This window comes from Anolis carolinensis, chromosome 2, assembly GCF_035594765.1.
Source record: "Anolis carolinensis isolate JA03-04 chromosome 2, rAnoCar3.1.pri, whole genome shotgun sequence".
Lineage (NCBI taxonomy): Eukaryota > Metazoa > Chordata > Lepidosauria > Squamata > Dactyloidae > Anolis > Anolis carolinensis.
In genome coordinates, this window is record NC_085842.1 from 190,235,912 (window position 1) to 190,379,439 (window position 143,528).

Here is a 143,528-nt window from a genome sequence, read left to right on the forward strand (position 1 = left end):
GCTGGGCTACAGCATAATTAGGCAAGACAGGGAGTACCTGCCCAGCTGCCTCAGCAAAAAAAAAATGCTCTGAAGGTGGGCAGGAATAAGAGCATTGTCCCAGTTGCCTGGGCAACAGAAATGCATTTCTCCCTTCCCACCCACTATGCAGTACAAATTCATTGGTATTGTCTGTTTCAGCTCATCTCCAAAATGCAAATAAAGGGAGATCCTCTTTCAGGAATGTAAACATGTTTGTAAATGTTTTATTCAGTGCAATTTTTGACTGCATAACATTTTTGTAAGTCTGGAAGAAAATGTTGTTACAGAGTGCAATGTTTTCATACATACAGAGGCAGTATTGCAGCTGTTAAAAGGAAAGAAATGCCATTCTCCCAAATCTCTAGAAAGCAGGCTGGAGGGCCAGGAAGGTAATATTCCCTTCTTTTTCTTGGCTGTAAAAGTATGGGTGGGATGTCTAAGAATCCTCTGGGTGCTGATGGGCCATGGGAGTGCATCATGGTGTTATCTGAAAACCCAGACCCAAAAGGTTTAGAAGAGGAAGAGTAATAGAATGTAAAGTAAAAAGATATCGAAACAATGGTGCAATGTCCATGCAACGAAATTGTATTTTAGAAACCTTGAAATTTACCATAATATCTCAATTTATTATTGCGCTACAATAATTTTGGAGCTAGTGGCAGCAGAATGACCAAGCACCTTCTGCAAGAGAAGGTGTTAAATTCAACTTGGTAAATTTCAGTTCAGAATGTAATTTCTATTTTTTCTTATATTGATTATACTTTTTGTTTCTTATTTTTAGTTTTATTCAATTTTTATTTATTTTACTTTCCTGGAATGGAGTACAAGTTAGGAACCACTGCCATAGACTAACACCAATTTCATCACCCGGAAAGTCCCTGCAAGCAAAAAGGGGATGGACACTAGAATTCAGGTTTTCTCAAATAATGCTTTATTAAAATTTCTGCCAAACATATCACAGCTGCAAAATGTGACAACAATGGATGTACATCAGACTAATGAGGAAACAGATTGGCTATCCCTCACAGTTTGGTGTCATCTGCAAAGTTGATGATTGTGCCTTCTAACCCTTCGTCTAAGTCGTTAATAAAGATGTTGAACAGAACCGGGCCCAGGACGGAGCCCTGCAGCACTCCACTTATGACTTCTTTCCAAGATGAAGATGACGCATTGGTGAGCACCCTTTGGGTTCATTCGCTTAGCCAATTACAGATCCACCTAACTGTAGTTTTGTCTAGCCCACATTTGACTAGACCACATTTCTCCCCTTTTCCACTTCTTGTGCATGTCTCTTTTGAGTCTTAACCTAGTTAGAAGTTCTTTGGACATCCATTCTGGCTTCTTTGCACTTGTCTTTTTTTTTTCTTTGTTGGCACTGTTTGCATTTGCGCCTTGAGTATTTCACTTTTAAAAAACTCCCATCCATCCTTAACTCCCTTGTCTTTTAATATTGGCATCCATGGAATGCCGCTCAGTATTTCCTTTATTTTTTGGAAGTCAGCTCTCTTAAAGTCCAGAATGTGTGTTTGACTTGTCTTCATTGATACATTTTGTTGGACACTGAAGAGTGCAAGTCAGTCTTTCGTGTCCCATTGTGCTTCTTATGTATGTTTTCAAATGTTTAAGAGTTGAAAACAACCTTTTATTTGTAGCTGTTGACACTGACAATGTTGCAGAAATCTGAAGAAGTTTCTTCACATTCGGAAAAAAAACTGTCTATCACAGACAAGATATGTTTCTAGTGTATTCAATAGTTTTTCTGCAGGTGCAGTCCCTTTACATTTTTTGCATCACAGGTCAAATTCTACTCAATGTGCCAGTATTTTGAAGGCATTAATTGTAAAGTTCTGTGCACTTGTTCAAATTGGATTTGAAATACTCACAATTAATAGGGAGGAACACTTGCAGTTTCTGAACTAATTCCCTGTGCCTTGTAAAGTTTTCTTGACGTTGACTGCAGAAAAAGTTCAGAAATGGGATGTACACATTTAGCCTATAGTATTCCATTGGTGTTGGTGTACTTGCCTGCATATTGCTTTTAAAAGTCTGCCTTGAACAGATGTGAGGAACCCTAACTTCTCCAACCATAAACTCCACCCCTGATCTTGCTGTGTCAAAAATCTATTGAAATTCTTTCAGAGAATCTGTGTGTATCTCACTGGCTTTTTCTCAGAGACTGTCAACATGTTGCAGACTACAAAAAAAAGTCCATATTTACTCTTCGTAATGTTTTGCTAAGCTGTAGGGAAGCTTTCTTTGGATGTGTATGGTTACTACAAATTCAGCATTCAGAACAGTGAAAAGAAGGTGTCCAGCTTGGGAAGAAGCCTCACTGTTGTATAGAGGACTCTCTTTTAGTTCTTCAGGTGATCTCACCACCACACTGTATACTTCAACAAAACATAAAACTGCACCATGTCACTCAAACCAACAGGTTTTACAAAGTGGCTGTTTTCTCATGACTCAGAAAAACAATCTTTTATAATTTTCTTCAACAGTTCCAGTCTGATGAATGATGCTCTGAAGAAATTGCACACAGATGATATTGTTCTTTGGCAGTTTCTGACAGGTGGAATGCTTCAAGTCTTTGCTAAGGTTAGATTTAGTGAGTGAGCACTGCAGTTGATGTAGACAGCCATTGGATACTTCTGCAAAATACTTGCCTGTGGTCCATTAATATGACCACTCATATTAGAAGCGCCATCATAACCTTGTCCACACAAATATTGCAAGTTCAGCCCAATTTTTCCAGTGTTTTCGAAATAATGTCTGCAAGTCATCCACCTGTCATATCACTTATCTTTACAAAGCTTTTAAAGTCTTCTCTTATTCCTGCAACTTCAACATCAATGTACCTTACTGAGATCAATAACTGTTCTGAGGTATGCACATCCAAGTTTCATCTGCCAAAAAAGAGAACAATTTTTTAGATTATCTTGTCAACATAAATGTTTATTAGTTCATCTTGTATTTGAGATATATGCATAGCTGCAGTTTCAAGATGACATTTCAGAATAGTGTCTCCTGATTGGGCATGAGATCTCAACAAGGCCCTGAAATTACCATCATTGTGCAAAGGTTCTTCACAAGTAATAGGTCTTGAATCTTTGCTTCCTCTTAAAGCCAGTATTTGTTGGCCACAAAGGACTATAATTTCCACAAGCAGTTTCTTCCTGCTTTCTTCTGCTTTCTTTATCATGATGATGGGTTACATAAGGATGTTTTCCACTGTGAATTAGCAAGAAGTTTTCAGCCAAGCACAAGTTGTTCCGAGAGTACTTTTTTTTGGGTATCCATTGAGGACTTCTATTGCATCTTTCCATTGCACAAATGGTTTAGCAACCAATGCACCAAGCTGCTAATGACCACCTTTGCCCCCAAACACCACACAGTACTTACAGAATGCATGTTGTAGAGGAAATAAGTAGGTTAGCCAGGGAAATCTGCTGAACCACTTGGGTTGAAAACTTAGATGCCTCTTCTTATCCTCAGGAAATACATATCCTGGCAATGGAGTCTGTGAATTTTACACTAAATGAGCTTTCACTTGGTCATCAGAAACAATCTATGAAGTCCAAAGACTAACAATGACACAGCTTGTTCTCTTTGCTCCTGTTCCATTGCTTCTTTGGCAGGGCTTGGATTAGATCAGTGGTTCTCAACCAGATGTTTTGGCCTTCAACTTCCAGAAACCCTGACAGTTGATAAACTCGCTGGGATTTCTAGGAGTTGTAGACCAAACCACTTGGGGACTCACAGGTTGAGAGTGACTGGATTAAATGAATCAGTGGTAGACATCGCAGTTTCCTCAGTTTTCATCTGCAGTTCAGGTGTACATGTTCTGGGGTCTTCATCAGTACCAGCTGCTGCAATGGTTCTCAACCTGCTGTCTTCTTGGTCATCAATATTTGGCTTTTTCTTTTTTGCCATGAACTAAAAAATGTTCAGTTGCTTTTGATAGACATTTAGGCATCTCGAGTCAGGTGGATGACAGGAAACACTAATAGCAACTAACAGGGCTTTAAGACTCAGAACAGCAACTCAAGCTAGCAGACAAATTGCATAGTAAGGAATGACCCACAGCTGCTTTGAAGAAGAGCTCTGAAAGGGAGAAGAGCAACAGAGCAATGACAAAAACTATTAAAGATACTTACATGGGTAAAAAATAAATGAAACGGTATAATTAAATCTATAACTGTTGTGAATGAGTTTTCTGAGGCTGTTAGTGTTAATGGTAGGATCAGGAGGGGAAGGAAGAATCCTTGCGAGGAGGGCTCGTCGGAAGATTTACATAGGAAGAGAGTCAGGGAGATAGATGAGGAATCCTCAGATGAGGATTCATTTGGGGAGTTGGAAGGGGATCCTGAGGTAGAAATGGATGCTGAGGAACCGGTGCTGATGGAAGGGTTTGGCATAGACTGGGCATGGGCTCCGGAGGATCTTGGGGAGGAAACTGGGCTCATGGATGCTGAGGACGCAGGAGAGGCTTGGGTTTCTTCAGAAGCAGATTCCACATGGTCTGCCTGGAGGAATGAGGGCAATTCCACAGGTGTGGACAGGGTTGGGCATAGGCAGAGCAATTCTGACTCTGATGAGGAACTTGGGACGGCTGATCCTAAGGCATTGGCTGTTTGTAGCTCGGACTCTGATGAGGAGCTCGGGACACCTGATCCTAAGGTGTTGGTTGTTTGGACGCTCAAGGAAACCTAAATAAATTAGGGGTTTTTTGGCCATTGTTCCTTGCGTGTGACAAGGTGTTGTTGGGCGTTTCCTGTACTTGACTCTGAAGACTGGCTTGGGACTTTGCATGTAAGTTTGAACCGGGTTTTTCTACGACAGATGGCTGGAACTGTGTGGGTTTTCTGTTTGGACTGCATTGTTATTACTATTTTGCATTAGTTGCCGCTCGCCTCCGTCGTCTTGGCTTTTTGTGTTATCCTGTGACGTGGACCCTGTTGTGCCAACTACACCCCTTTGGACCTTGGACTGGAATTCGACTTGGCATATCTCTTCGCTCCCAAAACTCGGCTTGGCACCATTCCTATCTCTGTGGCTGTCTTCCGTTGCTGACTACTGGTTTCGTCTTCGACTCTGATGCTGTTTTCCAACCCCGACTTTGGACCGGCTTGACTTCGCTATGACGCTTCACTCCTTTGACATCTGGCTTGGATTTCAACTCTGCAATGACTTGTCGCTATTGTGTCAGCGTTTTCTAGCTTAGCTTGCTTGCGCCATTTTTGGCAAAGCACTCTAGCCCGGTTTGGGCTTTCTTTTGAGTTTTGGGGTTTTTTCTGAACTCTTGGGTTTTGGGGAAGTTTTTAGCTTCTGAGATTATTTGTCTTTGTTTGTTCTGCCGTTTTGAGCCTGCATTGCAATTTTGAACTTGATTCAAGCACCTTGGGTCTAATCTGGATTATATTTCCGGATAATCCGGATTATACGCCGGTTTGTTCTTTTTGGCATTTTCTTTGTTTTGAATGCTTATTTACACTGAAGTTTAAGTGTTATAAGCTCATTGGATGCTTTATTGAACTGTTTTGAGTTGTTTGTTAAATAAACTGCATTTAACTAACTGACTGGCGTTTGACCTTTGACAATAACTGTGTTGAAATTTCACAAAAATCTTGATTAGAATGAGAGATACAGCATTTTGAAATATTGTGTGTGTGTGTGTGTATATATATATATATATATATTCACTTTAAATTGTTCTGGAGGGAATCTTAATTTTTGCTTCTGATAGACCTAGCATGGGAATTTGGTTAACCAGTTAACATGCATGAGTAAATCAGATTTTCCTTTACCTGAAAAATTTGAGAGTTGAACTCCTAACCCACTCCCTCCTTCGCTACAGGTTGCATGAAATACTGATATCCGCGAATGGAAGGGCATGTCAGATATGGGATTTTCTTTTTCCCCTGGCAGCCTTCCTTGATCAACAAAGCAATAAAACCAGCCTCTGATTCTGTCCTCATCTATTCATGTCTCAATTGGGAAACATTGGAGCCAGCATGCCAGGAATTTGGGGCAATGCTGCTGCCTAAAGTAGAGATGCTCATGGCAGAAGGAAAGGAGAAGCACAATCTTGAGCCACAATGTGTTTTCTGCTGACCTTCCCAATATATGTTTTGTACTGTGCTTCCCCATTAGAGATTTTTTATAAGATGTAAATTGTCCTTCAGAACTCAGAAAGTGTAAATATTAATGAATGAATTGAATTTCCATATTGTGTGCAGAGAGAAAAAGCATGAAGCATTAGATGAAGAACCAGATGCATTTCTTACTCACCCCTGGTTCTAGGCATAGAAGAGTGACTCATATCTTGCTTAACACAATTAGTAATGCTGGGAGATTATTTGTTTCCATATCTTCATCTGGAAGTGTTGGGAGAAGGAGAATGTGATTCAGATGCAGGAATATTTGAGTTTTTAAAGTGATTTTTGCTACATTTCATAGACGCTTTTGAACTTTGGTGGTGGAGGAAAATCCTGAGAGTGTCTTGGATCGCAAGAAGATCAAATCGGTCCATCATCCAGGAAATAATGCTCAGCTGCTCACTGGAGGGAAGGATATTAGAGGCAAAGTTGAAGTATTTTGGCCACATCATGAGAAGACAGGAAAGCTTAGAAAAGATCACGATGCTGGGGAAAATGGAAGGAAAAAGAAAGAGAGGCCGACCAAGGGCGAGATGGATGGACGGTATCCTTGAAGTGATTGGCTTGACCTTGAAGGAACTGGGGGCAGCGACGGCCGGCAGGGAGCTCTGGCGTGGACTGGTCCATGAGGTCATATTACCATTGGAGTTCTCCCCTTTTATCAACCTCAGCCTTGAATTATCAATAGAACAAGTTCAATTTCAGGACACCAGAGTAAAGAAACACAATGGACATTTAACAAGGTTGTGCAAAAGTTGTTTGTGCTTCATATGGTGGACCTATTTTGTAGGATTCATATATATGATGCAATATTAAGCAATGCGGGTGGTGCCCACGTGAAGCACATAGGTTTCAAAACACTGACCCATGACTTTTCAGAAGAGTTATGTAAGTCTTGTAAGTGGCTCCATGTCTCTATCATGGGCCCCACTTCTCCCCCAAAAGGGCTGGGTTTGGTTCCTCCAAAGGGCCCCGAGGCTCCTTTCCCAAAAAGGGTGGCAAGGGGGGGCAGGCAGAAGGGAGGGATGCCTGACTGGATGACCAGGTAAGGAAGAAGCCACTCAGGTACTTGGCTGGCTCAGAGAGAGACAGACAGAGAACATCATATTGAGACTTTAATGAGGGCAGCCACGGTATTCTGAAGCTAATGGAATTCTGTGAAATGTAGTTTAGGGCCAGGCCTTTTGAATTCTTTGTCACAGGGATTATCACCTTCCCAAACTACGTTTCCCAGAATTCTGCTTACTGCCTTGTGCCTCCTTTTCCACCACCACCCTGAAAGTTTTGGTGCAGAAAAACCATGTTCATTCCCTGAAGGGATATCGAGATGAAAAGGGATTGTTGGGAATTGAATCAACCCTGTGAGGCAGGCTAAGTTGAGAGGCAATAACTCCAAAGTGTAACTAGTAGATTGCCTATTGTTATTATTATTATTTCAAAGGCTGGGTGAGCATCTGTTGGGGATGCTTTGACTGTGATTTTCCTGCCTAGGAGAAGGGGGTTGGACTGGATGGTCTCTGGGTTCTTCCATTAAAATAGTCCTATTAAGTTTATGTTGGTTAAAATTCCCTAAAAATCAGTGGATGTGCAAACTTGGGGAAAATGATGCCCTGGTTACATTGTATCATCAAAAATAGAAATTTAAGGAGATAGCTCTTGTAGTTTTTTTTTAATAGTTCATAAAGCTTTTGAAAATTTCCTCAAAACAGTGGATATGTGTAACTTTCTGAAACTTGGGGGGGGGGGGGTAACAGCTCTAAAAGTGAGGGAAAAGGAGCCAGGAAACTTCCCTACTTGCACAATTACATAACATAAAGTAACAAAAATTTCTTTATACAGTAGAGTCTCACTTATCCAACATCCGCTTATCCAACGTTCTGAATTATCCAACGTAGTCTGCCTTTTAGTAGTCAATATTTTTGTAGTCAATCTTTTCAATACATTGTGATGTTTTGGTGCTAAATTCGTAAACACAGTAATTACTACATAACGTTACTGTGTATTTAACTGCTTTTTCTGTCAAATTTGTTGTAAAACATGATAATAATATACTCAAATAATATACTGTGTCCAAGTTGGTTCAAAAGTGCTCTGCTATGGCTGATTTCGCTGGTTGGGTTAGTCTGCAGTGCCCTTCATGTTCTTTGACTTGTGTTTGGGCAATGCTGCATTTGGTGGTCCCTATGTAGACTTGTCCACAGCTGCATGGTATATGGTAGACTTCTGCAGAGGTGAGAGGATCCCTCTTGTCTTTTGCTGACCGTAGCATTTGTTGGATTTTCTTTGTGGGTCTGTAGATGGTTTGTAGGTTGTGCTTCTTCATCAGTTTGCCTATGTGGTCAGTGGTTCCCTTGATATATGGTAAGAACACCTTTCCTCTGGGTGGATCTTTGTCTTGACTCTCATGTCTTGTTCTTGGCCTTGCAGCTCTTCTGATGTCTGTGGTGGAGTATCCATTGGCCTGTAGAGCCCAGTTTAGGTGTTTTAGTTCATCTTGGAGGAGGTGAGGTTCGCAGATTCTTTGTGCACGGTCTATCAGGGCTTTGATTGTGCTTCTTTTTTGACTTGGGTGATGGTTGGAGTTTTTATGAAGGTATCTATCTGTGTGTGTAGGTTTTCTATAGACTGTGTGGCCCAATTGTTGATTGGGTTTGCGAATGACCAGAACATGTAAAAATGGCAGTTTTCCTTCCTTTTCTTTTTCCATGGTGAATTGGATGTTTGGGTGGATGCTGTTGAGGTGGCCCAGGAACTTGCTGAGTTCCTCTTCCCCATCGCTCCAAATGGTGAAGGTGTCATCAACATATCTGAACCATACAGTTGGCTTTTTTGGCACTGTTTCTAGGGCTTGTTTTTCAAAGTGTTCCATATAGAAATTTGCTACTACTGGGCTGAGTGGGCTCCCCGTGGCCACTCCATCTTTCTGTTCATAGAATCCATTGTCCCACTGAAAGTAGCTAGTGGTGAGGCAATGATGAAACAGGGCTGTGATGTCTTCTGGGAAGTTTTGTTTGATTAGTGTGAGGGTGTCAGCTACCGGGACCTTGGTAAATAGGGACACCACATCTAAGCTGATCAGGATGTCCCTGGTATTTAGCTTGAGGTTGCTGATCTTTTCTATGAAGTGTGTTGAGTCCTTGATATAGTGCGCAGTGAGCCCAATGTGGGTTTGTAGCTGTGTAGCCAGAAATTTTGCCAGGTTGTAAGTCGGCGATCCAATGGCACTTACAATGGGTTTGAGTGGGATGGAGTCCTTGTAGATTTTTGCACTGTCTCTTTTTTTCATCTTTTGACAGGAATTTGCTTGACCAAGTCACATTGCTTTTCTAGGCCACATGGGTCTGATGTGATGTGATTCCTGGCTGTTGTCATATTATTTTATCTACCCTGCTACCACAATTTTCAGGATAAAACCCTTATTCAAAGGAAAATATAGATTATCACAACAAGCAAGGCTAGCCTTTTCCTATCTGTGAACTTTTAAAGAGAATGTGTTAGTGTTTTGTCTTTTGTGAAAGACCTCAGAAGTGACACATTTCTATATTAGAAAAGAATGAGATTTCTGTTAATCTCAAAAAGGTAGACAAATGATTTTCCACCATACCTTTAGATTTCTATATGCGGATGTTGGGCTTTCTAATAACATTTAAAATCATTCTTAAATTATTTTCCTTTTATGCTGGCATTATATGAACATAGCATTTACTGAGACACAGTGCCAGATTCGACATTAAGTACATAAAAGACTCTAATTGGCCGACTTTCCATTATGGCTCTGCTGTGCTAATATGCTGTAGCACTGCTCGGGGTTATATTAATTTGCCATTTTCTTCTGCTCAAAGGAAAGAAATAATTATCTCGTATTTTCAAAAATAAAAATTGGCCGTATGGTAAAGCACAATGGAGCTATCAATTCATGAAGGCATTCAAAAGGGTGCCAAAGACTGTCACAAAATTTCTTTAAAATAGATACTTTAGCTCACTGTTATATTATCACATAATGAATCACAGAAATGGGTTTTTTGAAATCTTAATTTCACACATTTTTCACACTTACTTTGTTAGCATCAATTGATAAATACTACAAGAGGTAAAATATTATCCCCACGGGTTTTCATATAAATCTGCTGTGGGTTTTGTGAGATGAGTAATTCTTGCGCGTTTAACATTTTGTATAGTTTATCACAACTTTAGCTCCTGAGCACAAAAGACTAAACTGAACATTTTGTCCGCCTTGGAGATTTATTTATTTTTTTTAAACCCAGTGGTATTCAGCCTTTCACGTAACTGTCAACATAACCCTTTTGCAGTAGCTCTGTTCTACTCCAAACTTTCAATTAGATTTAGGTCAATAAATCTGCTAAAACTGTATGGGCACACAAGATCATATTTTTGCAATTTGCACATGTGCTATGAGGTTTCACATACATCAGGAATCAAATATCTTCAGAAGACTTAAATTCTGTGAACTTTGCCCATATGTTCAAATGGTAAGAATAAATGCGAGCAATGTAAATATGCAGTGACTCACTTCTAAGAAAAATGAGTGCTGGGTAAGCACCCAAATCACGCTGGGTGGGATATGCATAGCAATATGTTCTGCCTCCATGAGTATGCCTACTTGTCTTCTTGTTGTGTGTCTTTTCAAATAATTTCAAAGCCATCATCATTATAGGCTATCACTCATGGACGAGTATGATTGTCTTCCAAGTGTAGAGTCTTGGCAGTGGGTATGCAAATGACTGTAAAGACCTATTCTCGATCTGCATGGTCTTTTGCAGTGAGGACACACAAGGAGGTCTCAACAAGGGTTTGCTTGATACGTCTTCCTCTTGACCCATTTCTCCCTTTTGCCTACTCTTTGTGCCTCTTAAAAATCCATAGCACTATTGGTAATAGCTAACCTCCAGTTAGAGTGCTCGTGGGCCAGGGCATCCTAGTTCTATGTGTTTATGCCACCATTTTTAAGGTTAGCTTTAAGCCCATCTTTTAATCTTTTTTTGCTGTCCACCAACATTCAGTTTTCCATTCTTGAGTTGAGAGTATAGTAACTGCTTTAGGAGACAGTGATTGGGCATTCAGACAATGTGGCCAGTCCAGCAAAGTTGATAGCGGAGAATCATCACTTCAAGGCTGGTGGTCTTTGCTTCTTCTAGTATGCTAACATTTGTCCACCTGTCTTCTGAAGAGATTTGCAATATTTTTCAGAGGCAATGCTGATGGAATCTTTCCAGAAGTTGAGAGTGACATTTATAGATGGCCCGTATTTCACAGGAAAACAACAGAGTTGGAAGGACAGTAGCTTCATAAACAAGCATCTTGGTATCCCTACGGTTTTTCCAATATTCAAACACTCCCTGCTTCATTTGAAAAATTGAGCCCCCAATTGTGCAATGGGTTAAACTTTTGTGCCAGCTAGACTGCTGACCGAAAGATCGGTGGGCCAAATCCGGGGAGAGCGAGTGAGCTCCCTCTGTCAGCTCCAGCTCTACATGTAGGGACATGAGAGAAACCTCCCACAAAGATGGTAAAACATCAAATATCGAGGCATCTCCTGGGCAACCTCCAGAAGCGACTTGCAGTTTCTCAAGTCGCTCCTGACACTTTTTTTTTTTAATGCTGCATTCAAGGAGCGGAGATGATGGTGTATTTTGGTGTCAATCTCAACTTTTGTGGAGAGGTGGCTGCCTAGGTGGCATAATGGTCAATGTTTTATAGTATTGCAATAAGCTCTATTTCTGGCATTGCTGAGGGATGTCTTGAAAACTGCTGGTAGAGCACTTTGATTTTCTTGATGTTCAGTGAGAGGCCAAGCTTTTCATATGCTTCTGCAAAGGTATGTAAAGTGGCTTGTAGGTTTTCCTGTGAATAAGCAGACTACATTATCATCAGCATACTTGAATTGTATTCCATTGCATTACGTTGTCTCTCGTCTGTCTGTTTCACTACTTGTTTTGCTTCTGTTTGTTTCCTGCACCCTACTCTCTTTGGCTTTGAGTGTTCAGTTGTCGACAGTTATTTTCCTCATTATATCTTGAAACTAGGAGCAAACATGGTGATCCCTTGTAATCCTGGCTTCTAATCCTGCAGGTGGTCAATTCTGGTTTTGAATGGGCTGCCTGCTGTCCAAGACAAAAACACCCAGATCCGTTTGATCATCCTTCAGTTTGTAAATGAAGAGTTGTATTCACAGCACCTCCATCTTAGGGCATTCTTATGCTAGTTTTCTTGACATGATTTACGGAGGTAGGCCATTACCTTCTTCTAAAGCTAACAACATTTGTCCAAGGTCACCATGTTTCCAAGGTGTTTCCATGATTGAGCATGCATCCATACTGTGGCCTTCCAAAGTCCTAGTCCAACAGACAAATCACTGGATCATCCTGGAAAGAAGTGATTAGTGGAGTGCCGTAGGGTTCGGTCCTGGGCCCAGTACAGTTCAACATCTTTATTAATAACTTGGATGAAGGTTTAGAGAGCATGCTTATCAAGTTTGCAGATGACACCTAGTTAGGAGGGATAACTAATACTCCAGAGTACAGGTTCAGAAGTCAAAATGACCTCAACAGATTAGAGAGCTGGACCAAAATTAACAAAATGAATGTCAACAAAGACAAATGTAAGATACTACACTTAGGCAAAAAAAAAAAAAAGCAAAGATACAGAATGTGTGATGCCTGGCCTAACAACAGTCATATGAGAAAGATCTTGGAGTCTTTGTGGACAACAAGTTGAACATGAGCTAACAGTGTGATGCAACAGCTAAAAAAGCCAATGGGATTTTGGGCTGCATCTAAAAAAGTATTGTGTCATGGCGCCTTTCTGTTTTGCTTTGGTTAAACCTCACCTGGAATACTGTGTCCAGTTCTAGGTATCACAGTTTAAAAGAGATATTGACAAGCCTGAAGGTGTCCAGAGGAGGACAACTCAAATGATGAAAAGGTCTGGAGACCATGCCCTATGGGGAATGTCTTAAAGAGCTGAGTATGTTTAGCCTGCAGAAGAGAAGGTTGAGAGGAGAGGTGATAGCCATGAATAAATAAATAAAAGTATCATAAGGAAGAGGGAGCAGGCTTGTTTTCTGCTGCTCTGGAAACCAGGATTCGGAGCAATGGGTTCAAATTACAGGAGAAGAGATTCCACCTGAACATTAAGAAGAACATCCTGACTGTAGGAGCTGTTCACTTTCTGTCTCGGAGTGTGGTGTAAGCTCCTTCTTTGGAAGCTTTTAAACAGAGGCCAGATAGCCATCTACCAGAGGTACTTTGTGCTTTTCCTGCATATCAGGGGGTTGGACTGGATGGCCCATGTGGTTTCTTCCAACTATATTATTCTATGAGTTATCGTTCGTTTTATTGATTAGCCCGTTGGCTGTACCAAAACACTTTTTCTTATTATTATTATTATTGTTCACTTTACAAAATACAAAAGTACAGGAATACTATTGAATATTTATACCTCAGTATGATCAAGCATGTATTCATTTTCCACTGGTTTCTCCAGCTGTTCCATAGTTTAAACACAATACAAATAGATTGACTGTAGCTCAGAGTCTTATTGATCTTATACATAACTGTCAGTCTAAGAGTCTCAAAAGTATTGAACACTTGACAAACGCACTTGACATATACTCATACAGCAGACAACCCACATTATAGCCAAAGTTAAAATAAACAAGCTGTTAACAAGGAGACAAGATCCAAATCCAGATCAAATATCTGCATCACCCCTACAATTTACCCCAATCAACTCCAAAATGCAGTTCTCAGCTGAGTTGCTATATATTTTAAAAGGCTGTTTTGTATGTTATTTTAGCATTCTGGACACACAATCAATAAAATGTAGTTTTAATATAAGGATCCCAGTGTGTCTTCTGTATAATGTATGATCCGAGGTATTGGTTTCTCTCTTTCTTAAACAAGTTACAGCTAAACAGTACATGTGTGATGTCTCCTACCTCTGATGCTTCACAGACACAAAGACATTCATTATATGGAACTTGGTTCAACCTACCATGTTTGACCATTATGTCCAAATATAGTTCTGGTAAATCCGTATATACTCGAAGATAAGCTGAGTTTTTCAGCCCTTATTTATGAGCTGAAAAAGCCTCCCTCAGCTTATAATCGGGTCAAAGTCAAGGCCAGCATGGAGCCTGCAGGCTATTGCTTGCCTTATCAGTGTGTTTTCTTTTGCAAAGCCTCCCTCGCTCTTAAATCAAGGGAATGTTTTGATAAGAGAAAGACACCCTTGCAAGTCAGGAAGAAGAAAAATATATATTCCTTAATCTTATGAAAGCATTTTCCCCTGAAATATTTATTAAACTCTCCTACAGATATATAGGCATTAACCCCTTGCAAACGTTTGCCATCTCTGTGTACCTTTATATGTGTATCTATCTATATACATTAATTTTATATATGAATTTCCCCTCATATGTTTGCAGGTCTTTGCAAATCCTTTATACATATAGATCCATGTACCTGTGTATCTGTAGCCATACATACACATTATATATATATATATATATATATATGCTAGCTTGGGGACCCGGCGGTGCCCGGGTTATTTGAGAACGGAATTGTTTGCCTTTGTTCCAAGTTTAGTCTCGATCCAGTGTCAGTTGGCTTTAGTTGGTGTGGGTGAACTACAACTCCCATATGCAAACAGCTCCAGGATGTAAAGTAGGTCATGGGGAGTCGATGTGTCAAGTTTGGTCTTGATCAGACACTGGTGGGGGTCGCAGTGGTCTGGGGAAGTGAGTGAAGGTACTGTCAATCCCATCATCCATGGTCCGTTGTTCCTTCAAATGATAGGAGGACGTAAAGTGGGCCATATTGCACCTATATGTCAAGTTTGGTACAGTTTCATCATTCATGGGCATCACAGTGGTCTGTGGGAGGTGAATTGGATGAAGGTACTGGAAAACCCATCATCCTTAGTGCATTCTCCTGGAAACCACACCAGGACATAAATTGTGTCACATTGCACCTGTGTATCAAGTTTGGTACAGTTTCGTCATTCATGGGAATCACAGTGGCCTGTGGGAGGTGAATAGGATGAAAGTACTGCAAATCCCATCGTCCTTGGTCCATCCTCCCCCAAACTGCTGCAGCATATAAAGTGTGTCATTTGGAATATATATACCAGATTTGGTTCAGTTCTGTCATTTGTAGCAGTTGCTGTGGTCTCAAGAAGTGAGTGAAGTTAGTGCATGTCCCATCATCCTTGGTCTATCCTCCCCCAAACTGCCCCAGGACTTAAAGGGGTTCATGGGGGTTCTGTGTGCGAAGTTTGCTCCAGTTCCGTCACTGGTGGACATCGCAGTGGCCGGTGGGAACCGTAGTGATTGAAAGTACTACATATCCCATCACCCATGGTCAATCATCCCGCAAACGGCACCAGGTCATAAAGCGCATCATGGGGTAGGCTGTCTGGAATTGTGGGAGTTGGAGTCCAAAACACTTGGAGGGCCCAAGTTGACCCGTGCCTGGTTTAAAGGCTTCCATACAATCCTAGAGTTAGAAGGGGTACCCAAAGGCCATCTAGTCGAACCCCCTTCTGCCATAGAGGAAGACACCATCCAAGCCCTCCTGACAGATGGCCATCAAGTCATAAATACGATTGGGAGATAGAGTCCTAGATTTGAAAGGGGTCTCTAAAGGTCCTCCAGTCCAGCCACTTCTGCTGTAAAGGAAGACACCATCCAAGCCCTCCTGACAGATGGCCATCAAGTCATAAATATGATTGGGAGATAGATAGAGTCCTAGATTTGAAAGGGGTTTCTAAAGGTCCTCCAGTCCAGCCACTTCTGCTGTAAAGGAAGATACCATCCAAGCCCTCCTGACAGATGACCATCCAGTTATAAATACGATTGGGAGATAGAGTTCTAGATTTGAAAGGGGTCTCTGAAGGTCATCCAGTCCAGCCCCTTCTGCCACAAAGGAAGACACCATCCAAGCCCTCCCGACAGAAGGTCATTCCAACCATACATACGATTGAGACATTTATTTATTTATTTATGTCTGATATTTCTCCCCCGCCTTTCTGCAATGGACCCAAAGTGGCTTGCAAGGTCATTAAGCCACGTGCTAACATCCACCATATAAATAAAACATAAAAGTAACGTCAAGCAATAGTAGTATAAATAAGACATAGCTGTGTTCAGTGGGGGCAGGTGAACTACAACTCCCATATGCAAGTCCATCATCCATGCTCCATCCCACCCCAAACAGTGCCCGGGTGTATAGTAGGCCATGGGGACTGTATTTGTCAGGCCTGTTAGAGTAAGTAGGCCAAAGCCTGCTCTGTGGTAGTTTTTTGCCTCAGTAAAAACTGGGGGGGGGGGGGGGGGAGTAAACCATCCTTAAAAGGAAAGATTTAAAAGATAAGTCATTATTTTCTCTTTAGTGTGCTGTGAATAATACTATGTCCCAATGAGCCAGGGAAAACCTGTCTTCTTTGGAACAGTATTAAGGGGTGAAGATGACCCCCTCCTTTGGGCCTAGCCGGGCCTAGCAGCCTGTCGGTAGAAGCGCTGAAGGAGGTGAGGTGAGGGGGTAGAGTTTTCATAAACATACCCACAAACATTGTTGAAAAGGAAGCATTAAAACATAATTATTTTCCATCATTAGTTGGATTCAGTATGCTGTGAATGTGTGAGTGAACTGTAATTCTTAGAACCAAAGTTTTTTATTATCAGTATGACAGTTGGGCATGTTGGGTCTATGTGGTCCAGATCCGTTGTCAGTGGGTTCATGGGTTGTAGGGGTTATGTGTGTCAAGTTTGGTCCAGCTCCGGCCTTCCTGGTGGTCCCAGTGGTGTTTTGGATTACCAAAGTTTAGGCCGAAAGCTGTTAACTGTACAAAAGCTAGCTTCGTTCTGAGGAGAGAAGTAGGCCGAACGAAGCAAGTTGGTAGTAGTTTTTGCCTCAGCAGTCCCAGTGGCCTGTGAAAGTGGAGGCCAATCAGAAAGCTGGGCCATATTCCGGCTGGCCAATCAGAAAGCTGATCCATATTCCGCCAGGCCAATCAAAACGCGAGCACATATTCCGCCAGGCCAATCAAAACGCTGATACATACAAACACTGACTTTTATTATATATACAGATATAGATATAGATATATATATACACACACACACACACACACACACTAGCTGTGCCCGGCCACGTGTTGCTGTGGCGAAATGTGGTGGTATGGGAAATAAAGTATTGAGGAATTAGTGGTAGTTAAGGTAAAGGGTAAAGGTTTCCCCTGACGTTAAGTCCAGTCGTGTCTGACTCTGGGGGTTGGTGCTCATCTCAATTTCTAAGCCAAAGAGCTGGCGTTGTCCGTAGATTTCTCCAAGGTCATGTGGCATGACTGCATGGAGCGCCGTTACCTTTCCGCCGAAGCGGTACCTATTGATCTACTCACATTGGCATGTTTTCGAACTTCTGGGTTGGCAGAAGCTGGGGCTAACAATGGGTGCTCTCTCCGCTTCCCCAATTCAAACCTGTGGCCTTTCGGTCCAGAAGTTCAGCAGCTCAGCGCTTAAACACACTGCACAATCAAGGGATATTATTTCTTAAAGGTTGTGAATATACAATATTTCTGATTTTTTTGTCTGTTGGAGGCAAGTATGAATGCTGCAATTAGGGGAAATGATTAGCATGTAAATGATTGCAGCTTTAAAACCTGGCTGTTTCCTCCCTGAGTGAATTTTTTGTTGGGAGGTGTTAGCTGGCCCTGATTGTTCCCCTGTTTTGAGAGTGTTGTTCTTTATTTAGTGTTCTGATTTTAGAGATTGTATTGTTCTGTTTTATTATATCACAATAATTTTTATATATTCAGATTTTAGTGTTTTTGAATACTTGGAGCCAGTGTAATGCCCCATGGGCCTTGTAGTCCTGCTCCCAGTGCCACCATGGCTGATGAAGATGAAAACATGGGGTTTTCGCCGGCTCAGCAGGAGTCGGAATTTTTCCAGATGCCTGATGTTGATGTTTTTGCCCAAGAACCCATTAAAACAGACCTTGAGCAGTTCTCACCCCCTTTTGTTAGGAGACAGTCCTATACTGCGGGCAGGGGATAGAAGGAGCAGGTTCGGAGGAGTTTGAGACTTGCAGCTAAACAAGACACTGATTAGCCATGTTCCCCTGGGAAAATCTAGGGAGTCTCACATCTGGAGAGAGCTGGGTTTCGTTTCCTGTTCCCTAGGGAAAGAGAACGCTGGACACCTGCTTTGCAGGAAAACGAGACCCAGTTAAATGTGCCTGGCACGGTAGGTTCCGTGCGGAGTCAACAGAGCAGCTTCAGGAGTGAGTTCGTGTTTCCAGCCTAGTGTGGACTTCGCAAAGTCCGCAACTCCAGTTCCTTGCCTTGCCTTGTCTAGCCAAGTATTCAAGAAATATCTTGCCTTGTTTCCAGCCTTGGACCCTGCATCTAGTATCAAGCTTTGTTTCTACCTGTGCTGTGGACTTACTTTGAACCTTGGAAAGAATTTGGACGTTTCCCCACTCTATTGCTTGCAAATAGAGTGTGTTTCGGTTTGGATCTACAACTTTGGACTCTAATATAAAATATTGGACAATATAATTTTGGACTATTTCTGACCTTTCCTGAAAGGTCTTTTATTGGACTATATTTCCTACTTGTTTTTATTATTCTTACATATTTCCTTAATAAAGATATTAAATAGTTATTGGCCTCTGTGTTCGGTTCTTAGTGCTCCGTTGCCTAGGGCGTGACAGCCAGATTGTATTCATTTTCACAGTTCACAGCAACACAATAATAATAATAATAATAATAATAATAATAATAATAATAATAATAATAGTAATTATAATGAATTTGGTAATACACACTGCTTCACTCCCTTCTCAGCTTCCTTTCTGGAAGAATCGTTTTTTGGGAAATGTTAGCTGGCCCTGATAGTTTCCTTTGTGGAATTTCCAATTTCCCTGCTTTCAGAGTGTTGTTCTTTATTTCCTGTCCTGGTTTTAGAGATTGTATTATTCTGTATTATTCTATCACAGTAATTATTTCATATTACAGTAGAATCACACTTATCCAACATTTGCTTATCCAATGTTTTGGATTATCCAACGCAGTCTGCCTTTTAGTAGTCAATGTTTTTGTAGTCAGTGTTTTAAATTCATTGTGATATTTTGGTGGTAAATTTGTAAATACAGTAATTACTACATAGCATTACTGAGCATGGAACTATGCTTTCTGTCAAATTTGTTGTATAACATGATGTTTTGGTGCTTAATTTGTATAATGATGACCTAATTTGATGTTTAATCGGCTTTTCCTGAATCCCTTATTATTATCCAACATATTCACTTATCCAATGTTCTCCCGGCCTCTTTATTGATAATATTATATTATCTATATCTACTGTATATTGATAATGTTATATTATCTGCTTAGAACTGGATTATAATGAGGCCTGTTCTACACAGCTGGATAAAATACACACTGAAGTGGATTATATGGTAGTGTGGAGTCAAGATAATCCAGTTCAAAGCAGATAATATAGGATTCTAAATGGGTTATATAGCTGTGTGGAAGGGCCTTGAGTGTACACTGCCATATAATCCAGTTAAAATCTGATAATCTGTGGAAGAGGCCTAAGTGAGGCCTAACTGTTCCTGTCCCCTGGGCTGAGTAGGTTGCTGGGAGACCAAGTGGGTGGAGCTTAGCCTTCTAACTGGCAGCAATTGGATAAAAACAATTATTCCTCTCCCTGTAATTAGGACTTTATTTTTCTTTTCTTTTTGTTGTATCAACCTAGAGCCGTGGATGATGAGTTGTCAAATTTCGAGGTTGGGGGGCCTGTAATTTTGTTGTTTTGTCCGCTGCCCTGATTCCATCATTCATTCATATATATATATATATATATATATATATATATATATATATATATATATGGCTTGCAAATATTGTAGGGGAAATGCACACACACACACACACACACAGAGGGGATTTGCAAACGTTTCAGGGGGAAATGCATATGTGAAATTAGTGACTATAATTATAGATCTATATCTACCTGTGCATTGTTTATATAAGCATTGAATGTTTGCCTATGTTGGAAGCCGGCTTGAGACCCCATGGGGAAATAGGGTGGGATATAAATAAAATTTATATTATTATTATTTTATTATGACACAGCAAACAAGATAGATATGCTGGATTTCGTTTCACAAAATCACAAGTCGAACACTTCCCAAGTGTCTAGGACTGTGTGATGTATTTTCGGATGATGCGTGCAGATCCCAGTAGGGTGGCCTTTTGCAGTTGGCAGATCGTAATTTTGTCAATGTCTATTGTTTCCAAATGCCGGCTGAGATCTTTTGGCACGGCACCCAATGTGCCCATCAGCACCGGGACCACCTGTACTGGTTTCTGCCAGAGTCTTTAAAATTCCATCTTGAGGTCCTGATAGCGGCTGATTTTTTCCTGTTGTATTATTATTATTATTATTATTGTTGTTGTTGTTGTTGTGATGATGTTATTGTAGATACCATATTGCTTTTGTTGCCCCTACTTTTCCACTTATAGAGCTAGTTTATTGTTTTTCTTTGAAATACGGTATATTCAAAAACATTTAACTTACTGATGCCTCGATTAATGAAATTTTATTGGTATCTATTTTTATTTTGAAATTTACCCATAGCTGCTGCATTTCCTACCCTCAGCTTATACTCGAGTCAATAAGTTATCCCAGTTTTTTTGTGGTAAAATTAGGTGCCTTGGCTTATATTCGGGTCGGCTTATACTCGAGTATATACGGTACCGTCTTGATGCATCTATTATTCTATGATTGTAAGGCTTTCAAATGAAGAGTATCCCTTTTTGTTAATTGACTTCTTAATGATCAGGACAAATCCAGTAATGTAGAATATCTGACAGGATGCCTTGAAAAATATGCAGCCTTCCTGGTGGGATGAACTAAAATGTGACAGAGAGACTGTCCATTAATCAGAAGTTCTTCATTTGAAAACCTTCATGTGGGAATTAATGATACTACCAGAAATAACTTCCATTGTTTTGCAGTATCTAAAAGGTTCTGGGTAAGAAGCTGAATAATTCCAGGGACACAGGCTCTTATTTCATCACTTCTTTACATTGACAGAGAAGAGAGAGAAGAATATTAGAACTGAATAACTGGCTCCGTAGAAAATGTCATCAGGAAAGATATCTCTTGATGGTGCTGTACATCTAGTGAAAATGTTCTCTCTGGACATCCAGGTACAGCTGAACTGTGTTTTTGAAACCTGCGAAGGAGGAATGAAATGGAAAAAGGAATGTGAGAAATCATCTAGATTCTAGAGACTAACACAGTGGTTCTCAACCTGTGGGTCCCCAGGTGTTTTGACCTACAACTCCCAGAAATCCCAGCCAGTTTATCCACAAGTTGAGAACCACTGGTCTAACAGGTGAATAAATATGCCTGTTTGCTGAGGAGAATGAAAAGAAGGAGATGTTTTTGATACAGTGGGGTCTATTAATGGAGTCTCTATGCACATATATAGTGAATATCTGAGTAGAGGATAAATGAGGATGCATTCTTCATTTCTTTTATACTGATTTTAAACAACAAGTCTGAAAAACAGGGTGCCTGCCATAGATGTGGGCGAAACGTCAGGAGAGAATACTTCTGGAACATGGCCACACAGCCCGAAAGACATACAACAACCCTGTGATCTCAGCCATGAAAGCCTTTGACAACACAAGTCTGAAAAACTTCACAGCAGATATAAAATATATTCAATTAATTTTATTTAGTAAACATTAGAAATTGAGGTAAAATTCTTAACCCAATCAAAAACAAAGCTTAATAAAAAGTAAGATGAAAGTATCTAACATGATTTTGACTCTCAAAAGCTTGTTCAAAAGAGGAAAGGAATGAGCAGCCTGTTAAAGATGATGAATGCCTTCAGTGGCTGATGCAAATTTCAGATATCCTTTTCAGTTCCTCTATTTACATATATCTGTTTGTCAATGGCTTGTCAGCTATGAAAGATCACCCTCCCCCAAACACAATTTGTTATTGGAGGTGTTTGAGAGCTGCTTAGAGAGAACTTTTCCCAGGATGCTAATGGCACATACTGTAGGTTGAAGACCAGAAAGTTGATACTATCCCCTCTAATTTTCTGTGTGGAGACAGGTTTTCTCTACCTCTGGGGCCCTTCTATACTGACATGTAAAATCCACATTATCTGGTTTGAACTGGTTAATATGCCAGTGTATAAGGGGCCTGGGATTTGGGGCCCAAACAGTAGTGCTGTTCCTATCAAGTATTCCAAACTACCCAAAGGACATAGGCATACTAGAAGCTGAATAATGTTCACTGCACAAACTTAGAGGTGTCTACTGTTGTATGTCAGTCTGTTCAGTTTGTGTCGGTTCCCCCTGTTCCTGTGCAGCTTGAGTCTGATGATGGGCTTGGACTGGAGTTAAGTGCTGATGAGAGCCAGTGGAGGTGTTGGGGGAAGACCTTTCACTGAATTCTGCAGAGCAGCAGTCTGGTAGTGATTCAGAGGTTGCTTTTTAAATAGGCAGTGATAGTACAACTTTGAAACGTAGGCAGTTTTACAATAAATTTAAGGAAGACTCTGACTGCTCATTTGCAACAGAAGAGAGACAGCAATCAGGGAGCTGCTTGGGATTTTGGAGAAGGCTTTTATTGATTGATGCAGCTTTCAGTTTTTAGTTCAGGCAAATTTGCTTTACCTTCTTGGTCCTGCTTTTAAGTGCTCCGTGTATCCAGGAAACCTGTTTGCTTTTTGGAATTACTTTGTTCAAGTTTTGCCCATTCTGTTGAGTTGCTATGTTTCCTGATTTCTTCATGCCTTGCTCCACGGAAGTTCTACCTTTTGATGCTTTGGATTCATTTGGATTCAAATGTATAGCCAACTTCTGTAGGGAAAAGGTTCGCAAGGCTAAAGCGCAAAATGAGCTCAGGCTTGCCAGGGACATTAAAAACAACAAAAAAGGCTTTTTTGCTTATGTTGGTAGAAAAAGGAAGAACAAGGAGGCGATAGGACCTCTGCAAGGAGAAGATGGGGTGATGGCGACAGGGGACAGGGAAAAGGCAGAACTGCTTAATGCCTTCTTTGCCTCGGTCTTCTCACAAAAAGAAAGCCATCTTCAACCTCAGCAACATGAAATGGATGAAGGATTTGGGGAAATCCAACCCCAAATAGGGAGACAAGTTGTCCAGGAATACCTGGCCGCTCTAAATGAATTAAAGTCCCCAGGGCCAGATCAACTACATCCAAGAGTATTGAAGGAACTAGCTGAGGTTATTTCAGAACCACTGACAATTATCTTCGAGAGTTCTTGGAGAACAGGAGAAGTCCCAGAAGATTGGAGGAGGGCAAATGTGGTCCCTATCTTCTAGAAGGGAAAAAGGAACGACCCAAACAATTACCGTCCGGTCAGCCTCACGTCAATACCAGGCAAGATTTTGGAAAAGATCATTAAGGAAGTGGTCTGCAAACACTTAGAAACAAATGCGGTCATTGCTAATAGTCAACACGGATTTACCAAAAACAAGTCATGCCAGACTAATCTGATCTCTTTTTTCGATAGAGTTATGAGTTGGGTCGATACAGGGAATGCCGTGGATGTAGCGTACCTGGATTTCAGTAAGGCCTTCGACAAAGTCCCCCACGACCTTCTGGCAAACAAACTAGTAAAATGTGGGCTAGACATAACTACAGTTAGGTAAATCTGTAATTGGCTAAGCGAACGAACCCAAAGGGTGCTCACCAATGCGTCGTCTTCATCATGGAAAGAAGTAACAGGTGGAGTGCCGCAGGGCTCCGTCCTGGGCCCAGTTCTGTTCAACATCTTTATTAACGACTTAAACGAAGGGTTAGAAGGCAGGATCATCAAGTTTGCAGATGACACCAAACTGGGAGGGATAGCCAACACTCCAGAAGACAGGAGCAGAATTCAAAACGATCTTGACAGACTAGAGAGATGGGCCGAAACTAACAAAATGAAGTTCAACAGGGATGAATGCAAGATACTTCATTTCGGCAGAAAAAATAGAATGCAAAGATACAGAATGGGGGACGCCTGGCTAGACAGCAGTACATGTGAAAAAGATCTTGGAGTCCTTGTGGACAACAAGTTAAACATGAGCCAGCAATGTGATGCGGCTGCTAAGAAAGCCAATGGGATTCTGGCCTGCATCAATAGGGGTATAGCGTCTAGATGCAGGGAAGTCATGCTCCCCCTCTATTCTGCCTTGGTCAGACCACACCTGGAATACTGTGTCCAATTCTGGGCACCACAGTTGACAAGCTGGAATGTGTCCAGAGGAGGGCAACTAAAATGATCAAAGGTCTGGAGAACAAGCCCTATGAGGAGAGGCTTAAAGAACTGGGCATGTTTAGCCTGCAGAAGAGAAGGCTAAGAGGAGACATGATAGCCATGTACAAATATGTGAGGGGAAGTCACAGGGAGGAGGGAGCAAGCTTGTTTTCTATAGCCCTGGAGACTAGGACACGGAACAATGGCTTTAAACTACAGGAAAGGAGATTCCACCTGAACATCAGGAAGAACTTCCTCACTGTGAGGGCTGTTCGGCAGTGGAACTCTCTCCCCCAGACTGTGGTAGAGGCTCCTTCTTTGGAAGCTTTTAAACAGAGGCTGGATGGCCATCTGTCGGGGGTGCTTTGAATGCGATTTCCTGCTTCTTGGCAGGGGGTTGGACTGGATGGCCCATGAGGTCTCTTCCAACTCTACTATTCTATGATTCTATGTTTTATGCTGAAACCCTAATGGCATTGTTAACTACTCACTAATTTTGGATTGCACCTTTTTGCTTTGCTTTATATATTCTACTATAAACTGCTTGCTGATTTTACCAATTGGGTGTGCTATTTACAGGCAAAGGGATTTCCGGCCCTGGAGTGCAACATCTACTTAAAATTAAGTCATATTTACTTAGATGGATTATATTCCTGCAAAGTATCTAGAATCCCAGACAATTCTAAATCCAAATGGTTGAGTAGAGGCTGTAGCCTAACTCCCTTCCTTACATTCACTGAATTTCACTACTGACATCTCATCTTTAGATTGAGGTGAGGTACTATTCTGCCCCATCACACTGCATCCCTGGCGGAAATGCTCTAGTACAAGTTGAGTATTTGATATCTGAAATGCTTAGGAACAGAAGAAACCTTTTTTTGTATTTTGGAATACTTGCTTCCTTGCTTCCTTCCATGTGGGGAATGCAGGGTGTGGGGCGATGGGTTCTCTATGCTGGATTCACCACAAAGTGTGGTGAATCCAACCATTAATGTGATTAGGTCCTTAAACGTCACTGTCACAGAATTAAAATATTAATTCAAATGTTATAAAAATTTAAGGTAGCTGAATTCATAACATGTTCTAAAGTGTATAGGATAACATGTCCAGGGTGTTAAAATAGTAGAAGGTGAAGGATTGTAAGACCCAAAGACTCACCAATACTTCTTCTTTACTTGAAAGTGATTCCAATTGCTAATTATATTTCTGTAAATGGATGAAGAGGAACCCCGGTGGCGAAGTGTGTTAAAGCACTGAGCTGCTGAACTTACAGACTGAAAGGTCCCAGGTTCAAAGCCCGGGAGCAGTGTGAGCGGCCGCTCTTAGCTCCAGCTTCTGCCAACCTAGCAGTTCAAAAACATGCCAATGTGAGTAGATCAATAGGTAACGGCGCTCCATGCATTTCAGCTTAGAAATGGAGATGAGCACCAACCCCCAGAGTCAGATATGACTGGACTTAACGTCAGGGGAAACCTTTACCTTTACCTTAAATGGATGAAGCCATTGACTAGGATAGGAGGTGATCTGAGTAATGTCAATTTTGGAAAGCAACAAAGAATCACACAATCCTGTCATGGTTGTTGCTTTAACCTGTGGGGTGTTTCTTACCTGCAGGTTATGGAGACAAACACATGCTCAATTTCTTTGAGGTGTGGATACTGTTTTTTTCTCGGTGAGCTAGAAAGATAGAATTTTCTGGTATTTGAGAATGGGATCCATGCCAAGGAAGGAAGATGTTTGCTGTTAAATGTTGCTTTAGAAATGTGACTGAATTCTGTAGGCAGCTATAGTTTTGAGATTTTGAAGTTTATTTGATTTCATCCATTACTGGTAAGCATCCGAATAACTTCATGTGACATGTATGCGGGGGAGTGGGGTAGGCTGTTTGTATGCTATGCAGCAATATTCCTTTCTTAAGTCTTCTTATCCATGGTGTGATTATAGACCATAAAGCAGTTCTTATAGCTGCTATCATAAGCATTTGGCTTAGGGAGGATGCCTTCCTAAGCTTGGGTGGATTTATTCCTGTGTAAACATGCCTAAAATTGTGCCAAAAGCCTCTCATACTGTTGTGCAAATTGTTTCTACTTCATACTATCTTTGGCCATGTTGTTTTCTCATGGGGTTGGAGAGCACTAACACAGTTCATTAACTAATTCTGCAAGGAGAGAAGCAATCTCAGCTCCATGGCATGGTCACCCCATGTTTTGCTGACCTGGGGACAAATGTAATATTTGATTTGACTAACAAAGTTAGGAGAGCAGAAAGAGAATATGCTTGCCACAAACAGCTCTGCCTCTCCATGATACCTCATTTAACATGGTTATATCTATGTGCTTACAAACATATAGGTACTCTACTTCTGTGAGGGCTCAGACCAAGGGTCTAACTGCCTAACAGTCTATTCATCCAATAGCTAATGACTTGCCTATGGGAAGCACACCTATAGGAGAAGCGTACAGTTGTAGAACATTTTTGCACAACTTTTTACACACAAAAAAGTGTTACAGTGTGTTAACAATCATTTGTTTTGTGTACTTTCATAAAAACAAAACCCATTCTTTCTCACTTTTCATTTTGCCTTGAGCTTCTGCAGAGATCTATCTTCATGTGAAATTGAGCAATTTAAAATAGCCACGGATGATGAGATCCGGGCCTTGGATAGCAAAACCAAGTCCCAATAAGTGGAAACCGGTCCCGGCCGCAGGCCACCTATGGATCCATATTTCTGGCAAGACGAAAAAAGCTCCCCAGTGTTCCCCCAAAAATCTACCAAGTTGAAGAAGAAGCCACCGAGGTATTTTATTCAAGTCAGCTGAAGTGATGCCACCTTGCGGTAATCTCCCAAAGTAAGCTGAGATGTGATAACAGTAAAAAACACACATTTTATACAGTATAGTTCTTTGAAATTCCCACTCCCACCCCAGCTGGATGTCACGATCAGCTGGGTGGGATTTCCTGGTGAGGTGGGACTGCGGCACCCGCCAGCCAATCAGAAAGCGTTCCTCACTTCCAATGCAGATTTCTGCTCTCCAATGGCTGACGGGGGGGGGGGGGGGGGTGGAAATTTCAGACAAATAAGACCTAGTTTTATGATTGGATTACATTGTCCCAACTCTGTGTTGAACAAATGGGCCAACAGATCCCATGCAGGTATTGTCTTGGTGATTGGTTTAATGAGCCCCGAACAAGCGGTTCTGGTGACTCTGTACCAGTGTCCATTGCATTTCAAAAGCATCATATTGTTCATAATGATGGGATTAGGACTCCATTCCTGGGAAAGAGGAAATGGCATTGTGGAAGCCCAGACAAGCTATTCTAACCTCAGGGAAGAAAATGCTAGGTGACAAATGTCAATTGATAGTGGCTGCACAAAGAGCGGGTGGTCCAACTCTGGATTCTGTTGTCCTAGGTGCAGTCGGGTCTATGGGGCCAGTAGAGATTGATTGGCCCAAAGATTGAATCTTTCCATGATTGAGATGATGCCCAGGAAAATGGCTGGAGGGAATTTCCTGGGTAAGGAGGTCCTGGTGAAAAGTCAGCCAGAGGTCTTGGTCAGTGGCATACTTCTCCAAAGTTTTATAGGGGGAAATAAAATATAACATATTAATACACACACATGAAGGTCCATGGTTACTGAAGGGAGACCCAGTGAATTGAGGCCTTGGTATCCATGGAACAAACACACAAGGGAACCCATGGATATCGAGGGGAACCCAGTGAATGGAGGCCAGGTCATCCATGGAGGAGAGCTACACCCAAGAGTACTGAAGGAACTAGCGGAAGTTATTTCAGAACCACTGGCAATTATCTTCGAGAGTTCTTGGAGAACGGGAGAAGTCCCAGCAGATTGGAGGAGGGCAAATGTGGTCCCTATCTTCAAGAAGGGAAAAAAGAACGACCCAAACAATTACCGTCCGGTCAGCCTCACATCAATACCAGGCAAAATTCTGGAAAAGATCATTAAGGAAGTGGTCTGCGAACACTTAGAAACAAATGCGGTCATTGCTAATAGTCAACACGGATTTACCAAAAACAAGTCATGCCAGACTAATCTGATCTCTTTTTTCGATAGAGTTACGAGTTGGGTCGATACAGGGAATGCTGTGGATGTAGCGTACCTGGATTTCAGTAAGGCCTTCGACAAAGTCCCCCACGACCTTCTGGCAAACAAACTAGTAAAATGTGGGCTAGACAAAACTACGGTTAGGTGGATCTGTAATTGGCTAAGCGAACGAACCCAAAGGGTGCTCACCAATGCGTCGTCTTCATCATGGAAAGAAGTGACAAGTGGAGTGCCGCAGGGCTCCGTCCTGGGCCCGGTTCTGTTCAACATCTTTATTAACGACTTAGACGAAGGGTTAGAAGGCACGATCATCAAGTTTGCAGACGACACAAAACTGGGAGGGATAGCTAACACTCCAGAAGACAGGAGCAGAATTCAAAATGATCTTGACAGACTAGAGAGATGGGCCAAAACTAACAAAATGAAGTTCAACAGGGACAAATGCAAGATACTTCACTTCGGCAGAAAAAATGGAAATCAAAGATACAGAATGGGGGACGCCTGGCTTGACAGCAGTGTGTGCGAAAAAGATCTTGGAGTCCTTGTGGACAACAAGTTAAACATGAGCCAACAATGTGATGCGGCTGCTAAAAAAGCCAATGGGATTCTGGCCTGCATCAATAGGGGAATAGCGTCTAGATCCAGGGAAGTTATGCTCCCCCTCTATTCTGCCTTGGTCAGACCACACCTGGAATACTGTGTCCAATTTTGGGCACCACAGTTGAAGGGAGATGTTGACAAGCTGGAAAGCGTCCAGAGGAGGGCAACTAAAATGATTAAGGGTCTGGAGAACAAGCCCTATCAGGAGAGGCTTAAAGAGCTGGGCATGTTTAGCCTGCAGAAGAGAAGGCTGAGAGGAGACATGATAGCCATGTACAAATACGTGAAGGGAAGTCATAGGGAAGAGGGAGCAAGCTTGTTTTCTGCTGCCCTGCAGACTAGGACACGGAACAATGGCTTCAAACTACAGGAAAGGAGATTCCACTTGAACATCAGGAAGAACTTCCTCACTGTGAGAGCTGTTCGACAGTGGAACTCTCTCCCCGGGGCCGTGGTGGAGGCTCCTTCCTTGGAGGCTTTTAAGCAGAGGCTGGATGGCCATCTGTCGGGGGTGCTTTGAATGCGATTTCCTGCTTCTTAGCAGGGGGTTGGACTAGATGGCCCATGTGGTCTCTTCCAACTCTACTATTCTATGATTCTATGATTCTATGAGAGGGGCATGAGGGCCATGTGGCCACCAGGGCCGGCTGTGGAGGGTGAAAGCAGGAGAAATGGACTCAAGAGGCAGAAAGAGATACAAAGAAGCAGATGTAGAGAATATCGCACCAAGGTGCATGTTTATTTAGGAGATAGGGAGCAATATAACTAAAAATTGTTTCCTGGGCACTGGTAGCTCTTGCTGGGGCTTCTTCATACCTCCAGACTTATGCAAGCCAATCTATGGAACTCCAGTATTCACATATTATGAGTAAACAGATCACCTTTATTGAAGAAAGGCTGATCACCTCTTTTCTTTAATTTCAAAATTTGGTAAAACATCAAAACATCCGGGCGTCCCCGGGCAACGTCCATGCAGACGGCCAATTCTCTCACTCCAGAAGCAACTCCGATTGCTCCTGACACAATAAAAAAAAAAACCTTACTTGCTCTGGTTAGATGGATTTGGGCAAATCTTTCCACTAGGGGAAAAAAAATACATGCTAATATTCAAATCTTCAATGACTCCAACTGAGAAATTGAGAAAATCATAAGTTTCTTTACACTTTCATTTTCTTTTCAGGAAAATACCTTTCACAGAAGATAACATGCATGGCTCAAAAATGTTTTCTGTAAAACACTATACAGTATAGGAGTTTGATGTCAAATGTAGCCAAGCAGAGTCTCTACCACCTAGATTTCCTGTGGTTCTTCTCTCTCATCCCAGTCTTATCTGTGCAGCTTATTCTATTTACTTTGAAATGAATGCTAGCCAATTCTAAATTAGTTACATTTACAGTGCTTCCTCCATAGTGCAACAAAGCAATTAACTACAGCAAAGTTTCACAAACTGTGCTCCTCCAGATGTTCTGGATTTCAGCTCCCATATTTACTAACAGCTGGTAAGCTGGCTGGGATTTCTGGGAATTGAAGTCAAAAACACCTGGAGGAGCACAGTTTGAGAAACACTTCGCTACAGGATTTATATCTCTGAATTGTACTATCCCACCTCTTTTAACAAATGACAGCAAAATATGTGTAGGAGTTAGTATTAATATTATTGCTGATGAACAGGTGTGAGAGCTTGGTGTGCACAAACACAGACACCTGTTTAAGAATGTTGTCAGCAAACTCTGTCCATCCCTCTTGAGACAAAAAGTAAAACAGAGAATGCTGCTCACATGCTTTTCATAGCAAGTGAGAAATAGAAAAAGGATTTAATCTGAGCTCTTGTGAATTCATGTACAGAAATATGTGGAGGCTGCACTTGCTTTAAGAATTTGGTCTTTGTGAATTTTAATGTGTCCTGACCAGTTTGTAGGGATCAGAGCTCAGTTGTCCATTTCAGTTTCTGAATATTTTGATTCAGTTTTTAGCTCCAAACACACCACAGCACATCATAAATGTCATCAATGTGTATAGAGATATGTTCAGAGATATTCAGAGATATGACCAAATATATACTCAAATGCCAGGTACTGACAATAAACTGATTTCCCATTCTATAGGGAGACAGGCCTTACTTGTTCATTTCTTGGTAACAATTTCATTTGAATTCTACAGAATATTAGTATAATGCTACTATAAAAACAAAATTCAATGTCAAACGTATCTTCATGATATTGACATATTTTCTTCATATCTATCTATACATATAATAAAAGTGGAAAATGTGTATGTGTGCATGTGGCAGGGGTGTTCACTTGGAGGAGGCAGGACTCTGTGTGAGTCCTGCCTCCACCCACAGTGCTGAGGAGCCACCAAAAGCACTCCCTCCAATGATATTGCAGGTTGGGGAAAATGACCTTGATTTATGGGATTTATAGTTCACCTGCATCTAGAGAATCTGTAACCCCCACTGACAATGGACTGGGACCATACTTGGCACAGAGAAGCCCCATGTACACACTGCAGGGGGTTGGAGGGATGGAAGAGGAGCTACGGTGGAACAATGGGTTAAACCGTTGTTCTGGCTGGACTGCTGACATGAAGGTTGGGTTGCTGATCTGAAGACTGCCAGTTCAAATCTGTGAGACTGGGTGAGCTCCTGTCTGCAAGCTCTAGCTTGCAGGAATATGAGAGAAGCTTCCCAGCAGGATAGTAACACATCCGGCATCCCCTGGGCAACGTCTTTGTAAACAGCTAATTCTCTCAAACCAGAAGTGACTTGCAGTATGTTCTCAAGTCGCTTCTGATATGATAAAAAAGGGTTTGTGGGTGATTGATCTTGGATCTGGGAGTTATAATTCACCCTAATCCAGAGAGCACTGAACCCAGCCAATGATGGATCTCGACCAAACCTGGCACTCAGACCCAACATGGCCAACTGTGTATACAGGCAAGGTTTTGGTGTGATTGACCTTAGAATATGGGATTTATAGTTCACCTGTATTCAGAAAATAATGAACCCAGTAGGTGAGAGATCTTTGCAGAGAGACCCAACATGAACAACTGTGAATACTGGTGGGCTTTGGCAATGATTGCACTTGGTATCTAGGAGTTATAGTACACCTATATAGAGAGAGCACTGAACCAACAACAAATCTGGAGCAAACTTGGCACACAGAATCCTGATGAACAACAGAACATGCTGGAGGCCCTTGGGGGGACTGACCAATCCAGATGGGAGCTGTAGTTCACCCTGCATGCAAAGAGCATTCTGAACCTCACCAATGATGGACCTGGACCAAACTTGGCACACAGAATCCAAAGGACCAACAAAACATACTGGAGAGCTTTGTGGTGAGACTGACCTACCAGGGTGGTAATTCACCCTGTATCCAAAAAGCACTCTTAACAGCATTGATGACAGATTTGGAAGAAACATAGCATACAGAACCCTGGTGACCAATTGAACATGCTGAAGGGGTTAGGAGGGGGCTGACCCCTCGTCTTGGATATTATAGTTCACCCTGCATCCAGAGAGCATTCTGAACCCCACTAATGACAGTTCTGGGCCTTTTTCAAATAACTCAGGCATCGCTGGGTACCCAAGCTAGCAACCAAAGAAAGGGGGCATTTTTTTCTAAAAATGTCTAATAGCTGTTTGCCTTCTCTTGTGTCATGTATTCAGCTGGTCTTGACATTTCACTAGTCTGCATGTCTCCACCAACCATTCTTTCAGTGCGGGGGCAGATGAGTCACACTGGTTTTTTTTGGTGTGTTTTTTTTAGTGTGTGTTTGTTTGCTATTGACAGACTCTATATGAGTTTTTGATCTTTATTCTGAATCATGTCAACCACTTCATCATAGACACAAAGAAAACAAAGTATTATTTAAAGTGGTTTGAGGCCATGTATCATAAAAATATAATCAACTTTCTGGTTTCAAACGAGTTCCCAACCTGTCAATCTAATCCCTCGAACTGCGAAACCAGTTTCTCTCATGCCAGTTGCAAACTGGCCTAAGTGGTTAGTGTAGATGTGCCCTTAGTTCATTTAACTAGGCTGCTTCTGAGAATGAGAGGGAGTAGAGATTAGTGCCATCCAAATGAATATAAACCAATTGCTATGTGAGAAAGACAAAACACGTGACCTTAGAGAAAAATAGTGGTCAGGTTGAGAGGGCAAGCCAGAAGGCTTGCAATGCAAAAAGGAATATGAGGGAGCTGAGAAAAGCTTTATGGCTCAAGCAAAGTTTAAATGGAAGAATAAACTCTCATACAGTCTTTCCAATGTGACTGAACAACCACCTTCCATGACCAAATTTAGTCCTGCAGTTGAGGACTCTAAACCACTGAGGCTATATAACACAAATTAAGACTTCATCAATGGAACAGAGTCCCAAAGGTTGTCTCAGTTTGAACTACAGCATCTTTTGGCCTCATGTTGAAATAAATAACCAAACCAAATGTATATCCCTCTAGAGCAGCAGTTTATTGACCTCTATGTCTTTTAATATGCACTTACTCTCAGGGACAAAATTGGGGCACATGCTCTGTTTTTGATGATTTTGATATTCTTCAAACAATTTTATATGGATTCTTTTTTTTTAAAGTATAGTTTTAACTAACTGTACCCATATGAGCCCCGGTGGCGAAGTGCGTTAAAGCACTGAGCTGGAGACCGAAAGGTCCCACGTTCAAACCCCGGGAGCGGCAGGAGCGGCCGCTGTTAGCTCCAGCTCCTGCCAACCTAGCAGTTCAAAAACATGCGAATGTGAGTAGATCAATAGGTACCGCTCCGGTGGGAAGGTAACAGCACTCCATGCAGTCATGCCGGCCACATGATCTTGAAGGTGTCTACGGACAACGCCGGTTCTTCGGCTTAGAAATTGAGATGAGCACGAATACCCAGAGTCAGACATGACTGGACTTAACATCAGAGGAAACCTTTACTTTTACCTTACCCATATGAGAAGGGTTTTGTGATTTTAGCTCTGCACTGCGGGTTCAGGGCCCTGTTGTGCCTAAGCTCTGAAGCAGACACAAGACAAGATGAAGGCAAGGATCAGAGGTTTATTCATTTTGACCAAAAGTGGATGTCAGGGAGAAAGTACCCCCAAATCATACATGAAGTCAATGGAGACATACAGAGACATTTGTAGAGATTTGACAGCAGTTCAAAAGAATGAACTTTTGCCACTCCAGGTGCTGATTGGTACAAATTATGATCTGTCTGCTGACTGATGAAGGCACACTGCCTGCTGCTGTAACTGATTGGTTCCTTGGACTGGTGAAAAATAAATGGCCATTGTTCAGTTTGAAGCTTGTAGCTGTTTTCTGTACCTGCCTCCTTTAAGTGCTTAAGGGAAGGAATGTGGGCAATGCCCAGGGTTGATGGGTATTAATGGTTTCAATCCGGTCAGCAAGGATTTCACAATGGGTCCTGGCTGAAGAAACAGCTTGATAGTTTCCCCAGGAGAGACAAAGATAGGCAATGGGTGACTTGGTGAACTTTAGAGCTGGCTGGGGATTAATTCATTGTAAGGTGGAAAGGTTCATTCTTGATCATGAAGGATGGGTATCAGGAGATTGTGCCGATAGCCCAGAGAAGTAATGGAACTAGCCCGTATCCTCCCTAGGAGTGCTTGTGCCATTATACATATGAGAAAAAAGCCATCAGCTGGTGGGAGCCTCCAAGGCTAACTGGTCAGATTCCCCCACCCAGGTCACGGATTTTGGGATCTTGGTTTTAGATAACAGGAGAAATGTGGTATGTAAAATGAATAAATGAGTATGGGCAGCACCTTTAAAGTTCTGACCAAGGATACATCTGTACTGTAGAATTAGCAGAATTTGACACCATTTTACCTGTTATGACTCCATGCTAAGGAATCCTGGGAATTGTTTTATGAGGTATTTAGCTTTCTCTACCAAAGAGTAGTTGTGACTCACTAAACTATAAATCCCATTATTCTATCCAATTGAGCTATTGCAATTAAAGTGGTGTCAAACTGCATTGAATCTACAGTATAGATGCACCCTACATTGATTGCCCCACTATCATAGAAGATATTAGACAACACTCTCCTTTTCTTCCTATACATGAATCATTTTTGTAACTGCCCACCTCTTTCTGAAAACTGGAGATATTGCCTTTCTGCCCAGCAAATATATTGGTGAAGGCATTTTATAATAGTGTGAAAAGTGTGCTAAATATCAATAATACATTATCAGGGAATTGTTCTTCTTTATAATTATCTGACACTTGGCTATATTCTTGACACTGCTGATTAACATTTCTTGAAAGGGTAAATATACTCTTGTATCTCCTTTCAAAGCAATCTGTGACATTACTGTTAACATTTAAATGTCTCTCCCTTTTCTATGGTTCTAGTCTTTTCCGATGCATCTTTTGGGAAGCTATTCTTAATCTCAGAGCAGACTGACACAGGCATTTCTGTGGCCTCTCATAGCAGCTCCACTGTGTGATTTTGTCTTCTGATTATATCCAGAGTACTTTCAACCTCCTTGAAAGCAAAAATAAAATAAAGATATCATCAAACATGATAAGGACTCTCCAGTCCAAACTAGGGTAATATTAAACACCAGCATGTTTACTGTCATCTTTCCTCCCAACTGTCATCTTTCCTCCCAAACAATGCCCTTGAGGTCAATATAATCTTATGCTACAGATAATAACTTAAAGGTATAGAGATACACACAGATACTGGGCCATGGAGGATAGTGTAGGCATGAATTATGGAACTTGTATTGGGTTGCATGCAAGGAAATTATGGTGAGAAGAATAAAAGGGAAAATGAAGATCAGCTAACATTGAGGCTCCCGGGAGAACCAGGGCACCTATTGAGGTGGGAGTTGCAGAAGGGGGTTTGGGGGTCGATAGGGAAACATAGGATGAGGAGCCACGGATACCAGGGAAGAAATGACAGATCTCGCTATCCATGGGCAAGGTGAACACAGTTTCTGTGTTAGTGAGTGAAAGGTTTGGTGAATTGAGGGCAAGGCAATAGGGAGAATGGAAGGTGAAGGGAAAATAAAGGAAAATACAGTGTTTTGAGATCTTAGGTTTCCTTAGGGGGGCTGGAGGGTGGTAGAGGAGAGCAGGGTGACTATGGATTGCTTAGTTTGGGAAAGGGTGATGAGTGAGCCCCTTTCTGGGGGCCGCGGTGGGCCATGGGCTATGTGGAGATGCAAGGAAAGGCAAGGAAGCGAAAAGTTAAGGATAGCCTATTTATTAAGGGTTTTAGTCAATAAAATTAATGTTATGTGGGTTTGAAAAGCTTCCTGGGCACTGGTAATTGCTACTAGATACCTCCAGACCTCCGTACATTTGTAATTCATTTATTGAAAAATAAAAAGCTGTGTTAACCTATGGAATGCTCCACCATGGTATTACTGTCCAATTTAAAATTTTGACAGGAGTACGGGAGTGGTCCCATGTTTGATGTCAGTACTTCAAGCCTCTGGTTCTAAATCTGCTCACTATACCTCAGTGGCAAGTGAAGGTGAGAGGTCTTTTAATAGTATCATAAAGGTTTATAAAACTAGGGGAGGTTTATATGCCCAACAGCATTGAAATTGTTTAACGCAAAAACAATCCCGCACTTAGTTTATGGTTCTTTTCTGGGATCTACTTCTTTATCATATGCCCTACTAGAAAGAGTCCAATTCCTAGATCGCTTGTACAGTGGAACCTCAAGAGCATCCCAACTTAAGAGCATTTTGAATTAAGAGTAGTCACTTGGCCTGGGTTTTGCTTTGACATACAAACAGGGTTTTGAGTTCAGTGCCAGAGAGAGTGCTAGCGTGAGAGTACAGGGCTTTAGGGCTTCAAGAGAGCAATCTCCATGCCTCGTGCTTAGTCCACTTCAGGAGATTGCTGTCCGCTTTGCTCTTCTAGCACAGATTTGTGCTTCTACCATTTTAAATTTGATTTTTCTTTTTTATTGTTCCATGTGAATGTGCATTCATACCTTATTTGTTATTTATAGCATATATTTTCTTTTTAAAAACATGTAACAAAAATGAGTGGGGGATTTGGGGGGGCAAATGGATTAATAGCATTTCAGTGCATTTCAATGGGAAAATTCACTTTCTGATAAGAGTGATTTGAGGTAAGAGCTCGGTCATGGAAGAAATTAAACTCTTAACTCAAGGAATCAGGGTACAGCTCCCCAATAATGTTTCTAATTTGTGGATTAGGTTTGAAACCAGGATGCTAAAGGGTGAAGCTCTGATCAGTCTTCAATCTATCAAAAAATGTTGTCACCATAATCCACAAGGCTTTCTACCCCTTGTTCTTCATGACAATTTCTAGTCCAACTGCTGGAAGCAGTCTTAAGAACTGGAACTGCTCTGGGCATTCTTAGGAGCCCTACAACAGATGAGTCTTTCCACTCAATATCTTCCAGCTATGGGAGATGATAGGGACCATGCACTATTCAAACAAAGAATTTTTGCTATGGGAAGGCAAACAGAGCTCATGGAGTCACCTACATTTCTAGCTCCAGAACATTTAAGATGGCAAGTAATTATAGCACCTTATTTTTACTTCCTTGATAACCCCATCCTGATAAGTTCGTTCACTTTGGCCAGATTTAACTCTCTTCCCATCAGGGTGTTAGAGGGCAGGTATAAGAAAATTTTGCTTTGCGCATGCCTACTTGCTGAAATATTCCCTAGAGCATATGCTTTTTAGATGCCCTATTCTATGAAAAGCCTCGTAAAGGAAAACCCAGTCAAGTGCTGGTAGATCTGTCTAGTTCAAAAGTTAAAGATATATTGGACTATATGGTAATGGGCAGTGATCTCAGAATTGCAAGGGTGATATAAAAAGTGGCATATAGCAGTCAGATAGTACAGAACAAGATGTTTTTAACATGATATAGTTTTAAGGTCTAGGTTATCTTTGCAAAACCTATGGTCAGGATAGGGTCTTATAAGTTTCCTTTATATTTGTGTTAAATTTTATATCCTAACCTAATGCAAACACTGTACTGATGTGGATGGATGACTGTAAGGTTCGATTCTATAATGGTTGATTGAGGTCTAAGATATCAAGCAATACAACTCTGTAAGACTATCAATGAAATTGTTGTGTGTGATATAACTAGGAGCTACATTTGGTTTTGGTATTCAGCAAACAAATACATACAAAAGGGATGTGCTCAGAATGAACTGTTTTAGTTTATTTGATTGCTTTTGGTTCTGGATGAAGGATCTCAAAGTTGTAAGGGAAAAAATAGCATTTCCTTGTAAACCCAAATAAGTCTTCCCAACCCTGAGAGAGAAGCCCAAGTCTGATGTGTATTGGTCAACAGGAGTGATTAAAAAGAACCAACCATGAAAGTCATGGAGCCTAAAGGGACCTCATGGGCCGTCTAGTCCAGCTCCCTACTCAAGACAGGATCTCCTCTTTAAAGCATTCCCAGTAGGAGCCGTCCAGCCTCTTTTTTGATCAGTAGTCTTGGAAAGAAAAAGGTCCTGAATGCAAGAAGTCCCCCACCACCATCTCACACACACATGCTAAACGGTAAAGGTTTTCCCCTGACGTTAAGTCCAGTCATGACCGACTCTGGGGGTTGGTGCTCATCTCCATTTCTAAGCCGAAGCGCCAGCGTTGTCCGTAGACACCTCCAAGGTCATGTGGCTGGCATGTCTGCATGGAGCGCCGTTACCTACCCTTACAGTAAAGCTGGGGATTTGAGAGCAGGTCTCGGATGGTGGAGAGGGAGGCTAACATTTGTAATTTTCCTCTCTGTTTTATGGCCTCATGCATTTAGAAAACCAATAAATTCATTTAGGTACACCCCTGCCTTAAGTTATATTCTCTGCTTTCTAATGCTTCCACAACAATTCATTCAACTGCTCCACATGAGCATTGGACAAAAACTCTGGAGACCAAGGCTCAGATCTCCCTGGGACTGGCCATGGAAACCCACTGGATGACTTTGGGTAATGCAAAACCCCTCTGAACAAATCTTGCCAAGGAAACACTTTGATAGGGTCCCTTGGAAATGACTTGAAGGCACAGAACAAGGACAGCAAAATGAGATGGTGTTGGGGTGGCCGGTGTGTGGGCCTCTTCCCTATTTCAAGGCCTCTGTGCATTCAGAAAACCACTTGACTGCTTTAGGACTGCTTGCCTAAAGTTATATATCTGTACTTTCTGGCAGTTGCACAGGATTTCACTCAACAACTATTAAGTACAAAGAAATATAAGAGTCATTTAACCATAATATGATGGGTTATTTTAACGAGAATGTTCAGATTTATGGATTTATTCACATTTTTACGTCCAATTTGTAGCCATTACTGTGTTGTCCTAGGTTTTTCCTTTGATTTTATTTTTATGAGTTCTGCACTTTTTCTATCTTTTGTAAAGTAAGTCACCTCATTCTTTTTACTTAAGGTACGGTAATTGTTTAACGAAAAAAACCATTTCGTTTTTGTTTTGTACCACAGTTAAGCATTGACCAATTCACTTTTCTTTTAGAATATAGCATATCAAGCATATGAAGCAACTCCAAGTTTGTCTACTTTTTAAATCCCACTTTAACAGCTTATGTCTAATTCTGAATATTTTAGAAATTATGGCAATGTTTTTCAAAGAGTATGAGGCAGTTTCTGCCTCATGCTCGTTATCTTGATCAGTGAACATGAGGAGAGCTTTCTGAAAATTGCAGCTCCACATGAGCAAATGTGAAGGCAGCAGTTACCGTAGCAACGGGAGCCTTGCAAAAACTCTTGGTACGGTTCTGTTGGTATGCGTCACCAACTGGTTAAAATAGCAAAAAGGGAAATGAGCTCCATCCCAGAGCATCAGACACAAAATATGGCAGGACAGTTAGAATTTTTTTAGATGGGGAGCTATTTTGTTCAAATGCAAATCAGTGAGTTTCATGATAAATAGCCAAAAGAAGTGGAACCCCCTAATACAGCGGCACAAGACCAAATGTAACATGAATGGTACATTTTATAGTATTTTATAGGGAGCGGCCCAGATATAGTCATTGCCCAAAGCAAACACATTTAGAACACATTTCTTGGATACACATGTTTACCTTCAAGTCACCTGTTGATTTAAGGCAAAATCAAGGGTTTTCTCAAGAAAGGGGATGTCAGAAGTAGCTTGCCTTTCTCTGAATCCAACCTACTAAACTCTAGAGGTGTGTGTGAAATGTTTTCCTTCGTTTCCTTCGTACTGTCATTTATGTGTTTTAAATGCAATTTTTTTATCCTGTATTTTTGTTTTAATTGCTATATTGTATTACTGTTTTATCTTTTTATAGTGTGATTTGTATTATGTTGCCTATATTTTGTCCTATGTTGTTTGGGCCTCTGCCCCATGTAAGCCACCCCGAGTCCCCGCGGGGAGATGGTGGCGGGGTATAAATAAAGTTTTATTATTATTATTATTATTATTGTTTTGACCGTTCGTTTACACAAAACAAATGGTGACATTTTCATAAGAAATGAGGAAACGACATAAAAATGAAAGCCGCAGCTATCGTGCTTGCTTTCATTATCTTTTCATACTGACAGAGGGCTGCTGCTTTCCACTACAGCTGATGTGTATGTACCAATGGGTGTTAATAATAATATTAATATAAATAATGATAGTTACTCTGGCATCCTAAGCTGAGTCTGAAAGAGGAGTGCCTCCCAATTACATCCGATACGTATCAATGGGTCTTGATGATAATATTTATATTAATATCATGAACAGCAGTTATTCTGGTACCCTAAACCGAGTCTGGGAGGGCAGTTCCACCCAATTCCATCCAGTGTGGATTGATGGGTCTTGATGGTAATATTTACATTAATATCAAGAATAGCAGTTATTCTGGCACCCTAAGCTGAGTCTGAGATAGCAGTGCCTCCTTATGACAAGTGTTGAATACAAACATGTGTAATTGTGCTGGTCTCAGCAGGGCCACTCAAAACATACATCACAGCTTCCCAGGCAAGATGTTTCAAATGCATGTTTCAATCCTTGCAAATATGCATCTAGAACCCCCACCCCACCCCTGAGGAAAAGCAGGAAGCAGTAATGAGCTAGAAAGTATTTATTAAAATATTTATACCCCACCTTACATCAGGGGATGTCATCTGATACAAAAAGGACTAAGTATCTCTCATGTCCTTCCATGCTCAAAATTCCACCTTGTAGAGGTTCCTTTTTGTAAGAATAAACTCACTTACATCTGATGTGGATCAATGGGTCTTGATAATAAGAATAATATTAATAACAATAGTACTCTGGGGAAGACTTAAATGTTTTAAAAGTTGGTGGGCTAAAAGGGGTCGAAATCCCTCCCTGTGTGGTGAATTTCACCACTCTAGCCTAAAAACCGAGCAGGGGGAGGGGTGTGAGCCTCAGAAGCTCTCCCATTGCAGCCAATGGTCTGAACATTTTTATTTCTTTCGTAAGCCAAATGAAAATTTGTGTCGTGTAGGTGGCCCGTATTTGTTAGCAGGACAAGAATATGAAAATGAGATGACACAAATGAAACTACACAAAATGAACAGCAAATCTATACAAATGCACACCTCTACTAGCCTCATCCAAAGGCTAATGTTTTGACCCAGCTTAGCTGCCAAGATCAGATGGAATCTGTTGCCTTCAGGGTATTTAGGCTTTTTACCTCAAAGTATAGTGCATTAAAATATTTTACAAAAAAGAAAAGGAAGAAATTAGTTCAATCAGATTTCATGGTTATTCCATAGATATAATTTTTATGGTTGTTATAGATATCACTGGATCCATGGGAATTTAGGAAGGTGGTTGGTGCATTTTAAATTTTCTCCCTTCTGGAGATCTCTAGTGTGTCCTTCTAGGTTAAAAGGTAAAGGTTTTCCCCTGACGTTAAGTCCAGTCGTGACCAACTCTGAGGGTTGGCGCTCATCTCAATTTCCATAAAACTGTTGCAATTCGCTTTCACTTCCTGCTTGCAAAAAGAGCTCTTTTTGCAAGCAGTCCCCACTAACCAAAATATCAATATAGATCCCCTCCCGAGTTGCGGATCTTCATGAGCTTGGACGAGGCGATCCGAGATCACCTCGTGAATGGGAAACTGAAGTTCTTTCAACTGCAGATTTTGGGAACCCCCCCCCCCTTCGGATCTCAGTATCCACAACTTCACCGATTTGCTCTGGACCAATTTCATTCTGCTCAGGAGCCCTTTCTAAGTGTAACTGCTATCTCGATTTTTGCCACAATGGCCCCGATTCACCTCCTCATGCTCTGAGTGGTGTTTTTATGAATGAAGCTTTGCCTTTTATGAATGAGCAAAACAAAAGGTGCGTGTCTCCTTTGCTAGGAGGGACCCCCAAATCTTTGATCTCCACTTCACTATTGGATCCATAAAAGGAAAAAAGTGTGTGCTGAGAGATTATGGAGAAGGAAAAATTCTAGTACCAGCTCTGATACAGAATTATTTCATATTAACTTGTGTAAATATTCACCTACATTTTAGATTGTGATGTCAAGCTTACAGGTATTTATACACATTCAGTTGGGAGAGTGAGGTAGAGTATAATGAGATACAGAAATATGCAAATGGTAAGATTGCCCATCAATCTGTGTGAGATGATAGAGCTCTTTGAAGTAGTTGTCCATTAGTACTGATGATTCTTGAAATCAACAAATGTACATAATATTAATATCAAAAACAAAAAATGTTCAGATCAAAAATCAATTCATCTGAAATAAGTTGTTCGATTTTTGTGTGTGTCTACCACAAAGCTTTCTTCCCTCCTTTTTTCTTTCCCTTTCTGCTGAAACACATTCAACTACCTCTTTGAAAACTATTGAATCTGTGAAATTTATATCAGTGTTGATTCAAGAGATCCATTTAATATTGACTTTGATTAATATTGATCCAATGAGTCTACTCTATTTGGACATGAATTTGGATGTAGGTTTCTATCACAAAAGTATATAACAATAAAATCTAAAGATGCAATAATAATATACAATAAAGACCTCATGCTGGTTATGATCACTTGAACACTAAAACTTCCAGGATAATAAAACCACTAGAGATAGTAAGATGCCTGGGAAAGTAAAATATATTTGCTTGGTCGCTAGTAATGCTAACTTAGGTATATGTGTCTTTTCCTGACAAGGAATTCCTGGAATTTCTTCAGTCAATAGTGTTACCAGGTGAGTGTACAGCGGAATCAGCAGCGTCCAGTTAACACCATGTGCAAAAGACTCAGACCAGGCAGAGGAATTGAAAGAACAAAAGGAACTTTACTCTTGCTTGTTGAGTTGAAATATAAAACAGTTCTGCAATCGTACAATGTCCATGTAGTTACATAAAATCAATAACTAATCAATCAGCATTCAAATATATACAGCATAGCATATTCAAATTACTACTTGACCGTAGCTAGAGAGCATTTCTTTCCTGTGCTCTCTCTTGAAACTCAAATTCCCAACTGACAATCTCAGCCATCTGCCAGCAAACAGATACATTGTTTTAGGCGTGGCTTTGCCTCTGCAAAAAGGCTGAGCTCTTTTTCAGAGATTTTTTGCAAACCAACTTTGCAGGGATTTCTTTACACACACACATATAGCAATTTGGCGCAATAAATAGTAAACCCAATGAAACCATCAGGTCATAGAAATCTACCATACTTCTCTTAAGTACATTGCCAGTGCCACTCTTCTCAGATCATTTATTTAATCATGTATGCAGATTATTTCATATATAATTTCTGAAAATCCTGCAGATAACAATACCTTACAATACAAACCTTGATATCCTATAAATCAATGTAGATTACTATTTACAAAGTTTAAAAAAAAACTTAACTAGCCACTGAGATAATGAAGATAATGAAGAGATTATTCCTTTCTGTTGTCTTTGAACCAAACAGAAGACTGATATATGAAGCTGGCAGCACTAAGCCAGGCTTACAGGCATGATTGCAGTCCTGACTGTGGCTCAGGCCTTAAATCTCAGGTAGGAAAGTTCCAGCCTGCACCTCAGCCAGGGACCCAATTCTGTTGTCAGGTCCCTGGCATACTGAAGTGTAGGGAATCTGCTCCATCCTCAGGGTAGGTTAAGAACCAAGCCTAACAACTCCAGGGGTTCCTGGATGACACAGATTATCTAGATCCATCCCAATCTGGTGTCGGGTTATCTTTTCCCGTTGTGCTGTGGGTCAGTTTTCCACCAGAAAAAGTACCAAGACACACGCTGATAGATTCCAACAGATTTTATTGTACAGAATACCAGAACCTTCTCTTTAGCCCATTTATATAGGGGCTCTCAGATACCAGAGGGTAATTGAGGTTTTATGGCTGGCCCGTTTTATGGCTGGCATCTGTTCTTTGTCAGCCGACCGGAGATGTCAAAGATTGGAGATCATGACATCTGGGTTCAGCCCTGGTTATGGGACCAAGACCAGGGTCCTATTGGTCGCCTTGGTGGATGATAAATATACAGAACTAGATAGGGGGAGTGTGTGCCTTCTGATTCTCTTAGACCTCTCAGCAGCTTTCAGTACCCTCAACCATGGTATCCTTCTGGACCGCCTCGCAGGAATGGGACTTGGAAGCACTGTGCTACAGTGGTTCCGGTCCTTCCTAGAGGGTTGGGTTCAGAAGGTTGCGCAGGGGGACTTCTGCTTGACCTCATGGACTTTGTTTTGTGGGGTTCTGCAGGGTTTAGTTTTGTTCCCCATGTTGTTTAACATCTACATGCAACCACTGGGAAAGATTATCAGAAGTTTTGGAGTTTGGTGCTATCTGTAGGCAAATGGCACCCAACTCTACAATTTGTTTCCATCTCATGCCAAAGATGCTGTCCTGATCCTGAACCAGTTCCTGTCAGCTGTGATGGACTGGAGGAGGATGAACAAATTGAAAATGAAATCAGACAAGATAGAGATACTACTGGTCAGTTGGAGGACTGATCAGGGTATTAAGTTGCAACCTGTGCTGGATGGGGTCACACTCTCTCTGAAGGTGCAGGTTCACAGTCTGGGGGCCTCCTGGACTGGAGGCCCAGGTGTTGACGGTGGCCAGGGGGGCCTTCGCTTGTGTGTCAACTGTGCTTGTACCTTGAAAAGCCCAATCTGGCCATGGTGGTACACACCTTAGTCGCATCACACTCTATGTGGGGCTGCCCCAGAAGAGTGTTTGGGAACTTCAACTGGTCTGAAGGTCAGCTGCTAGACTGCTTATGGGAGTGGGATATAGAGAAATAACTACTTGGCTCCTAAAGCAGCTACACTGGCTTCCAGTTTGTTTCTGGATGCAATTAAAGGTGTTGGATTTAGCCTATAAAGCTCTAAACGGTTAGGGCCCAGCCTACTTGAGGGACTGTATCTCCTCCTACCAACCCACTCAAGCCCTGAGATCATCAGGAGAGGCTCTTCTCTCGGTCCCACTGCCGTCGCAGGTTGGTGGGAACAAGAGAGAGGGCCTTTTCAGTGATGCCCCACAGCTCTGGAACTCCCTTCCTAGAGAGGTATGATCAGCCCCTTCCTTACTTACTGGCCTTTCGGTCACAAATTAAAACCTTTTTGTGGAGCCAGGCCTTCTCCAATTAATGATAATAGGCACTGCTAGTAATATTTACCTCTGAATGCTTTACTGGTCCTGGCAACTGTAACATGGCCTAATGAAAAATAGAGTGTCTTAGGAGTTTGTATAACTTATTTTTACAAATAACCTCAGTGGCCAGAGGTTAGGGATATTTTTAATAGTATTGTTGTAAGTTATTCACGGTGCTCCATGCAGTCATGCCGACCACATGACTTTGGAGGAGTCTACAGACAACGCTGGGTCTTCGGCTTAGAAATGGAAATGAGCACCAACCCCCACAGTCAGACATGACTGGACGTAATGTCAGGGGAAACCTTTACCTTACTTAAGTTATTAATTTGTTGTATATGTGGTGTTCAAATTGGGTTATTTCTTTAAATTGGGTTATGATGTTTTAGTTGATAATGTATTTTATGTATTGATGCCCAGGGCTGTAGCCAGAAAAAAAAATGGGGAGGGGGTTGAAAATTTCAGGGGGGGGTTGAACCCCTAGCACCCCCCAGCCCCACTACAAACCTGTCAATATCTGCTTGAGATAGTGCCTGGAGGGACTCTTAATGTTTTGCGTCTCATAGATTTAGCATGGGGATTTGGTTAACCAGTTAAAATTCATGAGTAAACCAGGTTTTTTTTATAACCTGAAAAATTTCGGGGGGGGGGGTTTGAACCCCCCCCTCTCGCTACAGGCCTGGATGTATATGTATTTGTATTTTCAAACTTTTGTACGCCACTTTGAATCCCTGGTGGCAAAGCGGATTAACCCACTGAGCTGCTGAACTTGCTGACCGAAAGGTCGGCGGTTTGAATCTGGGAAATGGGGTGTTAGCGACAGCTTCTGCCAACCTAGCAGTTTGAAAGCATGCAAATGTGAGTAGATCAATGGTTACTGCTTCGGTGGGAAGGTAACGGTGTTCCATGCAGTCATGCAAGCCTATGACATTGGAGGTGTCTACAGGCAATGCCAGCTCTTTAGCTTAGAAATGGAGATGCGCACCCACCCCCAGAGTCGGACACAACTAGACTTAATGTCAGGGGGAAACCTTTACCTTTACCTTTACCTTTACCTTTGAACCCACTCAAGGGAAAAAGTAGGATAGAAATGAATAAATCATAATAAAAATAATAAGGTGGAATTCAATGTTTTATTTTAGCTCTCACTGTAAAAACACTGCCTCCAAACATGAGGATAAGGACAAGGAATTCATGTCCTTTCAAAAGTTACAAGTGCCATCATTGCTCACCACAGGCTGAGATTGATTGAAGCTGTCCCAATAAAAATTGGAGAGGCAAGAGCACACTTTGAGGTCCCTTCCACACTGCCCCTATATCCCAGGATCTGATCCCAGATTATCTGTTTATCCCAGGTTATATAGCAGTGGATACTCAGTTTAAAGCAGATAATTTGGAATCAGATCCTGGGATAGAGGGGCAGTGTGGAAGAGGCCTGAGGGGAAGTGTGTTGTGCTTTTGTGAGAAGATAGGAGAAAGCTGTAGGGAGAGGAGAATGAGCACAACTACAATGTTTGCATTGGTTTCTTGTGCCCATTGCAAATTAAGCAAACTGACACATGGCTTCTGATATACTTTCATTTTTATAAAATATTTAGATACTTTGAAACTTTATTTATGATGGAAATAATAACATCTGATGAAATTGACAGTTCCCTATTCCCCCCCCCCCCCCTGCTCCTAAGCAGCTGTTGAGATTTTAATTACTGCTGGGCTGCTGGATAGCATCTCCTGTATGTAGCGATGGAGTTTTGGCCAGGAACCCAAATGAAGTCTGCTGCAGAAAATGTGGTATGTGCTGAACACATCCAAGTATGGAAATTGTCTTTCAGAGAAAAGTATCACTAAGGTATAAAATGTTTTCAGTGTCTCCTATGCTTTCCATTGACATTTAAGGATTTGTTTGAACTGTCTCTAAGAATCAACCTGCATTTTGTCTTTAGATTATTCTTTACTAGAGAATTATGTGTTTAGTTAAAGGAAAAAGAACTGCTTGGTTTAAGAATCAATATTGTTCTTGCTGTTTAGAGTCAGGGAACCAATGCTGACTGGATGAGGTCTGGGTATTCAATCTGGATCTCCTGTCTATCTTTTAGCATTCCAGAAAGCTTCCATGTGCCAAAAGCCACAACTCTTCCTGCACCTTAATCACTGCCCTCAGTCAGAAGTTAGGGTGAGACAAGACAAAGGTACCATATTATCATGCATTGCAGTTCTCCATTTTGAAAATAGACCTTTCCTTTTTTCTGTATTCTTCAGTATAGACCTCATTTGTTCACATACAAATCCATTCATTTATAAACAAGTGTGTTATTTGTAACATATGTGATATAATAACATTTTTTGAAGAGCAGTTATCCTTAAGCACGATCATCTAGAACCTATCTGAAAGATAGGACCAGAATTACTGAAGCACAGTGCCTCCAGTTTCCAAGCCCTTCAGGCACTAGAGTAGAATACCATAGTTGACAGTATAACAGGTACCAACAAGTACACATCCCCTATGCTGATACCCAGTTGAAGATGATCCAGTAAGAAGACCATAACTTGCTCTGAATCCAGTTTGTAATGAGTCTAGAAAACCTTTGTCAGACTGCCTGGAGGTGGAAGGAAATTGCTCTCTCCATCCTCATGCCCCAAAATGAAGATTAAGTACTGACTTTAATTTATTAATGTCCAGGGGTTCTAGAGAGCGCTTTTCAAAAAAGCTTTGCACCATTGCTTCTTTTAAACAAAATGGAAAACTTCTGTTCCTAAGAGATGCATTATGTTGTTGGCCAAATTTCAACACATCTTATCTCTGGATGGCCAGCCAAGGATAACAGGGACTGAGAGAACATGTCCTCCTGACTTGTCCTAGCAGTTTGTTTATGTTTTCCAGAATTACCAGCTGAAAGGGATTGCCTGTAATCCTACTTAATGATTCGCTGAACACCCCATAATCAAATCTTGCTATGATAGATTTTATCTATGGAAATATTGTTAAAAGCATCACAGCAAAGTGCAAATGATTCCAAAACTGGATTCATGGGGGAAGGTTCCTCATCACCCTGAATAGTTCAGTTGGATGTAAAATCACCACAGTTCCAATATGTGCAAAGCACAAAGCTTGTTACCTGGGTTGGCAGGATGACATGAATGTAAGATAGGGATAAATCATCTCTCCTTCTACTGTAACAATATGGCCATATCTCTCTCTGATATGGAAAGTCATATTGTATCCCATTTCCTGTAAAACAAGGAAAACAATCCCTATAACAACTATAAATGTAAACAATATGATTAACAATTGTCACCGTTTAATAATTACCAACGATTCTCAATCTAGACATACTATTAAGGTGAAGTCTTGGAGTACTTCTGTGAGCCACCCTGAGTCCCTTCGGGGAGATGGTGGCAGGGTACAAATAAAGATTTATTATTATTATTATTATTATTATTATTATTATTATTATTATTATTATTAAGATTTATTATAGCAAACAAGATTGTGCCAGGCTTTGCGTTGACCACCACATGGTCTTACAGCTGCCACTCCTATGGCAAGTTAGATTCATCAGTGTTGTTATGATTGATATCCCTATATAAGTATACACACAGATAACATTCTCAAAGTATACTAACATACAACAACACTACATGGCACATGCAATGCAATACAAACACAATTGTCCACTCACTTCAGTTTTCTCACTCTTATTACTACCCCTTAGACCTCCACCTCAGTTTTTCTAATGAATTTGTTGCCCCTTGCTGCCAGCCTTCAATCAGTGTGCAATGCTTATTGGCAATAAGAACCCATCCAGACACCAAACCTTTGGCACTACCCTTGGGCCATTGCCCTATACAACTGCCTTGGGCCTTCTGATGATGATAAAAGAGAAAGGTGGCTAGTTGAAATTTACATTGGGTTTGCCAAGGTTGAACTACGCCAAGGACAACTAAAGTCGGAAGAAGAGAGAAAACTGGGAACATTTATGAGCATTTGTCGATGCCAAATTAAGATGCCAAATAGTTGGACAGAACTACAATGACCTATTTTGATCCCCCAATTTTGACAGCACAAGGCATCTTCTTAACTAAAAGAGATCCTTTGTGTTCTGGAGAACAGGTGGAACTCTTTCAACATAGTATGGATGCGAAGAAAGTATAAATAGGAAGGTAGTAGGGAAGAATTGCTTTTGGGTGTGATTGGTATTATGGATTGATGGTGATAAATGGAAGCTCTTATGTGTGCCCGTGATCCAGAGTCATCCGCAGAACAATAACATGCCACTCAGGTTTGCAGAACAAAAATACAAGAAATTCACTGATTCCAAAAGATTTTTTTTAAAAAAAACAGTAGTATTTACAATGGTCCCTCTTATCTCTAACAGAAGTTCGCAGTCATAAACAGTCCTTTCTCGGTCCACAAATCTGCTTCAGAGAAGAATACAGTCCTGGTTCTTCACCCTCCTTTCTCAGCAGCAAACAGGCCTCAAAATAGCAAAGCCTCTCTGAGTACACTGCTCTCTTCACCAGCAATAATCAGTCAGCACTGAAAAACTTGTCAAAACTGATTCTGCAGCAGCAGAACAGAAACAAATCAATCCTCAGGCTCAGCCAATCGGTTTGCAAAGGCACAGTGCCTTTGCAAACCATGACAATTGGTTAGGCAGGAAGACTTGGGAAGAAGACTGGCTTTTATGCATCACAGAATAAGATTACCGGGGATATTATATAATAGAGATGTGCATAACATTTTTTCCTTCGTTTTCTTCGTGCTATCGTTTTGTTTCGACCGTTCGTCTACACAAAACGAATGAAGACATTTGTGTAGGAAACGAAAGACGACACGAAAATGAAAGCCACACAGTCATCGTGCTTGCTTTTGTTTTCCTTTTGTTTTGGCCCCATAACAATAAACAGGTCCTGACAGAGGTCTGCTTTCCCATTACTGCTGATATGTACCAATGGGTGTTAATAATAATATGAATATAAATAACGATAGTTACTCTGGTACTCTGAGTCTGAAAGAGGTCTTCTTCCCCATTACATCTGATGTGTACCAATGGGTCTTAATAATAATATTAATATTAAGAGCAACAGTTATTTTGGATCCTAAGCTGGGTCTGAGAGAGGAGTACCTCGCCATTACATCTGATGTGTACCAATGGGTCTTAATAATAATATTAATATTAAGAACAACAGTTATTCTGGGACCCTAAGCTGAGTCTGAGAGAGGGCTGCTTTCCCATGACAGCTGATGTGTGCCAATGGGTGTTGTTGTTATTATTATTATTATTATTATTATTATTATTATCAATAATAATAATAATAATAACCATAGTACTCTGGTGGGCTAAAAGGGGTTGCAATGCCCTCCCTGTGTGGTGATTTTCACCCATCTATCCCAAAAACCGAGCCGGGGGGGGGGGGGGTGGTGAGCCTCGGAAGCCCTCCCATTGCAGCCAATATCTGAAAATTTTCATTTTTTGTAAGACAGACAAAAATTCTGTTTGTATAGTCGCCCCATTTTCATTAGTGGAAACAAATACGAAAATGAGATTAAACTAATGAAACTACACAAAGCGAACAGCAATTCCATACAAAAGCCCAACACTATTATATAAGTGATTGCCATACTCTTTCTATCATGGGAAAGAGGCATTGAAAGCTCTGGTGTGCACTCAAGATGAGATAACTGGGCAAATAGTTTTGGTGACTGCAATCTCTGGAATAAAGAGGCCTTGTCATCTTTCAAGTAGTTTTATTTGCATTGAAAATCATGATGGTGGCAGCTCTTTCCTTAACTTTGTCTGGAGTTTTGTATCTTGGTTCAGACACTATGATGTGAAATTACATTGGCGAGTGGATTTTCTAGTACAGCAACTTTGTGCTTTGGCTTTGAACATTCTTACACAGCAGGCAGATGGGAACAATTTCAGCAGATGACTGACAAAAGCTTTTATTTATCTATTTTCTTCAAGATCTCTTACAGAGATAGTTTTGATTCACAATGCATTCAATGCAAAGATATTGCTCCTTTTGGTCAATTTAATTAATGGTTTAATCCGACTAGGCAAAACTTGGCTAAGGGGAACACAGAGACCCCCGGGCTCCCTCATGGAAAAGGCAAGGCTCCTGCTTGTGAAATAAAAGCAAAATATAGGAATGAATTAAATGAGGCACTGTCAGCATGAACCCCGAATCAGTGGTGGAAAAGAAAGGAAAACAAATAAAAAAGACAGCTACAAGCAACTGCTTTCGAAAGCATGGAATAGTAATTCAGATGCCAAAAGTTCTGATGCCAACACAGGGTAATTCATAGTACAAAAAAGGGAAAAAAAGCTGCAGAACAACCTGAAGATATTGTGAATTCAAAGCTAAAGATATTTCATTCTCACTGGGAAATAGAATGTTGCTGTTGCTGCTACTGCTGCTAAAGCTGTATCCATGGAAACAGCTAATCGTGTCATGTCTGCAACTTCTGATGCTGAAAGAGTCAGGGGTTGAGGCAAGCAGAGGCCTATTCCCCAGCAGGAGGCTAGAGATGCTGAAGGCCCTTTGTCATCATTCATCAAGTGACAAAAGAGCCAAGGAGAAATTGTACCACTTCCAGCAATTATTAAGTAGGAGATGCTGACCTAAGTAGGCACTGATGTCTAAAGATAGCTGTCTATAAATCTTCATGTCAGTTTTGTTGCTTTCAGCCCTCCCTTTTTCACAACTAGTCATACTCTTTGGCATTAGTGATTTACTGATCTTGCTGCCTCATTTGGACTTACTGAGTAACTCCTGCATCAGCTGATGATCTCTCTTTTTCTTCCCTCTTTATCTTGCTGGATGTCTTGTGACTGACTTGGACTGAATTAACTACTTCACTGCTTTTGTTTTCTAACTACCTGTTTCCTGGAACAATTTCTGACTGAAACAGCAGACAAACCAGAAGTATTCACACTAGCCATTGAAGGAAAACAAATAAATAAAAAGCAAAATTTAAACAAGGAACAAATATTCATGGTGGTTGGTTACACCATTGTCAGAGGGTGTTGCCCAGTTTCCTTATCTTCTGTAGGGTGTCCTGGTCAGCTCTTGAGAATGAGGACTAGGAGTTGCTGGAAGGGACAGGGTGGAGTTGGAGATCAGCAGCTCCCAGCAGCCCCCTCCCCCTTAATCTAGCTTACCTATTAGAGGAAAGAAACCTTCAGTGGTAGCCACCACTTCCCAGCAGTTAGATCAAGCATCAGAACAGGCTGGTGAAGAGTTAAATGCACCTTCCCTTTAAAAATGCAGGGAACAGTGTGCAGAGGCCTGCAGGTCTGCCCGATTAGCAGAAAAACGAGGTTTACACAGGCAACACCTGAAAGCATAGGATAAAAACCCTCAAAGTGAAGGCTTGTGGTGGAGACAACATTGTTGCTTTGTGGTGTGGAATCTTCTTATTCTGGTCTTTATCAGCTTGGTTGAACCTGGACTATGATCTTGACTACCATATTTTGGTTCCTGGCTTCAATTTCTCACTCTGGCGTTGTTGACCTGGGACTGTGATTGTGACTTGTGTTTGTTTGTGACAGAACTCTGAAACTCCTCCGCATGACTATAGCAAATTGGATTCAGGAGTTTGGATTTATCTCAGCTTTATCAGCTTGTGTGTGTGTGCATACTCTAATACGGATCTACAGGAATTTGGGGCTTTTCTGTTAACAAATCATGGTTTTGTTTTGTTCTGTTGCACGTGAAACCTCTGGATAACCAGGATTTGGCAAAACATGATACGGAGAGAGATTTCCAAAATGGTTGTTTCAGATTCCACCTCTAAATTTACTCATCCTTGGCAAAGTCAGAGGTGCCAGCAAAGCTCTAAGCATATAAGGTTTTGGGTCTGGCTCCCAAAGTGGACTGCCATACAACAGCCAGTCTGGTTAAGTATGAAAAGGCTCCTCTCCAGAGGTCCTTTCACATGACACCATTGTAGCACTATAATTCCATCTTAATTGCTATGGGTGCATCCCATGGAATCGTGAAGTTTATAGTCTTCTGAGGCATTGAAGTAATTTAATTAATAATTCTAAGTGTCCTTCCCACATTGCCATTCCAAAATTTCTACAGGACAGAAACAAAGCAGTTAAAGTAGAATCATAGAACTGTGTTGAGAGGGAGATCTCTGGTATAAAATAGTAGATATGCATGCAACAATTGCAGGCTGAATTGGGGAAAGGACTTCTTGCATCAGTGAGATCATATATTTAGAAGAAAAACAGTCAACATACAGGTACAACAATCAGATTGGCAAAAGCTGTCTATCAAGTCAGATTTGTTTCAGACCAACTTTCCCCTCCAAAATGTGAAAGAAGGAAAATAAATTTGCATTAAGATTTTATGAATGTATACAACTTATTTAATCACAGAGTTAGTGACCACCAAGTCCAACCCTCAGGCATGCAGGAGCACACAATCAAAGCATTCCAATAGATGGCCATCCAGCCTGTTAAAAAGCAGATTTCACAACGCTCAGAAGAAGCATGTTCCACCATTGAACAGCACTTGTTGATCCCTCTACAATGACAATTTAATGCAGTTTTAAATCTGTATTGAAGAAAGCAGTTTGACTTTGCAGATGATTACACATGAAATCCTAGGATCAATTTGAAGCTCGAATGGTGATTGCACAAACTACAGAGCAATGATGTGCTTTAAGGGCGGAAAAAGTACTTCTCGTACTTTTGAGACGCAATAGTTAAGCAAAGCACATATCCATGTTCTCTAGGCCATAATGCAGCAATTAAGCTTTGTGGCACATTTGGGGAAATACATGTGAAATACACATGACCATATGTGCCACAAAGTTGCATTGTTGCATGTGGGGAAAAAATTAGGACATTCTTTCATCAGTGGTGGACCTGTGAGAAATTAAAAGAATTTTGGAAGACAATACATCAAATAACACAGGAAATCATAGGAATCAAATTTAAATTAGATCCTGAAATGTTTTTACTAAGCTTTAAAAATTAAAAAAAAAAATGAAGACAGAATATTTTTCTACATAATCACAGCGGCCAGACTAACAATAGCGAAAGTCTGGAAAGGGAAAAAACTTCCCACTCCCGAGGAATGGTTAATCAGAATTTTGGACATTATACAAATGGATAAGCTAACACAAAAAAATAAGAGAGAGCAAAAATGAAACAGACTGGACAAAATTCACAAAATTCTTAATAAAAAGAATGGATTTCACGATAGACTTTTCTATAATATAAAATGGTTTAAAGGAAAAGAGACTAAGGGAAAATACAAATATGTAGTAAACGAAAGAGAAAACTCCGAAGTCAAGATGGGAAGCCAACCAATTTGGTTGTTTGTTTTTTTTTACTGTCTTTTCTTTACTTTTTTTTCTTTCTTCTGTTTTCTTTCCTTGCCTATCTTCAGAACTCCTTCACCCCACAATCTCCCCACTCACTTTCCTATCATTATATTGTTCCATCACTTTTGATGTATTATGTTTTCTTTATAAAATAAAAAATAATACGCATTATGGCCTAGTGAATATGGAGATGTGCTTTGCTTAACTATTGTGCCTCAAAAGTACGAGAAGCAGAGGCTGCTCCTGCTTGATACACCTCTATTCTGTTTGCTGTATTTTGCAACACTGGTGATAAGCTGTTGCCAAGCAACAGTGCAGTCTTTCTTCTCTTTCTATTTGGTGTTGCAGCCAAGCAGCCTACTAAGGGAGGAGAACTACTGCACAGTTGCATGGGCAATGCAAGGATGCCTGCCTCTCTAACTATTTGAGGCAGAAACAATTTGATTGCTATCCATTTGTGTAAAAGAAGCAAAACAAAATACTGAGGTGCCATTTTCAGGAACCCTTTGGCCCTTGTTTTCTTCTCTTTTTTCTGTCAACCATTAGCTTGAAAAATTCCCCATTAATGAACTAAATATTATATTGTAGACCAATGTTTTTCTGGTTTTGGAGGGAAAGATGATTTGCAGGGAATTTATTTAGCAGGTGACTACTGCAATAATGTCAGTAAAATTAACTAGTAACCAGGATGGATTGATATGACAGTTTCCTACAGTGTTTCTCACTAAGTTTCAGAGATCCCATTTGAATTCTGATGTTAATAGAATCAAAAACAGCAGTGGTGAGGGTGAGTCTACACCAGCCAAAAGAATTGGGGTGCAGTACAGAATAGTCTGCTCCAAATCTGTCCCAGAATCACCATGGGAGTATCACACATACCCTGTTTCCCCTAAAATAAGACATCCCCAGAAAATAAGACCTAGCAGAGGTTTTGCTGAATTGCTAAATATAAGACCTTCCCCGAAAGTAAGACCTAGCAAAGTTTTTGTTTGGAAGCATGCCCGCTGAACAGAACACCAGAGCATGCAGAATTGGTAAATGTACTTGTTGTACATGGAAATAATGGTAGTAACAAGAAATTCTTGATAGGATTCACAGTTTGTCTGGTTATGCTGGTTTGTGATGACAACTACTGTACTGTATATAATAAACGTTCAATTTTTGTTCAACAAGAAATGTGAATTCTTCTTCATGGAAAAATAAGACATCCCCTGAAAATAAGACCTAACGCATCTTTGGGAGCAAAAATTAATATAAGACACTGTCTTATTTTCAGAGATACAGGGTATGCTGTCAAGATATTGCTCTGTCCTTTTGGGGATCATTAACACTTTCTCACCAGCTTTCTGGTGAGATCACAATGGGGCAACTGCCATGTGATCAATCCCTTCCACATTGATCACATGGCTGGGTACCTCATTGTAACCTCACCACAATTTGTTGGGTGCTAGATTTGGCAGGTAAAACAGAGGTGTGTGTTTTTGATATGCAGACGCTCAATTGACCTGGATTCAGCTTGATCCAGCTGCACACACATCAAAAACACTGGGAGTCACTGGAGTTTGCTGGAAGGTCTGGAGTGAACTGCTAGTCTTCCTATGATAGAATAAAGGCTAGAAGAAGTTCTTATTTATTTATTTATTCATTTACAACATTTCTACCCCGCCCTTCTCACCCGAGGGGACTCAGGGCGGCTTACAACAACCGGCAAAATTCAATGCCAAACAGATCAATAAAACAGCAACACATTTAAAACCATTAACAACTATTCATAAAATACAACACATAAAACACATAAAATACATTAGTCAGCTAAAACATATAGTTACTTAAAACCACTTTTCCACTTATGCTGTGGAACAGATCATACACCATCTGGACTGATCAGAGCAGGTTTGAGGTGAGTACATTTCTTTTGTCCTTGTGTTGATGAGGAGACATTAGCCTGATTCTCTGGTTCAGCACAAGCCAGTTATATGAAATAGATTCTGATTTGGTGCTTGAACTTTGTGACATTCCCCTCCCCTACTCAACACAATCCCATGATTTTGTTTACAGCTACAAAAAGGAGTTGAGTTGCTTCTAATGTTGTTATTGCAATCTAAATTCACTGTATTATGGATAATAAGGCATTAATGACAAGTAACTTGGGTTACTTCTAAGTTCATCATAATAATTATTTCATAGCAAAAACCTCATGGCAACCGTATCCCCATGAATGAACCCATAGCAACCGAGCAATTTCTCCACCAATCATAATGTCATAGTGAAATAACTGTAATTGAATATATAAAAAATCACCAATTACTTTGTAGCAATGCCACCCATTTGGTACTGGCAACGCATTTCAACCCACTCTCTCTATATATTATGACCAATGAGTACCACAAAACAAGCAGCCTTCCCTCTGGTGGGAGAGCAAAGGTCTTATTTTGCCCCTGGTAGGCAATGTCATTTCATCTCCTGATCTCTTACAACTCAAAAAGTAGAGGCATGGGCAACCATTGAAAGGACCATACCAATGACTTTTGAGATGTAGAATTATTTTGTAATACAAACTTCAGCATTCTAAAGGCAAGAAGGCATACAAATTGAAGAAAGACTCAAATTGAACTGACATGATAGGAGTGGGGAATCTTAAAATTTTCCTCCAATGTAAGGACTAGTTTTATCAAGGATGATGCTCATTCAGACACATATGTGGCAAATATGTGGCAAAGCAATAAGAAGACAATGTGGACAGTTTTGAATTTTGGACGATTTTGGATAGGATGCTTGACCTATAGTGAGTTTGTAATATTTGCATTAACTTGGCAGTTTGGAATTAGGAAAACATAGAATCATAGAGTTGGAAGAGACCTTGTGGGCCATCCAGTCCAAACTCCTCCCAAGAAGCACCCCTGACAGATGGATATCCAGCCTCTGTTTAAAAGCCTCCAAAGAAGGAGCCTCCACCACACTCCAGGGAAGAGAGTTCCATTGCTGAATAGCTCTCACAGTTAGGAAGTTTTTCTGAATGTTCAGGTAGAATCTCCTTTCCTGAAGTTTGAAGCCATTGTTCCATGTCCTAGTCTCCTGGGCAGCAGAAAACAAGCTTGTTCACTCCTCCCTATGACGTCCCCTCACACATTTATACAAGATGATCATGCCTCCTTTCATTCTTCTCTTCTGCAGGCTAAACATGCCTAGCTCTTTAAACCGTTCCTCATAGGGCTTGTTTTTCAGACCCTTGATCATTTTAGTTGCCCTCCTCTGGACATATTCCAGCTTGTTGGCATCCCCCTTAAATCGCGATGCCCAGAATTGGACACAGTATTCCAGGTGTAGTCTGACCAAGGCAGAATAGAGGGGTAGCATGACTTCCTTGGATCTAGACACTAGATTACTATGTATGCAGGCCAAAATGCCATTGGCTTTTTAAGCAATTGCATCACATTGCTGGCTCATGTTTAACTGGTTGTCCACAAGGACTCCAAGATCTTTTTCACATGTACTGCTGTCGAGCCAGACATTCTCTGTTCTGTATCTTTGCATTTCATTTTTTCTGCCTAATGAAATAAAGGAAATGATTTCAGAATGAATTTTCCTGTTATTAACCTGCTTGCCTAGTTCTCATTATTAATTGGAGGAGATGGCTCACACTCTGGTATATGTGTGCTTCTTCTCTATATAGCATTTGGGAGCCCATCATTTATCAACCTTGTCCTAGAAGAGATGCCCCTTGGACCAGAAGCTCCACAGCCAGGTGTTAAGGAGTGTCCAAAAGCTATTTTGCAGTTCAGATAGTTGCCCAGGCAGTCAGCATATCAGCAGCAGCGCCCTGTAGTCCTGAGGGGTGCTGCTTTTACCTTGTCAGCCAAAAACTACCTTGCTGGTGATCTTGCTTCTGATGAGGACAAAACAAGACATCCAGCCATGTGATTACCAGAAGAAACATTACTAGACAGGATTTATTGAATAGTTACTTCTGCCTGGTGAAACAGTAGTAGTTTTTTTGATATGTATATTTATTTTCAGTATTTATATTCTGTCCTTCTCACCCCGAAGGGGACTCAGGGCGGATTACAATGAACACGTATATGGCAAACATTCAATGCCAACAGACAAACAACATACAGTATAGACAGACACAGAAGCATTTAACATTTTTCCAGCTTCACGATTCTGGCCACAGGGGGAGCTGTTGCTTCACCGTCCACTAGTGGCTGTACTTCCTAATTCCTTTCCTGGCAGTTTTATGGTGTTGTAAATTAGTTAAATTAGCCTCCCGCATAAAGCGTACCTAAATTTCCCCTACTTGACAGATGCAACTGTCTTTCATGGCTGCATAGGTCAACAGCAAGCCGGGCTATTTAATGGTTGGGGGGGCTTAACCCGACCCGGGCTTTGAACTCATGACCTCTCGGTCAGTAGTGATTTATTGCAGCTGGTTACTAGATCATACCAGATACAGCTCAATCAATTGGCCAACACATCAAAGACATAATGGGCTACTTGGAGTTTCATCTTCTTGTGATGGATTAAATGCTGGCAGCAGCACTTCTGCTCTGGGAACTACCACACATTGTGTGGACTGCTCACAGCACGTTCAAGGTGAGAACATTTTATTTGGCATGTGTAGATATAGGGAAGCTTTTGGGAAGTTCTGAAATTGTACCCTGTTCCAGCTTAGAGCAGTCACCATGATAAGCTAACTTTTTGAAATTTTGGCAGTTTAGATAGTGTCAAATTGCACAAATTCTGCAGTATAGATGCACCCTTAGATATCTGAAAGGTAGAACATGATTGTTGTATTATTTTCCCTATTCATTGTCCTGCAAGGCATGTTATAAATGTTGATGTTGACACTCTATCCTAAAAGAAACTGTGGTACTTTGAACAGCAGCCAAAGGAGTTTATTGCAAACCAGACCAAAATCTGCACTGTGGAATTATTTGTATTTCTACTTGTTTGCCCTAATTACAGCATGAAAATTTGTGAGTGTGGGAGGTAAAAGCTGCTCCTGAAAGAAGGGGTGGGTTTTACATTTTCAGCATACGTATTAAATGATGGCTTAAAACAGGAATGGGGGTGGGAATTCACTGCTGGAAAGGAGGGAAAATGGAACAATTTTTATCCTTCTGTTTAAAATGAGCTCACTTCAGCTTCCTTATACCAACAGGGTGGAAATAACTCCCAAGGCAAAGTAAATGGCTTTAATAAACTCTTTTTGCAATCTTCAGCACAAAGAAACTTTTCAAAGGTGCAGAGTGCAATTCCAGAGAGTTGTTAGATACCTTCTTTTTATTATTATTATTATTAACACACTTGCCACTCCAGTTGTCTGCTACTCTGTGTTTTAATGACTCTGACCCTAGCTGAGGATTTGAGAAAGCAATGCTTGGAAACAAATCACTCCTTTCTGCCAAATAGTAAAGGTAAATGTTTCCCCTGACATTAAGTCCAGTCATGTCTGACTGGGGGTTGGTGCTCATCTCCATTTCTAAGCCGAAGAGCCAGCGTTGTCTGTAGACACCACCAAGGTCATGTGGCCGGCATGACTGCATGGAGCGCCGTTACCTTCCTGCCGGAGCGGTACCTATTAATCTACTCACATTGACTTGTTTTTGAACTGCTAGGTTGGCAGAAGCTGGAGCTAACAGCGGGCGCTCACTCCGCTCCCGGGATTTGAACTTGGGACCTTTCAGTCTGCAAGTTCAGCAGCTCAGTGCTTTAACACACTTCGCCACCGGGGCTCCTTTTTGCCAAATAGTCACCTTTTAAAAAATGGAGCTAGGAATGCATTGTCCGTAATCTTGAATTCTTGGTGGATCTATGTATTTGTGTTATGTGCATTTCATTTTCTTTTTCTTTTGCATGCCATCTTTACGCAATAAAATTTATTTTTAAAAATTCACAATCTTTGACACAAAATGCCCTCTAGGGAATTTTAAGTCCATTTTGGGTTAATTTCAACCCAAGACAGACATTTTTTAGAAACCTGAGGTTACTAGGAGGTGTCAAAGAAAGGACTCGCCTGGGGCTAAAATGTTCTGAGAAAGCCGTAAAGTGTGGCAAAAAGCCCCTCCTTAACACCTTAAATGCATTTGTGGACAAACCCCCTCAACAATATTTATTTTTGCAGAACTGGATTCCTACGAAATTCATGGGAAAATTCATTTCTTGATAGGCAACTTGAAGGCGCATAAACATAGGGCACTTTGGGCAGCCCTCCAAGGTCTTCTTGGAGGCCTAATATAGCCCCTACCTTTCCTGCTTGATCTTGGGAGCCTAAATATGGGCAGTGATGGCTTACACAGGAGACCATCAACAAATGCCTGGTTCTGTAGACTATAATTCAGAGGAAAGAACTAACAAAACCACCTCTGAATTATTATTGTCTAGGAAAACCCTATGAAATTCATGGAGTCACCAAAAGTCAATAAGTGACTTTCAGTCACATACATACTGTCAAAGACAGAACGCCACAAGATAAAAGATAACAGAGTTTATTGGAGTTACAGAACTCAAAATGCCCGTAAAAGACAAGGGCTAGGCAAACACTGGCCTTAAAAGTAAAAAGAGACAAGAAAAACATTCAAAAGATAAACCGGATTAAACCGGAGTTTAATCCGGGTAAAATCAAAACAGCTTGCTTCAGCCTGGGAGTAAACAAAACAGAAGCTGGTGAACAAAGAGTTCAAAGGAATGCAACTAATTGGCAGCAGATGCTTCTCTGCTGCCAAAAGCTATGTTTGAGTAACTCTAAAGGTTACTCCTCCACACAGCAGGCAGATTCCCGATACAAACACAGCAGACGAGGGCAGAAGCAGTCAGCGAAGTCCCAATCCGTTCCGAAGGTCGTAAGGTAGATGCAGACGTTTGTAGTTCACCAGTTCCAACACAGGTAGGAGAATCCGAGGCCGTAGTCAGTCAGTCCGTATGTCCAGTACAAGCAGATGGCGTCCGTCAAGAAGACGACGGAAGGTCAAAGGTAGATGCAGACGTTTGTAGTTCACCAGTTCCAACACAGGTAGGAGAATCCGAGGCCGTAGTCAGTCAGTCCGTATGTCCAGTACAAGCAGATGGCGTCCGTCAAGAAGACGACGGAAGGTCAAAGCTATTAAGATTAAGCAGAGGTTGCACAACAAAACCCCACACAATTCCTCCCGCCGTCTGAGCCCAATGTCCAGGATAACTTACGTAGTCAGCAAACGAATCACACCCGTCTTCAGGAAAACTTCCCACACAGATCCCAAGCGTTCGTCCAGATTACCTTGCCCAACGCAATTTGCTATTGCTCCCAAACCCCATTTTATGCCAGTTACAAATCCTCATCACTATCAGCTGTTCTCCTTAGCCCGGGCGTTTCCTCATCACTTTCCTCATCAGAACTGGAACACCTCTGACTACGCCCCACAGCATCCCCAGCTGTGGATCCCGTCCCATCCCTCCAGCTTGCCCATGGGTCTAATCCTGAAGGTCCCCAATCGCCTTCCATACTATCATTGCCAGTGGCACCCAAATCCTCCCTTACCCGAGTCCAATCCATCTCATCCTCTTCCGAGCTAACCATCTCTTCCTCCATCCTCTCAGTAAACCCTTCAAAAGAATCCTCGTCAGATGGTTCTGCAAAGATATCTCGCAGCCGCTTTCTTTCTCGCTCCTCGAGAGTATCTGACTCTCGAGGAGTCTTACGCCCACGTCTCCCAGTAGCAGAGCCATGAGGCTCAACCATAACACATACGCTTCCACAGTTATTCACCTCTGCTGTAGATGTGTCTTTTGTTGTATTGACCCATACTACTATATCGTATAATTAGCTAAATCCTAGGTGGTGACTGTCACAGTAGTTACCATATATACTCAAGTATAAACTGCCAGGAATATAACCTGAGACACCCAATTTTATCACAAAAAACTTGGAAATCCTATTGACTCGAGTATAAGCTGGGGGTGGGAAATGCAGCAGCTACTGGTAAAATTTAAAAATACAAATAAAAATAGATACCAATAAAATTACATTAATTGAGACATCCGTAGGTTAAATGCTTTTGAATATTTACATAAAAGTGTAATTTAAGATAACTTTCCAACTCTTGATTACATCATTTAACCTTCTTCAATGTAAATGTGCTTACGTATCCTTCCAATAATGATAGAGTAAAATAATAAATGTAATAATAACAAGAATATAGTAAAATAATAAATGCAATAATAATAATAATAAGAGAGTAAAATAACAAATGTAATAATAACAATAATACATAGAATAAAATAATAAATATAACAACAACAACAGGTGGGAAGGGAGGAAGCGGGGAAAGGAAGGCACAACAAGCCAGCTGTTCTTTCTTTCCCTCCTTCTTTTTTGTTTTCTTTCCTTCCATTCCCTCTCTTTCCCATCTTTCCTTTTCTCCTAACTTCCCTCCCACCTCCTTTCCTCCCTTCCTCCTCCCCTTCTTTGCACACAAGAGGAGGAAAGAGAAAGGAAAACACATGCGAGGGGGGGGGGGGAGAAAGGAAGGTGCACATGACAGTGGGGAGGAGAAAGGAAATAGCATGCAAGGGGGGATAAAAAGGAAGGCTCGAGTATAAGCCGAGGGGGCTTTTCCAGCCCTGAAAAGGGGCTGAAAAACTCGGCTCATATTCGAGTATATGCGGTATTAAATCACACATAGATATTGCGTGAGCTAGACCATCCACTTTCCTTCCTTCTTTCCTTGCCTTCTTAACACTCAGGTTATATTAGAACTTAGCATGATTAATTAGATGACAACAGATCCTATAACCAGCTTTATTGAAGCTAAGCAGGTGTGGACAAAGTCAGCAGTTTGAATATGAGGGTACTGAGTATTCTCAAGTAAGAACAGGATGTACTTACACATGCTATTAAAAGCTCATAATTTTTAGCAATCAAACCTATTTAAAGCAAAAAGCTTTGAGAATATTACTGAAGATATATCCAAAGAAGTTTCTGATAATTAAACTTGCTTTATTGTTTTATGTTCTTGCATATTAATTGTACATTTGGGACCTGCTAACATGTTTTCTAGTTTGGTGGAAATATTTTGAGGACTGCAATCTTTACGTCAATTCCTGTGACCATCATCTTTCATGTTATGTCCATTTGATGGGGAAGAGATGAAGGAAGCTCTCTCCTTATCTTTGGCCCATTATGAGAAAGAATAGAATCAGAGTTCAAAGGGACTACAATCCTTGCTATGCGAGAATACACAAATTTAAGACTCCTGACAAATGCCTATCCAACCTATTTAAAGATAGAGAAGCAGTCTGTTCCATTGTCAATAGTTTTTTCAGTAAAAATATTCTTCCTAAAATTTATGTGGAACCTCTCTCTGTGTGTTTTGTCATTTGAATTTATTTGGGTTTAGGTGAAATTCTCAAAATGGTTGTAACTTGCCATTTGGCAAAACAAGTAAACAAATGAACAAAATCTGGCTACCAGTATTAAAAAAAACTCTAAAATCCAAACAGTAGATGGGAACCAACACTCTGAGGGCAGAGGACAGCTAATGACTGAACAAAGGATGCTCCCAGGCAAGAGACAAAACCTTTCCAATGCTAATTAGGGTGATTAACTGAAACATTAATGCTGGCTTCCCAGTGACAAAGGACTCTTGCCACACCCTGGACTCTACACATATATATATTCTTTCCTTTCCTTACTTAGTTTATCCATACCTCACAACCTCTGAGGATGTCTGCCATAGATGTGGGTGAAACGTCAGGAGAGAATACTTCTGGAACATGGCCACACAGCCCGAAAGACAACAACCCTGTGATCCCAGCCATGAAAGCCTTCGACAACACAAGTAAACAAATGCTGTAATTCCTTCAGACCAGATGAGCATGCTAAATGTGAAATAACAAGCACGTTCAGGGTTAGGAAGTATCAAGGTTTGAGGTTTTCTAAAGACAGAAAACCACCAAACCCCTATAGCTCTTTAAAAGCAACAATAAGCAGTGTAAATGGAGGAAAGAGGCAGTGGCTAACAGTTCTGATGAACAGGAAACAACATTGCAGACTATCAAGAGCATAAATCCTGCCATGTTTATTCTGCATTTGTTGTATGTACATGCTTGTACTGGCAATCAGTTATGTGAACTGGATGATGGGTTTTACCATGCTTTTAACCATGCTGGCATTTGCTTGCATTTATAGTGGAACTGCTGGAGAATGGCAATTTCTCTCATTAGGTAGGAAGTGGTTATCTATGCTTGGTAGAGTTGTGGCTGACAGCTGCAAAATGGAAATAAATAAAGAGCTTCAAGGCCATTCTTCTGAAAACTGGTGTGATTGGATATCTGAAATGATTTTGTTTTCTAAGCCAATGGAGGCAAACCTGCACAAGAGTTGTGCATATTCACAAATGGAATGAAATCTCATTGAACTGCTTTATCTATAATTATAGTGTGTAATTATTCACTTCTTAGATCTAATAGCATCTATTGTATTGCGAGCAGCTCTATTATTTTAAATAAAGCTTCTACATTTTGAGGTTTGATTCCTGAACTGCAGTTTCTGTATATATGACATGTCATTAATACCTTTTAAACATTAAAAACGTCCCTTTATTCTGTTTTCAGTGAGAAAGAGTATTAGGCACTTTACAGAGAAAGAAGGTAGACTCACTGACTATATAGCTACAGTACATTGATTACATAAACAAAGGGGATACAGCATTTTACTCAGCATTCACACACATATAAATATTCATTCATCAATCATACATTACTTCTTCTTGCTCCTGGAGAAGATAACTGCTTGTAGGCCAGATTGCATTCCCTGAAAATCCGCCATTCTGCAAATACACCATCTCTCTCTATCACTTGAAGAAAGTGGCAGGTGACCAGACACTTCATTCTATTGCAGATCTGACACACTTTTAGATAGTAAAAAGGTCTCTTATATAGCCTATTACTTGCTGATGTTGTTCCAAAATGTTGTAAATGACTGACGGCTTGTTTTGTAACTAAAACAGGCTGACTCCATCAGTTCTGGACAGATGTGGGGTTTGCTTCTTTAACAGATCTTGGTTTTCCTTCTTAAACATTGTTTGACTTCCTTAACTTAAAGAGCCATTGTCTATGGTAATGTAAACATGTTGTTTTCCACTACAGTTCAACCATTAATAATTGTCTCTAGTCATGTCAGCAGTTCAGCTGTTCATGAATTCTTAACCTCCTTTTGTAGTTTTCAAGACTTCGATACTCCTAGAATGGTATCTTCAGCCTCTATAGGCCTCAATCATACACCAGTCATACAATTTCATTCAAACCAAACATCAAAGATACAGGATTTCTCTTTTTTACTTATTCATGTATAAGTTTAGAAATTTTAGTCAAAAAATAATCCCTCCAAAATGAGTTGACATCTATGGGTCAATGTAAGTACTGTACTTTAAATTTCTTCAAAAAAAGGAACCATCGCCTTTTCTAAGTAGAGTTGGAAAATACTTAGTCCATCCTAAAAAGAATCTAAGAGAAGCACTGGCTCACCATTGTGTCATTTCTCGCCTTTTTAAATGCCTGGGTGTTGGTTCCATTCTTCTCTGTGGAATGACCCTTGACTAATCCATGGATCATATCAAAATTCATAATTTTGATCCTAAAGCCTGCCTTTAAGTTATGCATGAAGTTGGGTATAGACATGGGTATATACAGAATTTTTTGAAAAATGGCAACCAAATTCAGAGTTTGAGAAAACTACTTTTTGGGATTGAAATTGCCATAATCTGCATGGGGTAGTCTAAGAGTTGTAATCCAAACAGGAACTTTCCCAAATTCTTCTGTTATGACAGAAATTGTTGCACTGATTGTGATGGATGTGAGCATTTTGCAAAGCCAGCACTTGGAACATCTAGCTTTTCACACCAATCTCTACCATAGCCAAGGGACCAAGAACCACTGGGAATGGCTTCTTTTGCCTGCCAACAAGAATTTCATGGCAAGGGGTCATCAAACCTCACCACAGCCATCAATTCGAGATGGAGCAGCAAACTTAAAGTTGCAGAGAGATCAAGCTCCCACTGGATATCATGGGGGTCATTTTTGAGTTGACAGCCATAGCCTTTGGCCATGTGTTTGCAATGTGTCTTGACCACCTGGATGTATTCCTTCCTACTTTTCTTTAGTTTCTTTCTTCACTACTCAGCCTAAAGATGAATTCTAAGGTAATGGGAGAGGCAGTGCCTAAAATGTAGGGTGTCCAAAAGACGCCTTAGGTAAAAACAAATTCCTTTGGAGTTCCTTTGGAAGCATTGATTCTGTCTCCTTGGCTTTACTATTGATTCTAAACCCGTGGAGTCCTGAGGAATCCTTCCAGAACTGCAGAGACTCTGAATCGGTTTGCCTTTAAGCCAATCCAATCCCTTTAGGACTGCAGAGACTTATATCATCTTGTTTGATTTATAATACTGAGTTAGATACTTTTGGGTCATAAACCATAGGACTGAGCATTGACTCTGTGAATGTAATATGTATATGATGATCTAATATACATATTGTGTACTACTTATGTTTTGAACCATTATTGTGTTTTGTATAGCTCATTACATTAATCACTTACCTAGAGCCTGCAATGCAACTTGGAATCTTGGAACCTCTAGGTCCTCCAGTGCGATTTGGCAGAAGCTGACCATAGTGTCACACTGGAGGATCTGGAGATTCCTAGAAAGGTATTATCTGAGATTAAAGAAATTAGCATGATTTATTTGTTGTTTATCACTTTTGTGGGGGTGCTGTGTCACTAACCCCAGTGAATGTGGAGGGTTGGACCAATATAGTGCAACTCTGATATTGCTTAGTTACATGTTAGTGAAAGCAAACTTAGCAGGGCCAATGGTTGCGCTTGCAAATTTAAATAGTGATGGAGATGGACTGACCGTACGAAAGCTTTACTGCATTCTGGTTTGGTGCTGTGTGACCTAAGTTGGTTTCTGAATTAGGTGATCCTAAGGCACACCTGCCCTCCAGTTTTCTTAACAAGATATGTTCAGTTTTCAGCACAAGATATGTTTTTCCTGCTTCTTGGCAGGGGGTGGGACTGGATGGCCCATGAGTCTCTTCCAACTCTACTATTCTATGATTCTATGATTCAGAAGGCAAGCCTTTGCCTTCCTCAGAGGCTGAGAAATTTGGAGATACAGCATCTGTTATTGTGACAATTTGGGGCATTCTCATTTTTTTGCATTTTCAACATATGATTTGATTTACTGAATATCTGGAAAAACTCAAGAACTTGAAACTTGGTCACTAATTTAGCCTCTCACATTTGCTCCAAATAAAGTTCTTGGCTAGAATTCTGATGACACACCTGGACTTTACACATACATACATGTTTCTCAACATGGATGTTATTCAAACGAGGCTCCCTCCACTTGCAGCACTTTGCAAACAAGCGAGGCTCCCTCTGCTTGCAAGCCAGTTTAAGAGCCCCATAGCAACCAACCACTCCAGGATAGGAAAGGGGATTTCTCTCCTGAATAGCAATGGTTGGTTAAATTAAAACACTTTCTCATATATCCGAAGGTTATCCGAAGATATTTCGAGGCATGGGCACCAACGCTTCGAATTGGAAGGTTAATTCCAAAGCGCCAAACCACCTCGGAACCCAGTTCAATATTAATATGATTAATGAATGTATTACGATCAAACTACTTTTACAATTTTTCGCGCATGCTATAAATCTCCTTGATTAATGTACACATTAATGTACACAGATCTAACATGGGAAGGGGTCCTTGTTGCTGTTGGTCCTTTTGCAAGTCGGGCAATTCTTAACCCCTTTTATATCATTCCAGCCTGGTGTCCTTGGCAAAACTATAAGTTCCCTAATTATAAACTATCTTTCAAGGGGGGGGGGGGGGGATCGTGCTTGAGGTTCTTAGAAAGCAAACTGATCCCACAGGGAGACAATGAGTTCAACCCAAAAGAAATCCCAAACCCATCATTCCAGGATTACTATCAATCATTATCTATTGTTTAATCAAGGAGTCTTCCCCTATCCATTAGCAAACATTGTTTCCCCTGAAAAAATGACTTCCTATGTTAATGAGCTCCCACAGACAGAAGGAGGTGGTACAGATACATAAGACAGACTCAAGAAATCTCCCAGTGAAAGGCTTTATTAAGTTTCCCACCACACATTTTATACCAATAAGACTGCAGGTCATAATTTGTACCAATCAGAGCAATGTCTGTTATTTCAACAATGAATGTACTGTGAAACAGATTGTGTGTGGATCTTCCTATGTACCAATTCTATGTCTATAAAATGTCAATTTGAGGTATGCCAGATCTGGGCGAGTTCCTCTGGCATCTTTTCTTAGCCAGCGGGAGCAATAAAGCAACCTCTGACTCAGTCCTCCACCCTGCATATCTTCATTGAAATCAATCAGAGCTTGGAACAGTGAGTGAACCCTGAGATTTTTGGCAACAACCCCAAATATTAGCCAAAACCAGTTACTGACTGTAATGAAGTGTGATTTTTTTTAGTTTACAGATGCCATGTTTAATTGTGTTTTAAATAATATAATAATGATAATAACTTTATTTTTATACCCCGCCCCATCTCCCCAGTGGGGACTCGGAGCGGCTTACATGGGGACAAAGCCCGAAACATACAACAATAAAACGATAAAGCAATTATTCCAACAGTAAAACATCAATATCAATAAAACCATCATAGTAATCAACATACAGCATAAAGTATTAAAAACAGGAGACTAAAACAAGGATCTGGGCCAAAGTGCAGAATCTATCAAAATGGGAGAGGTAGTTTCTCAGTCAAAATAGTACATAAAGTGCAAAATAGTACTGGCAGAAAATCCTATAGTTGGATGGGCAGATAGTTCAACCTAATAATTAATCGTCGAAGGCCTTTTGGAAGAGCCAGGTTTTTAGGCTCTTCCAGAAGGAGAGGAGGGTAGGGGCCTGGCTGATCCCCCTGGGGAGCGAGTTCCAAAGCCGGGGGGCCACGACGGAGAAGGCCCTCTCTCTCGTCCCCTCCAACCGCGACTGCGAAGGTGGTGGGAGCGAGAGGAGGGCCTCCCCCGAAGAGCGAAGAGAACGTGCAGGTTCATAGGGGGAGATGCGGTCTCTAAGGTAGGTGGGTCCCAAATCGTTTAGGGCTTTGTAAGTAATAACCTGCACCTTGAATTGGGCCCGGAAAGTAAACGGCAGCCAGTGGAGCTCCTTGAACAGAGGCGTAGAACGCGCCCTGTAATTCGCTCCGGTTAAAAGCCTGGCTGCCGAGGGTCAATATTTCAGTTACTCTGCATTCATGAGTTGGTTGCCATGGAGAAGTGGGCGGAGCCAACTGTCATTTTGTTGGAGAAGTGCAGGTTTGAAAAAGCAGCAGTTAGTCTGTGCCCTGAGGAGGTGCAGTGAAGACTGATTCTCAGTTGAAGGAATCAGGGAGGCTCAATTGCTTATTTCTGAGCCAGTTTAAAATAAGTTTGGTGACTTATTTTAAGGTAGTCTGTCTCCTGATTAGGAACAGATAAACTGTGACTGTAATTCACAGGGTGAGTGCAGTTTAAAGCAGATAGAAGGAAGTGACATTTTAAGAAGTTTCAAACACCTCAATATAGCTTTGCAACTGTTATTCAAAGTGCCTCTAAAGAGAAAGTTACTGTAACCATTAAGCTTTGTGCCTTTCTTTATTGTTATTGTTATTTCTAACATCTCAGTCTCTGACATATATATTACCATCAAAAGCAAACAAGAAAAAGGAAGAAAAACCAAATTTAAAAAGTCTCCTCTCTAAGTAGCTAGTGGCTACATCTCCCAATAGTGGTGGAAAGAGTTGATAATCCCCTTAACATCTGGTGGCCGCATTATAAACATCTTTACCTTTGGTGGCAGCGTTTAAATAAAAACATCTTTAATAACTGGTGGCAGCGGTAATATAAAATACAATATAAATATAATTAATAAAAACAACCTCCACCACCACATCTTTACAATTGGCAGCAGAGGTGGGATTTCAAAAGATTCCCCCCTGCCTGAGTTCTCCTCACTGACAAACTAGATTTCTACCTATCCTCTTTGACTGGGGATAAAATCGGGCTGGCTGCCATGGCTGGCCCATCGGGGTTGCCATTGAAGAGGGAGACCACAAAGGAAGGCTGCCCTTTGGAGGAAGTTGCTTCAAACGTGGAAAGTAGTGTATTAGTTGGAACTTTTTAAATCTGAAGTTATGGTTTTTCAAAAACAATCTGCCTGTTACCAAAAGAAAGAAAATGTGTTACAAAAAGAAAGCACAGGAAGAAAAGCAGGTCAAGGAACAGTCTTTACAACTATAATGATTAGAGGGATGCATGGGGTGGGAGAAAGCTATTATCATGGGAGAGACAAGAACCAACAGGATACCTTCAGCCGTACACATGCAATTTCATATCAATGTGAAGCTGTGCAGATCCTCTTTAAGAAATACTTGACTTATCAAAACTCTTTTTTGCTTCATTCAAGTTTCTCTTAGGTCAAGAATATCTAAAATTACCTCCAGTATGGAGGGCAACCAGTGGTTCTTCTCTTTCTATATTTGAAGTTTGAATATCATCACTTGTTGGTCATTGAAGATTTTCCACCTCCAGTACTTCCTGAATAGAAAAATAATATGCACCTGGTAGGCAGATTTGTAGCCCAAATTCTTTGCATGGTCAACCAAAAGCAAATTCTATTGCATTTAATATGACTAATTCCCAAATATAAAGGCATAAGTATTTTCATGGTTTAGATTTATCTTCCATCTGCTGCAAGATCTCCTTCTTCTCCACCCCAAGGGGTCTCTCAAAACTTTCTAATGCTATTTAAATTATCTGGTTCTCTTTGTTGTTCCCCCTCTTCTACTATTTTTCCCCATTAGAGAAAGTTTTAAGGCTAATTTATAGGTATCATCAATGATGAGTATTTACACTGGTCACAGAATCCAAAAGAAAAGAGAGATATGGCTACCCTCATCCATATGAGGAGTACCCATTTCAAAATATCTGTCTATCTATCTAATCTTTCAAAATTCCTTACATGAAAAAACCTCCTTATTTTAGTCAGGTATGTATTGATTTACTTATTTATTTGGAGTTTCCAGTCTGAAATATAATAAAAACATTTTTAAAAATCTAAAACATTTCAAACTCCAAAATACTTTGATAACTCAGACAAAACCATATCAAACCTGTAATCCTAACAAAATGAAAATATTAACAATCTTTCTAGACTCCAAACAAATGGGCTAGGTCTTAAGTTGAAGCAATAATAAAGGTAACAGAGTTTCCAACCAGGGTTTCTAGTGGCAAAGAACCTCTTCCACTCAAATTGATGCCTTTAGTGATTTTGATCTCTTGAAGGATCTGCCCATTATTCAGTAGTGTCATGCTCAGTGACAAATTTATCATGGATGTGCTGGAGCTCCACTCTGAGGTGGACTTCCCTAAGAAGATGGGGGGAAAAAAACAATTCATTGGATAACAGAATCATAGAGTTGGAAGAGAGCTTGTGGGCCATCCAGTTCAACCCCCTACCATGAAAACTCCCTCGGCCCAATTCAATTAATTTTGACAGTGTTAGTGATTTTTCCCTTATTTTTGTTGTTGATATGCAATGCCTCCGATGGCTCAGTGTGTTAAAGCGCTGAGCTGATGAACTTGCAGACCGACAGGTCCCAGGTTCAAATCCGGGCAGTAGAGTGAGCGCCCGCTGTTAGCTCCAGCTTCTGCCAACCTAGCAGTTCGAAAACATGCAAATGTGAGTAGATCAATAGGTACCACTCTGGCAGGAAGGTAACGGCGTTCCATGCAGTCATGCTGGCCACATGACCTTGGAGGTGTCTATGGACAACGCCGGCTCTTCAGCTTAGAAATGGAGATGAGCACCAACCCCCAGAGTCGGACACAACTGGACTTAACGTCAGGGAAACCTTTACCTTTACTTTTACTATGCAATGCAGGAGCTTATCTTATTTATTTATTGCTCCCAGGTCATCTTCTTGATAGAAGCCCCTGGTGGCGCAATGAGTTAAACCTTTGTGCCAGCAGGAGGTGAGCTCCCTCTATCAGCTCTAGCTCCCTATGCAGAGACATGAGAAAAGCCTCCCACAGGATGGTAAAACATCAAACATTCGGACGTCCCCTGGGCAGATGGCCAATTCTCTCACACCAGAAGTGACTTGCAGTTTCTCAAGTTGCTTCTGACATGAAAAAAAATCTCTTTGAGAGTTCAAAGGCTCAAAGCATGCTGGCAAGGTTCTTCTGTGGCCTTGCACCCTTCCCTTTGCCTTATGCATGCATTTACTTTAATGTCACCTATCAGTTTGTGGCAAATCCCCAAATTTTACAGTGTTTTCTTAGGCAAGGAATGTGTGAAAGTATTCCTTGCCTAGTTTTCATTCCTCTGAAATATAGCTTATAACACCTGCCATTTGTTGGGGTTTTCCAACCAAGTATTAACTAGGGATGACCTTAGCTTTGGTATATTTAAACACTAACACCAACACCCCTTCGACTTACCTGTATTCTTGTTACATGATCTTGTGCAGTAGGGAGGGCTTCTACATTGCTCTCCCCAAGTTACAGACATCCCTGAGTTATAAATATCTGACTTACAAACAGGTCATAGTTACAAATTTGGGGGGGGGGGGTTGAGACAGCAGAAAGTGTGAGAAAGCTACCCCTCAGAAAGAAATTCACCCCTGAAAGAGTTATCATGGGGAAAAGATGTCTCAACTAAAACTCTATCATCAATCCTTATTTCCACAACAAGCCAAATTTATCAAAATCCTGTATCATTGTCGCACGTATAGCAAGTGTAACATTAATGAAAATCCTTTGCAGTCAAAAGTGTGGTTCTAACTTGAAAAGAGAGATGGATTCATAGAAAACTAAGATCCTACATCAAGGAGGCAGAATGCAGCTCTCTCTCCACACAGATCTGTAGCTCCTTCACAGCTGCCATATGCCATTTTATATAACTATCTGTATTTATATAACCACCTGCATTTTTGGTGTCCTCACACAGTTCTGGAACCAAACTACTATGGATGACCTCTGGCCCATTTTATAAAGCCGTGGCCCTGGGGAGATACACAGATTGTTGAGAATTTCAGTAAAGCAAGGTAAAAATGTCTGCTCTTAATCCAAGATGTTCTTATACAATGCAGTTAACTAAGAAACCTTCTCTTCACTATAGATGCAGGAGCTTGTGAAATACTGAGGATGAGATACTGATTCGAGTGACAGGTGGTGAGCATCTCTGCACCACAAAAAGCTTTTCCTCAGCAAAAAATAAATGGCCTGTACTGGTTAGGTCTTTCTTGGTTTTACAACCTCCAGCAGTACTTTCCTATGGGAACAGAGTGTTCTGCCCCAACTTCTTTGCAGAGAAAAAAACATTTCCCAAGAAAACTAAAACAGCTGAGTGGATTTCTAGCAATCAACTACAGTTCCCAGAAGGACAAAAGGACTTAATTAACCTTCCATGAAATCAGGAGGGTGCTTTAGTCAAAGATTTTTTTATAAAGAAAATTCAGATTGCTGAGGAAAACAAACAAAATGCCCTAAAGAGCTGTTCAGACATGAACTGTATGAAAATCTATTTTACTTGATATGTAAAATATGGCATGTCTTAAAGGTCTGCCCCTTGCTTCTAAAGTCTGATATGTAATTCTGTCTGTGTACTGAAGATTGAGGATAGGTTGCAGTGATTTTACAGACTAGAGAGGTATCTATAGAGAAGCTCTACATGATGGCTTTCTGTATAATCTGTCCATATGTAGCATGTGCTTTATTTCTTTTTGGTATCATCTTGGCTAAAGAATACACTTTGTTCAATGAAAGGCAGACAGTGCAAGAAACACATGGTGTAACAAGAATGAGAAAGCTCTGGATGCTAGCAGGAGTTGAAAGCCGAATCGTCTATCTGTTTGCTTGTGACTTTAGCTCAGCTAAAGTGTGAGTTCAGGTTTCCTGGGTGCTTAGATTCAGGGCAGGCCCAAGGTAATTTTCAAGTATAGGCGAACAGAATCCCCCCCCCCCCCAAAAAAAAACCAATCACTGAAAAATAAAATCGTTGGGTAAGCAAAAATGTTGGATAATAAGGAGGGATTCAGGAAAAGCCTAAATAAAGAACAACACTCTGAAAACAGGGGAAATCCAGACAGGACCAATCAGGGCCAGCTAACACCTCTCAATCAAGGATGCCCCCAGGGAGGAAGCAGCCAGTCTTTGAATCTACAAGGCCAATAAATGCTAATCAAGGTGACTAATTGCAACATTCACACTAGTCTCAAACAGACAAGAGTTCTTTCTCCCACCCTGGACTTTCCACAGATATATAAACCCCACTTACCAAGTTTCCAACACACCTCACAACCTCTGAGGATGCCTGCCATAGATGTGGGTGAAATGTCAGGAGAGAATGCTTCTTGAACATTGCCAGGCAGCCCGGAGACCTGGCCTCGAGGAAGGGGTGAGAAGGAAGGAGCAGAGAAGCTGCGTTTGTCTGCTTTGTAAAGTTGGGATCACCTCCCTTCTCGCAAGGAAGGTGATCCCTACTCTGCAAAGCAGGGAAGCAGCGTTTGTCTGCTTTGCAGAGTGGGGATTGCCTCCCTTCTAGCCAGAAAGGCGATCCCCACTCTGCAAAGCAGAGAAGCAGCGTTTGTCTGCTTTGCAAAGTGGGGATCGCCTCCATTCTTCCAAGGAAGGCGATCCCCACTCTGCAAAGCAGGGAAGCAGCATTTGTCTGCTTTGCAAAGTTGGGATCACCTCCCTTCTAGCCAGGAACGTGATCCCCACTCTGTAAAGCAGAAAAGGCCTTCCAATCGACCGCGCGGACGGGTGGCACTCTCCAGGGGGCTGCTGCCGCTGCCACCGCTGGGGCACCTCAACGGTGCCCCCAGAAACAATGCGCCACAGGCAACGGCCTAATTGGCCTCACCGGTGGACTGCCTCTGCTTAGATTCCTATGTTTCAAGACAAACATGAATGGGATGAAGGCAAGGAACAAAGGCTTTATTCACTTCGGCCAAAAGTGGATGTCAGAGAAGCAGCGCTCTCAAATCAAACATGAAGCAATGACTCATACAGAGACATTTATAGAGACTTGACAGCTACTCACAGAGTGGGCTTTGAGCGCAAGCTACGATCCACACTCTGATTAGTTGCTGCAGCTGATTGGTTCCCTGGACCGGTGGGAAATTTAACAAACCTTCATTGCTCAGTTTGAATCCTGTGGCTGTTTTCTGTGTCTTTTGTGAGTTTTCTGTGGGTTTTGATGGCTTTAATCCTGCCAGCCAAGATCTGACAATATGGATTTGGACTGGGGATACAATGGGTGCCAAAGCACCTTGATGGGTGACTCCATTGGGTGGAAGGATTTATTGTTGGCCATGAAGGATGGTGAGCAGTCGATTATGCCAACCGCTCAGAGGAGTAATCAGATTAGTTCTGTGTCATTCCCCCGACCCCCATGGGTGCTTGTGCAACTATGTATGTGGAGAAAAGGTCATCTTTGGATGTCATCAGGACTATGTTTCTAGGGAACAAGTCATCCTTAGATGTCAGCCAGTGAGACCTTTCATGGCATCGTTATTGACTGTGGGTTTGGGGGTCTTTTGGGGTCCTGGGTTTTGATAACATTTGGGAGTTGAAGAATACTCATCAGTGGTCTGTTCCTTGGTCATGACATATTGAGACACCCCAAGAAGAAAACAGTCAACCACCACAAGATTTTGGGCATAATTTATCCCCCCTCCAAAATAAGTGCAAAGGGGTATTGCATAAAAATTGTCTACAAAAGCAAATTCTAAATCTGACTTGATTTAAATGCACAAAACCTCCCATAATCATGTCCAGCTGGGAGAAGACTTTTGAGATGATAGATTCTTTCATGTGAGAATGAAGTAAGTAGAGATTTAAATCGCAAGTGTGGCCTGTACTAACTTTAAAAGATTTGCTCTCAGGAATTGTATATGCAAGCAAATGCCTACTCGACTACTTACCCAAGAGGAAACTTTGTCTAAGTTTTTTAATTAATAGAAAAATAAACAGTACATCAACTGAGCACTCCCATGATACTTTCTGTCTCTGAGAAGAATAGCCTTTGCCTTAGTAAGGAACCTCCCAGAGGTTTACTTCCTTTCCTCAGAGTCAAGCTATTGATTATCTTGTTCTCCCCCCAGCCATTTATCATTTTGTACTCTTTATCTTAGTCTATAATTGTTCTCTCAGGTTTGGACATCCAGTATGTATCCTTGCTTTGTATTGTTTTAAAATATTGTGAGCCGCTTTGAATCCCGTTTAGGGAGAAAAGCGGGATACAAATAAAGATTTATTGTTATTATTATTATTGCTTTTTTCTTCAGCATCGGCAGACTAGCTATGTACTATGATACCTGAGGGACTCTGGGACTAGTAGTCTTTAAAAAGTAGGTTTTCCAAGCTCATTGTTTCATACTTCGATGCCACTTTAACTCATATGGCTGCGTCCCATGCATTCTTTTGTTTTGTGGATTCGTGGGGCACTAGAGGTCTCTGGTAAATGCCTCACAAAACTTCCAACCTCAAGATTCCATAGGTAACTACATGACAGCTATAGTGGTATCAAACTGATGCAATCATGTAATGTGAAAGAGTTCTTATAATTACAAAGCTTGAAGTTTAGTTTGTAGTTCAATTGATATGGGGCCATATCAAATTCTCCCTCCAAAGTGTTAAGCAAAAGCAGACTAGGATCAATTAATAGATCTGGGCGATTTGAAGTAACTCAGTAAGTATTCCTGACATCCAGTGCAATGACTCCATAAGTGCCTACCTCCCAATTGAACTGCTGAAATAGAGATGCTTAAAATGCTAGGAGTAGATTTGTGCCTATGAATCCTATTCTACTTTGCTAGCCAAATGTGGGAAAAGACAAAGAAGAGCATAGCTAAATTCAGACCTTGAATTTCAGAAAAACTAATTTTACCAAGTTCCAGGAAATTCAAGGTAGAATCCATTGACTGAAGATGCTAAATGGAAGACACTCAGCGAAGGTGGGGTTTCCTGAAGAAGTTGTTGTAAAAGTACAATCACAAATAAGGAGGAAGAAAAATAAAAAATCTGGAAAAGAAAGTGTGGCTAAACAACAAACTTGAAGAGGAAGTGTGGCTGCTCAGCAAACTCTTAACAAAATACCAAAAAAACCAGAACAGCTCAATAATAATTAATACTTCAGTTTTCTCCAAAAAACAAAACAAAAACAACAACAACAACAAAAACCCAGCAGTGTGTTTTCATGCATTGGTGGAGATCTGGACAAAAAACCTGGATTGCAAATCAAAATAGACAAGGATCACATAATTAACCTAAATAATCTCAAATCTGCTGTACCAAACAAAATACATCCTAAAGTACTAAATGAACTTGCTGGTGTGCTCTTGTCATCATTTTTGAGAAATTGTGGAGTACAGGTGAAGTGTCAATGGACTGGAGAAGGATAAACATTGTTCCTCTCTTCAAAAAAGAGAAAAGAAGATTAAAGAATCTCCGAACCGGTCAGCTTGACCTCAAAACAATGAAAAATATTAGAATAGCTTATACAAGAGTTTTTCTGTGGGTATATTAATGGAAATGTAATGGTCAATTGATGCCAGCATGGCTTTATCAAGAACAAATCCTACCAAACTAATACTATATATATATATATATATATATATATATATATATATATATATAATAAGTAGTTTAGCAGATATGGGAATGCTTTAGACAGCATTTGTCTGGATTTCAGCAAAACATTTGATAAAGTGCCATAAAATAGTTCGATTAGTAAATTGATTATATGTTGATAGATAGGAAAATTGTTATATGGATCCATATTTTCTTGGAAATCCCTATTCAATGAATCATTACTGGCTATACTTCAAACTGGAAGAAAATCTCCAGTGGGGTGCTATGGGGTTCTGTCCTTGGGCTGATACTCTTTTTATGAATGACTATGGGTTCATCTGCATAGGCTTAACAGCAGGGGCGGTTCACCCCCCGGGCCAACTAGGCATTTGCCTGTGGCGCCATCTTGTTGGGGGCACTGTTCAGGCAAATCCTGGCTGTTCAGGCAAATCCTGTTCAGGCAAAGGAAGGCCTCGCCAGGAAGGCGTTCCGCGCTTCTCTGCTCAGCAAAGCGCTAAGGAACACCTTCCTGACGAGAAGGCGTTCCTTGGCACTTTGCGGAGCAGAGAAGTGGGCACCGCTTCTCTCCTTAGCAAAGCACCAAGGAACGTCTTCCTTTTTGCCAGGAAGGCATTCGTGGGCACCTTGCTGAGGAAAGAAGCGGCCCCCGCGTCTCTCATCAGCAAAGTGCCAAGGAACGTCTTCCTTTTCGCCAGGAAGACGTTCCTGGACACCTTGCTTAGGAGAGAAGCGCAGAATGCCTTCCTGGCCAGGCTTTCCTTCCGGGCCGGCCCTGATCCTCCCCTCCCTTTCCCTTCCCTCCCTGCTGCTCAGCCCCACCCCGGTTTGGGGGGGGCGGCAAAATTCTGGGGGGGGGATTCTGATTGCCTACTCTGGAAAATTACCTAAGGACAGCTCTGCTCAACAGCTCACACTGATGCTGAAGTCACTCTTGATTGTCTACATGACATCCAGGGTCTTCTAATCCTTATTGCAAAGTAAAGGGGTTGAAATGGTTTAGCCCCATGTTAAGGTAAGTTGGGGAATGTTTGGGTAAAACTCGAGAACAGCCACACAGTTTGAATACACTGTGAGCAGTGTAATGTATATTTATATGGATGTTTTTAACTCATGTTAATTGTTTTAGCTGTAACTGTTTTTTATATTATGTTTTTATATACAATGTTGTTCAGCATCTAATGATTGCTAATTGTAAGGCTGTCCTGAATCCCCCCTCAGGGGTGGGAAGGATGGGCTAGAAATGCTCGAAATAAATAAATAAATAAACAGCCAAGTCTGATGCAGACCAGTTGGTTGTCAATGCAGGCTGCTGCCAACCCCTTTCTCTTGTGCTCATCAGCACAGAGAAAAGGGGATTAATAAAACCAATCCCACTGCCATTATCACTGCCAGATGATCATTATGGCATCCTATGTTGACATCAGCAAAGGTGCCTGCACAACCAGAGAAAATGGGAACTGATGCTCTCTTGCTGATTGCATAGGGTACCTGGAACAGTTGATTTCAGCACAGGGCACCTGCAACCACTCATAGCTTTCCTAGAACGTTATGGTCACCTGGATGTAATGGTGGTAACAGGGAAGGTAAAGAAAAGTGATGGTCTAGTGGAACCCAACTGATGTTGGCCCAGCTTGACAATATAGGATCTACCAGCCGCCACTGCAGGTTGGGGACAGAATGTGTGGCTGACTCGGGATAGTCCAAGATGGCCACAAAATGGCCCTTAGATCATGGTTTAAAATAACTAGGTGTGCTCATTTGTACACCTTCAGGTCATGTTATAGTTTGATCAAGATGTGGAGTCTGAATCCTTGCTGGACCTTGATAAACTAGATAACTGGACTGAAATATTTGGGTTTCAACAGATCTGAATTTTTGGAGATTTGTGGACTCTGTGGGAGCTTACAGCTGGTTCCTGGGTACCTGTATAGACTTTCTGAGTTCCCTTCCTCACAGCCATATAACCCAGAATATCAAGGCGGAAAATCCCACAATATCTGCTTTGAGTTATGAGTCCACACTGCCGTATGTTCCAGTTCAAAGCAGAAAATGTGGGATTTTATTCAGCTATGTGGAAAGGGCCTGAAACAAGCCACATCTCTTTGATTCACATCTTATATCAGAGTAAATGGCTACATTTGTAGAATGGTCCTAAATCTCTTTCATGTGTACTCTTCTTAAACCAGGTGTCATTCATCTGTGCTTTTCATTTCTTCTGCCTAAGTGTAGTGACTTATTTTTTCCTCTTAATTTTCATTTTGGTCCAGCTCTTCAATCTTTCAAGGTCATTTTGGATTTTGATCCTGTCCTGTGGGAACAAATTGAGTTTAGGAAAAGCAAGAGTCCTCCTTATCCTCCTCACCACTCTCTTCTGCTGCAAATTACTTGAGTACTTGAAATCATTTTGCAGCAGTCCCAATTAAAAATGAAATCATTTTAATTGGGGATTTCCCTGACAAACTGGGACAGTGGGGGTTATGTTGCACAGAACCACTACTCTCATGGCTCAGTAAGAGAGGATAAGATGTTTTTACGCCTTCTTTTACAGCTTTATTCCCCTAACAAACAAATTTCATTTCTGGTTTTCTACACCTGGCCAAGGAATTAGTGGCAGGGGAGCTTATTACCTGAATCACGTCAATTATAAAAATTAGAGATTTAAAAAATAAGAATAAACCAGTGTCCTTTCAATAACTGAATCTGACACATATAGCTTTTCATGACTGTCGCTGACTGGGTTCAGTGCTGTCTGGATAAGGGTGAGCTTCTACTCTCAGATTCTCAGGGCAATCACCCTCAAATCCTGCCAGTATTCACAGTTGGCCATGCTGTGTCTTCCAAGTTTAGTCCAATTCCTCAGTGTTCGTCCAGTTTCATTTGTTCGTGCTGCTATGGGCGAAGAGCTTTTGGCCCGGTTTGGGTTTTTGTTTCAGTTTGGAATCGCTGCTGTACTCCTGGGTTTTGGGGAAGCTTTTGGGGCTTCGTAGCAGTTTACCTTTGTTTGCTTTCTCATTTTAAGCCCGTTTTGTGTTTTTGGGCTGAGTTCAAGTACTTTATGTTAAATCTGGATCATATCTCTGGTTAATCCGGATTATATGCCAGTTCATGTTTTTGGCGTTTTTTTTCTGTTTTGACTACTTAATAACACTGAAGAATAAACGTTTTAAGCCTCTGACAATTTACTGAGCTGTTTTTGAGTTATTACTTAAATAAATTATATTTTGCTCTCAGTTGGCGTCTGACCTTTGACATCAGTCAAAGGGGTGTTTTCGATTCCATACCTTTTCTGTATTTTTTCCAAATGTATAGTAGTCCCCCTCTAATTATATGTTTATTCAAATCTTTATTTAGTTTATGTCCATTATATTTTTATTTTTTATTTATTTACAGCATTTATATTCCGCCCTTCTCACCCCGAAGGGGACTCAGGGCGGATCACATTACACACATCAGGCAAACATTCAATGCCTTTTTAACATAGGACAAAGACAAACAACAAACATAGCTCTGAGCGGGCCTCAAACTTGTGACCTCCTGGTCAGTGATTCATTGCTCTCCCGTCTGCGCCACAGCCTCGGACCATCATACAACACATATGTGTGCCAGCCAAATCTTAATTCATATCCTTCCAAATCTAATAGGGTCTTATTTTCTAATTTTATCCAGTCCTTCAGCCAGGACAGAGCTGTGGCCTCATAATAGGTCCTTAGATCAGGTAAGCTTAGCCCCCCCCCCCCCCTTCCTTTATCGTCAATTACATTTCGGTATGCTATCCTCACTCTTTTTCCTGTCCAAATAAAATTAGTAATCTCTCTTTTCCACCTCTCAAAATTATTTATTCCTTTAATAATGGGTGGGCACTAAAACGATTATGGATTCCTTCCAGGATTCTGGAAGTTCCCCCTTTTTCAAGACTGAATTCAAGTTCTTCCTAATATTCAGGTGGAATCTCCTTTCCTGTAGTTTGAAGCCATTTTCATTGCATCCTAGTCTCCAGGGCATCCGAAAGCAAGCTTGCTCCCTCCTCCCTATGACTTCCCCTCACATATTTATACATGGCTAACGTTCTAAAGAAGGCTTTCTCAGAGGGACAGGCAAAGACGGAAGCAAGCTGAAGAAGGGAGAACGGAGGCTGATGGTGGTCCTTCCAACCCAGCTTCCCTATTTGGGGGAGGCAGGAGAGGCAAGGCAGCCTCTGAGGGGGGAAAAGAAGGTATACCAAGGCAATACCCTGAGATCTGACAACCTTAATTTTTTATCACATACAACTTAAATCTTCATAGACTCTGTTGATGGTGAGTGTACTAGCATAGAGAGGCCAAAACAAGATCAGTGGTCATAATAGTGCTTTCACTATTTTCACATAACCTACAACATTTTTCTATAGTTTCTGAAAGGGCTTCAGATGGTGCCATTTCCAAACTGTTTAAATGTCTTTTCTCCAGCTGTCATATAGAAGTATTGTGTGTGCATTTAGAGTGCTCCATCTTAGCTTTCTTCCTGCTGCCTGCTCCCCCCCCCCCCCCCACGGCCATTGTTCAGACAAGGAGATCTCTCATCCGCACTCTTGAACTGGTACAATCCAAGGCAAACTCTACTGCTTGCCTGTGCTGCAGATGTAACAGTTTAAATGTGAAAAGAGTGAGCCTGCTTTGCTGAATTATAGCTTGGACAGTTTCTTCTGGCTCCAGTAATATCACATTAATTAAGGTGACTCATGTAAGCTTGTTTGGTTTCAGTCTGACCTTGTCTATAAAGATCTGTAAAGGTTGGAGGCTACACCTAAAGGTATAATTTATACACATTACACAGAAGGTTAGTGGGGGTTATATTTCTATCTGCCTTCTTGTGGTTTAATTTAAGTTTGATTGTTTTTATTTCAAGTTCCATTTGCTCTTCCAATTATTCCACATAATGTGTGCCATTGCAGGAATAAATCTTTTTTTTTTAAAAAAAAAAGAAGAGCAAATTTCTTGTGACGACATGAGCCATGAGATATTTTAAACCCAACAAAACTCTGATGGAATGGCACAGTGACTTTTTTTTTCTTTTGTTCAGCCTGAACCGCTCAATTGATAGTGCTGATGTATCTTTCCACTTCCTCCCAAAGGTAAAATAAATAAATGGAGTCAAAGGGATCTCTGTCAGAATTTAAAATAGAAGGGACAGTGTGCATCCATGTCATGTGTGTCTGCTGGATGGTATCCTAGGCTCTCTACCATTTCAGAGATGAAAAGTAGAACTGCATCTACACTGCAGAATGAATGCAATTTGACACCATTTCATGGCTCTATGCCATGGAATTATGGGAGTTGTAGTTTGGTGAGACACTGGCATTCTCTGGCAGGGAAGGCTAAAAACTATAGCTTACAAGATTCCATAGCACTGAGCAATAGCAATTAAAGTTGTGTCAAACTGCATTCATCCTACTGTGTCAATGCATCCTGGGATATATAGTGGTTGCGCAGATCAAAATGGTGCAGCTATTGGCCAGACAACAAAAGGGCAAATATAACTACCATTGTTTTTTTTCCAAACCTGAGATAACATATTTCTCAATCTTCCAGCCAGACTCTATGTTCAACAAAATGCTGCACTCGCAGAGCTCAGACAATGTTGCATTTTGGTGTCAATCTCGACTTTTGTGGAGTGGTGGCTGCCTAGGTAGTGGAAATTGTCAACATTTTCTAGCGTTACACCATGGCATTGCAGAGGGATTTGTTGATGCCTGCTGGTTGAGCACTTTGGTTTTCTCAATGTTAAGTGAGAGGCCAAGCTTTTCTTATGCTTCTGCAAAGGTGTTTAAAGTGGTTTGTGGGCCTTCCTCTAAATTAGCACATTGTCATCAGCATATTGGAGTTCTATAACAGAAGTTGTTGTTACTTTACTTTTATTTTTCAGCCTGCTGAGGTTAAAGAGCTTGCCACCTGCCTGATATGTGATTTCCACACGAGTGGTATGGTTGAACCCGGGCGGCCATCTGCATTCAACTTTATCTGACCTGCAGCAGGGAGTTCCGCTGATTGGAAGGAGCCATGCTGGGATCAATCTGGCCATGCCTGCATGCCCCAACAGCAACTTAAGATGTATCTGTTTACATTGTATTGTATTGTTTTGGGCATGGCCCCATGTAAGCCGCCCCGAGTCCCCGTTGGGGAGATGGTGGTGGGGTATAAATAAAGTATTATTATTATTATTATTATTATTATTATTATTATTATTATTATTATTATCATCTTCCGCTCCTTCCCTGTGCCTTTCAAACTTTTAATTATGTAGCAAACTTCTAATAAAAGAATCTCCTTACTCTAACCTCTCCCCTTATGGCTATTTTGTATCTTTCCTTGCACTCACGATCTCAGCTGCTCTGCCTTTTCCTCCTTTTCTCCCTCGCTGGATGAACTGCGGAACCGCGGGCTACCCCCCCCCCCCCAGCCTCTATTTCTGGTCATATCTTTCCTATTTTGACCCCAAGCATGACCATCTTTCATATCACTAACTCAAAAGGCTTCCCTGTCACGAGGAAAGCACCCGTTCCCAAATTAATAAAGTTTTAAAAGACAAATCAGCTGATTGTCAAAACCTGTCAACTGTCAAAAACGGCGTTTCCTCGTGCTGCGGAGCGATTTTCTCTACAAGGATGGACCCTCAAAGGTTTGGACTACGTGTTGGGTGCGGAGGGGGCCATCCAGAGCTCCCTGCCTGCCACTCATGAACTACCCTCATCTCTGGAGTGCCCCCTTCCACTGACCTTTGACCTAGTGGGGCCGTTTCTCCCAGATTGCCACAAATTCAACCCACTTCTCTGGACTTTTATTACTTTATGAATTCCCTACATTAAAACTTGGGCTTTGGGATGGGCAAAATAAGATGAAATATGTTCCTACATGTGACTCGTGTACCCTACATGTCCCCTTTTCCCTTTATCACCATGAAATATCTTTTATATTAAAGAATGACCGAAATCTGACCTAGGAATCAAATGGACAGATAGTTGCAACACTGTCAGGAGGGGATTATCCCTCACACCAGGAGACTGTCAAACACTCATCTTGCATGGACAATAGATATGGTCTTCCCCCAAGAACCACCAAAAAAAGCAAAGTAGTGTAGGATACTGAAGGGGGGGGGTCACAAAAAAATCCCTTGCCAAATGGTCAAGGCCTTGTCTGCGCTTGCTTTAAAAGCTAAAATGAACCTGATTCTGCTCCTGGATATCCAAACTATGTCCAGAGACTTCCGGTCCTTAAAGCAGGGTAAACTTGGGGGAACCTGTTTAACTCCATATTAAACAAAGTCGAGGAATACTCTTTTTAGTGAAAGAATATTATGTTCCCTAACAATGCAAAAAACACAAAGAAGACATGCACTAGACAATAAAGTAACAGAAATAACCTAAATGACATGGAACTTGAATTTTAAAAGGAGAGGAACTGCTAACTTTGCTTCAAAAGGAGAGGAAATCTGCTAACCCTGACCTCTTTCAGTGTAGTAATGTAAATTACTGCCTGTATCTACTGGTTCTTAAAAGCTTGTCAAATGGAAGCAATCTGTTGGCACTTACTTTCTACAGTTGAGTCACTTCTAAGCATAAATTAAATGTATGGCTTTATCATTCACCTCAAGTATATTCTATAATTTTCATAACAGTCAGAGATAGTACAATGATTAGTTAGAGCAGCAGGAGCCTCCGGTGGCCTAGGGGATAAAAGCCTTGTGACGGTTGGGTTGCTGACCTGAAAGCTGCCAGGTTCGAATCCCACCCGGGGACAGCGCGGATGAGCTCTCTCTATCAGCTCCAGCTCCATGCGGGGCATGAGAGAAGCCTCCCACAAGGATGGTAAAACATCAAACATCCGGGCGTCCCCTGGGCAACTTCCTTGCAGACGGCCAATTCTCCCACTCCAGAAGCAACTCCGGTTGCTTCTGACACGAAAAAAAGAAAGCTAGAGCAGCAGAAGTATGACCAGGACACAATTTTGTCCTCTTCCCAAACCATAGCAGAACTTTCAGACTTCAGCGGGTGCTCTGAAACCACATTCCTCTTCCCCATCATATACATGTCCCTCACTGGGGGAAAATGACACGGAAATTGCCAACCATAGCCTCACTCAAAAGCCTCAAGGTTACTGGGCTTTTTAAAAGCCACAAATCAATGTTTTAGAAATAGAAAAAAAAAACAGTTAAAGCTATTTCAGGCCATTTAAATGCCTGATTGTGCAAAATGGTATTTAAATGGCCAATTGCCCATATCCAGAGTTTTGAGGACACCATATTTGGCAGCAACAGTTAGGACAAGCATGGCTACACTCCCCTCTCTTTAAACCGAGGGACTGGGGGCTCTTTGTTGCTTTGTTATTGAAGAACCCAGACCCCCCCCCCCCCCATAAAAGATTAACCCAAACTGGATTCCATGATCCATAGTTTCCCCAGGGACAAAGGCCCCAATGAACTAGAAATGGCTTCCGTCCTTGACAGACCGCAAGACCCTTCTGGGACTAGCAATAGCCCACCCCCACTACCCCCAACTTACACACAGCCATCATTGCAAGGCTAATTCACCCATGCTGGTTCACAGCAATGACCCTTCACTGCTGTGGAGGGCACTCTCCCAGCTGATCTCTCAAGCTGGCTGGGTGGCCACAATGTATTCAAAACAACTACTTCCCAGTGGGAATTAAGTATCTCTCCTCTCCCATCCCCTCTCTTCCCCTCTCCCACTTTTATTTTTCTATTTTTCCATTTTCTCCTCTGCAAACTTGTGCAGGACTGGCTCAGCAAAAAATATAATACATTGCTTATAACCACACCTCCCCTCTTCTATCTCTTCCTCCCTCCCTCCCTCCCTCCCTCCCTCCCTCCCTCTCTTTCTCTCTCTCTCTTTCCCACTCTTTTCCCAAGCACCACACAAAGGTTGTTTTTCTTCTATTTTTTAAATCATTTTATTACTTTTATTATCAAAAATGAAGGCAAATGTGTGCACTCTAGTAACCTCTTCTGGGTCACTCCAGATTCTCTTTTATATTCACACTTCACTCAATACAAGCATTCATCTACTTCATTTAAATTTTGTGCTCTGGAATGCATTACTCAAAAACCTTACATGGACTTGGAAAAACTATTATCCCAAAGGGAAATGTACTGCATCTTTAAGTTTAAAACCTTTTCCCCTCAGGGACTTAATGAATCACTTAATTTTAGCTGTTTCCTTTAAATTACCAAGTACTCTTTAAAAACCTTTGAATGAACCTCCAGAATCACTCGCAGTTGAAATCACCACAAGCAGAGTCACTCAGTGTGAGCAATTAGGCACTATGTAAGTATAATACTGTTATATGGGTTACCTTTACTTCTGTTAATACTGCTGGTAAAATACTTGTTACTCTATGTTTTGTTTTAGATAGAAATTCATTGTTGCTGAGTATAACAACTCCTGAAGAAGGGGATTTTCTCCCTGAAACAGGGCACAAAAATACCCGGGACCCCTGTAGACTTGGGACTTCATTTGGACTTTACTTTCGAAGACTTTTTTGAGAGCGGTGCTCCATCATTATTTTCTTTATTCCAGTATACAGCAACATGACCAACTGTCAGCTCACCACAGCCGCTCCTGAATGAACACACGAGACTCTCTGTGATATCACCAGAAACTTTACTGCAGGAAACATAAACATCCGAAAAGCCAAGAATGGGAGACTCCGGCCAACCATCCTTTATATACCCTCCCCCTCATTTGAAAAGTCTCTTCCCGCTCAGTAAAACCCCGCGCAAATTCCCCGCCAAGTCCAGCAGCCGTTTCTTCTCCGAGTCCTGAGACACAGGTGTCTTATCAATGTCAGTGACCCTGAAACTCAGAGCCACATACAGGCTCTAGTAGCAGGGTTCTGACATGGCGTCCTCCTCCCCTTCGTCCTGGAAGGAAAAGATTAAACACAACTATTGTTCTCCGCTGTCCAGAGTTCCTTTATACTTTTTTAACAGGCTGCAATGGAATACCGGGTGTACCTTCCCTAGGTCCTTGGGTAGCTTCAGCTCATAGGTCACTTCGTTTATTCTTTTCGCTACCCTGAACGGCCCTATATAGCGTGGAGCCAATTTCTTAGATGGGAACCCCAATTTCAGGTTTTTTGTGCTCAGCCAAACCAGATCTCCTTCGCCCAATTTGTCCCCCTCTCGGCGCCTACGATCTGCAAAGAGCTTGTACTTCTTTTGTGTTTCCCTCAATGCCTCCACCACGGTCTGCCACCCTTGTTTAATTTTGGCCGGCCATTCCTTGTCGGTCTGGCCCTCTCCTTCCTTCCACTCGGGTAGCCTGGGGAAAGGTGCCACCTCCTGTCCGTATACTATTTCGAATGGGGCACGACCTGTGGCCGAATGTACGGCCCCGTTAAAAGCCATCTCAGCAAACGGAAGAAGGTCCGCCCAATCGTCCTGTCTATAATTGGTGTACATCCTCAAGAATTGGCACAGTGTCTGTTGGGTACGTTCGACCCCCCCGTTGGTCGCGGGATGAAAAGCCGAGCTCAGATTCCTTTCCGCTCCTAACAGCTGTAAGAATTTTCCCCAAAATTTTGCAGTGAATTGGACTCCCCGGTCGCTAATTATTTTGTCGGGGCACCCATGTAGGCGATATACATGCTTCACATACAAATCAGCGAGCTTTTCAGCCGAGGGGAGTTTTGGCAGGGCCACAAAGTGTGCCTGTTTTGAGAATAGGTCCAATATTGTCCAAATGTATCTATGGCCTCTGCTGGGGGGTAGTTCGCCTACAAAATCCATTGCCACGCATTCCCATGGCCTCATGGGCTCCACCACCTTCTGCAATAGCCCCTGGGGCTTCCCAGGTGGTGTTTTTCCCTCTGCACATAATTCACACTGCGTGACGTACCCCCTGGCGTCTTTCCTCATTCCGGGCCACCAGCATTGTTTGGCCAACAGTTTAATAGTCCTGGTGGGGCCTAGATGACCTGCACCCTTGTTATCGTGGCATTTCCTTAACATTTCTTGTCTTAAACATTCAGGAATATACAATTTCTTATTAACAAACACCAAATCCCCACACAGTTCTCCCTGTTCTTTGTTCGTTTGTAACCATTTGTCCATTCCATATGCCCGCTTCAACTCTTCCTCCCATATTTCTCCTCCCCCCGTGGAAATGGCAGTGCGTTTGTTTTCTTTGGCTGCTTGTGCTCGAGTCAGTACTGCCAGGCCCCATTGCTTATCTAGGAAAAGGCTCCCCTCAGATTCCTGAATTCCTCCCCCGTGCTGAGGCATCCGAGAGAGAGCGTCAGCGAGTATGTTGTGTTTCCCCTGGAAGAACTTGAGTCTGAAATCAAAACGGCTGAAATATTGGGCCCATCTAATCTGCTTCGCTGATAGTTTACGAGGGGATCTCAGATACTGTAAATTTCTATGATCAGTCCACACCTCAAACGGTGTTCCACTTCCTTCCAGGAAGTGTCTCCAGCACTCTAGTGCTTTCAGAATCGCTAAGGCTTCTCTCTCCCAAATCGGCCAGTTTTTTTCTGTATCGCTAATTTTTTTCGACAGATAGCCACATGGCTTCAGGTTCCCCCCCTCGTCTTTCTGCAGCAGAACTGCCCCATATGCCCGGTCTGACGCATCGCAATGTAGTACAAAGGCCTTAGACATATCAGGGTGCTGTAGGACAGGCTCCTCGGTAAAACGCTTTTTTAGGGCTTCGAAAGCTTCCTGGCATTCTATTGTCCAGGTCAGTTTGGCCCCTGGGGCCTTCACTTTGGCTGTTTCTCCCCTGCCTTTAGTCTTTAACAAATCCGTTAATGGCAAAGTGAGGCGCGCAAAGTCCTTGATAAATGTTCTATAGAAGTTTGCGAACCCCAGGAAGGATTGCAGCTGCTTCCGTGTTCTGGGGGCTTCCCACCCCCTTACGTCTTCCACCTTCGCAGGGTCCATCGCCACTCCCTGGGAGGAAATCCTATACCCCAGAAAGTCTATCTGGTCTTTATTGAACTCGCACTTGGCAAGCTTCGCATACAGCTTCGCTTCCCTCAACTTTTGTAGGACTTCCCTGACTAGTTCTACGTGTTGCTCCTTGGTCCGAGACATTATCAATATGTCATCTAAAAAAATAAAGACTCCCTTGTACAATAATGGATGCAACACTTCGTTGATTAATTGCATGAACGCGGCCCCTCCCCCGCATAAACCGAATGGGAGCACACAATAATTGAATAATCCGAAGGCGCAGGAGAAGGCCGTCTTCCACCTGTCCTCTGGTTTGATCTGCAATTTATGGTAAGCCTCAATTAAATCCAATTTAGTGAATATCTGTCCCTCCGATAACTGGGCGATCAAGTCCTTCACTAAGGGTAGAGGGTATTTATTTACAGTACTGATTGCATTCAGGCCCCTGTAGTCAATGCAGAGCCTCAGCGTTTGGTCCTTTTTCCTCCTAAACAACACAGGTGCCCCTAAAGGGGAGTTCGAAGGTTCTATGAAACCTCTCGCTAGGTTTTTATCAATGTACTTTCTCAGTTCCTCCTTTTCCCTAGCCGACATCGGGTATATCTTTGCCTTGGGAAGCTCTGCTCCTGGGACTAGCTCTATTTTCACTTCAACTCTCCGCTTCGGTGGGAAATTGTCTGCTTCCTTCTCGTCAAACACGTCCACAAAATCCCGATACTCTGGGGGTAATTTATCTGCCAGTTCTGCTATTCTGATAGAGTCTTCCTCCCCCCTTTTCCCCGGCTCCCTCTCAACTTCCTGGCTCCCTTCTTCCAAACTCATCCCGAAAATCATGCTCTTATCCTCCCAGTTGATTTGCGGGTTGGCCTGCCCCAGCCACGGCATGCCTAGTATAACATTATAGCTGGCTATTTGTGATATCACAAATGACACCTTTCCTTCCCAACTCCCTATCTTACACTTTACATCTTCGGCACTGTACCTAGCTAACGATCCTGATGCTGTGGATCCGTCCAACTGCGAAAATGCTATTGGGGATTCTAGGTTCGTCCTTTCGCATCCTAATCCCTCGGCTAATTCAGGGGAAATGATGTTCCTGGAACATCCACAATCCACAAATGCTTTGCAGGTTGCTTGTTTGCTGCCATTTTCAAGCTGAATGGGGACCACTATCATAGCTTTGTCCTGACTTACCAACCCCCCCGAATGGTGCCTCATCGGTGTTTCTTCCTCGGCGCGTTTTCCTGCCACGGCTCTTGGTTTGGGCTGGCCTCCGCTTTCCCCTTTTCTCTGCCAGCACTCGGCAGCTCTGTGGCCCAACACAAAGCAGCCACTCCTGCTGGCGCTCACGTTCCCTGTCGGCTCCGCTCTCCTCCCGGCTGGGGCTGATCCCTCCTTCCGGCTCCCCTCTTTCATCTGCGGCCGTTGCTGTAGCCCTCCTCGGTGCCTCCTCGCCTGGGCCAGCGATGTCTCGACGCGCCCCGCCAGCTGAATCCATCCGCGCAGTGTGTCAGGCTCATCACGATGCACCGCCCAGGAGAGGATCTCCCGCCTGAGCCCCTCTTTGAAGAGTTCCATCTTTGTCACTGCAGACCATTCCGGCACCTTTTCGGCAAGGCATTGGAATTCCTCCGCATACTCAGATACCGACCTCTGCCCCTGGGAGACGGTCTTCAACTTCTCCCTCGCCCGGATCTGCTCCAATGGATCTCGGAAACGGGTCTCCAGGGCCCCCATAAAGCGTCGGACTGACCCCAGACATGGGTCGCGCCGCACGTGCAGCTGAACGTACCAGCTAGCCGCTCCCCTCTTCAACACTGCGCCAATGGCCCGTATCCGGCTGGATTCCGTTCTAAAAGTGTGAGCATTGTCCTCCATATAGCCCCTCACCGTGGTAAGGAAAAAATCCAGTTCAGAGGACTCTCCCCCAAACTCGATCCTTAGTTCCTCTCGTCTCGGTAGGGGTCCCTGTGGTGGCAATCCCCAATTCTCCGCCCGTCGCAAGCCCCCTTGCGGACCAGTGGGCCCCGCTGCTGTTTCTCTTGGCCCTGTGCCACGCCCGGCATTCGCCAGGGGCACCAGGGTCTCAGCTGGGAGCGTAGCCGGGATTCTCGGAGGCTTTTCCCCTTCGTCGTCACTCTCCTCCACCCGCGTCAGGCTTGTTTGGGTCTTGGGCCGGGCGCCGGGCTCCTTTCGCATTTCCCTTCCCTTCGGTGCTGGGAGGTCTGCAAAGCCCTGGCTGCTTCCCACGCTCACGTCCCACATTGAGCCAGCCCGAAGTTCCCTTCCTCTCTCTGGCTCCGCCAAAAACGCCAGGCGCTCCATCGCCCTCGACATTACTGCCAGGGTGGTCTCCATCGCCGACATCCTCTCCTCCAGAAACACCATCCTTTGTGGGCCTGGGGAAGGTGAACCTTCCTCTCCTCCGGTGCTGTCTCCCCGCACCACTCCACGCCTCTGGGTTACCCCATTTGGCTGGGCATAAGCGGTGGATGACGCCAGGGCCGCCAGCTGGTGGAACTCAGCGTCCGGCTCGGGAGTGGCCCTTCCCGACCTTCCTCCTCCTGCGCCCAAGAGTTCTTCATCCTCCACTTGCATGTTACACTTCACCGCTACGGCGGGATGGTGTCTATATTCTTGGCTTAGTGTCAGCTCACCACAGCCGCTCCTGAATGAACACACGAGACTCTCTGTGATATCACCAGAAACTTTACTGCAGGAAACATAAACATCCGAAAAGCCAAGAATGGGAGACTCCGGCCAACCATCCTTTATATACCCTCCCCCTCATTTGAAAAGTCTCTTCCCGCTCAGTAAAACCCCGCGCAAATTCCCAGCCAAGTCCAGCAGCCGTTTCTTCTCCGAGTCCTGAGACGCAGGTGTCTTATCAATGTCAGTGACCCTGAAACTCAGAGCCACATACAGGCTCTAGTAGCAGGGTTCTGACAACCAACCATCTGTTTAAATTGTTTGGAAGATATTTTCATGGACTGTGTATCCCTGAAGCCTATATACATTGGAACCAATACCAGACTTGAATAACTTTTGTGTTAGAGCTGTTGCTCCTTTTCATTTTGTCGGGTACGGCCAAATTGAGCTTTGTACGGGGAACTTTAATAATATATGTTATTTGGACACATTGTCTTTGTACATAGACTATCGTATGTTTGTACGGATCACATTATACACACATAGGGCAAACATTCAATGCCCATAAACACATCAAACAGAGACAGAGACAGACAGACGCAGAGGCAAATTAACCTTCTCCTGAGGGGATGTTCAATTCTGGCCACAGCGGAGAGCAGCTGCTTCATCATCCACTGTGATGGCTCATTCCAAGTCGTAAATTAGTTAAACTTGCCTCCCCACTTTTTTTATAAGTGGTACCTTATTTTCTACTTGATAGATGCAACTATCTTTCGGGTTGCTAGGTCAGCAATGAGCAGGGGCTATTTTTTATTTTTAATTGACGGGTGCTCACCCCACCACGGGTTGGCCTCGAACTCATGGCCTCATGGTCAGAGTGATTTATTGCAGCAGTCTGCGCAACAGCCTGTGTCACAGCCCGGCCCCAATACCCTTCTTAGACAATAGTGCCCAGAACTGGACATTCCAGGTGAGGCCTAACCAAAGAAGAATAGAATGGCACTAAAACTTTCCTTGTAAGTAAGTAAATTCCTTTGACTATACTGAGCACTCTTCTTAGTTGCTGTAATCTAGAATTTCATTGGTTTTTCGAGCAGCCACATCACACTGTGAGGATATAGGCCAAATGTTGGCATTACCTAAGATTATTCTACAGTTTAAGATCAGGGTACTAATTTTACGGGTGGATTGACAGGGTGCAGATTTAAATATGGTTTTGGAAGCTCTGAAGAATAACATGTTCTAGGATTTCTTGTTCAATTTACATATTATATAATAAATCTTCCCTCGGAATATACCAGCCACAGATGCAGGTGAAGTATCACGAGACAATGCTCCTAGAACACGGCCATACAACCCGGAAACCACACACCACCCCAAACCTTCCCTTGTTTTATCTTACACAACTATGTCTGTCAACAGTGTTATCAACACAGTCAGTGGTTCATAGCAAGGATCACAGTGAGTCCTGAGTATCAGATCCAGAGAGCGATCTTGAGGGCAAATGTGTATGACAGGAATGCAAGGGTTGGAAATGTGAGACCAGCCGAGAGAGGGAGCCAATCAACATTTTTTAGAAGAAATGCCTGTTCAAATATCTATTCTGAAAGGCCAGTTTTCTAGACAAATTGGTATACAATCAGATTGGGTGAAATGGGGCTACTTTCTCCAGTCATTCTTTGCAAATTCTTTCTTGCCTCCTCTTAGTACAGCCAATATATAGCAGCAACTGGTTGAGAATACCAGCTTTCTCCTAGCTGCAGCATTTGTCAAATTGTTTTCAAATCTATTTGATATGATCTCTGTGAATTGCAGTAGCATTTTATGACCTTACTGAAAGGAAAGCAGTCCCTGAGCCAAGTGCAAAGAGAAAAGCAGAGTCATTCTAGCAACAGATGTTTTGATGCCTGAAAACTTGGAAATGGGATTAAATAGAATTGAAAGACAACTCAACAAGCACCAGCTGTGGGCCTATTATTCTCACAATCTCACAAGTCATCTAAGAGAATGCTAAGTCAAAGGCAATTCACATAAACATCCATACTTAAAAGCTTTGGAGCATCCTCATAGCAAGCTGTATAAAACAAAGTGCAAAATTGTTTCTCACTAGAACTTTTATCTGTAGAAGTCGACATTAATGCTCAGCTGCAGAAAGACAACTCTGAATTATAGGCAGTCCCCAAGTTACAAACATCCAACTTACAAACTACTCATAGTTAAGAACAGAGCTAAGACAACAGAAAGTGAGATAAAATTATTTATATTCCACCCTTCTTACCCCGAAGGGGACTCAGAGCAGATCACAGAACACATATACGGCAAACATTCAATGTCAATTATAAAAATAGACAATAGGTAAAGGTATATAGGCAGTCCCATCCTTTTGGCATCTCTGGAGGCTGTGCTTGGTTCTGGCCACCAGGGGTGCTGTTGCTCCATCCTGCCAAGAGCTTTCTTTGTTTGTAAACTTCCGGTGAGCATAGATGGCGACGGGCTGGACTTATTGAGCTCCTCAGTAAGCCACCATTTCTGGCGGTTGGGTCATAGCGGGGGACACATTCGGACAGATAAGCTGGGCCGGAACTGTTTAGAGCTTTATAGGCTAAAGCCAGCACCTTGAATTGTGCTGGGTAGCTAATCGGCAGCCAGTGGAGCTGACGTAACAGAGGAGTGGTACGCTCCCTGTACGCCGCTCCAGTTATTAACCTGGCAGCCTCCCGTTGGACTAATTGAAGCTTCCGAACAGTCTTCAAAGGCAGACCCACGTACAGTACGTTGCAGTAGTCTAAATGGGATGTAACAAGAGCACGGACCACCGTGGCCAAGTCCGGCTTCCCAAGGTACAGTCAAAAAGAAGTGGCACTTTTATCTATTGACACTGAGAAGGCATTTGATAATTTAAATTGGAGGTTTTTCAAATTCCTTTTTAAAGAGATAGATATTGGACATCAATTTTTGAATGCAATTAACAAAATATATGAAAAAGAGTGCAAGACTAATGATCAATGGACACATGTCAGAAGAGATTAAGACTGAGAAGGGAACTCGCCAGGGATGTCCTCTATCACCTCTTATTTTCATATTTGCCCTAGAGATATTATTAAGAAATATCAACCAAGATAAAGATCTAAGTGGTGCAAGAATTATCTATAAGGACTTTAAGTTGAGAGCATTTGCGGACCATGTCATATGCATAATAGAAGACCCTAGGAAACATATGCAAAGTTGGATAAATAAATTAGAAACATTTGGAAAATTAGCCGGATTTCATCTCAACAAAAAGAGAACAAAAAATGTTAACAAAAATATTACAAAAAAGAACCAAGAAGCATTACAAGAAAAATCAGGTATCACAGTTGTCACAAAAATCAAATACTTGGGTATCTGGCTGACAAACAAGAATGCACAGTTATTCGAAAACAACGACTATCAGAAATGGAAGGAGATAAGCAAGGACTTAAAGAAAGGGAAAAATGTAAATATCTCTCTCCTGGGAAGAATAGCATTAATCAAGATGAACATTCTACCAAAAATGTTGTATCTTTTTCAGAATCCTCCAATCATTCAAAACACCAAAATATTTAATGAATGGAATAAAGAAATTTCAAAATTTATTTGGAATGGGAAAAAGCCTAGAATTAAAAATATAAGTATGACTGACTCTAAGAACAGAGGACGATTTGGCCTCCCAAATTTGAGATTATATTCCGAAGCTTCTGTCTTGACATGGGTGATGGAATGGGCTACATTAAAAGAGGAGAAAATCCTAGACCTCGAAGGATTTGATCTAAGTTGGGGCTGGCATGCCTATATTGGAAATGATAAGAGATTAGTCGAAAAAAGCTTTGGAGATCATTTTGTGAGATCTTCACTTATCAAAATTTGGGATAAATATAAAAGACATATGTATGAAAAAAATCCTGATGTGGATTTCCCCCTTGGAAGCCAATCAAAGGAAAACCCTAGGGTGGACGAAATGGCCTAGTTACAAAGTAACCTTGATAAAAAGTAATGAGGGACTTCAACTGAAAAGTCAAGATGACTTAAAAAAGATTTATGGCAATCTATCATGGTTTCAATATGCCCAATTCAGAGAACAATATGCAAAAGATAAACAAATTGGTTTCAATGAAACAGAGATTGTTTGGGATGTTGCTTAGGAATGACAAAAAAGGCATAACAAAATTATATAATAAATTATTGGAATGGTTGACGGAAACTGAAGAGATTAAAAATGATATGGTAAAATGGACAAGAAATTTAGGTAGACAAATTAAATTAGAAGCATGGGAACAAATTTGGAACAAAAAACTTAATTACACCTATGCTTCAGACTTAAAAGAAAACTGGTTGAAAATGTTTCATAGGTGGTATATCACACTGAACAAATTAGGCTTAATGTACCAAGATGTACGAAAGAATAGTTGGAAATGTAAGGACCAGGTGGGCTCTTACTTTCATGTGTGGTGGTCGTGCGAGGAAACTCACAAACTTTAGAAAGCTATACATTCTGAAACTCAAAAAAATACTTAAGACGACTTTCCCCTTGAAACCGGAATATTACCTTTTAGGAATAACCAACAAAAACACTGACTTTAATTGTAATGAGGACATTTTATTTACATACATAAAAACAACGCCGAAAATTATATTTGCGAAACACTAGAAAACACAAAATAGTCCAAACATAGAACAATGGCTTGAGAATCATAGAATCATAGAATCATAGAATAGTAGAGTTGGAAGAGACCACATGGGCCATCTAGTCCAACCCCCTGCTAAGAAGCAGGAAATCGCATTCAAAGCACCCCCGACAGATGGCCATCCAGCCTCTGCTTAAAAGCCTCCAAGGAAGGAGCCTCCACCACGGCCCCGGGGAGAGAGTTCCACTGTCGAACAGCTCTCACAGTGAGGAAGTTCTTCCTGATAGTCAGGTGGAATCTCCTTTCCTGTAGTTTGAAGCCATTGTTCCGTGTCCTAGTCTGCAGGGCAGCAGAAAACAAGCTTGCTCCCTCTTCCCTATGACTTCCCTTCACGTATTTGTACATGGCTATCATGTCTCCTCTCAGCCTTCTCTTCTGCAGGCTAAACATGCCCAGCTCTTTAAGAGAAGTTGGAAGATATATATGACATGGATACACTAACATTCTTGCTGAGGCAACATAAAGGAAAACCTATAAAACAAACTGACTGGAAATATTATGAGGAATACAAGGAAAAGAAGCAACAAAAGAAGTAACAAGATCTTTGTCGACAACAAAACAAAACTGAACAAAACCATCCAGTAAAAAATGAATTAAATGAGGATTTATGTAGTAATTAACCTGTATCGATGAAAATGGAAGACTGATAAAACACCCTTCCCCTCCTTTTCAATTCCCCACACCCATCCCCTTTTTTTCCTCCCCACTTCCCTTCCCCCCTTCCCTTTCCCCAATAGCTATTGTATACTTTCTCTTGAACCCCTGTACTGTCTTTATCTTTTATATTTTATGAAAACTGTTTAATAAAAATTATTTTAAAAATACCAAGCCTAAATAATTTGTGTGTGTGTGTGTGTCAGGAGCGACACAAGGACGTTGCCCAGGGGATGCCCAGATGTTTTGATGTTTTACCATCCTTGTGGGAGGCTTCTGCCATGTCCCTGCATGGGGAACTGGAGCTCACAGAGAGAGCTCATCTGTGCTCTCCCCGGATTCGAACCAGCAACCTTCAGGTCAGCAACCCAACCTTCAAGTCAGCAGTCCTACCAGCACAAGAGTGTGACCCATTGTGCCACCCGGAGCTCCTGCCCAAATAAATACTTCCCCGCTTTAAATGCGGTTCCTATTTATCTACTCACATTCAGTTTCGAACTGCTAGGTTTTCAGAAGCTGGGTTTAAGGTCACGAGCTTGAACTCTCAACCTTCTGGTTGGCAAAATTGTTGCAGCTTGGTGATTAACCTGCTGTGCTAAATCATGGCCCTTGGAAGGGAAATTCACTCCTTAGAAGGGAAATTCACTCCTGGAAGAATTTTAATGGAAAAAATGTGTCTCCACTGAAACTTTATCACCAATTCTTGTTTTCAATTATCACAGGGACAAAAAGAGAGGTGAACTCTTCTGAACAGGGCCCAGACAACAAAATAAACACCACAGGGGTGTTAACACTTCCTTATGCTATCCCAGATACCTGTGGAGTCCCCGATGGTGCAGCGGATTAAACCGCTAAGCTGCTGAACTTGCTGACTGAAAGGTCAGCAGTTCGAATCCAGGGAGTGGGGTGAGCTCCCACTGTTAGCCCCAGCAGTTCGAAAACATGCAAATGTGAGTAGATCAATAGGTACCACTTCGGCGGGAATGTAATGCCACTCCATGCAGATAATGCTGGCTCTTCAGCTTAGAAATGGCGATGAGCACCAGCCCCCAGAGTCGGACACAACTAGACTTAATGTCAGGGGGAAATCTTTACTTTTACCTATGCTGTTCAGACTTACAAACAAATTCAACTGAAGAACAAACCCACTGAACCTATCTTGTTTGTAACTTGGGGACTGCCTGTATTTGTCTCAATGGAACAAGATGCTTATCCTGCATTTTTTTTTAGACAAGTATACATTGGCTAGTGAATTTGAATCGACTGCAAAAAGGTAATTGCCCACAGCAACAAAGGTTGATCATCTTCAAATTAATAGCTTTTTCTGGGGCAGCAGCAACGTAGAAGTAACAATTGTATTCAGTGAGACTTGCTCCTGAATGCCTGTTTGCTTTTTGGGCAGGTGTTTATGGCCTTGATGGTGTTGCCTCCATTGAGCTTGCTTTTGAGAATTTTTCTGACCCTTTGTGTGTATTCTTTTCTGACCACAGTTTTCACATGTTCTTGCTTGATGTTGTCCAGCTGTAATATGCACAGATATTTATAGGCCTCTGGCTGGTGACACTTTATTGTTTGGCCATTAGGCATATTGATGCCCTCACTTTCAATGATTTTTCCCTTCTTCAATGCCACTGTCAAACATTTGTCCAAACCAAACTCCATGCTGATATCAGTGCTAAAAATTCAGACAGTGTTAGTCAGAGACTGGATTTCAGTTTCCTTTTTCCCATACAGGTTCAGGTCATCCATGTACATCAGATGCGAAATTTTGTGAGATTTCTTAGATGTTTGATAGCCGAGATTTGTTTTTTTGTAAGATTGTTGACAGAGGGAACATGGCAATAATGAAAAGCAGAGGGGACAATGAGTCTCCCTGAAAAATTCCTCTTCTGATGTTGACAAGTCCATAGCTTTCATTTCCAACAAACAGTACAGTTTTCCAGTGCTCCATCATGTTTTCAATAAAGGTGCCAACGTTTTTACAAATCCCGATGGCATCCAGGGACTTGATGATCCAGCTGTGTGGGAGTGAGTCAAAGGCCTTTTTGTAGTCAATCCACGTCATGTGAAGATTAGCTTTTCGGCTTTTACAGTTCTCTAGAATCATTTTGTCAATTAATAACTGGTCCTTTTTGCCCCTGCTTTTCTGTTTGTTGCCTTTCTGTTCATCTGGCAAGATGTTTTTTTTCTTCAAGATAGTCTTGAATTCTGTCAGCTATTATTATTATTATTATTATTATTATTATTATTATTATTATTATTATTATTATTATTATTATGTGTCTGTGGTTTGTGGTAGTCATTATTTAGTGCAGCAGCACATCAGACACCTCCGTTTTTATTGCCATCATTTAAATGGCTGTATTGAATTTCAGAATTAATAGCCAAATGGAATGTAAAATGAAGTAATGGGCTATATATAACTCATAACATTATAGTAGCCATTTGAAAAGCTGTGTTTTGGTTCCTATCAAAAGTTCAATAGTCAAATCCAAGCTGCACTTTCAAGTAAGTGGCTTGATCAAAGCAAAGCAAAACAAAAACCCTGCCATAATGGGTCGGGAATAATTTTTAAGGGCTGAAAAATAGGAGAGAGTTTTTTGAGCTAATGCTGCTAAGATTTGCAGAACAAAACTAAATGGTGGGAAAACAAATAGGATGAGACATGTTTTCTAAGATTCCTGATTTGTTGTTGTTGTTGTTGTTGTTGTTGTTGTTACTATTATTAATTAAAAAGTGGTAAAATGGGACATGTCATTTTGAGGTAGCGCTGGTAAAATATCTGCAATTAAAAGAAAGGTTAGAATGGAAGCAGGAGTGTGGGTGGGAGGAAATCAAAAGGTCCCTTGGAGCCCTACTGTGGTATTATGTACAGCATTTCATACAATTTCACTAGAAAACAGCAGGAGAATCTTAGCATTGCTGCTATGGTTTCTGAGTCAGGAAATATAGCAGGAAAAGGGGGGAAACAATTGTCTCACAGCCAAGATCAATGAAGTAGTGGGCAACAGGAGGTTAAGCATTTTTTTTTTGTGCTTCCTAAGGTTAAGTGGGTTCGGAAATGGCACACCATTCCCTAGGGTTCTGGTAAGAGTTCTGAGGTAAGAAGGAGGAGAACAGGAAAAGTGGAAGCCCCGTGGATAGCTCTGGAGGCATTATGTACTTTTGTCTGATAGATGTGCTTTAGCTAGTTATAAATGAATAACTGTTAATGTTATTTATTTAATCCAGGCTCATTCTTTCTTTAGTCATACTTACATAGTTTATAATCTTATTCTTAAAGCAAGCTACTTTTATATACATATAAAAGTGTAGAAATTTTAGTCCAAAATTCAGCCCAAAAAACTGGGTTTGACTTATCCACAAGTCAAGGTAAGTACTGTACATTTAACATGGTTTTTTTTTTAAACTATCCCTTTCTTTAAATAGTGAGATCCAAGCAGCTGTGGGTTAAGCCTGGTGAGAAAAAGAAGCCAATATTCCAGAATAGATCTCACCAAGTTGAAGCAGAAGCCACCGAGGTATTTTATTTAATTTCAGCTGAAAGTGATGCCAACTTGAGATAATTTGCCAAAATAGGCTGAAATACATAACACAGCAAAACATGGCTCGGCTCCTTCGGCAGGCTGGGCGGCGGTGCTGCCAGCGAGCAGTCAAAAGAGCCAGTGAGCAAGCAGGTGAATGGGGAGGGCTGCAAAGGCCTTCCCTGTTCACCCGCTCGCTGGCTCGGCTCCTTCGCCACACAGCACCGGCGCCCAGCGTGGCGAAGGAGCTTAGCCATGGAGGGCGGGCGAGTGAAGGAGGAGGGCCGCAAAGGTCCTCCCTGTTCACCCACTTGCTTGCTGGCTCCTTCGCCACACAGGCGCCGCGGCTGTCGGTCCCGGCGTGGTGAAGGAGCCGAGCCAGCGAGCGGGTGAACCGGGAGGGCCTTTGCGGCCCTCCCCATTCACCCACTAGCACGCTGGCTCCTTTAGCAGGCTTTTCCATAATCCCTCTGTATTATCCAAGATATTCACTTATCCAAGCTTCTGCCCGCCCGTTTAGCTTGGATAAGTGAGACTCTACTGTAATTTGAGTCACAGTCCCTTCCACAGTACCTGAAGTAAGCTTTATGTTATGGAGGAGGCACTCCCTTTTGGGTTATCCTTTCCCAAGATTCTAGGCCTGTGTATTATAAGTAAAAGAAGAGCACCGTGCCTGTGTCCACATTTCCCCCTTGTAGCTCATCAATTGCTTTGACAAGGATGCTGAGTTTGAGGGGGAGCCCTCCAAAGGATTGGTGGCAATGCATTTTTCAAAACAAATGAGCCATGCCTAATGTCTGGCAATGATTGTGCTCTTTGCTAGACATGAGCAAATCGTCGGAAAACATCATAATTCGGATTAAAATCGTATTTAATCCGCTTTGCAAATGTGGTTCTGATACTGGTTATCGCATCATCTAACCCATGATTTTGAATCGTTCAAGCCAAATGTTTTAAATGGCTTTGAAGAAGGGAATAATCATTGAAAGTGAGGGCATCAATATGCCTAATGGCCAAACAATAAAGTGTCACCAGCCAGAGGCCTATAAATATCTGGGCATATTACAGCTGAACAACATCAAGCAATAACATGTGAAACTGTGGTCAGAAAAGAATACACACAAAGGGTCAGAAAAATTCTCAAAAGCAAGCTCAATTCTTTAATTCTTAAAAGGTTTTTGCTGGAGTCTGTGCATGGTGCTGGGCGGCGCTAGGTGTTTGGGTTAGTGGTATGCCAATGTACTTCAGGCACACAATGAAACAAACAGTTAGTTCACAACAACTGGGAAGGAGGCAAAGCTCTGGGGTTTGAAAGTGCCAGCGAGCAGGCAGGGGATTTAACGTGGTGGGAGGCAACAGATGTGGTGCACCCCACTAGTAGCAGGTTCCTGCCTGGGTTAGTGGTATGTCAATGTACTTCAGGCATGCAATGAAACAAACAGTTCACACAAACTGGGAAGGAGGCAAAGCTCTGGGGCTTGAAGGTGCCAGTAAGCAGGCAGGGGATTTAACTTGTTGGGAGGCAACAGACGTGGTGCAGCCCACTAGTAGCAAGTGCCTGCCTGGTTTAGTGGTATGCCAATGTACTTGAGGCTCGCAATGAATAAACAGTTAGTTCACAACAACTGGGAAAGAGGCAAAGCTCTGGGCTTGAAGGTGCCAGCAAGCAGGCAGGGGATTTAACGTGGTGCGAGGCAACAGACGTGGTGCTCCCCACTAGTAGAAAGTGCCTGCCTGGGTTAGTGGTATGCCAATGTACTTCAGGCATGCAATGAAACAAACAGTGTATAACAACTGGGAAGGATGCAAAGCTCTGGGGCTTGATGGTGGAAGGCAACAAACGTGCTGCACCCCACTTTTTGTTTAAAAAAAATAAACAATTTCTGATCAAATTTTGAAGCTATTTAAAACATTTGGCTAGAACGCTTTGAAATCATGGGTTAGATCCGACGTGATAACCCACGTCGGAACCATGTTCACAAATCAGATTAAATATGATTTTAATCTGAGTTACGACATTTTCTGATGATCTGCTCATGCCTACTGGAAATATATGTCAAGTAAACTTTAAAAGTACAAGATGAAGATCTAATTAAAAATGGAGCGCCGAGAAAAATTTATCTTTCCAGAGATCTGAGTATGTGCAAGCATATGTAGGCTGAATCATTTGTATGAACAAATTGGAAAGTAAAGAGCCTGAATTTGCAATCTGTATAAAAGTGCTATTTGTTTACTGCTGGAGGCACAGTTTCGAATTAAACAAACTTAAACTCTTATGTTTATTTGATAGACAGCAAAATTAATAACTGAAGTTCTGCTCTATTTAATAACACTATATTAGCGGGTTGAAAATTAACAGAAGGAATGCATTTTCTACAGCTTTGGTTTTTAAAAATAAAAGAATAACTTCAAACAGGACTTACTTTGGCAGCATATGCTGGTTAAGCTCCAGATGACCCACGGAGCATGCCAGCTCCCATCTCATGACACAAAGGAACTTCCAGCAAAGTTCTGTTGGTCAACTAGTGTGGAACCAGAGTATGCCACCACAGAGTTATGCAACATAAGAGACTTGCAGTGTTGCACCAGAAGGAATGGGGGGAAGCCATGCAGTCGATACATCTCCCCGTGGGATAATCTGAAAGGTAAGGACGGCGCCCACAGCAGTCACCAGATTCACCATGGCGCATGGTGATTCTGGTTGTCTGTACAAAGAGGTCATTAAACTAGTCACCATGCACATGCATATACACACCATTTCCCATCCTTGAAGTATGAAATCAAACACAGGAAATCAAAAATTGTAGGCACTTATGTGTATGCATGCTCTGTTTGGACTTTATTGGTCTCTATATGTAGTTCAAAAAATACAGAAGAGAAGAATATGTAATAATAATAATAATAATAATAATAATAACACCTTTATTCTTATACCCCGCCCCATCTCCCCTAAGGGACTCGGGGCGGCTTACATGGGGCCATGCCCGGACACAACAGTATAAAAGCAAAATCAAAACAATAAAACAAATCAATCAACAATAAAACATCAACATCGATTAAAACAGTCATAAAAAGTCACATACAAAATAAAGTGTTAAAATCAATTCAAGGGTCTGGGCCAAGATGCAAAATATGTCGAAGTCATCAGGGAGGGGTGATTACCCAGCTGTCGTAGTCATTAAAGTGCTAAGTATAATACTGGGAAGGCATACCTGAGGGTCCATTGCTAAGAAGGCAAACAGGTCGATCACATCAATTACAGGTCGGTACACATCAATTACACACACACATATGTTTATTTATGCCCCACTTTTTCTCTCCACAAGAAGGCTCAAAGTGGCTACAAGAAATGGGCGGAGAAAAGTCAAGGAGCAATAATCACACTTTTGTAAATATATGTTTTTTCATCACACTGCATTTAGATTAAACTGGATAAATTGGTGTGTGTGTGTGTGTGTGTGTGTGTGTGTGTGTGTATTAACTGTGTGTATACTGACACCAAAGTCATATAAAACATCAAAAACTGTTTTTCAATCATAAAGACATATCAATTTTCTGAAACATTACGAATTTCTTGACTGGAAACACAACTATAATATATTTGCCATTTTCATAGAAAAGTGAACTGTTTCCAAATATGAAAGTGACTCTTTGAGCAAAATATATATAAGATGAAACAAGAACACTGCATCTGTCCTTTCTTTCTTTTTGTCTTTTTTCTTTTTTACAGGATTCTTAGCAAGGACCATCTCTGATCCTAACTATGTCTTATTTTCACTTTACTAGATTTTATAAAAGTTTACTGCAGGAAAGTTTTTCACCTCCTTTTTTTCTTGGTTAGAGAAGTATAAAACGATTTAATGATAATCAGGATAGCTTTGTGAAATTGTGTTTTTACTTTTTAAAAAACAGGTTTAAATATATTAGATACTGAACTATAGTTTATATTTTGACCAAGATCCTACATTGCACTTTAGGGACTATAACGATCTACTCAAACCATTGTGCCCAGCTAGTGGGCCCCTTTGTGCAGAAACCTGCACACACACACACACACACACACACACATTTAGTGGGTGGTGGGTGCTTGGAACTATCTGGTACGATATCACATTAGAATTTTAAAGCACAGATAAACATTTCCCTATTTCCCTATTGTCCTGCAGAATTCCACACTAACGTTGTCATAGGCATCACTGAAACCTGGTGGGTATGCAATCAGAAACAAACACAAATCCAATCACTGGGATGTAGCCATTGAGGGCTATAACCTTGCTCACAGAAACAGAACAAAGGGGAGAGTAGGGGGAGTGATCTTATATATCAAAAACAGTTACAACACAGAAGAGATACAATACTTCAATCCAGGAAACCAGCTTGAAAGCATGTGGATAAGAATCAAAGGAACTGGGACTCAAAAAGACCTCATTGTGGGCATCTAATACTGACCTCCAAGCCAGGCTGAAGAACTCAATGAAGCCTTCTGTCAACAGTTGACCGTACAGGAACAAAGAAGAGATATAGCAGTCATGGGCTATTTCAACATTCCTGATATTTGCTAGAAAACAAACTCAGCCAAGAGTACAAAGTCCAACAAATTCCTTGCTTGCCTTGTAGAAAATTTTATGGTCCAGAAGGTACAAAAGACAACAAGGGGGTTGGCTATTCTTGATCTCATCCTAACAAACACAGAGGAACTGATCAATGCAGTCGAAGTGGTCAGATCCTTAGGGGCAAGTGACCATGTGCTCCTGCAGTTTGCGATACAAAGTAAGGCTGAAACTAAAACAAGTCAAACCCACAATCTGGACTGTAGAAAAGCTGACTTTCAAAAAATGAATGAAATACTGAGCGGTGTTCAGTAGACGCCGATATGAAAAGACGAGGAAATTGCGGATGGATGGGAGTTTTTCAAGAGTGAAATACTCAAGGCACAATTGCAAACAGTGCCAACAAAGAGAAAAAATAAGACAAGTGCAAAGAAGCCAGAATGTATGTGCAAAGAACTTCTAACTGGGCTAAGACTCAAAAGAGACATGCACAAGAAGTGGAAAAGGGGAGAAATCACCAAAGAAGAATTCAAATGAATTACCAACTCCTGTAGGGAAAATATTTGCTAGGCTAAAGCACAAAATTAGCTCAGGCTTGCCAGGGACATTAAAAACAATAAAAAGGGCATCTTTGCTTACGTCGGTAGAAAAAGGAAGAACAAGGAGGCGATAGGGCCTCTGCAAGGAAAAGCTGGGAAAATGCTGACAGGGGATATGGAAAAGGCAGAAATACTTAATGCCTTCTTTACCTCAGTCTTCTCATAAAAAGAAAGCAATTCTCATCCTCAGCAACATGAAGTGGATGAAGGATTAGGGTATAGCCAACCCCAACTAGGGAAACAAGTCATCCAGGTCACTCTAAACAAATTCAAGTCCCCAGGGCTGGATCAACCACATCCAGGAGAATTGAAGGAACTAGCAGAGGTCATTTCAGAACCTCTGGCAATCATCTTTGAGTTCTTGGAGAACAGGACAAGTCCCAGCAGACTGGAGAAGGGCAAATGTGTCTCTATCCTCAAAAAGGGGGGGGGGGGGGGGAGGACAACCCAAATAATTACCATCCAGTCAGCCTCACGTCAATACCAGGCAAGATTCTGGAAAAGATCATTAGTAGTGGTCTGCAAACACTTAGAAATGAATGTGGTCATCGCTAATAGTCAACATGGATTTATCAGAAACAAGTCATGCCAGACTAATTTGATCTCTTTTTTCAATAAAGTTACAAGCTGGGTAGATGCCAAGCCCCAAACCCACAGTTCTTGCAGGGCTCAAGTCACTCAGCAATGTATAGTGGCCAAAGTTTTAAAATGAGAACAGAACTCCTGAATTTCTGAGAGTTGCAAAGAAGGCTATTTTAATAGGAGTGATTTGAATTCACTGATAAAATTCCCTTTTCTATCTAGGTGTCTTGTTCTTGTCTGATTCTGGCAACTTAGTACTGAGATACTGAAACTGGTAAAAAGCACATTTCCCTTATAGTAATTATTTACTATATTTATACCCCACTCTTGTCACCCCAAAGGGGGCTCAGAGCAGCTTATGGATTATGACAAAATGTAATGCTGTGTTGCACATACAGATACACATTGCGAATTATAAAACAGATTGAAACATATAGATATAATAAAACAAATCATCCTGTCTTCCTGATAACCTGACAGGGAAAATGCTTCACCCTGGGCTGTGTGTATTTTAAAGATAGTAGTGCTGGTGAGAATAGCAGGGTCTGTGTTCCAGTTTATTTCCTTCTATAGCAGTGGCTCTCAACTTATGCATCCCCAGGTGTTTTGGCCTACAACTCTCAGAAATCCCAGCCAGTTTACATGCTGTTAGGATTTCTGGTAGTTGAACCACTGTTTTCTAGTATTAGCATTATCTTGTTACATTAAATCTACTTCTACCTTTAGCATTGCCTTTTCCTGCTGAACATCATTAACAACAACAATTCTTTATTGATTAGTCACTTTTGACCATATCAAAACATGTAAATGAACATCATAGTATTACAGCCATCTTGAACTTCATCAGCCAATGTGGTTCTGAAAACTTTGATGGAATATATAAAGCTTGGGTAGGAGGTCAGAAAATAAATCCAAAATGCAGCATATGAAAAATACCACGAGTACTGATTTTCAGAAAACACACTTTAGACTTTACAAATGATGACTAACTTCCTAACCAGACTATTACATAAGTATGGGGGATGTTGGCAACAGTAAAATTCAAAACACAGTTGGGGTGTGGGATGGGCAAAATTATCTCATGGGCTGAATTTGACTTATATTTCCCAGAAGTTTTCCATCCTCCCCCACCCTGGACTTTCAATCTTATATGGTGTCGCCAAATGCATAACAAAATGTGACAGCACTTTATGGCTCCCCTCATGTAGAAGTGTACCCCTGCCAGTATGTCCCATATCCACCCATAACTGCTGTTATGTTTCTAAAAGCGATGTAGTAAAGATTTTGCTAGCTACAGCTTTCCCATCTATTATTCCCATTTATTCTCATTTCCACCCCATCTTTCTTAAAGAAGCTGGGGGGAGGCAGAGATGGGTGATATCACTTTGGTCCTCCTAACAACCAGCTCAATTGATAAAGAGATAACTGTCTCAATGGAGGTATCTGGCAACTTTACTCAGTGTAAATCTGCCATGGATCAAAGTCCATATCCATTGTCCAGATGGTCCTGAACTGCATCTGTTCACTTGGGGTGGCCTGCATCTCACCTCATCCATGTTGCCACCACCAAAGTTCCTGGCCATCAGTTCTGTTGATGCCAAAAACAGATGCCTGCATGATCTGCAAGAAGAAGAGAGGCAACACAGGCACAATCCATTCTCCTTCCCTGTGCTGATGTATACAGGTAAAATGTATGGTGCTGGGTGTCCAGTCTGGACAGAGCATCCACACAAACTACCCGATTTTACAATCCAGACTGTTATGAATCCCCTTGATATTTTGGAGTTTATAGCAAATTCCAGAGTATACTTGACTTTGCAAAAAGTGGGACAAAGTCCATTAAACTAAACACACATACATACCACAACACACACCAGAATCTGGTGCTTATCACGAAGACAGATAGCAGTCCATTCTGGGAGATTCTTGGGTTTGGGGCTTGTGTAAACAAACTCAAATCCAGTGAATAGAATTTAATCCACGTATCCCCAGTTTGATCTCTGCACTAAACTAGTTCCAGGCATTTAGCACAGCAGACCCCCCACTATCTCTTGGTTAACCTATGCAAGAAAGACCACTGGGAGCCCCTGTGCTCTCACATCCTGCCCATATGTGGGCAAAGAGAGTATGGGGTGATTTTACAGGTTTGACTCATGGATCATGATTTCTGCCTATTTATCCATACATGGGAACTCTGGCATGGAGGGTTAGCCTTCTGTATAGCTGGTGCTAGTGCATTTTTCTTTAAGTAATGTCTCAGGAGGGCTCTGGCTGGAATCTAAGTAGCTGTCAAGTTATAACAGCGTGTTTCAAAAGCCTGATCAAAGGTTAATACACAATTCAATAGCTGGCAAATTCCAAAGATCTTCAATAAAATGGGATACATCACTAGCCAAGATCCTATTTGTTCACTGGGATGGGCCCTTGTCCATAAAATCTTCCAAAATTATTCAGAAGGAGCACAATGTTAACTGATATACTCATGTTCCTTCAGTTGCATGGCCAGAATCAATCATTTCCCAGGATATGTTTTTCTCACTCCCATCCTCACAGCACCCTTTCTGTGGACTTTCTTGCCCTGTCCTGTTCTATATATGCCAAATGTATTATGCCTGCTCCAAACATAACAATTTCCAGAGCAGATAGGGGCTTGTCTACATGGGATTACTAACAAATACTCACTGTGCAGTCAATTCTCATTTTCCTCATGATATTTTGTCTCTTCTAGTGCTTATTGTGTGGTAAACCTCCTTCATTGCCTTTACTGATATCAGATAGGAGCCCCCAGATGGCATAGTGGACTAAGTGACTTGAAGGGTTGGGTTGCTGACCTGAAAGCTGCCAGGTTCGAATCCCACCCAGGGAGAGTGCAGATGAGCTCCCTCTATCAGCTCCAGCTCCATGCGGGGACATGAAAGAAGCCTCCCACAAGGATGGTAAAAAAAAATCAAGAAAACCCACATCCGGCCGTCCCCTGGGCAACGTCCTTGCAGACAGCCAATTATTTCACTCCAGAAGCAACTCAAGTTGCTCCTGACACAAAAAAACAAAAAACAAAACTGATATCAGATGGGGAGTCCATGGCAGTCAGGAGTCCTGCGGCTGTCCAGGAGGGTGACAGCAACAGAGATAATATGGTGATAATCTAGTGGGGCTGATGTAGTCCTGACATGGTTGGAACATCTGGACTATAAATATCTGTGCATTTCTGCTCCTGACTGACCCTGTATTAAGTGGCCAATTATTTATTTATTTATTATTATTTATTTACCGTATTTATATTCCGCCCTTCTCACCCCGAAGGGGACTCAGGGCGGATTACAATGAACACATATATGGCAAACATTCAATGCCAACAGACAAACAACATACATTAGACAAACTCAGAGGCATTTTTAACATTTTTCCAGCTTCACTATTCCGGCCACAGGGGGAGCTGTTGCTTCACCGTCCAGTAGTGGCTGTACTTCCGCATTCCTTTCCTCGTGTTTTGCTGGCAGTTTTATGGTGTTGTAAATTACCCTCCCGCATAAAGCATCCCTAAATTTCCCTAATTGACAGGTGCAACTGTCTTTCGGGGTTGCATAGGTCAACAGCAAGCCGGGGCTATTAATGGTCGGAGGCTTAACCCGACCCGGGCTTCGAACTCATGATTTATAGCAGCTGGTTACTAGCCAGCTGCGCCACAGCCCGGCCCCTATGGAGATGAGACCTAAAATTATTTGACCTGGCTTCCCATATCATCTACATTTACTCTTCCATCTGGTGAGAATGGATTTTCCAAACCAGAACAGATAAATCTCTGATTCATTTTTTTAGTTTAACAGTACATCAATTTGTCAGTCTCTACATGTTCTGCTACTTTAGAACCCTTACCCAACAAGCACCTCACCCATTTAAATAGAAAGACAGAGCAATAAAATGTCAGGCATCTTAGATATTAGTTGAGTTACAAAAAGAAAATCACTGAAGCAGAACTTCTGGGCTTTTAGGCACACTTTCTAATTATTATAGAAGCAAAATTAATTCTAAAATATTCATACATCTTTGGGGATTTTACCAAGATTGAACTATTGCAATAACATGTGCAGGGATTTGTAAAGGTCATAGGAAATTTCTGTGCAGAATTTTCACAAATACACATTTATTTCCGTGCTTTGAGTAACCTGGACTGTGTTAAGAAGCTTATTAAACCTTCGTTCTAAAGCAATTATTGCAACATGCTGTTTATCCTTTTCGTAAAATGTCCTGATTTGTCTCTCAAGGACAACCTTAAAACAATGCAGTAATAAATAATAAATAAATCCACCCAGGTTTTGGGGTTGATCTTCTAGACTTATACATGTGTTTATTAAATAAAAAATAACTGGGTAGCTCTTCCCTAAGAGTTAGTGTAGCTTGAAGGTTGAACTAAAAGACCAGGACCTAATTCTCCATTCAGCCATGAAAACACACTTGGCGATCTTAAGCAAATTCACATTCTCTCAATTCAGAGGAAGACAATGGCAAACCCGTTCTTACAAAATCTTGACAAGAAAAACCTATGACAGCATCACTATATGCTAATGTCAACTTGAAGGCCTTTGCCATTATCAGCAGCATCACTTTCCCTAGCTCTAAATGGAAGGGCACTTTGAGGAAGATGTTCAGTCATGAGCTATCAGGAAAAACATGCCATTTTTGCATCCATTTTGACAGATTAGATTGATGGAAAGAAAATTGATTGTGGGATGTTAAGAAGAATTTTAAAACATTTGGCACCCTGATGCTGCTTTTGATATACAGATTTTTGAAGTGTAAGTCTAGTGCATAAATTAACTTGACAAATGAGAAAATTTTGCAGAGGTGGATTCCTTGCTTTTCACCCATTGCTATCAAGGACAGCAACTTGCAACTCCTTTAAGGTCCTAGCAGAGTAGATCAACTCGCAGTGTCCCTGAGTGTTCTCAGTACTTGCATGAGAATTTTCTACTTTTGCAAACAAAAAATGATCCACATTTTAAATGGTTTGTAGGTGTGGGCAGCAGACTTCCTTTGTAAAGTTTTCTGTAAAGAAAAAGAAAATGAGTGCAGAGCTATTTCTGGAGTCCATTTTACTTCTTTCAGCAACATACCATACAAAGAAGTGGTCATTTTTTTGCTTCCCTGAGCCAATGCAATCTTAGTAAAACTATCTTGGAGCAGGGAAAGATCACATGTAGATAATCTCTCTCACACAGACAATCAGTTTACAGAGATGAGGGGATGTGGCATCCTTTGACTTCTCGAGTGGTATCCTGAGAATCTGAGGATGGACTCGGATCCTATTTGATGTTGATGGAGTGGAAGAGTTTGGTCATAAGCATCTGCTAGAGAACCAGGAAAAAGACAACGTCAATATGAGTGATAATGGAAGAGAGTTCTTCCAGCACATTCCTAATAACCATCCAATATCAATGTGTTGTCGAATGCTTTCATGGCCGGGATCACAGGATTGTTGTATGTCTTTCGGGCTGTGTGACCATGTTCCAGAAGTATTCTCTCCTGACGTTTCGCCCACATCTATGACAGGCATCCTCAGAGGTTGTGAGGTATGGAGGTATGCCTGCCATAGATGTGAGCGAAACGTCAGGAGATAATACTTCTGGAACATGGTCACACAGCCCGAAAGACATACAACAACCCCATCCAATATCTGTTCAGTTTGGGTTGAATCTGCTCCCAACTGCAATTGCACAGCCTGAGAAAGGCTAGACACAGACTGAATATGTGCTTGTGAAATGTCCAAGAAGTACCCTGTTTACCCCAAAAATAAGGCCTGTCATGATTTTTCAGCATTTCCAAGGACGCTCGAAATATATGCCCTATTTCCAAAATAAGCACTAGATATAGTTCATTTAAAAAGTCAATTTGGAAAAATAAGACTGCCCCTGAAACAAGCCCTAACACATCTTTTGTAGCAAAAATTAAAACCCTATCTTATTTTTTGGGGGGGGGGAGGGGTAGCAGTAGCCCACAGTTATGCAAAAATAAATTACCAAGAGAATTCTGGCCATGGTTCATTTCTGTTTGTTTTCTATTTCACACAAATTTTTGTTCTCGAAACCAGCTACCCCCACCCCTAATATAATATATACTAGGGAAGGGATCTATAGTTTTCCAAAGGGCAAGGGGCCAGAGTGAATTGCCAAGGTGCCCTTCCCAACACATTAACTCTCTCACACTACTCTGACCAGCAGCAGTCCCCACTCCATGACCCCAGAGCCCCCTGGCTCAGATGGTTGGCCTGAGCCAGTCCGCTGGAGTAGATCTCTGCAGCATCAGCAGAGATCACCCCACTGGTCTCCCCGCTTCCTCCCAGCCAAGGAGGAAACCAGATGGCTAGAAAGTAACCCATGCACCTCCATTTACCAGATTCCTGCTATTATGTATCTATCATTCCCTGCTACTATATCTCTCTCCATATTTCTTTTATTTTATTCTTCTGTGAATGTTTGCATAAGCGGAGGAGATAAAAAATATAACAAATGCTACAAATGACCCTTCCAGCTGCTGCTTGGCCATGGTGAGACCCCCCACTCTTCACCCCTTTCCTCCCTCTCTATAAGGAGTTCCTACCAAATGTTAAGGTGTACAGAAAACTGGGTGAGTTTTTGCAAGGTTCAACACCAAGATTAATGTAGATGTACTGTATTTGAGCCCCAGTGGCGAAATGCATTAAAGCACTAAGCTGGAGATCGAAAGGTCCCAGGTTCAAACCCCGGGAGCAGTGTGAGCGGCCGCTGTTAGCTCCAGCTCCTGCCAACCTAGCAGTTCGAAAACATGCCAATGTGAGAATAATAATAGAATCATAGAATAGTAGAGTTGGAAGAGACCTAATGGGCCATCTAGTCCACCACCCCCCCCCCCCCCCGCTAAGAAGCAGGAAATCTCATTCAAAGCACCCGCGACATATGGCCATCTAGCCTCTGCTTAAAAGCCTCTAAAGAAGGAGCCTCCACCACAGTCCGGGGGAGAGAGTTCCACTGCTGAACAGCCCTCATAGTGAGGAAGTTCTTCCTGATGTTCAGGTGGAATCTCCTTTCCTGTAGTTTGAAGCCATTGTTCCGTGTCCTAGTCTGCATGGCCTCAGAAAACAAGCTTGCTCCTTCCTCCCTATGACTTCCCCTCACATATTTGTACATGGCTATCATGTCTCCTCTCAGCCTTCTCTTCTGCAGGCTAAACATGCCCAGTTCTTTAAGCCGCTCCTCATAGGGCTTGTTCTCCAGACCCTTAATCATTTTAGTCGGCCTCCTCTGGACAGCTTGTCAACATCTCCCTTCAATTGCGGTGCCCAGAATTGGACACAGTATTCCAGGTGTGGTCTGACCAAGGCAGAATAGAGGGGGAGCATGAATTCCCTGGATCTAGATGCTATACCCCTATTGATGCAGGCCAGAATCCCGTTGGCTTTTTTAGCTGTCGCATCACATTGTTGGCTCATGTTTAACTTGTTGTCCACGAGGACTCTAAGGTATTTTTCGCACATACTGCTGTCAAGCCAGGCGTCCCCAAATTCTGTATCTTGGCATTTAATTTTTTCTGCTGAAGTGAAGTATCTTGCATTTGTCCCTGTTGAACTTCATTTTGTTAGTTTCAGCCCATCTCTCTAGTCTGTCAAAATCGTTTTGAATTCTGCTCCTGTCTTCTGGAGTGTTAGCTATCCCTCCCAGTTTTGTGTCGTCTGCAAACTTGATGATCGTGCCTTCTAACCCTTCGTCTAAGTCGTTAATAAAGATGTTGAACAGAACCGGGCCCAGGACGGAGCCCTGCGGCACTCCACTTGTCACTTCTTTCCAAGATGAAGACGACGCATTGGTGAGCACCCTTTGGGTTCGTTCGCTTAGCCAATTACAGATCCACCTAACCGTAGTTTTTTCTAGCCCACATTTTACTAGTTTGTTTGCCAGAAGGTCGTGGGGGACTTTGTCGAAGGCCTTACTGAAATCCAGGTACGCTACATCCACAGCATTCCCTGTATCGACCCAACTCGTGACTCTATCGAAAAAAGAGATCAGATTAGTCTGGCATGACTTGTTTTTGGTAAATCCGTGTTGACTATTAGCAATGACCACATTTGTTTCTAAGTGTAGATCAATAGGTACCGCTCCGGCGGGAAAGTAACAGCGCTCCATGCAGTCATGCCGGCCACATGACCTTGGAGGTGTCTACGGACAATGTCGGCTCTTCGGCTTAGACATGGAGATGAGCACCAACCCCCAGAGTCGGACTTGACTGGACTTAATGTCAGGGGAAACCTTTACCTTACTTACTGTATGTGTAAAGAAAGAAAGATTCCATATGCAGGTGTGTTGCACAGGTTAATAGATGCACGTGATTTCTCTTGCTGCAATCAACAAGGTATAACTACAGAGGTTTGAGTATTACCAAGGGTGGCTCAAGGCATACGGCAACTATGGAAGGCACAAGAGCTGGCGGAGCCTGGAAGGGTGCAGCGCCGCCCTCCCTCACTCCCTCCCTGGCTCCCCCACCCCCTTTGTGCCTTGCCCCTTTAACTGTGTCCTCGGGGCGCCTCTCTCTCTTTTCCGCCCTCCAACGCCCAGAAGCAGCAGCAGAAGCAGCAGCATCAATGGGCTCAGCCCTTTGTTTCCGCCGCTGCCAGGCTTCTGGATCCCCTGGTGCCCTCCCTCTTCTCCTCTTCTACCTCCCTCCTTCCTCTTTTCTATGCTCTCCCTTTCTGCAAGGAAGGAATGCCTTGCAGCCAGGCTTTGAAGTTGCAAGGCTATTTAATGCTAATCAAGGTGGCCAATTGCAACATTCACACCTGCCTCAGACAAGAGTTCTTTCTCTTGTCCACAGATATATAAACATTCCAGACAAGAGTTCTTTCTCTTGTCCACAGATATATAAACATTCCACAGATATATAAACCCCACTTGCCTTGTTTCCAACAGACCTCACAACCACTGAGGGTGCCTGCCATAGATGCAGGCGAAACATCAGGAGATAATGCTTCTGGAACAGATAATGTGGATTATTTGATTTGATAATCTGGATTATATGGCAGTGTAGATCCACCTTGAGTCAGGCTCATTCTGCACTGCCATATAAAGTCCAGATTATCTGCTTTGAACTGAATTATATGGCAGTATAGACTCATATAATCCAGTTCAAAACAGATAATGTGGATTATCTTCTTTGATAGTCTCGATTATATGGCAGCATAAAGGTGGCCTCAGCAAGGATCTATCTTTTTCACCTGGGGACACTATCTGCCTTACCTCCAGCATTTTATGCTTCAATATTCAAAGAGAGAAACTGGATTGATCAAAAATCAAATATAAAATAAAATGACCCTTCTTCTGATGTTTTTTGGCACCTGGCATTAAAGTCGAAGGAGAGTGGTAAAACAATGATGGCTCCCTACGCCATATCTCTTTGACATGGGATTGATGCTTTTTTTCCCCATTTGGGTTGTTGTATGTTTTCCGGGCTGTATGGCCATGTTCCAGAAGTATTCTCTCCTGATGTTTCACCTACATCTATGGTAGGCATCCTCAGAGGTTGTGAGGTATGGAGAAACTAAGCAAGGAAGGTTTATATATCTGTGGAAAGTCCAGGGTGAGAGAAGAACTTTTTATTTTTATGTCTTTCTCACCCCGAGTTTTAACTTAATGTTCATGTGGTCTGCCCTTGTTTTCATTGTCTCCTTGTTTTATTTTGTAATGGATATTATTTATTGTATTGCTTATTGTATTGTATTGTGATGTGCTGCTCTTTTATATGCTGTTTACATTGTATTGTTTTGGGCATGGCCCCATGTAAGCCGCCCCGAGTCCCCGTTGGGGAGATGGTGGCGGGGTATAAATAAAGTATTATTATTATTATTATTATTATTATTATTATTATTATTATTATTATTATTATTGTCAGTTGGAGGCCAGTGTGAAAGCCTTTGACAACACATTTTTTCCCTTTGTCTGTCAACTTGTAACTAGCTGGAGTAGTTACTGTTTTGATTGCCTAAACAGTAGTTATGTCCACCAGTCTGATGAACATCAATGTTCTCTTTAAAACTCTTTGAAAGCTTGGAATTTCAATATATTTTTATGATGGAAAATAAGCAAGCTGCTTTATATTTCCTATTTATCAGAACAAGCAAAATGGCTTACACACCCAAAGAGGAGGATCCTTGTGTTATGTAAACTTTACATAGTTGAGACACATTTTTATATAGCCTTTACATTTGGCACATCCTTATAAAGGCACATTCTTATATGTGTACATTCTTACCTACATATAAACATTTCCATTACTTGAAAATAATGTCATTTGTCAGGAGAACTATAATCCATGTTGCAGAAAGTAGTGGCGCCCTCTGCCCCAACATTTGTGAGTGTAGTATCCAATCTAGCAAACAGTATTGAAAGTAGACATAGAAATCAATCCTTTATACTTTGAGGGATTGTTTACACTGGCCATTTCTTTTAAAGTGGACTTGCTCAGAATGAACTGCCAGCTGTCCCTACAATGCACAGAAGCTTCCTGTGAACATTGCATGTTTTCTTGCTTTAAACCAATTTTGCCCTGCTTCAGGCAAGGTTGGGAGATACTCCCAAGTGTGCTGGAAACTCCAGCATATCCCATATTTTGGGGAAGTCTGGAAAGTGGGATCAGGTTAATTTGGCTTGATATGCTGTCCAGACTAGACATCAAAGCTCATTAGCTTATCAGTGCGGGGAGAAAGGGATGAATCGTACCCATGTTGCCACTCCCACTCCTAGCCAGCCATGGATCTCTATCCAAACTCCTGCCTGTTACAAGTGCCTCTGCTAATGTCAGAGTGGTGCACCCCTCCTTCTTGCTGATCACATAAGTGCCCCTTTCTGACATCAGACCAGGTACCCACAAAGGCCTCCATGGCCAGCTAGGACAACAGTGAAGGCATGCAGGAGGTGAAATATGGACTGCACCAATAGAGCAGATTATGTCTAGACAACAAACCTGGATTCAGCACGATCCAGGACTGCTCTAGGGCAAATTTACACCACACAAAACTTCCCAGTGTAGATGTGCCCTATGTCTCTGTCCAGCTTGAATTGGCTTTCATAAGAATGGCTGTCATTTCCTTACCTGATCTTTAACACAATAAGTACCTGAGCGACACAAAATCACTGGGGAATTAAAGGTCACTGTCTCTTGAAAAGGTGAAGCCTCTCAATGTAATGAAAGGCTTACAATGTATTTTCCAAAGTTCTACATAACAAATGGCAAAGTTGTACAAGTTCCAACATTTCCAAGCCAGCTTAACCAATTTCTAGGAATTGTAGTCCAAAAAAGTAATTTTTTTAAGCTCTTCTAAATGGAATATGGTGATTTGAAAAGAGAGTTATGCTGAGCATTTGTTTTCCAGGTCATTTGTTAAAGCAAATTGGGTTGATGAGAGATCTATTGATTCACCTGGAAAACCGGTGCTCTTGTTGACTTTGCTCATGAAGTTTTACGTTTCTCTCTCTTTTATATCTGTTAAACAAATAACACATTTTTGAATCACATGCAGCGACAATGTCTAGGCAATTGTAATGAGAATATATGCAGCAGAGTAACAAATCTGCAAATAATTTTGAAACCATTAGTTTGCAACCTTTTGTTCACTCCATTCTGCACCTCATATTTCACAATGTGCTATTTAAGTTCTATTAATTCTGCAATATATTATTATTGTTGTTGTTGTTATTATTATTAAATTCTGTGATCTACTTTTCCCAATTTAAAAATAATGTATGCATATGGCAAGAGAAAGGGCAATTAACATCGTACATTAATTTGAAGGCATAAAGCCTGCTATCACTTACAAAATATTATTTTAATGGTGACTCCTGTTAGATGTCTTTGCCTCATCTTTCAGACTTCCATGTCTATCTTTTCCACTTTCCATTTCCACTTTCTTATTTAAACTTTGATCTTTGCATCACCCATAAGGAAGACTTGTTGGCTCAGTTTTAATTATATTCATTTCAGCTATGAATAGTACCCCCTTTTGCTTTAATGATGGCATCATTTTGCTCATGTACTGGCAATGCATTATAATCACCAAAATGGTGTGTTCTCTCAGCAACAGTGTAGTGGCTTCTTAGAGCAATTGGTAGGACTGCTGACTTGAAGGTCGGTCCACTGACCTGAAAGCTGCTGGTTCGAATCCAACCCGGAGTGAGGATGAGCTCCCTCTATCAGCTCCAGCTCCAAGCGGGGACATAAGAGAAGCCTCCTACAAGTATGGAAAAATATTAAAACATCCGGGTGTCCACTGGGCAATGTCCTTGCAGATGGCCAATTCTCTCACACCAGAAGCAACTTGCAGTTTTTCAAGTCACTCCTGACATGAAAAAAGAGCCATCGGTAATGCTTATTAATGGCTGAAATATTTCCTGTAAATAAGACAATGCTCTTTGAATAATAATTGGATTAAAACATTTCCATCTTCATTCAGAGCTTATTTTCCAGGCCCGTTTTGCAGTGGACTAAAAACAAATCAATCACATGTATGGCATACACTTATTATTGCTTGGACAGATGAAAGACAGCATAATTCAAATTATGGCTCTGATGTAAAACAGAGCATTGGGCATATTGACCATTTTCATTTAATCTGACCTTAATTAAAATTGAAGGGAAGCGTTAGTTCAGTGTTTGAAAATCTATGCAATTCTTTAAACAGAAATGAGAAAGTGAATTGTCTTCATAGCTGGTCCCCCTTACGTATTGAAGCTTGCCCTCCCTCAACTGCTGGCCTCACCTGTTTCCCAGCTTTCCTTCATTAGAAGCAGGCCTTTCCCAAAGAAGACTAGTAGATTGACAGTCATTGTGATGTGCAATATGTGAACTATATAGCCGGCCTCTGGTAATTAGTTTGTTTCACGGCATAAAGGAATAGGACATTACATGGGTCTTAACTGGTATGTTTTTAATGTATGTGCTATGCTAGTTGTCATGTGTGATGGGAGTTCATAATGTTTTAATATCTTAAATTGTTAATTTCTTATTTGTCGGGGTTCATGTTCATATTTTTGTTTGTGATTATCTTTTTTATAATAATTTTTATTAAGTTTTTCAAAATGAATTTTAAATAAAAATAAGGGGGACTTATTAGGGGTAGGGTAGAAAAGAGGGAGGGGGGAGGAAAATAGGAGAAATGAAGAGAAAGAAGAGAAGAAAGAAAAGAGAGAGAGAAAAGGGAGGGGAAAACATATAGGGGTAGAAAAGGGGATATGGGTAAGGGGAATGGGTCATTTGTATTTTCCATTCTTTTTCCTTGCGGTGCTTATTTCTTAGTCTCTTGTCATAGTTGACGAGAAAAATGTTAAAATTGTCTTATACCCTCTTCTTCATTGTAGTTGGAACTCCTTGTTTCCTTTACACTTCCTCCATCTATGTTCTTATATACCATATATACTAGAAGATAAGCCGAGTTTTTCAGCCCTTATTTAGAGCTGAAAAAGCCTCCCCCGGCTTATATTCGGGTCAAGGTCAAGCCAGCAGCAGAGCCTGGAGGCCACAGTATGTTTTCTTTTCCAAAATCTCCCTCCTCTGCTTCTCCTCCCAGGCTGGTTATCTTATATTTTTTTGAGAGAGAGACAGAAAAGAAGCGAATGTTTTCAAAAGCAAAAGGAGACTGAGAGAGAAACCCTTGCAAGCCAGATTGCATGGGCAGAAGGGGAAGAAAAAATAGATATTCTTGCAAATTTGTACGATTCATTGCTATTATTATTATTATTATTATTATTACTACTACTACTACTACTACTATTACTACTACTACTACTATTATTGCAAGAACATTTGAGTCCAAAGGTAGGGAAGGAGGGAAAAGAGAGCAAAAGAAGGTGTGTATTTCTTTTTATTTCTAAGGAAACAAAAATGAGGTGGGTTTTTTTGGGAGGGGGAGAGAAGTTTTTAAAAGCCTTTTCTGGCTACTTTTAGAGTTTGAAAAAGGGAGAAAGAAAAGAGGTGGGAAAGGGCAGGAGAAAAGAGGACAAAGTTGTTTTTAGGGGGACTTTGCTTGCATTTTTTCCTTGGGTAAATGCATGCCCCAAAGCTTCTAAATATTTATATAGATGTTCCCCCTACAAATACATTAATATATGAATTTTCCCCTCATATGTTTACAGGCCTTTGCAAATCCTATGTAAATATAGATAACTAGAGATTTCCATGTACCTGTATATTTGTTCCTATATCTATACATTAATTTTATATGAATTTTACCCTCACATGTTTGCAAGTGCAGAGGGAAAATGTCTAGATAGATATAAACATTGATAAATAGGGTTTGCAAATATTGCAGGAGGAAAATGCACATAGAGAGAGGATTTGCAAAGGTTTCAGGGGGAAATACACATGTGAAATCTATATACAGTAGAGTCTCACTAATCCAAGCCTCGCTTATCCAAGCCTCTGGATAATCCAAGCCATTTTTGTAGTCAATGTTTTCAATATATCATGATACTTTGGTGCTAAATTCGTAAATACAGTAATTACAACATAACATTACTGCGTACTGAACTACTTTTTCTGTCAAATTTGTTGTATAACATGATGTTTTGCTGCTTAATTTGTAAAATCATAACCTAATTTGATGTTTAATAGGCTTTTCATTAATCCCTCCTTATTATCCAAGATATTCGCTTATCCAAGCTTCTGCCGGCCCGTTTAGCTTGGATAAGTGAGACTCTACTGTATATAAAAGAGTAATGGCATCAGGGCGACGCACAAAACAAGAAAACTACAGGCCCCCCAACCTTGAAATTTGACAACACAACCCATCATCCACGGCTCCAGTAAGATACAGCACAATTAGATGGCAAACACAATCACAGGGCCAACAAAAGCCCAAAAACTGCAACAGGCGAAGTGCGCCTGCGCGCACACCGCCCTCTCCTCCCTTCCCGTGTGCGCGCACACACACATCATCCTCACCCAGGAGGCCTCACAAACACTCAGAGCTGGGCCTGGGCTGAAGGAAGGCAGGAAGGCGGATTCCTCTCTGCCCTCCCCCCCTCAATCTCCTCCCCCCTCAGGGCCCATGGAGGGTCGCCATTCAGGCCCCCTCCTTCCGCCCCCTACCCTCCCCTCAGCGCGAGGAAGGCCCCGCGGACCCCTCCCCCCGCCTCACCCTCTCTCCTCCTCCCGGCCTCGGCTTCGGCCTTCCTCCTACCGGGTCCTCCGCAGCGCCGTCTGCACCCTGGCCCGCCTCAGGGACTTCTTCCCCGGTTCTTGTCTGAGGACTTCAAGGTGAGGGGGGGAAAGAGGACGGCATGGCTCTCAAGCAGGCCTGGACCTCCCTTCCAGTTGTTTTGGGTGCCAATCCCCGCCCTTCCCGGCCTCAGGCCCCTTCCTTTTCCCCCTCACCCGGTTAAACGGCTGACGGGGGGGAAATGAAAGAGCCTCAGGCCAGGAAGGGTGGAAGTTGGCGCCCAAAACAACTCAAGAGAAGGCCCAAGTTGGCCCAGGCTGAGCCCCCCCCCCTTTTCTATTGTTATTGTGGTGGTGGTTGTTCTCACCCACAAATCACAACCCCTCCAATGCCTCAGCAGCCCCCCTTTTTTCCCTCTCAAGCCCCATCGCCCTCACCTTTCCCTTCCCTGTCAGTAATAATTATTAGGAATATAATAATAACTGGTCATCATTTAAGAATGTAATAATAACAAATAATAATAGTAATTTATTATTGTTATTATAACAGTAATAATCATTCAACAATGCAATAATAACTAATCATAACAAGTTATTATTATTACAACTATAATAAACATTCAAGGCTGTCATAATAATAATTATTATAACACTGATAATCATCCAACAATGTATTAACAATTCAAAATAAGAGTAAATTATTGTTATTATTATTATTATTATTATTATTATTATTATTATTATTATTACAGTGATAATCATTCACAAATGAAATAATAATTATTAGATCATTGATAATCATTCAACAATATAATAATAACTAATAATAGTAACTTATTGTTTTTATAACGCTCTGAAATCAGGAAAATTGGGAATGCCACAAAACAAACTATCACAGCCAGCTAACACCTCCCAAGAAAGGATTCCTCCAGAAAGGAAGCTCACAATGCAGTGAAGCAGTGTGTATTACCAGACTCATTATTATTATTATTATTATTATTATTATTATGTTGCTGTGAACCGTAAAAATTAATACAATCTGGCTCCAAATATTCAAAAACAATAAAATCAATATATAAAAATTACTCTGCTATAATACAATACACAACACAACAATACAATCAAAACACTACATAAAGAACAACAATCTGAAAACAGGGCCATGCCACACAGGAAACAATCAGGGCCAGCTGACACTTCTCAACAAAGTATTCCCATCATCAAAGTCTGGTAAATCCTCTCTTTTCTGAGACCCACACACAATAGAAGCACATAAAATATCGCAAACAACACCACTCTCAAAACAAGGGAATTCCAGACAGGAAACAATCAGGGCCAGCTAATACCTCCCAACAAAAAATTCCCTCAGCCAGAAAACAGCCAGGCTTTAAAGCTGCAAGCCCATTACATGCTAATCATTTTCCCTAATTCCAACATTCGTACTTGCCTCCAACAGACAAAAAACAATCAGAAACCCTTTACCTTAACTACCCCCAATTCCTCAATACTTTATTTCCCATACCACCAGACTTCGCCACAGCAACACGTGGCCGGGCACAGCTAGTTATTATATATAATGATAGATCTATATCTAGCTCTGCAATGTTTTTGTAGGTATTATATTTTTGCCTGTTACTCTGTTGGAAGCTGACCTGAGTCCCCAGGGGGAGATAGATAGGGCAGGGTACAAATGAAGCTGTTGTTGATGATGATGATGATGATTATGATGATGATGTTTATAAAGTTATTGTTGCTTTTCCACTTATACAGTTAGTTTACTGTTTTTCTTAGGAAAGCTGTTTCCAAGAATTTGCCTTTTGTGAGTGTGCTTTTATTCCAAGTTCTTCCAGGATCCTTCCTTATGTATATGACATTTCCAACACTTGTTCTGGGCATTGTTTTATATAATTCCAAGTTTCTGTGGGGTATTAGTTGTGCATCATTTTAAGCCAGTTTTCTTTTAGGTCTGTTGCATAAGTATATTTTATCTTCTTGCACCAAATTAGTTCCCATTTACTTAATTTTTATAGATCTTCCAATATTAATTGCCCATTTTCTCATACATTGTTTTACTCCTTCTGTTTCAGTAGTCCACTCCATGAGTTTGTTATAGATTTTTGTTACATTTCTCTTATCAGTCTGTATCAGTCTATCCCAGAATTCTTCTTTTTCATTAAAGCCTAACTTTTTATCTTTGTTATAGTATTCCCTTAATTGTATGTATTGGAACCACGAAAGATTGTTGTATTTTTGAGTTAGTTCATCTTGTGTACGCAGCTGGAAACGGTCTTTTTATGATCAAATTTTTTAATATGTTTGTCATTATCTTGATTTTACATGCTGTACACCGCTTTGAGTCCCATCATGGGAGAAAAGCGGGATAGAAATAAATAAATAAATAAATAATAGAGGACCCCCAGACTGCGGACCTGTGTCCTCAGGGGGAGTGCAACCCCATCAAGCACAGGTTGCCAACCAATATCCCGTTCAGGCATTTATTATCCTTGACAGCCAATTGGCCAATCCCCCCCCCCTCCCGGCAAGTTTTATTAGCCAAGATGGGCAAGGATCTAGAGTGCAAGTGGTCGGCCTCACAGCTCCAAGGATCTTGTCCACATCATCAGGCTGAACAAACTGAAACAAATCCAACAAAACCGGACAAGCAGGTGTCTCCGTTACCTCCTTTGATATTGCACTAAAGCTGGCATCTAATTCAGAGAGTATCCGAGCGACTTTATCTGCAAAGTGATGTGCGAAATCGCCACATCGAGTTGCCAGGTTGTCAGGAGTCCCCTCCACCGCATAAGGACGGGGGAGCTCCCTGACCACCTGGCACAACTCTCTAGGTTTATTCATTGCAGACGCAATGCGGGCAGTCGAGAAAGTCTTTCTGGCTGCCCTCAAAGCCGTGGAGCAGGCCCTAAGTGGGGCTCTAGCCCGTGCTTGGTTGGAGACACCTTGAGTTTTCCGGCAGAGGCACTCTAGTCTCCTTCTCATCTGTTTCATCATCGCCAGCTCCTCAGTGAACCAAGAAGCAGGACTAGCTCTACATGATGAGAGGGGGCACTCAGGGGCAATCGTGTCCACCGCCCTAGCTACCTCCGTGTTGTAGAGGTCAACTAGAGCATCGACAGGATCGCCTGCCGTCATGAGAGGAAGAACCCCAAGAGATGTCAGGAATCCATCCGGATCCATAAGTCTCCTGGGGCGGACCATCTTAATGGGTCCTCCACCCCTACAGAGGTTAGAGGTTACGGTTAGTCTAAAACTGATCAGATGGTGGTCGGTCCATGACAATGGAAGAATTTTTTGTTCTTCCACACCGACATTCCCCCCGTCCACGATAAAGACTATGTCTAAAGTATGTCCAGCTACATGAGTGGGCCCAGAAATCACTTGGGACATGCCCATGGTCGTCATGGCAACCATGAAGTCATGAGCTGCACCAGATAAGGTGGACTCTGCATAGACGTTGAAGTCCCCCAGCACTACCAACTGCTAGGACTCCAATGCCAGGACAGAGACCATTCCGGCTAGCTCCGGCAGGGAGACTGCTGTGCAGCGGGGTGGCCAGTACACTAGCAGAATCCCCAACCTGTCCCGGGCACCCACTTTCAGATGGACACATTTGAACCCAGAATAGTGTGGAACAGTGCACCTGATCAGCAAGATGGACTCACGATAGACCACCGTGACCCTGCCTCCCTGGCCCCCAGACCTGGCCTGCTAGTGCAACCCAAAACCTGGTGGACAGAGCTGGGTAAGCTCCTCCAACCAAGTCTCGGTGATGCATGCCAGATCCACTTTTTCATCCAAGATGAAAGATCCAAGGGAGTCCAGAGGGCCTGTCATGATGGCAATCCAGCCTATCTTTCCTCAGGGCCTCAAGAACTCTGTGGCACTTCTCTCTTTGTTGGTAATTTTGGACACATCTTCTCCTCCCCCACACGACCTCAATGGTGTTCCCTCGGCCCCAGGACTCCCTCCCCCAAGAGCCAGCAAAAGGTGGTGTAGAATTTAAGGGGGCTAGTTAATTTTGGTTGAACAGCAAGTCTGGTGACATGACAGATGACGCGCTTATAGAGGGGGAAGTTCTTTGTGTGGATAAATTAAGGGGGGTACTTGGTGTCCTGATTGCTGGCCATTGTGTTGCGGGTGATTGGGGGGAGGATTGGCATACTGCCAGATCAGATAGCAGGGGATATTGCAGAACATCCAAGTTCCTTCTAAGTGTGGCTATGGGCGGTTCCTGGTGCCTATCTCTCCTTTCTCTCTTTGTGATGGTTTCCCTAAGACCCGAGATGAGTGGGCAAGTAATTTCATCCTTGAACACCCTCCTCACTCGTATACCCCAAAATTCAAAAGTAGGCCTCCATGCCAGTATCTCTCTAACTGTTAGTACGTCTCCAACATTATGAGACATAAGGTGTTATCATAGTATATTCTACGGAACCACTCAATCGAGTTGATATTTATATCCGCAAGGCGTTTTCTTAAGATCTGGCTCAATGAATGATGACCATCTACCCCTGTTCATAAGGGAATCATAGATCGCAAATGCCAACTTATTGGGCTGTAAGGTCCAATGTTGTTGTTGCTGTTGGCTAGACTGTTGTTTTTTTGTTTGTGAAGTTATTTCTCTTCTCCACCCCTTAAACACTAATTCCTCAGTATTCCCATGGAGAGTCCCCCTTTTCATCCACCCCCCCCCCCTGTTGTGCTTCTTCCCTCCACCTCCCCTTGTCCTTGCTGTCATCCTCCCTCTCTAAGTGCTTCCTTCCTCCCCCCCCCCCCCCAAATTGGCATGGCCAATTTGTCAGAGTATTAGCAGCGCAGCAGCAGTTGGATGGAGTCAGTTGAACGCAGAACGAAGAGACACCCAGAGACGTTGGTAAAACTATATACAAAATTTTACTGTAAGCAGTAATAATCAAGACAAACAGACTTGCAGAAGAACACAGGACTTGATTCACACTCTAAGCAGACAGCACTCTACTCAGAACTGATGCAATCAGCAATGCATACACACTTGTAACTGGACACTCCCTAGCTCCAGCCACACATCAAGGACATCACAGCTTCTCAGTAATTAACTCTTTCCAGACTATGTTACACTCTGGATGATGCAATCAGTATGCAATACAAGCAAGACACAAATTGCATTTAAACACTACCAATACACAAATCCCACATTAACACAATTGTTTACCGGAAAATATAGGAGGTCATCCCAGTCCTCATTCTGAGCTCATGGTTTGCCAATTGGTGTCCTTGCAATTAAACAGAGACCTGAGAACAGGTAGTCAAGTTTTTTGTTTAAGGTCTCCAGGTGTTTAAAAATTAGACCAATTGATTGACCTAACAGTTTGCATATATTTGATAATTCAGAGTTTCTCCCAGTCTCTAAAGTGTCCATGTTCATGGACGTCTAGGTACTTCTCTTCTATGGCACAAATTTCCTTTTAGTCTATTGCACTAACTTTCCCTTCCCACATTACCCAGTCTCCAGTCCTCAGAGCTAAAGTGGCCTCGCAACAGTCCTCAACAACCAGCAGCAGCAGGAGCACAGCAGTTGGAATGGGCCTGGGGCTTCTACCTATTCACAAGTAGTCCAGAGACAGCAAAGTTGGGTGGAATCTTCAGGTCTCTTGTGGGAAAGCTGCAGCAGACTGAAGTCTTGCCAGGCCTAGTGCAACTCAGCTTTTATAGCTTCTCCCTGCTTGGAGGTTGCTGAGTCCCACCTACTTAGAATGGGCCTAGGGCTTCTGCTTACTCACAAGTAGTCTAGAGACAGCAAAGCTGGATGGAATTTTCAGGTCTCCTGTGGAAAAGCTGCAGCAGACTGAAACACAGATCTGTGCCACGATGACACATAGCTTGATTGCATTTTTTGGGCTATTGTAACACACTCTTTGTAGGACTGACTTTGGAAATGGTTCAGAAACTTCAGGTGGTTCAAAATGCTGCAGCCAGAATGCCACTTGTAGGGAGCATACTGTTTTCTGAAAACCAAAAGTCTGGGTCCGACTAGATGATCACTGTAAAGAATTGTGTTTTTATTTTGATTTATAGATGTCATGTTTGTTTAATTTCGTTTTAAAAGTCATGTTTAAATATGTTTAAAAGGGTAAGTATTAGTTACCAGTGCGTGGGGGATGGTAACCAGCTCAGCATTCTGAGGCAGGTTACCATAGTAACGAGGGCGGAGCCAACTGCCGTTTGAAGGAAAAGGAGGGAATGTTTTAAAAAACAGTTTAGTCTGTGATTTTTAGTCACAGAGAAGACACTGGTTCCAGGTTAGGGAAACCAGGGAAACTCAGATCTCTAGTTGTGTTAAATTAAGCAAGTTAGGTGACTTGTTTGAGTTTATGTGTAGAGTCTGAGTAGTAAGGGAAAGCAATCACAGTTGGATCCAAAGTGATCAGTTAAAATCTTTGCAACCATTATCTAAGTGCCTATAAAGAAGTTACTGTAACCACTAAGCTCTGTCCCTGAAATAAACTTGTTTTTGTTCTTCGATATCCAAGTCTCTGTCCACTATATTCAAAACTAAGTTATGATACCATCTAAAGTAAATAAGAAGAATAAAGAAGATAAATTCCCTTCTGCCTGACATCTCCACAATTGGTGGCAGCAGTTAGATAAAACATATTTATATTGGTGGCAGCGGATATAGTTAAAAATATAATAATATAATTAATAAAGAGATTCCTCCTCTACCCCACATCTCCACAATTTGGTGGCAGCGGTGGAATATAAATATTTCTCCCTGCCACATCTCCACAATCACCCTAGATCAGTGGTTCTCAACCTGTGGTCAGCAGACCACTAATGATCCGCAAGAACTAAAATATGGTCCACAAGGATCCTTCTTTGGGGGCTTTTAAGCAGAGGCTGGATGGCCATGTGTCAGGGGTGCTTTGATTATGCTTTTCCTGCATGTCCCATGTGGTGTCTTCTAGTTCTAGGATTCCTCCTTAGTGTAAGGAGCCACCCTTCCCTATTCCCCTCTTCCTCTGGGGTGTATGTTTTAAAATTGATTTTAAAATGGCTATAAAGAGATCTGCTGCCTTAACAATTTTATGCACAAGCAATAAATAATTCTCAAGAAAACTTTAATGTGTTCAGCTTGTTTGCATGGGTGACTGAGATAGTGGCACTTTAGCTTTTTGTGCCTCTGTGTACACAAATGAATATGAACATTTGATAGCTGAATCTACATGGGAGAGAGGATGTAATATATACTTGCTTAGAAGCATCAATTCCCCCTTGCTTAGGCTTTATGTCTATAATAAGTTTGAGACTGAGGCCTAATTCAGACTTAAACTTTCAGTAGGAGGAGTATATGACAAGGTTATTTGTGAAATATAAGTATTCTGAATGTTGAAGAAATTATATGTGTAGAGAGAAAGTATCTTGTGTCAAGTTATCATTTTTGTGATTATAAAAGAAACTGAGATTTAAATGAGTATGACATTTTCCTTGGAATATGCCTTCATAAAACAATCAGTAATCAAGGTATATAATGATCACGCAGATCTCCAGGCCCCTGTAAAATTGCTCTTTCTTCACATTTTGAACAGAAATGATATCATCAATAAAAGACAAATGATTTGATTCATAATGATTATAGCAAAATGTGTGAAGGGCTTGCATTGGCAGCATACAATGTGCAACTATCTTCACATCAATTCTAGCCCTTTGATGCAAACCTGGCATAATCTGGGTTCATAGTAATTTTCATGCACCCTAGTGCCAAGCATAGTCAATGTAACCTTCTGTTTCATCAGGATAGCTGTTACAATGTTAACATCTTTAAAAAATATTGCACTGATGTTTTTACATTTCATATGTGTGCACATGCACCTCCAACGTGTTTCTTTTTTTAATAATAATTTTATTGAAAGATACTGCTGGTAAAATACTTGTTACTCTATGTTTTGTTTTAGAAATAAGTTCATTGTTGCTGAGTATACCAACTCCTGAAGAAGGGGATTTTCTCCTTGAAACAGGGTACAAAAATACCTGGGAACCCCTGTAGACTTGGGACTTTATTTGGACTTTACTTGCGAAGACTTTCTTGAGAGCAGTGCTCCATCATTATTTTCTTCATTCCAATATACAGCAACATGACCAACCGTCTGTTTACTTTGTTTGGAAGATATTTTCATTGATTATGTATCCCTGAAGCCTATATGCATTGGAACCAATATCGGACTTGGATATTTTTTGTGTTAGAGGTGTTGCTCCTTTTCATTTTGTCTGGTACTACCAAACTGAGCTTTGTACGGGGAACTTTAATAATACTATATGCTATTTGGACATATTTTCTTTGTACATAGACCATCTTGTGTTTGTGTAGATACTTTACAAGTATTCTGGGATTTTGTATAGTAGTATAGCCATTGATATTGCAGCCCTCAATGGTTGTTGCCTATCTGTAATAGCTATATCTGAAAAATATGCACCACAGTAAAGGTTCAAAACATAGAACACAATATGTATATTAGAGCATCATATAAATAATAATGTTAACAATAATACAAATAATAATACAACTGATGATCCAATTCTGTCAGCTGTAGTGGCACACAGTCGTAACTTAAAGAATATAAAGTTTTTTAGACTGCAATCATCCAGATTTAATTGCTACACAGAGCAGTTTTCAGTGTAAAACATATATCAGACATGTATCAACAAGACTCCAACTAAAGTTTGTTAGCAACACAGTATGTGTATATTCAGTCTCTTCAAAATGGCATATAATATGCTGTAAAACTAATTATATCCATGTACAATTCAATTGGCTCAAACCTGGCTTGGAGTCAAAACAAATCAAAGTCTCTGTAGTCTTGGAGTAATTCTATAGGACTCCTCAGGATGTAAATGCAGTCAATTGGCTGTAGATTCAGTTTGTAACAAATGTTGCAGTCATTTACAGTTCCCAGCCAGGAAGCTCGGTCAGATAGTTGTTATTTTAAAGTGGCTGGCTGTGAGCCGAAGTAAGCTGTTTACATAAGCCATTTACTACTGGTTCCCAGGTTTACTCCAGTTTCAGTTAACCCTTCATCTGGTAAGCGGCAATGTTTTGAATATTTGTATTGTTGGCTCAGCTTCAAGTTTTCTTAAAAAGATAAAAGGAAAATGGTCTAATACAGTGCTCTTTATAAGATATCACATATGATTTATATAGACCAGGTGAAAATAGACATATCAACAAATGCTATATTTAGCATAGTGTTTACTCCCAGGCATAATAGTCACAATTGTCTACTCACATTTTCGCAGTATCTACGTGCTGATTGTGGATTCTATAGTGTGAGCAGCCATTAGTGGTCATCTGACAGTTTAAATATATAATTACAGGAAACAGCTGAAGCTAAGACACAGCCCTGAGAACAAGTGTTCACATAGACTAAGCTGTGGACAGTGGGGTTGGAAGCCGGGGGCAGATGGGAAATGGTGTGGGATGGTAAGGGGACATTGAGGGGAGTTGTCTGGTGGTTCCACCTACTGCCCCACAGATTCCTCCACTGTCTCCTGGCTTATGGACTCCATGTGATGAGATCTTTGGTCACTAATCTTCCAAGTAGTCACAAGATTCCTTATTTGGGTTGTAAAAAGCTGTTACTGTGTAGTTGCAGGTACAGTAGATGGCCTACAAGGAAGAATTGTCAAAAAGAAAAGTTGTAACACAAATTGCTCAAAAATAACCCCAACTGGTTATTTAAAATGTGCTTTCTTAATATATTTTTGATTAATCTATTGTGTTAACTTTCCCCTCCAACTTTTATATCTCTCGGCAGATACTTGTGAGCATGCACTAAAACTGAAGCCAGAATATTTCAATTTCTAGATGCCTGGGAAAGAGCCTCAAGGAGTAAAAAATAAACAAAAAAGATAGATGGCCATCTAGTTCCCCTCATAGGAATTTATAATCTACTGCCTTGAGTAAGTTAGCTTACTTTGAAGTGGATGCTTATACTCTGCGGCTAGGACTGGCACTGTGAGACTTTTCTTCATTTCTTGCTCTGTTTCCATGTATTTTCAAGTGCGGTGTTTTCATCACAAAGACTACCATGGCAAAGGAATCTTCAATATGCAATGAACCCTGGAAATGTAACAGCGATAGGTTCATGATTATAAGGGACTTGTGCTTTACACAGTGCTAATTGTGGCTAGAAAATTTGGGTTTAACCCAGAGAAGACAATCTGTAGCCCTCTGGTTATTCTTAGACTACAGCCCCCATTATCCAAGATGTTTGACTATGATAACATGAGGTGTAGTCCAACAATATTTGAATTGTATAAGAAATGTATCTTTATGTTTTCTTCACACTCAAAATGAAACACTTCCGCGTGCATCTTTTCTCTTTTGCCCAGTGTTTAGTCTCTGCTCATTTCTCTAATTTTCTTCATTACCTATTTCACAGCTTGGTTCCATTGTTGGAGGCATGTTAGGATAGAGAAATCTGTCACTTTTAGTTCCTTGCCGTTCTATTTCTTTTTTCTTGTTGGTCTTAAATTCTTCTCTTCCTGTTTTCTTATTGGTTTGCACACAAAAATATACAATTTTCTTTAACAGCTTTCCTCATATGCATTTCTGAAAGTAGTTTTACTAAGACAGTTTTTTTTTTGCAAATAGCTTTCTGTTTAAGTAAATCATTTCCCCTCATTCTTTCAGTGCAGACATTTTGCATGCACATTTTATTTGAAGAGCTGTATTTCAAACTAACAAGAAAAGAATACTACAAAAAACTATTACAATTCACATATTAATCTAGGAAGTGCAAATGTAGAACCTACTTATCAAAATGGGAATCAAATGAAATTAACTCACCCAGGCTTCAGGCTTCTCTTTGAAACACATCTTTGTATTTTGCCTCCCCAGATCCTTTGTTGCATTTTGCTCAGTGAAGCCTAAAGGAAGCACACAAAGAAATGCACAAATTCTAGCCTTGACCTAACTAGGAAAAATCGGTGGTTTGCAAAACCATACAGTGACTCATGCTTGTCGTGTTCATTAAAGCATACCTTGATTTTTTCCTCCATGATTGTTTTGGGACATATAGGCAGGTTTTATCCTATTTATGACAGAAAACCCAGGCTGCACTTCCTCAAGCAATTTTTAAGATTTCCATATGAGAGGCCAATCTGCTGTTGCAAGTAACTGACTCAGATTTGGAAATGTGTACTTGGATTTTAAATTTGATATCCCTCACACAGTATGCACATTTCCCCAGCTGTCAAACCTATGACATGAAAGGGAGACTGGAACAGGAAGGGGAATGCTTTTGTTATACTTAAGTAAATTTTCCTTTATATAATTCCTGGGAGCACCATGAACAAGGAGAGGAATATCTTTCTCTATTTAAAAAAAGCATTTTTTTTGTTTTGTTTCCAAATATGGTGAGTAGATAGGTCTTGCATATGAGCAATTTATTTATTTATTATTTATTTACAGTATTTATATTCCGCCCTTCTCACCCCGAAGGGGACTCAGGGCGGATTACAATGAACACATATATGGCAAACATTCAGTGCCAATAGACAAACAACAGTCAGTTTTAGATAGACACAGAGGCATTTTTTAACATCTTTCCAGCTTCACGATTTCCGGCCACAGGGGGAGCTGTTGCTTCACCGTCCATTGGTGGCTGTTCTTCCTCTTCTTTTTCCTCGTGAGCAGTTTTATGGTGTTGTAGATTAGTTAAATTAGCCTCCCGCATAAAGCGTCCCTAAATTTTCCCTACTTGACAGATGCAACTGTCTTTCGGGGCTGCTAGGTCAACAGCAAGCCGGGGCTATTTTTTTTTTTTTTTTTTTATGGTCGGAGGCTTAACCCGACCCGGGCTTCGAACTCATGACCTCTCGGTCAGTAGTGATTTATAGCAGCTGGTTACTAGCCAGCTGCGCCACAGCCCGGCAATGCCTTCCACCTCCCAATATCTGTCTTCTTAATAGCAATATTCTTTATTCATTATTCTCAAAACTGATTAATGAGATTTTGAGAAAACAGAACCTATTCGCCAGACTGAAATGTCTGAATGAAGGCTGAAAAATGTGGCAACTATCACAAACACAGAGGGCCCATGCAGACAGGACTTTAACCCAATACCTGTCTCAGTTTTACTGGGGGCATACAACTGACACTTCCGGTAAAATCGAATTAATTCAGAACAAAGCAGGGTTTCCTGCTTTGTTCTGAATTAAATACCTGGTAAGATTCAGATCTTAGGTAAGGTCCAGGTCTTACCAGGTGTGGGCCCTGTGTAGTTTGGGCCCAGACACCACGTCACACAGTCCTTGAGCCCAATCTACACAGCCACCTCCGTTTTTCAGGCTTCATGAGCCCATAAAACCAAGAGTCCACGCACACCCTCCCCCCAGACCCCAAAATAAGCGCTTTCATGTACCTGGGAATTGTTTTTTCTGAGACCGTCTCTTGGCTACCACATCATCAAAGAAGCTCAGTCAGGGCAAGAGTACGTGTAAACCAACTGCTTAAATTAACAAATCACAGCCAACCAGGATCTTTAGACCCACTTCTTAAAGTGTATAAAGCGAAAGTTACCCCCATGCTTTTATATGGAGCCGAAGTTTGGGGTCTAAACCAGGTACCATTATTAGAGCAATCACAATCACAGCACCTGCGAAGTTTTCTAGGAGTAGACAGGACGACCCCAGCTGCCGCAGTAAGAGCGGAACTGGGAGTATACAGAGTTGATGGCTTAGCTAAAATCAGGGCCTACAACTACTGGGTAAAACTGATTGCCATGGAAAATGATAGACTGCCAAAACTGTGCCTTGTTAGAGCAGATAGAAAATCAACATCAGTCCTCTTGGCTAGTTCATCTGACAAAATACATTAGGAGTTGTGGCCTTCCGATTCGGTATCCAAATCTCTTTGAAGAACTAGACCCAAAAATAATTGCTCAACAAGTACTGGATATAGAAGGCCAAAAAGACATTGCTACCCTGAGTAAAGCTGGCTCATTGAAATGGTTAAGCCGTTTTAAACATACTATCCAAACAGCCAGGTATCTAAAGACAGAAATGCCTAAACACCTCAGGAGGGTATTTACCAGAGCTCGTTTTGAGCAGCTGGATACGATGGTCAAACACGGAAGGTTTAATCAAGTTCCATACAACGAACGATTTTGTATTTGTGGAACATCAGAGGTGGAGGATATCGCACATGTACTGTTCGGCTGTGAATTGTACAAGAAAGAGAGAGACCAATGCCTCGGGCCATACATTATTCACAAAACACACTGGGACCCACATATTAAAATTTCATTTTTGTTGGCCGACCAGAATCCTAAAATAACACACAAAACAGCCCCTTTCCTATTCAAAGCAACACAGCTGAGAATTGCATATTTGGAATCAATTGGGGTAAACTGTGGAGGTGATACAGATATTTGACCTGAACAGGATCTTGTTAACAGCTTGTTTATTTTAACTTCTTTTTTACTGCGGGTTGTATGTTGTATGTATGTCTATGCGTTAAATGTTTTGATACGGCCAATGGGCTAATCAATAAAATGTGATTTGATTTGATTTGAATAAGCCCTAAAATGTTTTTAAAACTTACTGGGAGCCATTATCTTCCTCTGCACACTCTCCTGGTATGAGGAAATGACACATCGGGGGGGGGGGGGGGGAGATGCATGGAGACACACACACCCCTGGGAAAGTCCAGGTTTTTGGAGTGGGAAACAGAAATGCGTGCTAAAGCAGGTTTTAAAAACCTGCTTTGGCACGCATTTCTGTCATGTGTGGAAGCGCTTTGCGAGAATTCATCATATACTGTGTGTAGGTGCAGTATCATGCTGCCAGAATAAATAAACTGGGAATTAACAACTGCCTCTAAGCTCAATGGGTAGCATTACATTTAAAAAGGCTTTCCCAGTGAATATTTGTGTAGCATAGAAATACCCACTACCACTCTTCTTGTGAATCATGAGGCAGAGATGAGGCTATCATTTTCAGCCTAGAAAAGAATGGAGTGGGGGTGGTACCTTGTTTTGGGGACACATCTGGAGGTAACAAAGTGAATTGGACAGGTCCAATTTTAATTCTTAACAATTTGGACATTTTCCCACTAAGTATATAGAGCACAGCTGAGCGCTATATGTGCTACTTGGGGGTAAGTTTCCATTTGACAACTTTCATGACTGCAAAATACACAAATATGATTTCATGTAACAGGTTTTATGTCTGCAATGTACAGTACCCTATTTTTATCAGTTTAGCTGTCATTGCACCACCAACATGTAGGGCTGCTGGAAAGAGAACATGAGTGGCCGCCTGTACGTTTAATGGTTGTATGGAAGAGGGAGTTTCTGCCTCAGTTACTTGTCACACAAACAAGTAATAAACAATATCTACTTAAACCCCATCTTCTACACAACCATGATAGGTATAAGAGAATTATCTGACAGTCTCTGAACCAATGGAACTCAAATATTGAATAGTATTCTAAATATGTAAACATATTGACCTGTTAGGATATATACTGTGGCAATATTGCCATCTTGTGGGTATATTAGCACAATGTCATCACCAGGAAATGAGATGAAACATTTCATCATGTAGAACTGCAGAAAAATCAATAAAATTATATATTACACTGGGGAAAAATTGTCATTCCAAGAATGTTTTTCATAGTTCTATATCATACTGGGCATAGTAAAAAAAAATAGGTTGGACTTCAATGATTTCTGGGAAAGATAACCTCAGTTTATTCGTTTTGGCTTTAGTTTAGTGTTCATGGATACATCTACACTGTAGAAGTAATGCAGTGGACACTGGACAGTACTTTAACTGGCATGGCTCAATGCTATGGAATCTTGAGAGTTTTAGTTTGGTGAAGTTTTAGAACTATTTGGCTAAAAACCTTGTAAAATTTCAACTCCTGGGATTCCATAGCATTGCACCATGGCAGTTAAAATTATATCATATATTATATTAATTTTATAGTGTAGATGCATCAGAGATCACATTTAGTCATATCCTGAGGAGAGGAGAACTTATTAAGAATTATATCTTTGAAACACCCTGTAATTTGGTAAGCACCATTTCAAAAGTGGTGGAAATAACAATTCTGTAATTTGGGGCCAAGGCCGCAGCACTTTGTAACCTTAAAATCTCTGTTGATTTTCTGCGTTGACTTGCCAGGCTGTAAATCAGGTATGGGGAAGATTTGATCCTTCAGGTTTTTAGGGAGCTTCCACACTGCCCTCAGATTTCAGTACACCCCCCCCCCCAAAAAAAAAGGCTTTCCGGGGAGGATGTCTACATGCCATCCCAAAAGCCCCCCAAAACAACCCCAATTTAAAAAAAGTTATTTCTTCATGCCAGGAAGGTGAGAGAAGAAAAACATTGGCAGTCGGGTAAGTTTTTTTTTAATTTCAGAGATTGTTTCAGGGATTTGTTTGGTGAAAGGTGGTTGATGCCTTCTTGGTTTTTCAGGCTCCTGGAACCTGAAAGACCAAGGTGGCTGTGTGGATTGGGCCTGGGGATTGCATGATGCAGTCCCTGGGCCCATTCCACACAGGCCCACATCTGGTAAGACCTGGATCTTACATAAGATCCAGATCTTGCCAGGTGTTTAATTAATTCCGAACAAAGCAAGGAAATCCTGCATTGTTCGGAATTAATTCAGTTTTTCCAGAGGCATCATTTGAATGTCCAGTAAAACTGCGACTTTTAAGGCCTGTGTGGATATGCCCTTTGACCACTGTTTCCACAAAGACTTTTCTTTCTTCACCCATCGGGGACTTCTAGAGGTAATGTCCAGAATGTCTGGAGGGTCAAAGCTTCCTCACCGCTGCTGTAGACACATTATCTGAGTTCTCCTTGAACCCACGTTCAAGAAAACATCTTGCTGCTGTTAACACATAGAATATTATTTGTCCTGAAACTTTAATAGTATTTCTGATTGTGTGTTAGGTGCCATGACCACTCCACAAACAACAAATAAAACAACTCACCAATTGAGATGGAAAAATACCAGACACAATTTTATTTGGTTAGATATAACCAAATAAAATTTAGGGAAATTTAGGTACGCTTTATGCAGGAGGCTAATTTAACTAATTTAACTAATTTACAACATCATAAAAACTGCCAGCAAAACACAAGGAAAGGAATGAGGAAGTACAGCCACTAGTGGACAGTGAAGCAACAGCTCCCCCTATGGCCGGAATCATGAAGCTGGAAAAAAATGTTAAATGCCTCTGTGTCTGTCTATATATGTTGTTTGTCTGTTGGCATTGAATGTTTGCCATATATGTGTTCATTGTAATCCGCCCTGAGTCCCCTTCGGGGTGAAAAGGGAGGAATATAAATACTGTAAATAAATAAATACAATTTTAAAAAATAATAAATATAGAACATGGGTCTGGATCCAGGCATCGATCAATCTGTCTGTTGTCCAATGTGACTCAGTCCAGACAGATTACACTGTTGCTTCTTTAAGATCTGTCCAGTAAATTATCTTCAATTACAGAGATCAATACTCTATTAAAAGCCCGCTTCTCCTTTATTTTAAAAGCATAGACAGCAAGATGGGACAGCAGAGACCTTGAAGTTGTCCCTCTTTATTTAGCAACCACCTTTAAGTACCCGTTGTTGCATTGGTATGCATTTTCTAATTATATTTATTAGAAATATGCCCCTCTTTATTTAGCAACTACCTTAAATATGTGTATGATTTTCCTAATGATCTTTATTAGAAATACTCTTCATTAGCTTTATCTCTCTTGGGATGGTTCAGTCATAAAAGTGAAGGAAAAAATTAATTATTTAAAATCATGCTCACATTTTGTTATGGTTGAGCCTTCGGGCTCCGGTAATGAAAGAAGGGGTCGTAAGACTCCTCGAGAGTCAGACACTCTCGAGGAGCGTGAAAGGAAACGGCTCCGGGATTTGTTTGCAGAGCCGACAGATGAGGACTCATTTGAGGGTTTTTCTCAGGGTTTGGAGGAAGAGATGGCCAGCTCGGAAGAGGATGATATGGAATGGACTCGTGTGAGGGAGGATTTGGGTGTTGGGGAAACAGGCAATGAAAGCATGGGAGGTGATTGGCGGGTTGCAGGATCAGACCCATGGACTGGTTGGAGGGATGGAGCGGGATCCACAGCTGGGGATGCTGTGGGGCGTAGTCGAAGGTGCTTAAGCTCTGATGAGGATGATGATGTTGGGGCGTCTGGAATTGGGATGGCAGCTGACAGCGATGATGAGCTTGAACTGTGATAAAATGGGGTTTGGGACCAATGTCTAATTGCGTTGGGCAAGGTAATCTGGACGGACGCTTGGGCTCTTGCTGGGGAATTTCCTGAAGACGGGTGTGATTCATTACTGGATACGTAAGTTTACCAAGGACACTGGGCATTGACGGCGGGAGGAACTGTGTGGGGTTTTTCTCTGTGCAACTTGTGTTTAATCTTGATAGCTTGGACCTCCGTTGTCTTTTTGACGGGCAATATCTACTTTCACTGGATTGACGCTGGACTGACTGACTATGATTCCGGATTAACCCTTCTGCTGGCTATCGGTGTGACCTTTGGATTCCTTGACGACTACGCTTGGCTATTGATCTTCTGGACCGGATTGGGACCCTGCTGACTGCCGTTACCCTAAACCTGAATCTTGACTACGACCACGCTTTCGTTCGCTGCAGGAAGGAGTAAACAAGCCTGGTTTACTCCCCTGCTGTTCCTGAGTAGCAGAGAGGAATCTGCCGCCAGTCTTTTGTTTACATTCCAACTCCTGTTGATTCTCTTTTGTTTGCATTGTTTGTCAAGCTGAAGTAAGCTCTTTGATTTAATCCGGATTATACTCCTGTTTAACCCGGTTTTTCCCTTTGAACTGTTTAAGCTCAAACTGAGCTGCTTTTTGTTATTTAGCACACTGAAGTCAAGTGTTTGCCCTGTTCTTTGTTCCTTACGGGCGTTTTTAGTTCTGTAACCTCAATAAACCGAGTTTTGTTTTACTTGCTGGCGTTCTGTCTATGACACATTTATTTGGAGGGACTTCTCTTTTTTTAGGCATTTTTCCATTCCTTTCTTTCCGTCCTTTTTCCTCCTTCCCCCACTTTCTTTCTGCCACCCTTCCCCTCAGGCATATGTCACCTTTCTTTCCCAGTGACATCACAGATGGTCACTTCACCTAACAACAGCCTTTGTAATATTGACAGAGAAACTTTTATACAAAGAGATAGGGACACAAATGTAACAAGAGTATATGTCATCTGATCAGTATAGACCCATATAGTGCTGTCTGAACTGCATTGAACTGCAGTATATCAGTCTACACTGACCATTGCCCCATTTATATTGCTATATATTCCAGTTTCAAAGTGCATTATATTGCAGTGTTGATGGGGCCCATATAATGCAATTCTAACTACATTATCTGGCAGCGTAGATTCAGCCAAAGAGACCTCCTCAGTGGCACAAAACATGTTAGGTTAAAATTTCTCCTGGAGGCAGAGCCAGCTTTAGCATAGTGGCATTAATGTGTAAAGCAGTGATTCCCAAACTCCAGGTGTTTTGCACTGCAACTCACTTCAACCTGATCACCCAAGTGTTTTGCACTTCAATTCCCAGCAACCTTAGGCACCTTGGCCAATAGCTAAAGATTCTGGAAGCTAAAAATCTAAAACATCTGGAGGACCAGAGTTTGGAAATCACTGGTGTGATAAGAGATAACAGATTCTTCTTTGGGTGCTTCTATTCTGTAGAATTAAATGTAGTTTGATTCTATTTTGATTGCTATGGCTCAGTGCTATAGAATCATGGGAATTGTAATTCTGTTAGGAACTAACACTCTATGGCCGAGAAGGCTAAAGACCTCATAAAACTACAAGTCTTAGGATTCCTTAGTATTGAACCATAGCAGTTAAAGTGGCATATTAATTCTACAGTGTAGATCAGGCATGGGCAAACTTCGGCCCTCCAGATTTGGACTTTAACTCCCTGAAATCCCAGCCACCTTGTGATTCAAAGTAATTCTTGAATGAAAAGCACCCACAAAGTATGTTTTCTTTCTATAATTTTGTTCATTTTGTGTTTTTTTTTCTTTTGTTTTGTTTGAGGGCTACTTTATCTCATTAATTTAGAGATTTGGGACACAGAGAAATTTATCCAGTCCTTCCTCAAAGCCATCCAAGTTGGCAACAACCAGTACATATTGCTGCCATGATTTCCACACATTAGACTCGTCTACATGGTAAAATTAATGCAATTTGAGACTACTTTAACTGCCATGGCCCAATGCTTGGGAATTCTGGGATTTATAGTTTGATGAAGAACCAACACTATTTAATAGAGTAGGTTCAAGACCTAGTAAAACTATCATTCCCAGTGGAAGACCTAGGATTATGAGGGATGCATTACTTTGTTCATCTATAACAGGGGTTCTCAACCTAGGATTCCCAGATGTTTTTGGCCTACAACTCCCAGAAAGACAGTTTACCAACTGTTAGAATTTCTGGGAGTTGAAGGCCAAAAACATCTGGAGACCCCAGTGTAAAGAAGTGTGAATTTTTTAGTTTACAGATGTCATGTTTAAAAGGGTAAGTATTAGTTACCAGTGCATGGGGAATGGTAGCCAGCTCAGCATTCGGAGGCAGGTTGCTATAGTAACAAGGGCGGAGCCAACCTCCGTTTGGAGAAAAAGGAGGGAAAAAGAGTTTAGTCTGTAATCGGAGGAATTGCAGTTAAGACTGATCCTCAGTTGAAGGGATCAGGGTGGCTCAAATGGTTTGGTTTTGAGTCAATTTAAAATAAGTTTGGTGACTTATTTTAAGGTAGTCTGTTTCCAGATAAGGAACAGATACTCTGTGATAAAAATTCACAGGGTGACTGCAGGTTAAAGCAGTAATTGAAGAAGTAGTATTTTAAAGTTTGAAACATCTCAATATAGCTTTGCAACTGTTAATCTAAGTGCCTCTAAAGAAGTTACGGTAACCATTAATCTTGTGCCTGAATAAACGTGTTATTGTTCTTTTTAACATCTCAGTCTCTGAAATCTATATTACCATCAAAAGCAAACAAGAAAGAAGAAAAATAAAGATGTAAAAGTCTCCTCTCTAAGTAGCCAGTGGCTATATCTTCTATCGTGGTGGCAAGAGTTGATAATCCCCTTAACATCTGGTGGCCACATTATAAACATCTTTACCTCTGGTGGCAGCTTTTAAATAAAACATCTTTACAATTGGTGGCAGCGGTGGGATTTAAAAAAGATTCCCCCCTGCCTGAAAGAGCCTCAGTCGTGTCTGACATCTTTACACCCAGGTTGAGAACCACTTATCTACAATCATGTGGAGTAACAAACTCTCCTGTATTTCCCAGGATCTCCCGTAGTTCAGCTAATTTTGGGAGATCCTCCTGGCTCT

At 41.5% G+C, this 143,528-nt stretch overlaps 2 long non-coding RNA genes across 3 annotated transcripts; both read right to left on the minus strand.

The window, feature by feature from the left end:
• Window positions 1-21,270: 21,270 nt before the first annotated feature.
• LOC103277748 (uncharacterized) lies at window positions 21,271-110,114 on the minus strand. Its single transcript, XR_505648.3, has 3 exons — window positions 106,666-110,114; window positions 48,845-48,957; window positions 21,271-21,442 (listed from the first exon to the last, which is right to left on the minus strand). It is a non-coding gene; the product is annotated as an uncharacterized LOC103277748 (long non-coding RNA).
• Window positions 110,115-128,013: 17,899 nt separating this feature from the next.
• On the minus strand, window positions 128,014-134,307 carry LOC103277747 (uncharacterized). 2 transcript variants are annotated; one of them, XR_010003160.1, is made up of 4 exons: window positions 134,156-134,307; window positions 133,962-134,041; window positions 133,087-133,232; window positions 128,014-132,779 (listed from the first exon to the last, which is right to left on the minus strand). It is a non-coding gene; the product is annotated as an uncharacterized LOC103277747 (long non-coding RNA). The 2 variants fall into 2 exon arrangements; XR_505647.3 differs by lacking the exon at window positions 134,156-134,307 and having other exon boundaries at window positions 133,962-134,111.
• Window positions 134,308-143,528: the final 9,221 nt, after the last annotated feature.